General features: G+C 49.9%; 5 protein-coding genes across 11 annotated transcripts; 3 read left to right on the top strand and 2 right to left on the bottom strand.

The window, feature by feature from the left end:
* The first annotated feature begins 2,185 nt into the window (after positions 1 to 2,185).
* Positions 2,186 to 72,306, top strand: DOT1L (DOT1 like histone lysine methyltransferase). Of its 7 annotated transcripts, XM_054049889.1 has the most exons (29): positions 2,186 to 2,386; positions 20,320 to 20,363; positions 22,086 to 22,160; positions 24,615 to 24,678; positions 26,194 to 26,422; positions 30,615 to 30,709; positions 33,546 to 33,608; positions 40,534 to 40,589; positions 43,161 to 43,240; positions 44,527 to 44,595; positions 46,156 to 46,262; positions 46,966 to 47,007; positions 48,375 to 48,458; positions 49,314 to 49,548; positions 49,841 to 49,954; positions 51,090 to 51,181; positions 54,581 to 54,682; positions 55,283 to 55,420; positions 56,036 to 56,161; positions 57,268 to 57,749; positions 58,163 to 58,286; positions 59,261 to 59,407; positions 60,635 to 60,761; positions 62,559 to 63,172; positions 65,295 to 65,500; positions 66,654 to 66,718; positions 67,373 to 68,344; positions 69,459 to 70,083; positions 72,151 to 72,306. In XM_054049889.1, the coding sequence occupies exons 1-28, from the start codon at positions 2,306 to 2,308 to the stop codon at positions 70,046 to 70,048; spliced, it is 5,223 nt and encodes a 1,740-aa protein (XP_053905864.1). In that variant the 5' UTR covers positions 2,186 to 2,305; the 3' UTR covers positions 70,049 to 70,083; positions 72,151 to 72,306. The 7 variants fall into 7 exon arrangements, with proteins under 7 accessions (XP_053905864.1, XP_053905865.1, XP_053905863.1 ...); XM_054049890.1 differs by having other exon boundaries at positions 65,379 to 65,500; positions 69,459 to 72,306; XM_054049888.1 differs by having other exon boundaries at positions 69,459 to 72,306.
* Positions 72,307 to 83,569: 11,263 nt separating this feature from the next.
* On the bottom strand, positions 83,570 to 89,658 carry PLEKHJ1 (pleckstrin homology domain containing J1). The gene is made up of 6 exons (XM_054050049.1): positions 89,481 to 89,658; positions 87,756 to 87,823; positions 86,841 to 86,907; positions 85,270 to 85,360; positions 85,022 to 85,085; positions 83,570 to 84,388 (listed from the first exon to the last, which is right to left on the bottom strand). Exons 1-6 carry the CDS (start codon positions 89,572 to 89,574, stop codon positions 84,323 to 84,325), a joined length of 450 nt encoding a protein of 149 aa, XP_053906024.1. The 5' UTR covers positions 89,575 to 89,658; the 3' UTR covers positions 83,570 to 84,322.
* Positions 89,659 to 89,790: 132 nt separating this feature from the next.
* On the top strand, positions 89,791 to 99,345 carry SF3A2 (splicing factor 3a subunit 2). The gene is made up of 9 exons (XM_009562772.2): positions 89,791 to 89,945; positions 91,400 to 91,571; positions 92,619 to 92,690; positions 92,978 to 93,024; positions 93,660 to 93,769; positions 94,362 to 94,411; positions 94,964 to 95,104; positions 96,245 to 96,313; positions 96,868 to 99,345. Exons 2-9 carry the CDS (start codon positions 91,446 to 91,448, stop codon positions 97,198 to 97,200), a joined length of 948 nt encoding a protein of 315 aa, XP_009561067.1. The 5' UTR covers positions 89,791 to 89,945; positions 91,400 to 91,445; the 3' UTR covers positions 97,201 to 99,345.
* A 1,078-nt stretch (positions 99,346 to 100,423) lies between these two features.
* Positions 100,424 to 106,600, top strand: AMH (anti-Mullerian hormone). The gene is made up of 5 exons (XM_054049938.1): positions 100,424 to 101,166; positions 102,212 to 102,390; positions 103,386 to 103,509; positions 103,644 to 103,830; positions 103,988 to 106,600. Exons 1-5 carry the CDS (start codon positions 100,563 to 100,565, stop codon positions 104,901 to 104,903), a joined length of 2,010 nt encoding a protein of 669 aa, XP_053905913.1. The 5' UTR covers positions 100,424 to 100,562; the 3' UTR covers positions 104,904 to 106,600.
* A 54-nt stretch (positions 106,601 to 106,654) lies between these two features.
* JSRP1 (junctional sarcoplasmic reticulum protein 1) lies at positions 106,655 to 110,767 on the bottom strand. Its single transcript, XM_054050574.1, has 7 exons — positions 110,650 to 110,767; positions 109,245 to 109,291; positions 108,370 to 108,520; positions 107,815 to 107,967; positions 107,674 to 107,736; positions 107,391 to 107,542; positions 106,655 to 107,245 (listed from the first exon to the last, which is right to left on the bottom strand). Exons 1-7 carry the CDS (start codon positions 110,765 to 110,767, stop codon positions 106,664 to 106,666), a joined length of 1,266 nt encoding a protein of 421 aa, XP_053906549.1. The 3' UTR covers positions 106,655 to 106,663.
* Between the last annotated feature and the right edge of the window lie 8,217 nt (positions 110,768 to 118,984).

The raw sequence follows: 118,984 nt of genomic DNA, 5'->3' as shown, positions 1-118,984 counted from the left end.
CAGGCACAGTCCCATCTCCATGCAGCGCTGCCAGGGCGATGGGAGCAGCTGCGGGCTGCCACCCAAACCGTGGTACTGTTTTCAGCCCAAATATTGGATGTCTCTGTGCATTATCGAGGCAGAGGCGACAGGGTCCCAAAGGATTTTGCAGACTGTCAGATGCACGTGAACTTGCCCGGAGCCAGAGCCCAGTGCAGGAGGAGCAGGGCATCCAGATGTGCCCACACCCCAGAGCAGAGTGGCAGAGCACCCAGATATCCCTGAACCCCAGGGCAGAGTGGCAGAGCACCCAGATATCCCTGAACCCCAGAGCAAGGTGGCAGAGCACCCAGATGTCCCCACACCCCAGGGCAGGGTGGCAGGGCACCCAGATGTCCCTGAACCTCAGAGCAGGGTGGCAAAGCACTCAGATGTCCCCACACCCCAGGGCACCCAGACGTCCCTGAACCCCAGGGCAGGATGGCAGAGCACCCAGATGTTCCTACACCCCAGAGCAGGGTGGCAGAGCACCAAGATATCCCTGAACCCCAGGGCAGAGTGGCAGAGCCCCAATATATCCCTGAACCCCAGAGCAAGGTGGCAGAGCACCCAGATGTCCCCACACCCCAGAGCAGGAGGAGCAGAGCACCCAGATGTCCCCACACCCCAGGGCACCCCGCAAATCCCCAAATAAGGGAAATTAGCACCCAAAAGGATGCAAAAAAAGGGGAAGCTCAGGGCCCATCGCCTTGGGCACCTATAGACATGCAAAATGCTGTCCCTCTGTTCCTGGCCACTGTTGTCACCTATAGAGATGCAAAATCGTGCCATTCAGCTCCCAGTACAGAGATACAGGATGGTGTCCAGTCAGCCCTGGGGACAAGGACCGGGACGTGCTGGGGTGCATGGAGCCCCACCACCATGTTACATGGTGTCCTGAATCCTGGCTTCAGGTTTTGGGTTCTTCAATCCAAGAAGGACATTGAGGGGCTGGAGCGTGTCCAGAGAAGGGAACGGAGCTGGGAAGGGTCTGGAGAACAGGGTTTGGAGGAGTGTCTGAGGAAATGGGGGCTGCTTAGCCTGGAGGAGGCCGAGGGGAGACCTCCTTGCTCTCTGCAGCTCCTGGAAAGGAGGTTGAGGCAAGATGGATGCTGCGCTCTTCTCCCAAGTGACAAGGGATAGAATGAGGGAAGCCCCAGGTTTGAGACTTGCAGGTGTCCCTTCCCCATCACTGGGTGCCAGATGTGGGGTGTCACACAGAGGGGTTCAGGGTCCCCCTCTCCAGTGTCACAAGGAGGAGGGGGAGTGTCAGCTCTGCAGTGTCACACTACAGGGGGGTTCGGGGTCCCCCTCTCCAGTGTCACATGGAGGGTTTCCAGCCTTGCAGATCGCCCCCTAACTCTCATTGCCAGCCCTGCAGTGTCACACAGGGGAAGGTCATGGTCCCCCTCTCCAGTGTCACACGGGGGGTGTGTGTCAGCTCTGCAGTGTCACACTATAGGGGGTTCAGGGTCCCCCTCTCCAGTGTCACATGGAGGGTTTCCAGCCTTGCAGAGCCCCCCCAGTGCTGAGTGCCAACCCTGCAGTGTCCCACGAGGGGGAATCACCTCTGCCGTGTCACGCGGGGGGGGGCGGTGGGTTCAGAGTCCCCCTCTCCAGCGACACACGGGGGGTTCGGCCTTGCAGAGCCCCCCTAACACTCAGTGCCAACCCTGCAGTGTCACACGGGGAAGGGGTTCAGGGTCCCCCTCTCCAGTGTCACATGGAGTGTTCCCAGCCTTGCAGAGCCCCCCCAGCTCTGCTGTCACACAGGGGGTGCTTATCGCCCCCCCCCCATTCCCTGAGGCACACCGGGGGCGGCGGGGGAGGGGGGGGCAGTGGCGCGCGCGCGCGCGCGCGGGGAGGGCAGCTGAGGACAGGGGCGTGGCTAGGAGGCGGGAGGAGGAGGGCGTGGCTTGTTCTGACCACGCCCCCTTTGGCGCCCGTCGCGTGGGCCGGGCCGGTGCGCGGCGCCTCTCATTGTGCTCGGCGTCTCGCGCCGGCCCAAGATGGCGGCGGCGCCGCAGAGCCCCGCGAGCCGCGCTCCACAATAGAGAGCCCGGCGGGGGTGGGGGGGGGTGGGGGCAGCAGCGGGCGCCCCCGCCCGTTACCGGTCTAACCCCCCGCCCCTCCTCCCTTTTACACCTCCTACACGTTCTTCCCTCCCCACTCCCCCCCCCAAGTCTCCTCCCTCTCTCTCCTAGGCCCGGCCCGGCCGCCACTCCCCACCCCGTCCGGCCCCTCTTAGCATGGTGCGTGGCCGCCGCCTGCCCCTCCGGCTGCCGACATGGGCGAGAGGCTGGAGCTGCGGCTGAAGTCGCCCGTGGGAGCCGAGCCCGCCGTCTATCCTTGGCCGCTGCCCGTCTACGTGAGTATGGACCCGCCTGGCACCTGCCAGCCCCGCCGCAGGACACCCCCCACCCCCCCTTTTTCCCTCTTCTTTTCTTTAATCACTTGTTTATCCCCGATATAAAGAGATGGAGCTGTTGGAGCGGGTCCAGAGGAGGCTACGGAGGTGGGATGGAGCATCTCTACTGGGAGAGTTGGGGTTGTTCAGCCTGGAGAGGAGAAGGCTCTAGGGAGACCTTAGAGCAGCTTCCAGTAGGAAAAGGGGCTCCAGGGAAACTGGGGAGAGACTTTTCCAAGGGCATGGAGGGAATGGCTTTAAATTAGAAGACGGAAGATTTAGATGAGACAGTAGGAAGAAATTTTTCATAATGAGGGAGGTGAGGCACTAGCACAGGTTGCCCAGAGCAGTGGTTGCCCCATCCCTGGAGGGGTTCCAGGCCAGGTTGGATGGGGCTTGGAGCCCCTGATCCAGTGGGAGGTGTCCCTGCCCACGGCAGGGGGTTGGAACTGGATGGGCTTTGAGGTCCCTTCCAACCCAAACCATCCTATGAGTCTGTGAATCTATGAGTCTATGCTTCTAATCGATCTCTGAGCACCTGCCCTTCGCCAGGAGCCGGGAGGATTCGCCTTGTTTACCCGGGAGCGCTTCCCATGCGGGAGATCAGGAGCTGCTCCTTCCCTGCCCGGGGCTGCTGTGCTCCAGGACCCCAAATCCCCTCTTTCTGTTGCTAATTATGTTAATGAACTTAAGGGCTGGAGGAGAGGAAGGCTGGGATAATGAAAAGTTTTCGTGTTTTCGGCTTGAGTGGCGCTGCTTCCAGCGAGGAGGGGGTTCTGGGTGGGAAATACCGCTGGGATTGTGGATAAACCCCTCCAAAAGCAGCCATGGGGGTGGGAATAATGAGAAGAAGCGTTAATTGTGGCAGGGGAGAGGGCTCTGCCCGCCGTTGGTGTGCGCGGGGCTGGCACTGCTGCCTTTCCCTCGCACCCGTGCCCTTGTAGCTCCTCTTTTATTCAGCCTGAGCAGGATTCCAGTCAGGTTTGTCAGCTGATGGGAGCTGTAATCCGTCTGCTTTCACAGAAAATGTCACTTCTCCCTCGTTCAGTTAGGTGTGTGGCAGGTTCTTCCCAACTTGCTTGACTTTCCTTGCCTCTCCCGAGCCTGGAGTGGGAGCTGTGTGACCTTGGTAACCATGTCCGTGACCGAATTGGTGACAAGCTCAGCAGAGCCGAAGCCTTAAGAGGGTTTTTTTTTGTGTGTGTGTGCTTTCGGACCAATCCTTGAGCAATTTTCCACCCTGTTTGTAGCATCTTTGAAAGCCTACAGAGGTTTTTTTATGTGTGTCTATAGGGTTCATTCCAATCCTTAAACAGTTTTCCATCCTAACAGCTTGTAGCAGCTTTGAGAAAGGTTTGTAAAGGGGAAAGAAAAAATCCTATAAATCTATGTTACTTGGCCTGGGTACTGTTGATTATTCCTTGCATTGCAGGCTTTGCTGTTGTACGTGTTCTGCTTCACGGAGAGGACGTGCTGGGACACACAGGCTGTCAGAGAGCTGATATTGCTGATGTTGTTGCTCGCTTCGCAATCGTAACGCGCTTGTGTGTGAATGATTAGGACTATATCACTTGTGGCAGGGGAGATGGCTATGTGTTCCTATCTGCCGCCTGCCTTCTGGTGCTGTCGCTGTATCTGTGGTTCCAAAACATCCTCCATGTATGCTGGCGTGCTGTTTTTGTCGGCTGCTCCCGGAGCTGGAGCCTCCAACACACGCTGGTTAACGCAGCCTTTCCTGTCATTCGTGTGTCTGTGTTTGTTCGCGGGCGCGCGCTCTGCTTCAATTTGACAGAAACTGAAAGTACAACGATGACCAGTTCAGTTTTCGTCGTGTCGCCAAATATTAACTCGTGTCTCCAAGTGGGTTGCGGGAAGTATGGGTTAAAGATTACATAGGGTAGGGATTAATCTGGAAGGAATGAATATTTTAGTGTATGTTCGCTTAATTTCCTACAGGCTTAAAACAAAAACAAACCACAATCTACAAACTCCCTTCCCTCCCTGCTTAAAATGTGTGGTTTAGTGCCGTTTGCAGCATGGGAAATAGGGATTTGGTTAATTTAGGAAAACTTGAGCAGCTGGTTCTAGAGATGGCAGAGTATATAGGTTTTCTCTTCCAGTTAATCACAAATGCAGTGGGGAGGGGCACTTATCCACATGTGTTCTCTGCCTGCGTTAAGATATACTGCCAAACCCGCTCATCCTGCCATCAAACCGGTCTCTTGGCGTTGCAGGTATTTCCACAGTAAAACAAAAGTAGATGGTTCATCTGGAGCCAGTTGATATTCTATCCTGCAGTTCTGGTGAAAAGATCATACTGCGTATTACAGAACACGCACACACGCGGCTTGCAGCTCTGGCCTTTGCAGCAGCTGATGAACTCTGGAGCTTTGGAAATAAATCCTGCCCTCTGTACATGGCAGTTTGGCCTGCTGACATTGTGCTCTGCTGAACTGCAGGCTTGCTTTCCCTCCTTGGCTGAGCCGTGAGTTGGCAGCAGGGTATACGTACCGTTGTGGTTTTAGAGCTCAGCTCAGTTTGACGTAAGCAGAACGTTTCTTAGTTTCACCACTCTTTCTGCTGCTTTGTTCCTACGAAGCAAGGTGGGATACCTGGGAGGAGAGGGAATATGTGTCAGGTGGTTTTATTTAGCAGTGTTCTTGTTGCTTCCCGTTGTCTGCTGTTCAGATATAGGATCATAGAATGGGTTGGGTTGGAAGGGACCTCAAAGCCCATCCAGTTCCAAGCCCCTGCCATGGGCAGGGACACCTCCCATGGATCTCTTTGCTCCAAGCCCCATCCAACCTGGCCTGGAACACCTCCAGGGATGGAACATCCACAGCTTCCCTGGGTAACCTGGGCCAGGGCCTCACCACCCTCATGGTGAAGAATTTCTTCCTAATGTCTAACCTCAATCTTCCCTGTTCCAATTTAAAGCCATCCCCCCTTGTCCTGTCACTCGATGCCCTTGGAAAAAGTCCTTCCCCAGCTTTTTTGTAGCCCCTTTCAGGTACTGGAAGGCCGCTACGTTTTCCAAAGAGAGCTGTAGGGAAAGGAAAGCTCACAGTCCATGCTGATTATTTTTTTGTGAGAGTGCCAGGAATCATAGGGAATCGTCTTTCCCGACATCAGAGGCTAAGTGGTGTTGTAGACCTGCTGCTCGATGAGCACCGCTGTGTGATGTAACCCTGCCTTGAGTAACTTGGCTATTTTTATGCTCTTACTGCATCTTAAATGAGTGGCGTCGGTATTGCTGCGTGAAAGGCTACGGGTCTAAAGTCTCATATTAACATTTGCCTGGATTAACAATGCTTCGATTTATTGCACGACTATAATCTATTTCGTGTGTCACAGAAGTGGGGTCTGGTCTGACTGTGCTCAGCTGACACGCTGGTGCGTGTTGGGATGCTCAAAGAGCCGGGGAGGGTGATGTGAAACATGTATTTCCCTCCGCGTCTAATTAGGACCGTGGGAGGAGAGAGCATTGGTGTTGCAGATACAGCCTCCCACTGGCTTACAGACAAAACTGAAAGTATGACTCTTTTGCCCGCCTTCTGCTTTCCTCAAAGGAAAGGCCACGGTTTCCTAATGAATACATGGTGAGCAGTTCTGTCCGTAGCACACTGTGATGAGTAAGTGGAATAGTGCTTGGTGAGTAATCTCTCCTCATGACTCACAAAATATTTTCTGATGTTGACCTCTGTTTTTATGAGGGCCCTGCTTAATCAGAGCTGAAGTGAGTTTCCTCTTTTGTATGCCGTTTAACTCCTTGACTCTCACATACCTGCCCCCTTTTTTTGCTCCTGGTTGGTTGTCAGAGATCAGTGTTACCGCCTTAAAAACGTTAATTTTGATAATGGATGAGATACAGGCCTGGATAAAGGGAGCTGTGTGCTCAAATGGGTGAGCAAGCAGAATTCAGGGATCTGGGTGCTCTAAATAGGCTAATGCCAACAGAGGATGGCTTTTGTAGTTGTAGTTCAAGTACCGATGTGCCCGAGTTGGTACTGAATACTTAGATATGATGGATACAAGGAGTGAAGTCCCCTCGGAGTTCTAAAACTTGTAGGTGTTTAGATTTATTCTGGAGTTATGCCCTTAAATTGGTTCATTCTCTTGTCCCTCACTTTTACTGTAGTTGAATCTCAATATTTATCAGGCTTGAACCTGGAGATTTTTTGTACAGGATAAGTTCTGTCTCATTTGTGAGGTGTCAGGGGTTGGACTTTGAACTCCTCTTGACAACAGTTCCTGTTTAAGTAGCGCCAGCCTACTGGGAGTGGGGAGTGGTTGGTGGTGGTTAATCTGGATCAGTTCCACAGGCTGGCCTGGCACTGTTGATACTGGTGAGGGATTGCCTGCCTCCAGAACTGAGCACCGGGAGGCTGCGGAGTGGCCGTAGACGATTATTGTCACCAAAATCTCTGTTTGTTGAGCTGCACCCCATCGCAGCGTATGGGTTTGTGAATGTGGAAAAGTCTGTTTTCTGGGAACACGTGCATCAATAAGAAGACGTGGTGGTTCCCATATCTCCTCTGCTTTAGGCTCACGCAGAAGGAGTTTGCAGTGTGATCGCAGTTTCAGTGCTGACACGGGGAGCACAGGCAGTGAGTGGAGGCTGCGACTGGCACTGACTTTGCGTGGCTGGTGCTGTCATGGTGCTGCATCCTTTGCGCAGACGGCTGCAAATGCCTCGCTGCCTGTCATGGAAACTCTTTTGATTTTCTAAATCAGACTTCTGCCTGCCTGGTCTTGCTCTTTTCACCTGGTAGGCCTTCCCATTGTTCACCTGTGCAATAGCATTCCCCCGGAAGATGACTGCAGACCTCCATGTGTGTCAGGTTTTTGTGTCGTGTTCCCCCTCCCTGTTTCACTTGGAAGGACTGGCATGTGTGACAGTGCCTAGGAAGCCCTCCTGCAGCCCAGGTCCCTGATGAGTGAGAAACTGTGGATCCTAACGGGGCTACGCTCTGCCTATCTCTTACCAATTTTCTTCCCATCTTCTATTCTGTCCATTGTCGACAGGAAGGTTGGGAAGGGCTCTTTGTCATGGGGTGCAAAGGGGGAATGGCTTTCAGCTGAAAGAGGGGAGAGTGAGAAACGATCTCAGAAATGAGTATTTTGCTGTGAGGGTGGGGAGGCCCTGGAACAGGTTGCCCAGGGAAGTTGTGGCTGCCCCATCCCTGGAGGAGTTCCAGGCCAGGTTGGATGAGGCTTGGAGCCCCTGATCCAGTGGGAGGTGTCCCTGCCCATGGCTGGGGGTGGAACTGGATGGGCTTTAAGGTCCTTTTCAACCCAAACCATTCTGTGATTCCATGATTCTGGAAACCTCAGGGCCCCAACCTGCTCCCAAGATGGGGACAGTCCTGGTTGGACCATTGTGCCAGTCTTACCAGGGTGATGCACATCTTCCCTGAGCTGCTGAAGCTTCAGCTTCCAGATCAGCAACTGTGACAATGAATCTGGCTTGAATAATTCATTGTTTTGTCTGTGTTCCTTCTCTTTGCTGCTGACTTTCTATTTGGCTGTAATGGCAAAAAATTCTTGTTGGCTTAATTGAGTGTTCTCTGAGTGTCACTCTGCAGCTGCCAAAGAGGTGTACGTGTGTCTGGCACTGAGCAGTAACGGGATCTGGGCTTGGTAACGCTGGACTTTGTACGAGTGAGAGGGTGCAGGGCGTGGGGTGGGTTTTTTTCCTTTCTTTTTTCCCCTCTCTCCACTGGTCAGCGATACAGCTGATACCATTCTGTCACCGTAGGAATGTGCTGTGCAGGAAAGCTCAAGGACAGGCAGTAATAATGAAAATCACAGTCCAGCAGAGTGTGTCACCTTTGAAATTAAAGCTCAGCAGTAGAGATGAGTAACAAACCTTGTTTAAGAATTTAATGCCTTTTTTGTGCGTGTCACACAGCTTTCCTGGAATGTTTTTTTTCTGATGACTTAGCTTTGACTTTGCAGACAGCGAGGCAGGCGTGGGAGCAGAGTGCTGGGGTTGAGTGCTGTGGCATAGTATGGTGAGATCAATTCAGGAAGCTGCTAAATTGGATCTGAACTGGTCCCTTGGGTGTTGGACCCAACCTGCTGGAGCCACAGGCTGCTGCCGCATGGTCCCGTGCCTCCTTTCCCCTCCCACTGACTCCTGCTGTTTCCCCATGCAGATCCAGCCCTTCCTTACTACATGCTTCATTACACTCCTGCAGGATGAGCTGCTGGAACACAGTTTCACGTTTTGCACGTGCGTGCGGTTTTTCCCTTGGATCAGTCTGTGCTGGAGGAAAAAGGTGGGGTGCTGGGAGGGGGAACATGGCAAGGCCGTCCTTTCAGCCGCTGTTCTCAGCATGGAGGCGGACCTGCTATGAAGCTGTGTGTGTGGGGTGGCTCTCTGAACTGGATTGCTGAAAATATCTGGGCTGGAAAAAAATGTTCCAGTGTTTTCACAGGCGGCCCCCTCCACCCTGATCTGTAATCTGACTCATGCTGCTTCCCAGGGCAGCCCAGCCGGTACAAAGGAGGGGGTGGCGATGGTGGCGAGGGCAGGAAACTGTTGAGCTGGCTCTGCCAGGCAAAACCTCCTCACGCCCTGAGTAATGGCCCAGAAATTCAGCAGCGGGTGGCAGAGGTTAGGGGATTTTCTCTGCTTTAGTTGATGCTGTCGATACGGCTTGTTGGGAAATGTCTGTGGGGGTGACTAATTTCTTGTAGAAACTTCTTCAGTGCAGAAAAGGTTTGAACATTTTAGCAGACTTCCGATTTCTCAACACCCTTCTGCCCTCCCCGGTTCTTAAAACATCGTGGAGTGAGGAGGGTGAATAGTGTAAAACTGGGAAATAATTGGCATTTCAAAAGCACTTGGGTTTTTCTCTGCTGCCCATCAAATAAACAGAAGGAAATGACAGAGTTGGCACAGTGGCATCAGTTTTTCTATACTTCTCTGCTCTCTTGGATGCCCAGAGATGTCACAAATGCCCCATCCCTGGGGGTGTTCAAGGCCAGGTTGGATGGGGCTTGGAGCCCCTGATCCAGTGGGAGGTGTCCCTGCCCATGGCAGGGGGTTGGAACTGAATGGGCTTTTGAGGCCCCTTCCAGCCCAAATCATTCCATGATTCTATGCCAGAAGGAGCCCAGCAGTACGCTTTGGGGAGGTAAGGAGGCCTCACAAGGCCAGGAAGGCTGTAACTGTACAGCGTTTAATTGCGCAGCACGTGGTTATGACAGAAGGGCAGTGTTCTTCTGGGCTTTACGCTTTTGAAGTGTAACTTGCCATGAGTGACAATTGGGACTTATTCAGTTTTCAGACTGTCTTTTGTTCAAAGCTCTGGCTCATTGGATACCACGTAAATCATTAGTTCAGTTAATGTATGCTTTTTTCCCCTAGTATTTATGTATGAAAAATAAAAGTTTTCTCTTACTCCATCTTAAGACCACAGTCCTCCGTCATATAACTGAATTATCTTAAAGATACCTGTTGAAAGATGGAATAGCTGCTCATGATAGCCTCCCCCATCTGCAGATGAATGAGGATTAATGTCTGGACTGAAATACCAGCTCAGGACATTCACATTTATCTGCCTAAAATTCACCGATGGCTTACAGCTGGACACACTATTGAAAGCTTTCAGTGTGCCAAGGGAAATCCATGCCACCACAAGCAACTCTAACTCTTGTCCTTCATGGCAGTCTTAATATATGGAGAGGATTATCCTTTCAAGTCACAGATACGTGACTGAGTTGTGTTTCTCCTGGGAATTCAAGCAAAATATCTTACCTCTTGGTATGCAAGATTTATGGGAAATTTAATCACCCTTCTCCCCAGACATCCATATGTCTACTTTTATGCTCTTCCTTCCTTCTTTTTCTCCTTTCATACTGCCTTGCTTTTTGTCTTCCTTCTTTGCGTTACCCTTTGACTTCTGATTAAAGCTTTCCCCCCTAATGATCCGAGACAAGGACAAGAGGTGGGGTGCTATTTTTTCCCTTTCCAGTGTATTTATCCCAGGTGGATCATCATGAAGTGTCTCAACATATTTATAATATCTTTTCTTAGTTTATTTTCTCCTTCTTAACATAAGGATCTTCAAAAATAGGAGAAGTTCATACTAGGAATTCGTGAATGTAATGTATTTACTTTTGTAGTAATTATTAAAGATAAAATTAACTCTGAGGAACGAGAAATTAAACTGAATATAAGGTACTTGCCATATGTGACTGTAGATACCAAGTGGAGTAGGTTCTATTTTTAGAGCGTAGGAAGAGGGTGAGTATATTTTACAGCAGGAAATGATGGCTTCATAGATAGGAACACATCTATGAATAACGAAAAAGTTCCTGTTCTGGGTATTTTGTTTTTCTTTCATTTCATGCATGAATGAGAGTTTCCTAACAATCTCCACTGAAAGAACTTTTTAGTGTTAGATGAAAAAGCGAAGGAACTGCTGAAAACACCAGAATGTGCCACTGGGAACTTTAAAAACCCAAACCATTACAGTAAGTTCTGAATAAGTTTCTTAGTAACAATTAATGGGTTTTAATACTATTTCTGCGGTTGAGAAACTGTCTGATACTCTGTGTAGAGTGGAGCACAGTTTCCTGAGGTTTTGGCTTTAATTTGTCGTCTACTTCTTGGAGCTCAACAATAGTGGTGGTGTTTGACAAAATATACTTCTGAAACTAAAAAGTTTGAGCTTTTAAGACTGCTTTTTCATTCCTCAGCTGGATTTCCATTGAGTTCCGGGTGATTCCCTGTTGTTTGCCTATCTGTTGTCAACAAAGCCCTTTGGTCGGGAGAGATCTCAGGGTGGACCTTGACCGTCCAAAGATGGGGCTTGGAGTCTGCATTCATCTACCTTTTGGCTTCCTCCTGCTTATTAGAAGAAACAGAGAAGAAGAAATATATATTATTAGGAGAAATGGAGAAGAGAAGGCTCTGAGAAGATCTTATAGGAACCTTCCAGTACCTGAAGGGGCTACAAGAAATCTGAGGAGGGACTGTTTGGAAAGGCTTGGAGTGATAGGACGAAGGGCAGTGGGTATAAACTGGAGAGGGGCAGATTTAGACTGGACATAAGGAAGAATTCCTTCCCTATGAGAGTGGGGAGGCCCTGGAACAGGTTGCCCAGGGAAGCTGTGGCTGCCCCATCCCTGGAGGGGTCAGCCATAGCTTTTCATGGGTTTTTTTTGTACCCCACAAACCATCTTGCTTTAGGACCTCAGCAGGCTCAAAAAGAGCACAGGTTTTATTGTGGGCTTCTGTTATGTAGCATATTTATGTGTGTTAAGCAGGAGCTGAAGGAGGTAAAATGGTTGTTTAAGGCAGTTTGTCCCCTCAATGGCTGGCAGGATGCTGCCCTTTGGCTGCTGATTTTCCATGCTGGAGGTGGGGATCAGCTGTTCAGACAGCAAATTGCTGCCCAAAGTTGCAGGCTATGCCATGAGCTTCCCCCAGCACCCATCAAGGACACAGTCAGGCTGTGGGCGTCAGAAAAAGGTGGTAGCCACTTGCAGCAACAGCGATTTCGGGAGCAGGTGTTCCTTTCTGCCAGCAGTAATCCTTTGCTCAGGTTTCACATCAAGATTTAAGTTCTTGGTGTGGATGTCTATGGCCGTTTTCTTTCCTGCTCTCCCACCTCTCCAGTCACGGCTGCACGGGAGGGTTATTTCTTTATTAACACAGGTCAAGATTACATGAAAGTTTGAAATTGGTGTGTCTGCAAGTAGAAATAACTCTTGCCATCTCTGTCTGCTTGCAGTTGTGTTGAAGCTGCCCTTGCCCTGGTGTGGTGAGCTGCTCTGGCTGGAAGGTGACTAAACCGAAACACCACAAAGTCCTAGTTTAGCCCTGACTTTGCTCTGTGAGTGTACAGGCGCTGCAAGAGGTGGCTTTTGTGGAAGCAGTGGCAAGGCAGGAGCTGTGCTGATCTGAGCTGTTTATGACATGATGGCAGGGCTGCCTGTCTTGTTGAGTTGAGCAAAAGCCCAGTGGCTTGCTCTGTCCCAGAATAAGCAAATACATGGTGCTACTTCAGCTGCTGGAACTGCTACAGCCTCTGCAGGCTCCCTCCGGCTGTCACAGTGTGCGAACGGTTTGTAATTGCCTAAAACCAAACGGAAAAGGCAGTAGGATATACCAGTGCAAGGTACAGCTTTACCAAAATAGTGACATTCCCCTATATATTCCATGATAAACATTTTGGGTTTATTTTAACTAGTCTTTCTGTTTGCATAGTTAAACTACTTTTTGTCTGGGTTTTGCAGGTGAAAGCCAGTTGGGCATCCTGCTGTAACCGTTCCATGCGGATGCTGCCTGAGACACTCCTGCCGAGTGATTGCATGTTAATGTGGTTATACAGCCCCTCCTGCACACTATCATGGGAACCATTCCCTCTTGCATTTGTGCAGTGTCCATAGCAACAGTTGGAATTGCTGTGTGGAAAGGCAGAACGGGCTTATTGTGGTTTAAGTATCTGCAATGTGAGTCCCCGTTGCAACCTGACCCACAACTGTCTTGTCTACACATTCTGGCTCACCTGTACTCGCACTGCATGAAGATTACCTGGAGCAGTTTGGATCTCCTTTTCTAATGTCCATTTACTTTGTTAACTTGGTATTTTTAGTATATTTTGGATCTCTGGCCAAACTTTTTTCTCTTTAAAAGGCCTTGTGTAGCTGTTAAAGAGGCCATAATGCCCTGCTTGTTTTCCATTTAGTTTTGTGTGACAGTTATCTTAAACTACTGAAACTACATCAAACTTGTCTGCTGCTGTGTGGGAGATGGGTTTCAAAATGCAGTCGCGGTAGCTCTTGCTTCCCTCGCTGCTTCTCCGAGGCTGGGAGAGAAGAATGGACACCAGCTGCTCTCTGCAGGAGATCTCTTTTTTTATAGACTAATATATATGTATACTTCTGAATGTCCTTAATGCTTCCTTGATGCAAGGGAACTAGTAACTAGATGCTTCAGAGAAGGTTTCTGGTCCTTGTCTCATTTGGTAAGAACGTTTGTGCTTTCGTTGTTGCTGTGGAAGTCAAATGAGAGAACCTTGTTTTGAGATAAAATCTTGTAATAGGAAAAGAAGTGCAGCTCTCCAATATGAACTACTGCACTGGACAGGCTTTCCTCTTCCTTGTTGCAAGTGTAACTGGCATTCGAGTATGAGTCAAAGATGATAAAATATGAAGTGACTGAAGGCATTAGCTGGTGGGACTGTGGAACTTGAGACCTTTCCTTTTGTTCAGCGGGCCCGCAGGTAGTGCTTGGCCATTGCAGCACCTGGAAGCACTTTGGTTCTGGCTTTTCATAGGCTCTTGTTGGCTACTGTTCGCAGGTGGATTGAATACAAACATGCTCTGGACATAAAAGCTGTACTAGTGAATCTTTCTAGATTGAGTTAAACCCTGGGGGAGGAGGAAGGCAAATTTCTGATGGGCCGAAGGCAGTGGTTTTGAGAGGGCATCCCTGTGCCATGCGGAATGCTGGATGCTTTCCTCATTCCTGTGGGGAAGCTGCAGCTGCAGTGGCTCGCATTGCCTTTCTTGGTGTCTAGAGAAATGCTTATCATCCTCCACAGATGGAGGAAACCGCGAGGACGTTAGAGGCACTTGTCCTACCAGTCTACTGCAAGATTGATTGGCTTTTCCTAATCTATCTTTTTGATCTCTGCTAACCATCTTGTCTCCAGCTGCAACATCCTCTGCTTTGGATTTATGGACCACTTCCTGGGGAGAGAGCTGCCACCACCGGCAGTCAAGCTGTTCTGTAAGACCAGAGGCGAGCGAGACTGACCTCTTTTGTTTTGTGAGTTAAATGGATCATTTGCAGATTAGAATTTGGCAAATAAAAATGACTTCTGTTGAAACATGAGTGGAGTTAGTGTCTGGTACTTGGGAGCCAGTGTTACATGGTTGAAGTGTTGGAAGTAAAAGTGTATCTAAAGACAAGCATTAAAAGGTACACAAATGTTGCCCTTCACTTATTTTTAACTGGCTTGTTTCAGGTTTTGTTTTCTCTGAACAGTTTGGATCTGTCCGGTGCAGAGTGAATAGGGTGTTGAAGATCTCTTCCTCCTGCTCTGCAGATGTGTGACCACAGCTTGTTGGCACAATTCTGAAGAGCTGCTTTGGTCACTGAGCCTGTTTTTGCTGGGGAAGTGTGGTTTAGTGAGTCAAGCACCAAACTGGCTCTGCCCAGGTGTTCTGGGCTGCATCCAAAGAACTGGGACCAGCAGGTTGAGGTAGGGGATTCTGCCCTTTGCTCGGCTGTGTAGAGTCCTCACCTGGAGCGCTGTGTCCAGTTCTGGAGTCCTCAGCACAAGAAGGACATGGAGCTGTTGGAGCGAGTCCTGAGGAGGCCACGGAGATGATGTGAGGGCTGGAGCACCCACCATTCGAGGACAGGCTGGGGGAGTTGAGGTACAGCCTGGAAAAGAGAAGGCTGTAGGGTGACCTCCTAGTACTGAAAGGGCCTCCAGGAAAGCTGGGGAGGGGCTCTTGGTCAGGGAGTGCAGGGATAGGATGAGGGGGAGTGGTTTTCAGCTGAAAGAGAGGAGATTGAGGTGAGATCTTAGGGAGAAATGTTTTTCTGTGATGGTGGGGAGGTCCTGGCCCAGGTTGCCCAGAGCAGTGGTGGCTGCCCCATCCCTGGAGGGGTTCCAGGCCAGGTTGGATGGGGCTTGGAGCCCCTGATCCAGTGGGAGGTGTCCCTGCCCATGGCAGGGAGTGGAACTGGATGGGCTTGGAGGTCCCTTCCATTCCAAACCGTGCCATGACTCTAGGAATTGCTTTTTGCGTAGGGCGGTTTAGTCTTGGGCAGTCAATGCTATGCACAAAAATGTTCCTATCTATGCTGAGCTGATAAGGAGTCTAAAGTTCTTTGAACGGCGCTTTGAATGCTGCCGATTGAAGGCTTGTGAGCTGTACTTCTCTTTTTCAAGACCACATCCAGGTTTTCAAACCATTTGTTCTCTCAGGTTTGCAGATGTGGACTTTTTGTGACACAGTGATGTGCAGCACTGCGTAGGCTGATCAGATCTCACTGGGATTCTGTTTTGCATGTTGGGAAATGAAGTTCAGAAGAATACAGTGTTCACCCCTAGGCCCCGACAGGAAGAGCCTAGTTTGACGAGAAGGACCTAAATATAAAAAGATGTGAATTTAGAAGGGCACTGGGGTGTTGTACCGTGCTTCAGGCAAGGACAGTTGCCCAGTTTAATTTAACATGTTCTTTGTGTTTGAGGAAGAAACAGATAATGCTTAAATCTGTAGCTTTAAGTTAAGAGATTTACTTGAGAGCATTGAATTGTTGTGCAGTGAGATAGCTCGTCCTGTACAAATACACTCGAGAGTCTAGGATGCAGTACCAGATTACAGAATTATATCAAAATAATGCCATTGAGATGCCCTAAGGGATGTTAACCTGAACAGCACCGTAACCGAGCCAGCCACATCTGTGGAGCTTTGCATGCAGTGGGAGTTAGAAGCCTTCAGAACAGCCAGCTTGCAGTGGGGCAAACATGTCACAGTCTGTTATTTTATTTCCCTTGCAGAGTGTTCTGCAAAACCTTCTGATTCAGCTGTTTTTGTTAGAAATTCGGTGCTTCGTGGAGCAGAGTTCTGTTTTGATAACTGCAGTGTGTCAGCTGCTGTTTGTAGGATGCATATTGTGGTTGGGGGTCCATAAGTTTTCTTACATAAGTGTTCATAGCTGTGGTTACTTGTAAGTTCTGATCATAGTGGGGAGTTTTTAACTTGGGTTAACAAACAAAGGGGATGCGATTATAGAAAATGACAGCGATTGCATGAAAAAATGTATTTGGAAAGAGCTTTGGGGCACTGTCTTATTTGGCCTTTGAAGGCACTTATGGGGCTCATATCTGTAGGACACAAAATGTCTTTTGTACAGAGAGAGCTGACTGCCTCCAGCCTCGAAGCACACAGAAACAATCATTATCCTTTTATTCTCTTTTCTTCCTCCGCATCTGTGATCAGAGCGCGGAGCCTAAACTGCAAGCAAAGCCCTCGCTGGCAACAGTCAGGATGGGAAACATTTGAAGAAGAGGTGAAGGGAAAGATCCAACTCTTGAACATTGCTCTGTGGCTTCATCTCCATGTCCCGAAGGGCAAACCCACCGCTGCAGCTCACTTGACGTGGTGGGTGAGCTGGTGGGGCTCCTGGGCGCTGGTGTGCCAGAAGTAACAGCGGCGGGTGTGTGTGTGTCTGGCTTCAAACTCCCAACTCCTATAATTAGAGGTGTAGGAACGTGTGAATGGAGAAACCTGTTGTAAGAATTGGAACAGCAGAGCTGCTCAGTCGTGCTGGCTGAAGCTGTTCTCTACTATTTTCTGTAGAAAATTGGATTCTCTTAGAGTGACTTTTGAAAAAGAGCCTGCTTTCTTGCCATTATTTTTCCAATGAAATGTCTTGGCAAAAAAACTATTGAATTTTCTCTGAGAGCTCACGTTTCAAATTGAAGATTTAGGTTAAAAGTAAGAACCCTTTATTACAAAGTTCAGCTGGCGAGAACTGACTGCAATAACTGACTTTTAATGTGTGTTTAGGGTGGTTTTTTTGTGAGCTTATGGATAGCTTTGGGCGTTCTCAATAATTATTATAGACTGCAACCTTTTGCTTTAAATATTGTGTGTACAGACCACACTAAAGAGATTAGGTCTTGTCTCATGAAATAGTTTCCATTTATGTGTCCCAGAAGATTCCGAGGGCCCCTCAAACTACATAAATACAGGGTGACTGCAAAGTACAGCCAGGCCGGCGAGCAGCACGTAGTGTTGGAGGGAGAAAAGGGAGGGCGAGCAGCTTGGAGCAGAATCAGAGGATGAATGGAACTCCTCTTCGTGACAGCGAGTACCGTGGCATCGTCTCGTGACTGTGAACAGAACAGATAGGCTTCTTGAGACTCATCCAAAAGGCTTCTGCACAGCGTATTGCGTGATTGATGGGCAGCCTGTTTGTGGGAGGCTTTTCCCCAGGATATTTTACTGAAAGCAGTGCGAGTATGGATGCAGACGCGGCGTAAAGCTGTGCTCTCACGGGTGACTTTGCTGATGTATAACGCAACGTGCTTGTATAACGAGCCTGCAGTGGAGCTGCCACACCGGGGTTGGCCATGGCTCACTGCAGCCTGAAAATAGTATAAATAACAAAGTAAACAAATCTCTGGATTTGAGAGGCTTCAGGCCATCTTCCACCGTGCTTGGAGTGAGGTTCATCAGCCTGCTGTGATTTGCAGCAGAGCTGTCGGGAGTTGCTGTCGGTCCCTCCCAGCCTCCTGGTTTTGGTGTTCATCCCCTGGGTCTGTACAAGGCCGTGGGTTAAAGCCGCTGCGCCGAGCTCTGCTGTGTGTCTGGCCAAACCCAGCACAGCTGCTCGGTGGTGGTGGTGGTGGCGGAGGCTGGCGCTGGCTGGAGCGGAGTCTGTGGTTTTGGGGAGGTTTCCATTCAGGTTTTCTTTTGAGTCGCTGAAGGCTCCGTCAGGGTCATAAACAATTGCGTGGATGCAGATGTGATGACTGGTGCTGCTTAATGGCTGTTCTTATTAAATCTTATAACTGTAATGTTGAAAAGGGACTAATAGTGTTCTCGAAAGAAAGGGAAACTGCTCTGTGTTTCCTTTAGATCTGTTCCCCCCTCTCCCTCCTCTGTTTTTCATGGCTGCCTTTACTTTGACGAAACATTAGGGGGTCACCTCTGATTTTGTTTGCAAGACGTGCATGAGATCTTGGGAGTTTGTCTGCCCGGACAGAGCACATTCGTACGGTAAACGTGATAACTGCTTCAGCGTGAGAAGCTGAGCTGTAGATGTGGAGCAGTTTTCATCTTCGTTATTCCTAGATGAAGATACAAATTCAACTCAGGAAGGCCCCTTCTGGTTGGGACTTCCACATGATGTTGTGTTAGTAAAGCGACTTGCTTGAATTGGGTGATTTGGAGTTGTAGATGTTCATTGTGATTGATTTATTTCTTGGTTTTTAATTTATTTTTTCACTTCTTAAGATGAAGGAATTTAACTGAGTAATTTTAGTTGTTTCTAGGGGTGTTTTCCTGAAGACCCATAGGATAGGGGGTATCTCTGTGTGTCCTGCTTGCACTGAAACCGTCTGAAACCATCAATGAAGAGTATATCTTCTTCAGAGAGACTGGTTCTGCTAGAATGAGCATGAATTCGCTTTTCCGTATAATGTGCTTATGTTGATAAAGCATATTCTTACTATAGAGAAACACAGTTTACTGGAAGAGCCAGATCAGCCCAAGGGGTTTCTGCTGTGATAATTCTGTGTGTAGCGAAAGGTGAAAATTCATAGAGGATGTTTATGAATGAGCTGCCTGTCTGGGGTTATTTTTATGTTTTCCAGATAAGAAAGGAAAAGAAAGAAAAGTCTTCCTCCTGGGCGCTCTTTCTTCTTTCGTATGTGCATCGGGAGGTGGGAGCAGGTTGTAGTCGGGGCAACCCCCATTTTCAGTACACAGTGGGAAATGATGTGATGGAGAGCAGCCCTGCAGGGAAGGATTTGGGGTGCTGGGGATGAGAAGCTGTACATGAGCCGGGAATGTGCGCTCACAGCCCAGAAGGCCAACTGTGTCCTGGGCTGCATCCAAAGCAGCGTGGCCAGCAGGGAGGGAGGGGATTCTGCCCCTCTGCTCCTCTCTTGGGAGACCTCATCTGGAATACTGTGTCTAGTTCTGGAATCCTCAGTGTAAGAAGGAGATGGAGCTGTTGGAACGGGGCCAGAGGAGGCTACAAAGATGATCCGAGGGCTGGAGAACCTCCTGTACAAGGACAGGCTGAGAGAGTTGGGTTTGTTCAGCCCAGAGAAGAGAAGGCTCCCAGGAGACCTTAGAGCAGCTTCCAGTGCCTGAAGGGGGTCTACGGGAAAGCTGGAGGGGAGCTATTCATAAAGGCTTGTGGTGACAGGACGAGGGGCAATGGGTATAAACTGGAGAGGGGCAGATTTAGACTGGACATAAGGAGGAATTTCTTCACCATGAGAGTGGGGAGGCCCTGGCCCAGGTTGCCCAGGGAAGCTGTGGCTGCCCCATCCCTGGAGGGGTTCAAGGCCAGGTTGGATGGGGCTTGGAGCCCCTGATCCAGTGGGAGGTGTCCCTGCCCATGGCAGGGGGTGGAACTGGATGAGCTTTAAGGTCTCTTCCAACCCTAACTAGTCTATGATTCTATGATTTCTAAACTTAAATGGAGTGGCTGTTTATTGATGCTGCCCGTTTCTGTTGGATTTTGCCTGTCCCAGTCCAGGCCCTGAGTGAACACTGCAGACTGGAGGAAGCACAACCCCACGTCTATAGCTGTTCTGTATTTGGGGCGTTTGTGTGTCATTGGCAGTTGGGGTGGGACATAGCCAAGGCAATGCTCAGCTTTCAGGCCGCTGCGTAGTCAGTCCCACGCATCCTGACTTTTTACCTTGGCTGTTTCTCCTTTTTGATACTCTGATGGGAATGTTTTGGTTTCCTTTGTTTAGTCTCTGTGTGGCGAGATAGTGGGTGGAACCCTGCATTCTGAAAATAAAAGCTTTTCCTAGAGAAACAGGCGGTGTTTCTTCATCCCCTCACTGTCATGGACCTCAGAAGTGTCTGTCTGTCTGTCTGTCCCTCTCGGTGATGAGTTTTATCCAGGTATCGAGAGGCTGTGTGCAAATTTGTTGAAATGAGAACTTCTGCAAGACTGGTTGACCTTGCATATGCAGACTGATTGTACAAGGGGGGAAGCTGCTTCCTCATGCAAATGTGGAACCTCTGATAGTGGTGGAAGAAGATTCTCTTTGACTTTCCTAGGGTGGTTGCCATTTATATTCTTAAAAGATTGTAATTCCTGTAATGTTCTAGAAAACAGCGCACCTGATGTCTCTTTGAACATACCTTCTTTTCTTTTGTTTCAGGACAAACACCATGATGCTGCTCATGAAATTATCGAGACAATTCGGTAAGTCTGCAGTGCAGGCACGGCTGGAATGCTTCCCTGAGCCTTGCTGTGTCCCAGTGAATGAGTGTCTTGAGACAAGATAGGAAGGAGGGAAGCAGCTATAATTATAATCTAGCAGCTCTGACTTCTTTTCTAAGCTGATGTGATGTTGTTACAATACCAATCTCCCTGTCGAACAGACTTCGTTTCCACTTACTGTATTCTGATGTCCTTTGAGCAGAATTAGGAATGAGTAGCAAATATTCGGTTTCTGGTGCTTGTGGCAGTCTGTGTCCAGTCTTTAGAAAAGCAAGGATAAGAAAACACTGGTGTGCTCCGTTATGTTCTGGTCCTGCACAGCCTCTTCCTCTCCCTATCTCCTTGTTGCTGTGATGTAAGCGCAGGAGAGGCTACGAGAAAGCTGGAGAGGGACTGTTCAGAAAGGCTTGGAACGACAGGACGAGGGACAATGGGGGTAAACTGGAGAGGGGCAGAGTTAGACTGGACATAAGGAGGAATTTCTTCCCTATGAGGTTGGGGAGGCCCTGGAACAGGTTGCCCAGGGAAGCTGTGGCTGCCCCATCCCTGGAGGGGTTCAAGGCCAGGTTGGATGGGCCTTGGAGCCCCTGATCCAGTGGGAGGTGTCCCTGGACGTGGCAGGAGGGCTGGAACTGGATGAGCTTTAAGGTCCCTTCCAACCCAAACTATTCTATGATTCTATGTTGCAGTGTTGTTAGCATTTCCATTATTTGGAAGCGATAGTCCCTACTGCCATTCCTCTTAACTCTGCTGTTAGAGATGGACCAGTGTGGGGAATAAGCAACGATAAAGATGAAAGTCAAATATGAAGAGGAGGAAGTCTGAGCATTTCCCAACACAGGCAGTGGTTATGACATGGTTTGCTGTTATTTCAGCGGAGTCAGGAGGTGACTTGCTGTAGAACTTACAACAAATGCTAACACAAACTCCCCAAACACCTGAGGGAATTTGATGCATTGTCCATATTAGATTGCTTAAAAGCTGTTCTCGTTAATGGTTTTAGATCCTCGTAATGCAGTCTTCCCTCATCTTGGGGCTGTGCCTGCAGCAGGCTTTACTGGTTGAGTGATGCAGGTACAAAGAATGGTGTTTCATCTTCACAGTCACCTGGGCTTGAAGTCTGGTCAGTCACGTATGGGCAAGGAGAAGGCAGTGAGAGGTTTTTGCTCCCTGCATAAGCGTGAGGGCTGAGAACTTGCATGGTGGTGGTGATACTATCACTTAGATACATGAGATCACAGAATGGATGGCCTTGTCGTGAATGGTTGGTGGCATTCTGGGATGCTGTAGGAGATGTCTTCTCTACATTAAGCCTTGTCAAAGCTTGTTAGAGTATCAAAATTCTTTCAAAATGTTGCGTTTCTGCATTACCCTTTCTGTTAGATTTGCGTCAGCCATGGGTTTGAGTATTTTTCAATGCATTGAATACATCTATCACCTCGTTTTGAAGTTGTGCCAATTCAGGAGCTTTATACTACTGCCAGTGTCTATGGGCACCGTACTGTTTATTCAACACAAACGCAAACCATTGCAGCTTTCTAATTAGCATTTCGTGATGTCTGCCTGACTCCTAACAACACTGTGATCTTTCAGGTCTGCTGCAGTGTTCTGTCTCAACACGTAGCGATGCCTGTCTAGAATTGAGACAGACTGCCTGATTGTACTCAATTGGAGATTTATTCATTATCTCTTCTCTCGTTCCAGGTGGGTCTGTGAAGAAATCCCAGATCTCAAGCTTGCCATGGAAAACTATGTTCTAATTGACTATGATACGAAAAGGTGAGAGGGATATCTTGTTTTCCCACCAGGAGGACAGGCCAGCATGGTTACAAACTGATTCACTATAAACTGGTTATTCTTAGACACTACAAACTGAAGTTTTCTTTTTGCGCTGGCTTCAGACCCTGCAGAGTTATTTTTATAGGAAATGTGTAGCAGCAATATTGGCAAAGGCTCTTGGATTAAGGACATAATTGGAAACTCCACACAGCAGAAAGTTGAGCTCTGGTACGTTGAGATTACTCACTCCAAAACAATGATTGGTATCTGCGCTATTGGACTGCATCCAGCGTTAGGAATCTGAATGGCACTGAGGTTTCTGCTTTTGCAGGAACTAAGCATTCCTGTTCAGAAAATGGCACGCCAGAGCTGTCTGTTAGCGCCGTGCTCTGTGCCTGCGGGAGGGTAACCTTCCTCAGCGCTCTGCTGGGAAGCGCAGGTGGGCGGCTGTTTGTTTGAGGGGCTAAATTAAATGACAGGCTATTCAGAGTTACAGGATCCTTTAGCTTAGGAAAGGCCTTTAAGACTACCAAGCCCAACCTTAAACCTCACGCTGCCGACCCCACCATTAAACTCTGTCCCTACGCACCACATCCATACGCTTTTAAATACCTCCAGGGATGGGGACTCCAGCACTTCTCTGGGCAGCCTCTTCCAGTGCTTGGCAATCTTGTAAGTGAAGGAATATTTCCTAATATCTGATCTAGATGTCCCCTGGTGCAGCTTGAGGCCATTCCCTCTTGTCTTATCACTCATATTCATACTGCTCTTGCCCTGTTCATACCGTTCTGGGCAGTTAAAAGTAATTTTAAGATGCTTGTAGTTGCCTATTCCACAAAGAAAACGAATATACAGTGCGTGGCATTCGCTTGGAGGCTGGGAGAGGCGGATTCTGACCTGCAGCATACCTTTGGAGAGGTCGGAGGTTCTCTGTATTGAATAGGCTGTACTGAGACTGGAAAAAGAGACAGCCTTTGAGCTGCAGGTTGCAAAAACCTCCTTGGTTGCTTTCATAGGAAGTACTGAATTTAAGTCCACAGCATGACTAAACTTTTACAGTGAGGTTTACGGATGAAACTACATCACTGTAATCACTGACTGTTGTCCTGAATGCTGGATGCTTGTGTCGTGACCTCCGTAGGGTATTGTTTCCTCCTCTCTTAATTTCATTTCAATTGTTTCATTGCAAGACTTAGTCCCTCTCTTTCTTGTGAAAAATTTGGAAGGAGAAATCGGGGTCGGGCATCCCTTGTCATCAAATCCATTAATTGGGAGCTGTGGATTACTCACAGCGACTGCCATGCTGTAACTTTTGTAGTTCTGGGATCCGCACTGGGCATGTTTGAGCAGTGTGGTCAGCAACGATGCCAAATAAAAGAGGAACCCCTCTGTTCCCAAGCGTCACACCCCGCTTTCTGCAGCTTTTCAAGGAAGTCTAAAACCATCACCCAAATGACAGGTTTGTTTTTTGACTTCTTTGGAAAAATCTAATCAGAAAAATTACTCGCAGCAGATACTGACACATGGATAGGAATGAAAAGCAGCGAATTAGAGAAACACCTGTGCTGCGCCGACAAAAACCTATGGCAGCCTCTTGCTTTGTCTTAATGTGGAATTAAACATGGGTGGTTGAAAGCCTCAAGTGGAAGCGTGCAGCGTTCCTCAGAGAGGCGGCCTAGCTGGGATACTGGTAGTGAGGATACAGGAGACTGAAGAGCCACTTCCTCATGATGCCCCCTGGTCCCCCTGCCCCCTTCCAGAACTGGGGATGGCCATGATTTAATTATCTTACTCTCCTAACTCCTCAACCTGTTTTGGTTTGGCTGCTGCTTTATGGGTCTGATTGTGTAACGGATGATGTTTCTGGTAATATCTTTTCTTCTCTGGCCTGAGATGAATTTATTTAATCCTCTCTGCTTCTGTCATTAAGGCATCTGCCTGAAATCACTGTAATCCCAACCAGCCCATGAAGCCCTCGATGTTTTCTGATGGGGGAAATTTCCTGTTGTATTCTGGGTCTGTCTCCGTTTTCAGTCCCAGAGTTAATTTCTGGAAAAGTCTCTCCCTGTCGACTGATTGTCATGGAGTGATGATGGAACAGAGGGGAAACACTTACAGATGTCTTAAATTGCTGTGCAGCTGAGTGTATGGAAAAGGAAGTAATGACTATGAGAATGCAGAACTTTCTAATAAACCATGCTTTGAGTTCAGTTCTTTTTTCTATTAATTAAATGAATATTACTTGTCACGTATCCCTGGTCTAGTGGGGATTTTATTAAAGGAAACTGTGTACAGGGTTCTGAGTATATGAATTTCCGTGCGCTGCAAGAAACAAACCCTAAATAGCCACCTATTTACAGTATGAGATGGCAAAAAAAGCACCAGATTCTACCTTCAAACCTACCTTTTAGGGTTCTGGTTTTAACTGACCCTGTGCTCTTTCTCCCCGCACAGCTTTGAAAGCATGCAGAGGCTTTGTGACAAGTACAACCGAGCCATTGATAGCATTCATCAGTTGGTATGTATTTACCTCGTTACACGCTATTCTCTTTATCAAGCTGGTTTGAATGCGCATACAGCGAATAACGCCCAGAAAGCGGTGACTGCCGTAGCACTGGTTTATGGGTATTCAGCACCTCCATTCTTTTAGGCAGTTAATAAGGCTGGTATTAAACCTTCATCCCCTCTGTTCAGGCAAGGAGTTGGTACAGGAGGGATGTCCTGATAGGAATAAAAGAATAAGGCATTTTTTTTTCTCCTAACAGCAGGTTTGTAAGCTGTTACTGCGCAGCGTGCACTTCTGACACCGTTGTTTCAGCACTTTAAAACAGCTGAGTTACCTTCGGAGGGAAGAGATTTCTCTGCGTTTAGCGTGTGGATGTCTCACAGGGATTTATCATATAGATTTACTTTTGCATGGGGAAATCTGAGGCTTATGCATACTTAAATAATCCATATGAACTCTCTTGTGTATTGTGGAAGTGATCCATGGCTTAGGAATTTCCTTGCTTGCCATTCAATTCAGCCACTCCGTGCTGGGGCTCACTCTGATGGCAAAACCAGAATGTCTTCTTTTCAGACCAATTTAACAAGCTCTTTGGTTCTCTTGCTCCTATAAAAGGTTGAATTGGAGGAAGCAAAACTTGAATACTGAATTAATGTTACTGTTCCGTTTAATTTTGAAAGTATTGGTGGATTTTTTTTCTCTTGCTTGTGGGATTTATTTGAAGCATGCAATATTACAGCAACAAGACTCTTTTGCCAGGCTTTCCTTCACACTGTGGACCTACAACTCCCTAAAGCTTGGGCTTGTTTGGATTCAAGTGTCCTCATGTGTATGTTGGTTAATGCCTAAGAATGTGAAGCTATTCAACACTTACAATCGCTGTCCCAAATGGCAAACGCGATTGGTTTCATTCTCTTCTTGCCATCTGAATCTCAAACAAAGGAATGTTTAGGAGAGATCCTGGAGTTGTCTTGGTTTTGTTTTGTTTTTCCTTGTCCAAGGGAGAGTTAAACATTTTAAACCTAACTTTTATACTTAGGACAGGGTTGTTTTTTTTGAAGAAGAAAGGACCCTTGATTTCCATCTCCTTCCTTCCAGTCCCTGTTTGTGTACATATGGTCCCTCCCATCCTGCAACTCCTGAAAGAAAGTGAATCTGCTCTTATGTTGACATTTCAGTTCAGTGGTGAGCAGTAAACAAAAGATGAATGAACAAACTTTACACCTACTCCAACTATACTCAGTATTAAGCTTTATGGTGACTATTGCCTTTTACATCTCTTTGATTTCCCCTTCCCGGCCTGTTTCCAGAAGGGACATTTGAAATTGCCCATTAGTTGAGGTGAAGCAAAGCATAGAACAATTGGCGTTGGCTGATTTCTTTAGTATCGTTGACTGTTTTTATCTTTACAGAGGGAAAAAAGAGGAGGTGGGAGGGCATTCTTTTCATTTCCACGCAGGCTTGTGTTGATGACATTTCCTTGTCCTCACACTGTGTTCTTCTCTCCTTCCCTCTCTTTGTCTTTAGTGGAAGGGAACCACCCAACCGATGAAGCTGAACACTCGTCCCTCCAACGGGCTGCTCCGGCACATCCTGCAGCAAGTGTACAACCACTCGGTGACTGATCCAGAGAAACTGAACAACTATGAGCCCTTTTCCCCAGAAGTTTACGGAGAAACTTCCTTTGACTTAGTGGCCCAAATGATAGATGAAATTAAAATGACAGAGGATGATCTCTTTGTTGACTTGGGCAGTGGTAAGTGACCAGGAACTCCTGTAGGTTTTCTTTTTCTTTTTTTGCTCTTTTTCCTTCTTTAAAAAAAAAACCTAAACAAAACAAAGTGAAATTCATATTTGGAAAGTAAAGCAGGACTGAGGATTGTGTTACAGAATAAGCACCTTTTCTTAGATAATCCCCAGTGATGCTCCTGCTGTTTATGACAAGATTAAATAGACCCAACAGACGTCCCAGACGTCCTTCCTGGTGGTGTTACTGAAATGTCGGCCTGCAAATACTATAAACCCTCGTTACAGAAAACTCTTGGTTTCTATTGCTATTGGTTGACACACTTAGAAAGAAGAAACAATATTAAAAATGATGCTTGAAAGATAACAATAGCTGCTGATTTGTAAAAATTTGTCTGTTTTCACTGGATTCAGTTAATGCCCTTCATATCCAAACATGTGAACGCGATGTGGTCAGCAGGAGCAGGAAGGGAATCATCCCACTGTACTTGGCGCTGTTGGGGCCACACCTAATCCTGGGTTCAGTTTTGGGCTTTCACTCCAGGAAGGATGTTGAGGGGCTGGAGCGCATCCAGAGAAAGGAATGGAGCTGGGGAAGGGGCTGGAGAACTGGCAGCAGCTGAGGACCTGGGGCTGTTTAGTTTGGAGAAGAGGAGGCTGAGGGGAGACCTCATCACTGTCTACAGCTCCTTCATAAGTAGGTTGGAACGAGGTGGGTGCTGGGCTCTTCTCCCACCTAGTTTAGGTTGGGTACTAGGAAAAATTTCTTTACTGGAAGGGTTTATCAAGCCCTGGCAGAGGCTGCCCAGGGCAAAGGTGGAGCCTCCATCCATGGAGGGGCTCAAAAAGTGTGTGGCTGTGGCAGTTTGAGCCATGGTTTAGTAGGGATGGTGGTGTTGGGCTGACAGTTGGACTGGATAAGCTCAGAGGTCTTTTCCAACCTTAACAATTCTGTGATTCTATGATTCTTATGACTGCTACCATCAGAAATAACATTAGATGTTTCTTGCTAACCTCCCTGCTTGAGGAGGGAGATGGACCAATAATAAAAACTAAAGTCTAAAAAGCCTGTGTGAAAGGAATGGTTTAAATCCAGAAGCCTTTGACTTTTGATGTTTTGAGCACCGAAGCAATTAAACCCAGAACGGAATTGTTGATTTTATACTAAAGGAACAAACTTTTTGTAACCATTGCAGTATCAAGGGCAGTGTAAATGAAAACACACTTCTGTTTTTTCTCTCGGTAAATCTAATGCTGTTCCAATACTTCCATGCATAGAGCAGCAGCTGAACAGCAGGGCTAAACCCCACTAGGATGCTGTGGCTGCTGTTAGTGTTCCGTGTGATGCCAGGAAGATGTTGCTCATTGCAGAAGGACTTTATGGAGCCATGCATCATCATTAGGCAAATAGAAATTACAGTACCGTAAAGTCCTTGCAAAAAGAAAAGCCAAAACCAGACGAGATTAATAATGTCTGATGCTGTATCATGTGATATCTGACAATGCAGCGTGTTGTTGATTGTCTGTTTAGAATCGTGGAATGCTTTGGGTTGGAAAGGACCTTAAAGCCCATCCAGTTCCACCCCACTGCCATGGGCAGGGACACCTCCCACTGGATCAGGGGCTCCAAGCCCCATCCAACCTGGCCTGGAACCCCTCCAGGGATGGGGCAGCCACAGCTTCCGTGGGCAACCTGTTCCAGGGCCTCCCCACCCTTATCGTGAAGAATTTCGTCCTATTTAATCTTTGTACATCTTGTGCTTCATAAATAAGAGACAGCAAAACAGCTCTATCTCAGATCTTTAATTGTCCATATTTTCCCTCTGCAGAAATTGTTCATCTGTATCTGCATGTGTATAAAATAGGCATTTGTATGCAAAGTGGGAATTGGCAAAAAGGCCCCAAAACCAACCAAAAAAACATGATTAACACCCCCCCTGTCTGTGGCTCTCATTGTGCCAAACAGCGCTACAGCGGTAACGGTTTAAACGCGGGAATTCCACCCCTCCAATTACCGGGGTTGCTTCCCGCCGGCAGGCAGTGAAATGGAAAACAGCAATATGTTTGCTGTGCGAATGGGCCGTCCTCCTGGAGTCGCTCCTGGTTCCCATGCGGTCATCTGCAGAGTGATTAAGTGAGGTGGTGAGATGGGAATGCATTTTGTGTTCGTCATAGACAAAAAGCGATGCATCAGTCAACTCCTGATCATACCGGGTGTTGTAATAAAACCCTCAGTGACTGCCAGAACAAACATGGAGTGACATTACTCTCGTGTGCAAAATTTTGCTCGTACAGAGAGAAATTGGGTGAATATTTTCCCTTCTTTAACATAAGCTGGGGTGGAGAGGGAATGCGTTCAGGCAAGGTGTAGAAATGGCAGGTAGTTACTGCTGGGAGCACCTGATGGAAGCGGAGTTTGGGGTGACGGGAAGTTGATGTGGTTTTAAGCAATACTGAGTACTGCCAGTGTAGTGGAAGCTTCTGAAGTTTTGAGTGTTGAACCCTGTAATATTTTCTAAAGTAATATTCTAAAATAGAATCACAGAATCATTAAGGTTGGAAAAGCCCTCTAAGCTCATTCAGTCCAACCGTCAGCCCAACACCCCCATCCCTACTAAACCATGGCCCAAAGTGGCCATGGTCACACACTTTTTGCACCCCTCCAGGGGTGGAGACTCCACCCCTGCCCTGGGCAGCCTCTGCCAGGGCTTTACCACTCTTTCAAAAGAGAATTTGTTCCCAATATCCAATCTAAACCTCCCCTGGTGCAACTTCAGGCCGTTTCCTCTCATTGTATCATTTGTTACCCACCTCATTCCAACCTCCTTTCTGGGAGCTGCAGAGAGCAATGAGTTCTCCCCTCAGCCTCCTCTTCTCTAGGCTAAGCAGCTCCAGGTCCCCCAGATGCTTCCAGAACCCCTCTTCTCCAGACCCTTCCCTGCTCCATTCCCTTCTCTGGATGTGCTCCAGCCCCTCAATGTCCTTCTTGGAATGAGGGGCCCCAAACTGAACCCAGGATTTGAGGTGCGGCCTCACCAACGCTTAGTCCCGGGGGGCTGATTCCTTTCCTTGCTCCTGCTGGCCACACCAGGGCTGATCCAAAGCAGGATGCTCATGTATCAATAAACTTTACGTGCTCACAGGCTTTGTGCCTCATTTCATGGTGAAAATCGGTACAAATATTGTTGGACTATAATAAACGTCTTAGCCAGTCTTTAAATGAATGGCATAGGTATGTGACCAACAAGTATTTGCTTTAGGATGTGGTAGAGTTAGTCTGTTTGTTCAATTACTTAATTAAATAGCGAATTACAATGTAAAACCTGTGGATTTGTTGGAATGCATGTAAAATTTGTGGGCAAAAGAGTTACAGAGCAGCTATTCTGAAGCCTCTGTGAATTTCTAAAACGGAGCCTGTAGTCATTAATGAATGTAGCTATTAATAATGATCAATATAAAGATTGCTGTGAATGTTTTAGTCTTATGCTGCTATGGTAAAAATTACTCAATATATTGAAAAATGTAAAGCTCAGAACCACAGTGCTTGGAAGCCTTTTGTGTAAAGGGGCTGCAGGAAAGCTGGGGGGGGGGCTCTTAATCAGGGGGGACAGGGATAGGATGAGGGGGAAGGGTTTGGAGCTGAAAGAGGGGAGATTGAGATGAGATCTTAGGGAGAAATGTTTTCCTGTGAGGGTGGGGAGGCCCTGGCCCAGGTTGCCCAGAGCAGTGGCTGCCCCATCCCTGGAGGGGTTCCAGGCCAGGTTGGATGGGGCTTGGAGCCCCTGATCCAGTGGGAGGTGTCCCTGTCCATGGCAGGGGGGGTTGGAACTGGTGGGCTTTAAGGTCCCTTCCAACCTAATCCCTCCCGTGACTCTTAAAAGTGGAATTGCGCTCCTTCCTTTCCAGTTAGGATATAAAGCCTTTTTCCTGAATGCCAGGTTCTTTGTATTTCGCATTTTGTAGGGAAATGGGAATGACTTTGGTAATGGACGTTGCTTCGAATCTGCTTTTCAGTTGGGAGATGGTAGAGTTCCATTCGGAATCACCAGGCGCAACTGAGAGTTGAAATCCTACCATGAAGCCTCATCCCATGGATTACCTATGTTTTTCCTGTCAGCCTTTGCTCGAATTGCTCTCATGTCCCTTTGCGGTGTTTTTTTTACTGAAACCTATTCTCAGATTTGTTTTTCTCTTTCTTGCAGGCGTGGGCCAGGTGGTGCTTCAAGTGGCTGCAGCCACAAACTGCAAACATCACTACGGTGTGGAGAAAGCTGATATTCCAGCCAAATATGCTGAGGTGAGGTGGTTTTCTTTTGAAGGCTAACTCTGTGGTTCAGGGTTATGGTTAAGTGCTGTGCAGGAAGTAAAGCAGAGTTTTATTTGAGTTGGCTTTGCTTCCTGAGTCAGTAAGGCCTGGAGCACTGCGGTCTTGGGGAGAGAAGGGTATGTCTGGACGCTTCCGGAGAGCATAGAAGGAGCTTTAGGGTATTTCTGAGATGATTTTAGGACCAAGAGTTGTGAAGTTGTTTTAACAGTAGTGGTGGAGGACCTATTCAAAAGGAACCGTGATCTAAGCTTCACCTCAACGCCCGCAATCATTCCGAGTCTGAAATGACTCTAATACAGGGCTTCTAGAGACCATGGCATTAAGCAGATCTAGGAATGAATTCACCAAACAACTATTTCTTAAAGGTTTTAAAGGCTATGTTGCTGTTTACAGTAGTGATGCCCCTTTTTGGTGTCCTAAAGCTGAAATTCAGCTCAGTTACTAAAGTGTTACACACTAATCGATGAGGCCAATGTCGGGTATCTGGTTAACGGCTGCTTAGTAGGCACTGAAATGAAGTTGTACTATAAAAAACCATAATGTTTAGTCAGGCAGGCAGTTTTCTTTACGCTTCTCATTCTGTGCCAATGGGGACACACAAAGCTAATCAGTTCCAAGGCAAACCTGGGAGGCAAGTGAGCTACAAGCAAACAATAAAAGTCAGTCATGCCTTACCATGAGAAGTTTACTTTCTTTAGTAGACTGCACAGAAACTTACTCCTCCGTGTTGTTAAAACAAGCTGACTCAGTTTGTGAGAAAACTGCACCTCATGAGGGGCAAAAGTGAAAATCCTTGATCTTCCTTTAGTGGGGTGGGCAAAAATGCATAAAGACAGAAGTGAAGAGGATCAGACAGGAATCTTAAAAATCCATTTTCTTCTCTCTTCTATGACCCAGAGGAAATTTCCAGCTGGAGCACGCTTTGCACTCCCCCTGCGTGAGCGTTTGGTTTCGTGGGGGAGTCACTTGCAAGGCCTGACCTCCTGTCTGCATTTGCTATCAAAGTGTTAAAGAGGGAAAGTGAAATTCTTGCTTTCACCCGTACCCCTTCCTGTCATTGTGCAAACACAAGGCTTTAGCAAAAACGGTTAGCAAACAAAAAATTACCCATAAATTGAATATTAGGAGTATTAACTCATAGAGTATCTTCAGTTTGACACCAGGGTTGCATAAGATCACTCGGTGAGCAAAATACACTGCGTTATTTTTCTGGCTACAGACAATGTTCCATCAAAATTAACTCCCCAGTGTCAGAATGTGTGAGACTGCTTGCGTGCAGCTCATCTCGTTGTGCGGTCCGTAATGGAGCAGTTTTCTTCCTCATCTCTGACAAGTGCTTGTGGAAGGGATTGGATTAAGTTTCTGGTTAAGATTGGCGGCGCATCTCTGGTTACTGCGGTAGTTAACACAGGTGGCTCTGAAAAGCTTCAGCTAAAGAGGAAGAACATTACGGGTTTGTTTTACTGAGGTTGTCCTAAAATGAAAATGTAAGTTCACACAATGTATGAAAATACTGAAGGTTCTTGGGAGTTATCCCATTGAGCCTTGGAGTGCTTTTGAGATGGAAAGAGCTTAAAGCACATCTGTCAACACACTGTTTTATTGACTTGCTGACCGAGGTCTCCACCATCTCCAAGTGGTCAGCAAAGCCAGAATTCCTGCTGAGCTTTTCTCCCTTAATTCCTTTCCCTGCTACCTCCAGATTTGGGCCCTCCCATACGTGGAATCAAATCCTAAAGATCAGAAGGGTTTTTTTAGTCCTCCAAAATGCTTGAATTTCATTTTCAGAGATGGGGAATAGGGGCAGCTGGACCCTCACTGCTGCTCTAAACTAATGGCCTGTGCTGCTCATCGTCAGTTTGTGTGCTTAAATGGGGTTGACAGGAAAGCTGGGGAGGGGCTCTGAATCAGGGAGTGCAGGGATAGGATGAGAGGGAACGGTTTTTGGCTGAAAGAGGGGAGATTGAGATGAGATGTTAGGAATAAATGTTTTCCTGTGAGGGTGGGGACACCCTGGCCCAGGTTGCCCAGAGCAGTGGTGGCTGCCCCATCCCTGGAGGGGTTCAAGGCCAGGTTGGATGGGGCTTGGAGCCCCTGATCCAGTGGGAGGTGTCCCTGCCCATGGCAGGGGGTGGAACTGGATGGGCTTTGAGGTGCCTTTCAACCCAAAGTATTCCATGATTCAGTGATACAGATGGGGACAAGATTTTATCAATGTGCAGGTGCGTATTTGGGAGGCACCAAGCTTGATATCTGGGCTTTTTGTTTCCTTTCTGTGATATTTGGGCTATGGAAAAACAGTACCAGCCTGGTTGAGTGGCAGCAGTCCTCCCTCCTCTGCAGCACCACTCCCTTTAGATGTAGTTTGAAGCATTCTTCCCAGCTCTTCCTTCCGTTCGCTGCGCAAATGCCTTGCTTTCTGTTTTCTCCTTTACCGTAGCAGACCTGTATTTATCCTGTTCCTTTGCTATCTTGGCTTAGACGGACTGCGTTCAGTGCCTCCTCCTCACTGTGGGATTATACCACAACACAGTAGTTACTTAGGGTTGTGCCATTTTTAGTGCTGAGCAGTGTCAGCTCGGATTGCCGTGCTTAGAATGTTCAACTTTGATTAAAAGGAGAGAGAGAAGATCCCAGCTTTGACTTTGTCCTGGTGAAGCCAAGGCTTTAAGGAAACTAAACCAAACCAGTCAAACGGTTATGGGGCTCCAAGAACACTTGTCAGAGCTGCACCTCCTTTTATTGCCGCATACCTGATAACATAAGATGTCCTAATTGGTGCTTTTGTTTTTCCTCTCTCTTCTAGACGATGGACAGAGAGTTCAGAAAGTGGATGAAATGGTATGGGAAAAAACATGCAGAATACACAGTGAGTGAAATTCAGCTGAAAATCTTTGTGATCCATGCTGATGTACAGAATTTACCAAGTTCTCTTCACCTTTTCACCAGCCAAGCAGCACTGCGAGTCCTATCTGCTCGCTGGCTTTTATTTTGATCCCGAGGATGGTGTTCTCCAAGACATCCTCCCAGGGCCCTCTCTTTGTCCTGCCTGACATGTTGTACGGTGTTATTGGGAAGGCTTTTCAGAAGCTCTTGGAAGATTTATTCTTCTAAAATGTTGTTTTAACTGGAGCTGCCATATGTCTTCTGTTTGTATTAAATCTCCTTTTACTTCCCCTCCTGCTCTCCGTCATGTGGGGTTGTGCTGGGTAGGCTGTTGAATATGGCAGCTCCTCTTTGGGTTTCTAAAATCTCCTGCTAGAAACAAAAGCTGAATCTTTGGCTGTGCAGCAGGTGGGATCCTTTGGGATGGCGGGGGTTTTGGCATTGGGAAGCACATGGATAAAGTTCAGGATTGATGCGAGTGCTGCGAGACTGGAGCAGAAAACTCTGCAGGAATGATTAACAGGATAGAGGGAGGGAAAGGATGGGTTGTAGGCGCAGGAAAGGTGGTGGGTGGTTAGTTCTGACTTGGAAAGGGTTGGAATTAGGTTCTCTGAGGGTGGAGCTGAAGCAGGAGGAGTAAATAGGTCACAGGGCATCTTTCCACTTGGGGCTGGGGATCCATGGTGAAATAGCATTCCCTTTCCTCCAAATGTTACTTAATAATTATGGATGTGTGTCCACTTGGTAATGATAATGTGAAGTACGTGCAGAGTCATATGCTGTCCTGCACCATTCCTTCCCTTTTTCCTTTTCTCCCTCTTTTTAAATGTCATTAGGAAGACCTGCTCCCTCTTTAATCACTTCCAGTGAGGAAGTGCCTGTAACGATAGTACAACAGGGAGCCGCTGGGAGTTTGGAAATACATCTTTTTCTTTTTCTCCTACTACTTTCCTGTGGTCACGGAAGAGGCTGGATGGATCCGGGTTGTTCCCTAATCGCCCAGAGAATCTGAATCACTCTTTCCTGCTTGGAAGTTGAAGCTAGCGATAGGCACTGTGGTGTGAGCAAGTGTTTGGGGAACAAGTGCTTCATTTTCCTGCGGTACAGAGCCACTGTGGCTGTGTTACTGGAATGGTTTGAACCACACAGATTTCAGTGTTCCAGCGGTGTGGGATTCAGTGGCGGATTGTAGATGGCCATCCTTTATTTCCCAATTTTCTGCATCTCCTGGGATCCCTGGTGCTCTTTAGAGGCATTATCCAAATGCCCCAACTTTCCCTTTAGGAAGCAGGTGATGGCACCTCTGCCTCCATGCACTTTCTTCCTGAAATGCCGTTACTGCACGGTGCAATTCCCTTCCAAGGGTGCTGGGCCTGCCGTGGGACTGGTTTGCAGCAGGATTGATACCAGGCTGCTAATTCTTTCCTGCTGTGGAAACACTGTGAACGCTTTACTTTTCATGAAGTGGCCATATGGCATTTTTCCATTGTGTCACCCAGCTGGCATCACATGAAAGGGATCGTTACTGAAGATACTCTGCTTATGAGCTGTGTAATTTAAAGAATAGGATAGGAACTTGGACTGAAATATTGAAAGCATATTGATTGCTGTAGGCAGCGAGCAGTTCCATATTGTGCATTCCAAGCAGCAGAGTCTGGTGCTATATTGAAACCAAGCTGCTTATTTTTCACTAGATTCTTTGGCTTTTATAATTCTGTTTTCTGCAAAGTGTTTAGAGTAAAATTTCTCTTCAGTATGCAGTCTGCTTTGCTGGGAAGAGCTGAACAGTTCTTGTCTTAAGGAAAGGTGGTTTTCGATCATCTTGTGGTGATGCTTGAAGATAGATTTTGGTCTCTTACACGTTGACACGCAGGGCAGGTTTTATGTAGGTTTTCTTGCTTCATCAAACATCCTCGGCTTACATTTGCATTGTTTTGCCAAACTGTATGTTTTCTTTAGTAACTCCTTATACAGCATCTTCTATAGGTGATGATCATCAAGCAGAGAGCAAGCTTGTCTCTCAGTGGAGCTAGAAGACACTGGAAGGCATAGAATTAAAAGTCTGGTATCTTTATCTTCCTGGAAAACAACTCTGTCCCTGCAAAACGCTTGCTGAGGTCCCAAAATTCCGAATGTTGGAGACAAAATAAGCGCAAATTGAAATATTGTGTCATCAGCAGAGCTTTAACTGGTGAATTCCACTCTAATGTTATAGGCAGTCATATAAGAAATAAATATTTTGAGATGAATAACGTGTTGGAGGAGGGACGCTTGGCAGAAGTTCAGTGGGAAGAAGTCTCAGATCCCACCTGCAGCTTTGTCTGAACAATGTGCTCAGTGGTTTTGAATTCATGTACGTAACAGCTGCTTTGCTGTAAAAGTAAGATTTGTGGGACATAAGGCAGCAATAAATCCTGGAGCTGGGCCTGCAGGGTTATGCTGTGGTATTTTTTTAACAGCCAAGAGCCCAGGACAGCTCTAGGCTCAAATGGAGTTTTGATTTCTCACCGAAAGCGATCTGCTTGCTCTAAATTTTGTCTTTTCGTTTGTGCTGTTTTGGAGAGGCAGCAATTGATTGCCCTTTGCAGCTCTGCAATCATCAGATCCACTTGCTCACCTTCCCCACCGGAATATTCTTGTTACTGCTGGAAATTCTGAGCCTGGACACATCGATTCTGATGAGCAAGGTCCAGTGACAACATCTAAAATAAACCCTGATAGTCCAGGTGTATTTCCTTTCTGGTTTGTCCACAGTCGTAAAAGAAGTCTCTCTTGAGAAATGGTTCATAAGCACTGACATAGATGCAGATCTTGTTAGTAAAACAAAACATCCTCGTGCAGTCACTGTCAGGTGATGATTAAAGTTCTCCAGGAGCTAGTGGCCAGGTGTCCTGAGGCATATTGGATGCTGAAGGCTTCTGCAAAGCTCCAGCTGCCAGGAACTGGTCATCGCTGCTGCTTTAGAGTGGGAAGATGCATTTGAGGTGAGAGGAGTTGGGAGAAGGGTTGCTCATCATACGTTGACTTGCAAGGTCCTGATCTCCAGCCAATGTAGGTAATTGTATCTCATAATGTTAGAAGAATCTTAGAATCACCAGGTTGGAAAGGACCCACCGGATCATCGAGTCCAACCATTCCTAACACTCCCTTAAACCATGTCCCTAAGCACTTCATCCACCCGTTCCTTAAACACCTCCAGGGAAGGCGACTCGACCCCCTCCCTGGGCAGCTGTTCCAGTGCCCAATGACCCTTTCTGTGAAGAATTTTTTTCTGATATCACGCTTGGACCTTCCCTGACGGAGCTTCAGGCCATTCCCCCTTGTCCTGTCCTCTGTCCCTTGGGAGAAGAGCCCAGCTCCCTTCTCTCCACAACCTCCTTTCAGGTAGTTGTAGAGAGCAATAAGGTCTCCCCTCAGCCTCCTCTTCTCCAGGCTAAACACCCCCAGCTCTCTCAGCCGCTCCTCGTCAGACGTTCTCCAGCCCCTCACCAGCTTCGTTGCTCTTCTCTGGACACGCTCCAGAGCCTCAACATCCTTCTTGTGGTGAGGGGCCAGAATTGAACACAGTACTCAAGGTGCGGTCTCACCAGTGCTGAGTACAGAAGGAGAATCGCCTCCCTGGCCCTGCTGGTGACCCCATTTCTGATCCAAGCCAAGATGCCATTGGCCTTCTTGGCCCCCTGGGCACACTGCTGGCTCATGGTCAGTTGGTTGTCAACCATTACCCCCAGGTCCTTCTCCTCCGTGCAGCTCTCCAGCCACTCTTCCCCCAGTCTGTAGCGCTGCACAGGGTTGTTGTGCCCCAAGTGCAGGACCCGGCGTTTGGCCTTGTTGAACCTCATGCCATTGGCCTCGGCCCAGCGGTCCAGCCTGTTATTTGAAATTGCATTTCAGTTTAAATGATGAGCTGTTCAATCTCATGATTGTAATTGAAATAAAAAACAGGGGAGTAACATTTTCTGATAAGAATCTGTCTTAGTTTTTAGAGCCAGCTGCTGTGTTTCAACTTGCTATAAGCATTTACATCCTGGTGTATGGTTGTTGATGTCCGATAGCTGATCAGTTAGAATAACCACGTTCTTTGCTAGTTCTCTCGTCTGCATTCAGGAGGAACGCATTCTTCATCGTCAGCTGCTTCAGCTTTTTGGACCAGAATGTCTCACTTCCAACGCATCTCACTGTTTCAACTCCTTTCATCTTCTTGTTTCCCTTCCCATGGAACTGAGAAGTTTCCAAGATAGCCTTCCACCATTCTTCTCAAGAAAACTGTTGTCTGAAGAGAACAGGAGGCTTTTCTAAGGTCATTAGGCCTAGATAATTAGTGAGTCTTTCTTGGGGAATTGCTGCACATGTGCAGCCATCACATTAAAAAGCGGCATGGCAATTAAGAGGCAGATGGGTTTTCATGGTTTCTAACTGTAAATGTCCTCATGTGGCCTCAAAATCAGAGCTGTCTCCAGGTATCTGGGGCACAGTGCTGGGATTGCTGTGCAGCAGAAAGTGCTGAAGTACCCTTCTGGGTCGCCCTTGAAGAGAGGTTTTTGGTGTGTCCTCAGGGCCTGCTGCCTCTTGCGCTCTTCTGCGACGGGAAGGAGTTCTTCCAGGGTTGGAGTTGGTCTCTGTGAGCGAAGCTGGTGGTACCTGCAGTCCCACATCAGCCTTGTGCTGAAGGGCAGGATTTGGTTTGGTTTTGTTTACTCAGGGTTATTATAATGGAGTATCTTCCTCTGCTCCATAAATGCTTGATTTGGAAATCACTTCTAAGCCTTCGCAGTCAGAACAGAGACGAGCAGTGCTGAAGGCAGGGAGTTTGGCTGGGTGGACATCGCTGGCGCACGGGCTGTCTGCTCCGAGGAAACCTCGGTAGCTCTGACAGCTGAAGATGCTCCGTGATTCAGCCCCGAAGGGTTAGGGGTGATTTTTCTTGCCCATAAATCACTGGAAGTTTGGCTTCTGTAAGCTTTACAAGCTTGTCTCTGAGTTCGGGGTGTCCTGCCTGGCTTGTTTTCCTGAAAGTCTCTGTTCTCAGCAAAAGCAGAGTGATTTGTGGAGGAGTTTCGTTCTCTCCTCTTGCCTGATTCCAGCTGCTGGTTTGTGGGGATAACCGACAGCACCTGCGCTTAGAAACGACCGTTGCTTTGCAGCGCCCTGCAGCTGAGGAAAGGGCAAGGTAGCTGTTTGTCCCAGATATTTTTGAATGCCCTGTTTCAGCGGGAAACTCGATGTGTTTTGGTATTTGAAAAACCCTCCAAACGTCCCCTGTGGCTTTGAAATGATGCCACGTTTTGGAGGTTTGGATTCGTGCCTTCGGTTATTTTTGAAAAGAACAGGGACCTAAAAATAACCCGTGTGTACTTTTCCAGGCAGAAACGACTGGTTTTTGTGAGCCAAGTGTTTGCAGGGAGTGAGGCAATTCTGCCTGTGAATTTATGGCTTTGTGTAGCCGGTCAAACAGCGTTACCAGAGAGACTCCCAGGCCAGCGCTGGGGCGAGAACGGAGCTCTCCTCTGCGGCAGAGGGCCTTGACCTTCATAAACTGTTGCTCTGCTACGTGATGAATGCACACCCGCTGGCGTGGACCTCTTGTTGCATCCCCCAGGCGCTGGCCTGCCGGTTTCCTTTGAGTTAGAGTTACAGGAATTGAACCCTGTAACTCGATTTCTGCAGGCTCTGTGGAGCAAATTGATCTGTTTGAAAAACCTGAATAAAAACCTGTTTTGGCTTCTAAATTTAGAAACGATGCAGACTGGCAGCTCTCTCAAGCGGATTTCACTGAGCTAATTATCCTTTTAGATAAAGCACATCTCTTGCATTGTCTAATCAGATGAAAATATCTGCATTACAGATGGTCCCTTCCATTCATTATTCACTAAGGAGATTAAGTTTCGCAGAGAGAGGAGGAAAGCGATGGGGGTGGGAACAGTGGTGGGAAGAGATTGAGTGCATCCCAGTAGCTGTCACCACTGCTTCGCATGGGTGTGTCACCTTCTTTTTAAACTCAAAGAGGGGAGATTGAGATGAGATCTTAGGAAGAAATGTTTTGCTGTGAGGGTGGGGAGGCCCTGACCCAGGCTGCCCGGAGCAGTGGTGGCTGCCCCATCCTGGCTGGAGGTGTTCCAGGCCAGGTTGGATGGGGCTTGGAGCAACTTATCCAGTGGGAGGTGTCCCTACCTACTGCAAGGAGGTTGGAACTGGATGAGCTTTGAGGTCCCTTCCAAGCCAAACCATTCTGTGTTTCTCCCTATGTGCCCATAATGGACCATGTTCTTCTAGTGGTTTGTCTTCTGCAGCCCTTGGCCAAGAGTCAGCTGGAGCTTCCTTACCGGCTCTTGTTTCACTTTCAAAATTGTTGTAAACCACAGAGCTGACTAGGATTTTGGGTAGATTTTGTTGGATTCCCCATGTCAGTTGATGGGGGAGACTCAACTTTCTTACTTATAGTCCATCATTTATTGGTCGCTGCTCCCTAAATATAGTAGGGGAAGAAACCAGTGGTCGAAGTAGTCAGTCCAACAGATCTTGTACTCTGTTTGGATGTAGCAGACTGCTGATCCAGGAATCACTGTCCTGCTTCCAGAGATGGCTTCTCCATGGAGCACAGCCTTCAGAGGGCATCGGTGATACTCAGAGACCCTTCCCTGTTCATCCCATGGCAGGAGAACAGCTGAGGGTGGGAGCAGAGAGGGAGGAACCTCCCAAGACCCAAGGAACGGGATGGAGCCCTCGGCTGAGCTCTAGGTGCTTCATCTCCATAGTTCCGAAGGACTTCTTGTGGCCTTGTAGTGGTCTCACAGAGTGGGTACAGCGTGTTTGGCCTTCTCTGAAGAAAAAAGCGTTACGGAGCCTAAAGGAACAATGTTAACTCTTGTGTGTGTGTGTGTGGTGTTTCTTTCTGTTCTTTTTTTAAGCTGGAAAGAGGTGACTTCCTCTCAGAAGAATGGAGAGAGAGAATTGCGAACACAAGGTACGGTACAGCGATTGAATGCTGCTTTATGAACTGAATATTTGGGAGTTTGTATCATGGAAATTGGGAGGCTGGCCAGCTTTTTATATAGAATTTCCATAGCAAATACCAAAAGCCTGTCTGCCAACTTTTATATTGGCCTCTTTAGGTTCTGTGTTCTGACTAGAAGAATGGCTTTAAATGCACGTCCTGTGATATTACACGCGAGGGTGTATCCAAGATAAACGCTGGTTACACAGAGAAGTGTAAACCTCTGTTTTGCGTAGCCTTGTAGTTGGTGGCAGTGATTCGAGCACAACGCTGGTGACTTTGGCTATTGGTGCAAACAGCTGAGTTCGCTTTCCATTTAAACGTAAAAAGCCAAAGACCCGAGTGAGTCTGTTCCAACTGAAATTGGGAATTCATTTCCGCTGGTTGTCTTGAAGATTTATTTTTCTGAAGATCTATGCAGAGGGTTAGATGCCTTTCTGATGGCAGGAAAAAGAGAGTAAATTTATTAAAGCAATAAAATATTCTGTGTTTTTAAGGGCTTTACGTTCTTTCAGCGTTAAGGGAAGGAAAAAAAAGTTTTTATATGACCTCCTGGGCCACCCTGTTAGATGGGGAATGGGAGACAGTTGGTAGAAGGCTTTCAGGGCTTCCAAGACACCGCTTTAAGAACACCCCATCATGAAGTGGGGTGACTTTTGCATTATTATATATCTGGCTTAAACTCCTGGAGCGCGTTTTAGTTTGTGGACAGGCTTGTCCCAGCCTTGCAGCATAGCAAGGTTTTGCTTTGTTGCACGCTGTTCCGAATGCATGTTCCTTTGCTGGCTGTGCTACTTGCCTCAGAACGCATTTATTTTTTGATTTTTAGCTGCTATCTGTGTGCAGAAACGCTGGTCAGTATTGTTTTTATCCAGTATCGTGCCAACTGATCCACAGCCACCTTGCTCTCTGATCCAAAAGAAGGAGTTGTTTTTTTTGCTCCCAGCTGTTAGGAGTTTGTGCTTGTTCTGAACGTGCCAACCGTTCGGTGTCTGCTCTGCAGATCGTCTGATGGCTTCACGTCGGAGCCGCCCGATCGTAGGTCCTAGCGTTGCTCTTCCCATGAGTGGGGAGCCAGGCTTGGAGGAGGAGGAGAGAGCGTGATTCTCCCCACCCCGGGGCTGTGCGGCACGCAGTATTCCTGGACATCGCTTGTACAGCCCGACGTGCTGAAACCAAGGTGGATGGGGGGCTCCTCTGCCTCCATCACATGCTGACAAAACCCTCTGCCAAAATGAACGCTTAAAAACCGAAATACCTGGCGAGCGATGGCTTTTTCCTCTCCTGGGTGTTTTCTAGTCTCGTTACTATGCTTGGCTCTTTTGCAGGGCCTCTTTTTTGGCATATGGTGGGAAGGAGAAGGAAGAAACTCCTGCTCGCCTTTCTTGCCAGGCAGGGTTTCCCAAATTTCCAAGAGCAAGGCAAAGCAAGAATGATTTTTTTTTTTCTTGGCATAGAAACGTTTTTCTTTTAATTCATTTGTGTTTTTTAATAGCTTTGGCTGCCGCTCTTAAACTCAGTGTCCTTGTCGAGCACGTTCTGTGTGTGTAGGCACTAGGAAGGGGGGGAGTCAAACAGACCCCTTGTAAAGAAAGCAGTTCTTCATGTTGGAACAGTTTGCCACAATGGTTTTCACAGTTCACGTGTGCAGAGCGCTCTCCGGCCTCCCGGAGATGTTGAGTGCTCTGATTGCGATTGAGTAGGAAATGGGCATCGGAGACAAATAGACTGGCCCAGGCTCTTAAAAATAAAGGAGTATTTCTTTGAATTGTGATGTGTTCCATTCCTTTTGCCGTTCCTTTTGCCGTTCGTGTGATTCTCCTTATATGCAGGGTTTTTGTTTCCTGTCTTTTTTTTTTTTTTTTCACGAATAAACCCCCCTCATCAGATTTTTTAACCCAGAGAGAAAGATGCAAACCCTCTGGTGTGGGTTAGGGTGAAGTGCTGGGTTAGGAGAGGGAGAACAAGCTGAGAGATGTCAACTGCCTTCTTGCGTTATGGGGGAATTCCGAGCTAGAAGAGAATAAAAATACATATAATATATATAATTATATATTGAAGGAACGGAATGAAATGTGAAGAAGGAACGGGATGAAATGTGTCTCTATTGTTGGAGTCTCTATGTGTTGGAGTCCTGTTTTTCATGTGTGAGTTAACTACCATGTGTTGGTAGTTGCTGTGTTGATGTTTGATCTCGCTGTGGCAGAGGGATGAAAACATTTTGCACGTTGTTTTTATGTCGAAACTCAGCCGTGTGCGTAGGGACTGTCAGAGCACGACGCCTTTACGCCTGTTTAGATGCGAGTATGTGGGCAGCGCCTGCGAACGGTGAGGAGCGAGGGACTGGTTTGTGTCGCTACGTAAGGAGAAAGCGGTTTGTTAGGTGGAAGGAGCTGTGTTGTCAGGGTCAAGTGAGGTGTCTCGGTTTCCTAAGTGGCCGTAGAGGGTATAAGCGGCTGCGAGTTGGGACGTACCTGTGTCTGTGTGTACTTGGGTGCCCTTTGCCTCTCCCTCTTTAATAACGAGACCGTTATCTTGCAGTGTTATTTTTGTGAATAACTTTGCCTTTGGTCCTGAGGTGGATCACCAGCTGAAGGAGCGATTTGCAAACATGAAGGAAGGTAACGAATCCAACTTCAACAACCCTTTTTCCATTCTTTCCTGCTTCCTGGGGGAGCTGGTGGTGGTGAGGGCTGGGGTTACAGGTTGATGGCATTCATTCCGTGCCTTGTGGGTGGGCATCTGCACCCCAGTGGTTATTTCTTGGGCTCTTTACTTTCTGTCTGAGCTGCCCGATTCCTTGGAGGCAGCTTTGCCTTGCGAGGGCTCTCTGGGGCGGGAGGAACTGCTGGTCCTTTCTTCTCTGTCATGGTAGCCAACTAAAGACCCAAGGGCCAAGACTGCAAAGCCTCCTGACCATATAGGCGTAGCTTTGTACACCCAGTTTCTCTCACTGCAGACTGAATTCGGTTACCGGATTCTTCTATTTAACGTTGTCTGGGTGTTAACTGGGAAATGTTAAAACGGGGACACGGCCACAGGGTGTCTGGAGTGCTTCTGAAGAAGCTGCATTGCAGACACCAGTGATGGGGCTGCCCAGTAACCCTGCTGCGGCCCTTACGTAGCCCGAGGTGCCTTTTCTTCCCTCTTTAACCACTTGGATAAGTAACAATTTATTTGGTTATGGCAGAAATTACATTAACAAGTATTTCTGAAAAGAAAAATGCGTGGCATAAATAAACTGCGGTGTCCCGGAGTACAGCTTTGTGCTGGAGTAAATAATGTAACTTCTGGGCACTGTCACAAAGTGTAAAACCCCGGGACGTCAGCTGCCCTCTCCAATTTTAGTGGTTGAGCCTTTATTTAGTTTAAAAAACCCTTTTGTTTAGTGGTGGTTTGAGACAACAACAGGGTGAGGAAGGATCAGGAGCTCTTTAGGAAGTGAAGAAACCCCAATTCTCTCCCTAGAAGATGCTCGAGCTCTGGGTCTTGGGCTGAATGACAGCAGAGAGCTGTGAGATGGAGATAAGTGTTCCTTTATATAAAAGCACTTTGGGGATTTGGGTTTGACAGACGCTGACTAGGAATGAGATAGCAGTGTTCCTAGTGGACGTTTCTATGGATTGCCACTGAGAATCCATGCGTTCTTTTGTTTGGAAGGGTTTTAAGATCTCATTTGAAAGTGATCCTTGAGGTGTCACCTCATAGCCAGTGGGACAAATAGACCGACTTTCTTGGATGCTGTCAGGATGAGCCTTAATGAATTTCTTTTTTGTAATGATACACCAGTGATGGTTCTCCTAGAGCTTCTCCTTAGGGCTCTGTTCTGGGTTATATTTAGTAAGGAATCATTTTGAGAAGGAACAGTGGTAGCTGACCTTGCTTTTCTTTTTTCTTTGTTTTCCAGGTGGGAGAATTGTGTCTTCAAAACCTTTTGCACCTCTGAATTTTAGAATTAACAGTCGAAACTTGAGTGGTATGATCGCCTTTTTTATTGTTCATTACAATGACGGTGTGTTCGTTATCTGAACATGTCTGTAGTGGTTTGTGTTGCTCTTTAAAAAAGTGTGAGGAACTAGAAACACGCTGTTGTATTTTTATAGCATTCATATCCTGGTGATGTGTATTTAAAATCAAACAAACAATGAAAGCTCACGCAACACTGGAACAAACACTCGTTTTGTGGGGTTCATCCTGCTGAGTTCTAATGTCTACGATGTCAATATTTCCTTGGGCACCTTTTGTAGCTGAAGAGAAATAAGGTGTTTCAGGGCTGTGATTCATTTCTTTAGCTACCAAGAGCTGCCGGGACTTGCTTGTGTGCAAGTTCCTTGTACCGTAACTGTCTACATTTGGCCAGGGAAATCCCACCAGTCATGAATGTTTCACTTCTAAGCCTCACAAATCAACTTCAAATGCCTTGTAACCTGATCGAACAGACCCATCCCATAAACACCTGGTTGCTGTGTCTATTTTATTGCCAACAAAGCTTTGTGGTGTTCTTTGCAGAATGCAGTAGACTCACTATTTGCCAATGTCCTTTGCAGTGTGAACTGCAGGTTAACGGGGTTTTGAGATTCCAAACGCCCTGTTTTGGGTTTGCTTCTGGCCTTTTTTCAATTTATACTCTTGCAATCTTTCAAAGATTGCAAAGATTTCAAAGCAAAGGGAAGATCCAGGCTGGGTTTTGTACATTTTTACTGTGTCCGGCGCAAAACACTCCCTAAATTTAAAAAATATCCTCCTCCTGCAAAATGACGAGTAACGTACCAAGGTACAAATCTCAAGCTGTGTCTTCTGTTTTTGGCTTGACATTCATGGTAAACTGCTTCTCAAGAATAGTCATTTGAATACTGTCATTAAGGCACTGAAATAGCGCTGTCGTGGGTTATTTTTACTCAGCTTGAATTAGAAGCACAGAATCGTTAAGGTTGGAAAAGCCCTCTAAGCTCATCCAGTCCAACCATCAGCCAACACCCCCATCCCTACTAATCCATGTCCCAAAGTGCATGGCTTCGCACTTTTTGAACCCTTCCAGGGATGGAGACTCCACCCCTGCCCTGGGCAGCCTCTGCCAGAGCTTTACCACTCTTTCAGTGAAGGAATTTTTCCTGATATCCAATCTAAACCTCCGCTGGTGCAACTTGAGGCCGTTTCTTCTTGTCCTATAACTTGTTATGTGGGAGAAGAGCCCAGCACCCACCTCACTACAGCTTCCTCTCAGGGAACTGTAGAGAGCGATGCAGTCTCCCTCAGCCTCCTCCAGGCTCAAACTGTTGGGAATGTCCTCTGCATCCAACATCCAAATTGCCGTAGAAGGTAGATCTTCAAAATGTCTTCAGTTTTCTGCAGGGTTGATGTAGCAAGAGAGTAAGAAATGGGTTTTTTAAACTTGCTGCAGTGTTTCTTCTGGGATATGTAAGACTTATGTTTTGTTTGGAATATGCTTTTACTGTTGTGTGACTGATTTCAGCTGAGTAAAACTCTTAAGTTTTGAGGAGAACTTTGATTGCTTCTCTTCACTTTCTTCCTTTAGATATTGGCACTATAATGAGAGTTGTGGAGCTATCACCACTGAAAGGGTCTGTGTCCTGGACCGGGAAACCAGTTTCTTACTACCTGCATACTATTGACCGAACCATAGTGAGTATAAACACGAGAACGTACACTATTTGAGTATATGGAATTGTGCAGAGTGGTGCCGCAGCTTCCACACGGACTGAAGACTGTGGGTCTTTAGTTCTTCAGTTTGCTTTGTGGTGTACGAACCACTTCATTCTGTCATAGTCAAGCAGTGAATCTCAATTTTAGTAGAACTTGGAGTTTCTGGCGAACCAGCCAAAGCTCATTAGCAGCGCTGATGCATTCACTGGGTCTTTTCCAGCTGAAGAAAACAGAAACAACCCTGTAAAAACCTACAGTTTGTGGAGAAATAGTTTATTCCCACTCTGAGTGAGACAGTGAGGCTGTTTTTCCCAAGTCCACTGTAGTCTAATAAAGCTTTCGTTAAAGAATAATGCTGCGTGCGGATTTGAGTTGAGTACAAGAGTGAAGTAGCTTCTTTGAAAACCTTTTGCTGAGTGGAGATATGCGACACAAAGCTTTAAAACAAGGATAGGCAGTGGTGGTGATGATATAACCTTGCTGAGGCTTGGATTGCATCCTGCTACATGGTGTTTCTGTGTGGCTAAGAAGAATGAATATAAATGGTTTCTTGATTTGGCTTATCAGAAGAAAACCAGTCAGGATTTCTGTAGTTCTGCATTTGTCTTAAGCTTAATATTTTGTTCTTATGTAGTCGTCTGTCGTGACTTTGGCAATGACTGTTTTATCTTTCTATTTTCAGCTTGAAAACTATTTTTCTAGTCTCAAAAATCCAAAACTCAGGGTAAGTTTCAGTCATTTTCTGTAAAAAACTCAAAGTAATAGAGCAGCCGCCCTGAGGAATTCAGTCACTTGTTAAAGATGTGCAGAACTGATAGAAAATCAGATTTGCTTGATAAGCAAGGAATGTGGGAGTGGGGCTAATTGATGTGAAGCATCGTGTGCCATCAAGCATTAATAGAATCATGTTCAAGAGCCTTCTAATAGAGAATAAATGGGGCAGCGCCAAGATGGTTTTCCCTATGCAAATCTATAAAGAACTATTCCTTCATTAAAGAACTGAAGTTAAAGAAGGAAATGATAGTTTGAGCCTTTCCCAGTGTTCACCTGTGTGAAAATGGAGCTAAAGAGCGCTCACTGATGTTACTTCTGGGATGTGCTATTTGAGGCATGAAATGTGGTGTCAATTGCTGCAGTCTGTGCTGTCACGTATGGAATTACAATGCCGGAGGATTTTTGAGGCAATGCTGGGCTCTATTAATCCAAAACAACTGATGGGGCTGGTATTCCCAGTAAGGGAATTAAGCGAGGCCACTTAATTTAAAACTTCAGGTGAACGTTAGTCTTCAGCGTGACTGGCTTAGGCGGTGTTGGACAGACTAATGGGAGCTTTGAGACTGGGTTTTCAGACTGCTCGATTCAAGCTCAGGAGAAGAATGACTTAGAATCATAGAATAGTTTAGAAGGGACCTTAAAAATCATCTAGTTCCAACCCCCTGCCATGGGCAGAGACGCCTCCCACTGGATCAGGCTGCCCAAGGTTCATCCAACCTGGAAGGTACAAGAAAGGCTTTGGATGAGCTCTTTGAAATGTCCTGTCCTTACTGCCTGGTTGGAAATCGAGCTTAAAAGTTGCTGGTTTTTTTTTTCATCCCCTCCACAGACTGAGCTGAAGCTGAATTTGGTGATGATGAATGGCTTTGCCATTGCAAATCATGTCAGATTTTTGAAGTGATGTAGCAAAACACCAGAATTTGGGGATATAAATAAAGCTATTGAAATGCTTAATATATTTTTTAGCCCAAACCTATAACAGCAGTCTGTGATCTGGGGGAGAAGGGATTACGAAGGGATAGAATAAGGGAAGAGGTTTGGGCTTCATCTCCTTTGCCCCGTGGATGCATGTTTGAAACCCATTGCAGTAGGAAGTGCAGTGCAGAAGGGTGACTGACACTTACCTTCCTTTTCCCACTGAGTGTTGCTTTTTTTTTCCCTCGCTGGTAACGAAAAGTGGTTTTTAATTAGGCATTGTATGGTAAGAGCACGTACACGTGGCTCTTGTAGAGGACTGAGGTGAGAAACAGAGTGGTCTATATTAAAAAGTGATAAATATAGAAGCGAATGATTAATTCTCTTAAAACATTTCTCCAGGAGGAACAAGAGGCAGCTAGACGTCGTCAACAAAGAGAAAATAAGAGCAACACAACTACTCCAACGAAGGTTCAAGAAAACAAGGTGAATGTCCTGCATTTTGTAGAGTAAATGTGTTTTCTTCTTAGCTGTGCATGAACTCATAATCTGTGCCCGCTTGTGTTAGAAAAGCCCCCGTGTTTGTTCGGAACATGTAAACTGTTATTGATGTTGCTGTGGACAAAATACGATGAAGTGTCTTAGTAAAAGCCGCTCTTGAATTGCGTCACTAATTCTGGGGGAAAAAAGGTATTGCAAGATGAAGGGAATAGTTGGGTGCCCACCTGTGCTTACCTTTATCACCAGCCCGCAGAGATTTTCTCGGCCGTAGCTCACTGAAGTGTGCCGAGTCTCTTCTGTGAAGATTCATTTCCTTTTACTTTCAGTTGCATAAGATTGATAGAAATGAGGTGGTGTTCATGCAAATATAAAATATTGAATGTACTTGGACATTTAGTGAAAGTCAGTTGACTGGTATCATAGAGCCATGGAATGGGTTGGGTTGGAAGGCACCGTAAAGCCCGTCCAGTTCCAACGTCACTGCGATGGGCAGGGACACCTCCCACTGGATCAGGGGCTCCAAGCCCCATCCAACCTGGCCTGGAACCCCTCCAGGGATGGGGCAGCCACCACTGCTCTGGGCAACGTGTGAATAATCAACTTCTCTTGGACAACAGTTACAGATTTCCTTTTCTGTAACGAGTAAGTCCAGAAGAGAATTAGCACAACTTCTTGGGTACTGGGGACAGCTTTTATCCCCAGCAAGTCTATTTCACTGGTGAATTATTTAACTACGATGTACCAGTTTTCTTTCATGAAATGCTTAAAGTTAATATTAATCCTTGCTGAAGATGTAGGTAGAAGTGACTAAAGAGCTTTTGGCTTTTAAAAATCCCTTAGGATTCTGGTGCTGAAGAAGAAAAGGCTGGGGCAAATGCTGTTAAAAAGCCATCTCCCTCCAAAGCACGGAAGAAAAAGCTAAGTAAAAAAGGAAGGAAAATGGCAGGCAGAAAGCGAGGACGTCCCAAGAAAATGAACACTGCAAATACAGAGCGCAAGACCAAGAAGAATCAAACTGCACTAGAACTTCTGCATGCTCAAACTGTTTCCCAGACATCTTCATCCTCTCCTCAGGGTGAGTTCAAAGCTGGCAGTGGAAGAAGGCTCTGCCTGGCTCGTGAGCCTACATAAGTAGGATGGTTTGGGTTGGAAGGTACCTTAAAGATCATCCTGTTTCAGCCCCGCTGCCGTGGCCAGGGACACTTTCCACTGGATCAGGTTGCTCAGAGCTTCGTCCAACCTGGACTTGAACCAAATCTTGGAGGTGTTTGTGATGGGAATGAATGGGAAATGTCTGAGGCTCTGAATGCGTTTTTTGGAGGTCGTTCTTTCTTTAGTGCTGAAAGGTTATCTTTGTTTCTCTCTAGATGCATACAAGTCACCTCATAGTCCATATTACCAACTACCTCCTAAAGTGCAACGGCATTCATCTAACCAGCTACTGGTGACGCCTACCCCACCTGCACTACAGAAGCTGCTAGGTGAGACCCTAATATTGTCACTGTCTTTGTCATGGTCACCTCTGCTTTGAAGGCTCTGAACATGCGGTAAATCAAAGGGCTCCTAACAGAGAGCTGCTCTGGAAAGCTTTTCCCCATCTTCTTCCACCTACCCCACTGCTGTTGGCATCACCGTGTTGTCTTTTGCTCGCTGCTGAAGGTGATGGCTTGATCTACATATGGGTTTTGATGTTTTAGCTCTTGTTTGGCACAAAAGGAAATAAGCTTGAGTTTAGCAGGGAGCTGAAATCGCTTTAAACGGAAATGGCTAGCCCGAAATAACAGTATTTTAAACGAAACCATTCTCTTAAACGATACAATCTTGGTGAACACCGCTCTATGTTCTCTGCAAATCGTAGAGAAAAGTAAATGAGGTGCTGCATGAGGTTTTAAGGTCACAAAGGTGATATGGTTGGAAAACATGCTCCACGTCTAAGAGGTGATTTAAGGAAAAACATGGAGGGTGGCTTTTTGGGTCTTCTGGTTCCTCCACGCCCCAAACTGTTTCTGGCCTTTGGCATTGGGCGTAAGCCAGTCTAGAATCATCTGGGAATCTGGCTTTGCGAAGAGAGGGCCTCACTGGGCAGGGGAAGAGGCAGGTTCAGCGTGTGACAGGAGGTAGAAGGACAATGAGAAACAAATGCTTCTTGGACGTAGAGTAAATGTGGGTGTAGAGCTTGTCATCTGTCTTTGTGGAGGTAGGAGTACAGCGAGCCCTGTCTTGTGCTGCTGGGTGAAGCGCTGTGAGCTCGGGGCTGGTTTGGACTCTTACAGCTAATCTTTTATGATTTCTACTTAGAGTGCATTAAAAGCTCTTCAGCTCCTCTGTCATCATGCAAACACCCCATTAGCACCTACGGCTTTCTCTGTAATTTTGCATGCAGTTGTCATGACTTCTAGTCTAAGCAGATAATGGATCCAGGAGTTCAGCTTGCATTAGAAGATGGATTTTCAGCATGCTTTGAATCGATCTTTAATGGCTTGGTCTAACTTGCAGCCCAAATAAACAGCAAGAGAGAGCAAAGCAGGGAGAAGTGTCAAGGGAGCAAAGAGAGGTAAACAGGAGCTTTGCACTGTCTCTCACTCGAAATGTATGATCTCCTCATTTATTTTGCAGACTCTTTTAAGATCCAGTACATGCAGTTCATGGCATACATGAAAACCCCTCAGTATAAAGCAAGTCTGCAACAGTTACTGGAGCAGGAAAAGGTGAGTCTCCGTTTTAAACCTTTCTAAACAAACTTGCCAGACTATCAGATAACCTGGGGAGGAGGTGGGGGGAGGTGGGGGAATGCTGGTGGTTGGTATTCTCTGCACTTAACACCAGTGCTGCACCAGGCAGATTAGAAAGGCTCTACTGGGGTGATGCGAAGGCTGAATGACTCTACCTGAAGATTTTATTGCTAACTCAGTCAGTCTGTGTCCTTAGATTTCCCATCTGCAAAGTGGGAGAGATGCACCTTCCCTCTGGTGCCGCTCCACTTAAGACTTCCTTTTATATTTCTGTGTTTTCCTCTATTTTGATACGAAGCTGTGGGTACCAGAACAGGGAGCTGGTGTCTTGAACCCTGTCCTTTTCTCCCATTTGGGTTTGGCAGCTGCTTTTATTCTCTAAACATCTCATGGGTCTCAGGAGCAAGAGGTGGTGGTTAACCACTCAAACTTTAATATATTTCTGTCCTCTGCTTAGACAGTTTTCCCTGCATGGATGCATCCTGCCAGCTGCTACTTAAATAATTAAATTGTGCTTCATCTAAGTAAAGATTGTAATGACTTTAAATTGGGACTGCCCTGACAAACACACAGATACGGGCCTACAAGAAAGCTGGGGAGAGACTGTTCATAAAGGCTATGAGTGACAGGATGAGGGGTAATGGGGATAAACTGGAGAGGGGCAGATTTAGACTGGACATAAGGAAGAATTTCTTCACCATGAGGGTGGGGAGGCCCTGGCCCAGGTTGCCCAGGGAAGCTGTGGCTGCCCCATCCCTGGAGGGGTTCCAGGCCAGGTTGGATGGGGCTTGGAGCCCCTGATCCAGTGGGAGGTGTCCCTGTCCATGGCAGAGGGTGAGCCTGGATGATCTTTAAGGTCCCTTCCAACCCAAACTATTCTATGAAACTCCTTGGAGCTAAATTTCTTGTTTTTAATATCCTATTCTTTTCCTGTTGTAGGAGAGGCTAAATGGATTGAGTACTGCAGCATTAGGATGGCTCATTAAACTTGTAATGAATTGAAGTGTGGAATTAAAAAAACCAAGCTGTCATCGCTTATTAAATAGACTTAATGAGGCATCGTTAGTATTGATAATTCTAATGTGTTAATATTACACTGATGGGGTTTATCAGGGTGTGGGTTTGACATAGATGGAAAGAAAATCCTGCGTCCGAAGAGTGGAGTTTGTCTCTGTTATGGAGCCAAATCTCCAGCAGAGGGAGGAGATTTACTCGCTGAACACTTTTTCTTTTATTGCTTCACCTCAGGAAAGCTGGGGAGGGGCTCTTGATCAGGGAGTGCAGGGATAGGACAAGGGGGAACGGTTCTAAGCTGAAAGAGGGGAGATTGAGATGAGATCTTAGCGAGAAATGTTTTGCTGTGAGGGTGGGGAGGCCCTGGCCCAGGTTGCCCAGAGCAGTGGTGGCTGCCGCGTCCCTGGAGGGGTTCCAGACCAGGTTGGATGGTGTTTGGAGCCCCTGATCCAGTGGGGACCTGTCCAGTGGGGATGGAACTGGATGGGCTTTAAGGTCCCTTCCAAACCATTCCATGATTCTATGATGACCCATTTAATTTGTTTATAAATTAGTCCCGATGAGAGAGACTGTGGTTACTGCTTCTAGGGAGGAAGCTTTTACCATAGACCTTAACAATAATCTTTAACTTGTGGCCAATTCCAGCTTCTGGTAGCACCCATGGAAGCTTTCCATTGCCCTGTGGTCATTGTGAAAGTGTCAGCATAAATCCCTGGCATTTTCTGGGGTTTTCCATCATGGGAACTCTTTCTTTCTGGATGAGAAAGCCTAACTTGTGCCACCCCATTCATTACTGAGAATTGGTTAATGCTGTTTTGTGTTCACGCAAACCTTTTTTTCTGTGGTTGTTTCCATTTGTTTTCGCAGTCAAACATGAATTTTTAGCTCGTTTCCTTAGGCAGCACATTTTTTCTGCTTGTTCCATGCTTGTTGGGAAAGTCAGCGTAAGGTTAACTCATCTCCTTGCACGGAAAATAGCATGAGACACGATAGCATGCAAGTGTTGTGCCTTACAGTGAAAGTATAAATTGAAAGTGTGGAAAAGTAATCACTTGATAATGGTATCTGACAGCTGTTTTGTACTTTAAGACATTAAAATGAGGAATTCAGGATGATACTGGTTTTTAATGGAGTGTTACGTAGCGAGCATGGCAAGTTAAACTCTACAAAAGCAGAACTTTGCTGGATGAGGTGCTATTATGGATTCTATTTAATAACTCCCTCTTACATGAAGGTTTTTCAAGTATAAAAAAAAACATGTCTGTGATATGATTTGAAAAGAAATGAGATGCTGAGAGCTGCCAGTTCACCAGATTGCCCTTAGATGGAGCTGTCAGCTCCTCGGCTGCTTGTAAAGACTAAATGGAACGACTGATGATGAAAGCATAAATAATGTTTTCAGCATCACTTATTTAGCTTTGCACCGAACGAACTGCTCTCCCCAGTTGCTGGCATGAGGTGCAACAAGCACTGTGTGCCAGGTTCCGTGTTTCCTCACACATGTGGAGCTTGCCAGCACTGCTGCTTTGCTTCCTGAATGGATTGCTTGGAAGGTCAAGGTGCTTTTCACCCTCGTCCTCCTGTTTCTGGAGCGATGTCTCGCTTTCTGTGTGATTCCTGTTTGGCCTCAGCAGCAAAAGTTGGAGAGAAGTATAATCTCCAGAGCTCACTCTTCTTGCTGTGCTTGTCTTTCAACTGAGAACCAAATAAATGAGACTCTTGAGCCAGTCCTACTCTTGCTGTTTGATGCTCATGTAGTGCACGACCACGAAATGAGTATCTAAGGGAAGGAATGCCATGGGCAGGAAAGGTTCTGCGAGTGGAAGGGTTGAGTAGCCTGCTGGAGTAATTTTGTCACTAGAAGTACAAGCAGTTTGGCTTATTTATGCTTTTCCTCTACCTCCTTCCAGTGTATTTTTATTTACTACTTGTCTTGTGTAGGAAAACTCGGAATTGGGGCCGTGGAGATTTAGATTCTGTTCCCAGTTTAGTAACGGATTTCGTACCGATAATCTTTTCCTGTTCCATTGCTGCACTGTGGGTTGTGATTATTGCTGCTTCTTCACAATGCCCTAGGAGGAGAAAAATGAGTTCTTAAGACTATCCTGATTGTATTTTACCCTATAGCAGAAGAAACTACTTCAAAACTCTTTTCAGCTTACTTAACTTGAGCAAGTGTTGACCGTTAACACACACAGTCTCACACTAATCTGAGACGGAGCTGGATTGGCTCACGCATCTCCTTTCTGAGCTGAGATTGATGTCCAACTCGCTGTGCAAACTGGGGGTAAACATCTTGCTGAGACAGGCCGTGCTACAGTTGGTGCTAAAAGTGTATTTTCTCACTCTTCTCTCTTCCAGGAGAAGAACGCTCAGCTACTGGGGACAGCACAGCAGTTATTCACCCACTGCCAGGCACAGAAAGAGGAAATCAAACGTCTTTTTCAGCAGAAACTTGATGAGGTAGCCCTGGTCTGGTGGAAGTGGATGCTTGTTAGTCATCTGCGTGCAGACAGTTTGATAAAAATAAGTAAGACCAGAGTAATCTCAGGTCTTCAGCCTCCGTTTTGCAGCAGATCATGCTGAATGTGGAGCCTGTATCACTCTGCGGTTAGGTTTTTTTTTCCTTTATTGTTGGAATCGGTGTGTGCAGCTCTGTGTCCAAGGGATGGAGCTGACAGACCGCAGACACTGTGGTGTTTTAGTCAAAGATGCATCCCCTGCTGGTGGAACAGACTCTGTGCTGCTTAGTGCAAGTTCAGCAGCGTGGAAGGAAATGGGGGGGGCTCTCTACAAAAATAGAGTTGTTCTGGTTGACAAGAAACAAAATGCCAGTTCTCAAGTTGAATTGCTGGAAAGGCAGCTGCAAGTTGAGGTACTTCTGTCCTTCCTTGTTGTCTCCTACCAATGACAAAGTGCCATAGAGAATGCTGGGGGCCTTCCATCAGCTGTAGAGGTTCCTCGAGTCTCCTCACTGTCACTTTTGAATGTGAGAGGCATCTGGAATTAGGGTGTCAAGACCTTACTGAATGATCTCTTGCTTTCTCCCCCTTCTTCTTGTAGTTGGGAGTTAAAGCTCTGACATACAATGACCTGATTCAGGCTCAGAAGGAAATCTCTGCTCACAATCAGCAACTGAAAGAACAGACGAAACAGCTGGAGAAGGATAACAGTGAACTCAGGAACCAGAGCTTACAGCTGGTGCGTACAACGCTGGTGTCTGAGTAGCAAGGTGATGCTCCCATTTATGCGAGGAGGACAGGGCTGGCCCTGGCTTCATGGTCCCTTCAAACCAGAAAACCACTCAGCTGCTGTAGTTCCTCTTGTAGTTCCAAGAAAAAGCGGTCCTTTTTCTTGGTGATCTTTACTTACCTCTAACCAAACACTGAGATGGCAGCTGGCTCTGTCCTCAGCTGTGTCCCCTAAACGACCGTGCAGTTGTACGCACACTTTGTCACCAAATCTAGTTCTTGTTGGCCAAGGAGTTTGTACAGTGCTCACCTTGATGTAGCCATAACTCCTGCGGTGGTCGTCTTGGTAATTCCAACTGTTATGGTAGGTGAGGGGGAAATCTGGATGTGGCAGTGATTAGGGAGGCTTGTGATAATAATGTGGAAGGAACCAGGCAACCTCCTGCCGCATTATGTGGGGACCACAGGGCCGTTTTGGTGGCATTTGGTTTAAGCTAGGAGGAGTTTTCAGTGGGTTAAGAAGCTCCTTGCACATATCCAGTTGAAAGGTGCATGGCTTCCAGCTTGCTCCCTGGGTGAAGTGGTTAAAGCTGTCTCCTGATCTGTTTATTCCGTATCTTTGCAGCTTAAGGCACGGTGTGAGGAACTGAAGCTGGATTGGTCAACGCTGTCACTGGAGAACTTGTTGAAAGAGAAGCAGGCCTTGAAGAATCAGATTTCGGAGAAACAAAAGCACTGTTTGGAATTGCAGGTAGAGAGCAAGAAACAAATCTCGGGTCACAGCTTGGGGTAGCTCCTGGGCAAAGGGCCAGTTCAGGGTATCTGACTGCATATTATATGAAAGGGTAAGCGAGGTCACTTGTTTTCATCTCCCCTCCCCTAAACCTAATCTTTTTATTACAGGGTTTTAGTAAACTTGAATAAAGTTGTAAATAACTTTTAAAGGAAGCATGTGCTATGACCCGATTCCTTGGTAATGCTGTGGAAGAAGGGATCACGGGTTATCATGAATATGATTAAAAAGTAAGACCTGGCGAAAAGAAAGGTCCTGCTTGCTCACATAATATGGCTTCATTAGAACATCTTCTGTGTGCTCCGATGTCGTGATTCAGCATTCGATTCACACAAGATGCCATTTACTGTAGGGAAAAGAAATTAAACTCCTGTGACTAAAGAATTTTTACTTTCCTTGTGAGATTTGCACTAGAGCTAATCCAGCCTTTGCTCCATGCCTTGACAGGGAGCGGCTGTTTGCTTCCAAGGCTGGCAGTACTGAGTTACTCCATACTCTCTATCAAAGTTCAAGATACTTTGTTTGCTTTCAAGATCTAAAGGTGCTTTCTAGGAGACTCTGAGCCGTTCTCCTTACTTGCACCCCTTGGTCTCAAGCTCAGAGCAGCACATTAAAATTAGTTTCTCAACTTTTGGGTCAGTCATTTTGCATCGTTCCCAGAAGGCGAACAGGACAGCTGGGGAGGAGCTCTTGATCAGGGAGGGCACGGATAGGACGAGAAGGAACCGTTTTCAGCTAAAAGAGGGGAGATTGAGATGAGATTTTAGGGATAAATATTTTGCTGTGAGAGTGGTGAGGCCCTGGCCCAGGTTGCCCAGTGGCTGCCCCATCCCTGGAGATGTTCAAGACCAGGTTGGATGGGGCTCGGAGCGACCTGATCCAGTGGGAGGTGTCCCTGCCTGTGGCAGGGGGTGGAACTGGATGGGCTTTGAGGTCCCTTCCAACCCAACCCGTTCTGTGATTCTGTGAAATGGGGCCACTTTTCCTCAGAATTGTATTGAGGCAAAACTCCGTAATGTGATAGAAATGTGATCTTTAATCCTTGTTCTCCTTGTCTTTTAAAGATCAGCATTGTGGAGCTTGAGAAGAGTCAGCGACAGCAGGAGCTCATGCAGCTGAAATCGTACACGCCGTCTGATGAGTCACTGTCAGTACAGCTACGCAATAAAAACCATTTGAACCGTGATCCTGAGGCTGATCACGGCAGGTTCCAACTGGAACTTGAATGCTCCAAGTTTCCGATGCCCCACATCAATGGCATGAGCCCTGAACTGTCCATGAATGGCCATGCTACTCCCTATGAAATTCATAACACTTTCAGCAGGCCCTCTTCCAAGCAGAACACCCCTCAGTACACGACTTCTCACCTGGACCAAGAAATAGTTCCGTGTACCCCAAGCCACGGCAGCAGACAGAAGGCAGACAAGATGACAAGCTTGTCCTTGCCCGATTATACCAGGTTTTCTCCAGCTAAAATAGCACTAAGGAGACACTTGAACCAAGACCACGCGGTCAACGGAAAAGCCACAACTAATGAGATACAGAGGTGAGTGTTCATTTCCTACGATAGGGAAAGAGGGATAATACTATTACGTAGTGTTAAGAACTGAATTATTGGCATTGTGGGAAAAAGAAAGTTTATAATAAGGAGAGTTGCACCAGGGGAGGTTTAGATTGGATATTAGGAAAAATTTCTTTACTGAAAGAGTGGTGAAGCCCTGGCTGGTGGAGTCTCCATCCCTGGAGGGCTTCAAAAACTATGTAGCCATGGCACTTTGGGCCATGGTTTAGTAGGGAAGGTGTTGGGCTGACGATTGGACTGGATGAGCTTAGAGGGCTTTTCCAACCTTAATGATTCTATGATTCTGGTTTGTAAGTCTATAAGTTTGGTACAGGAGTTCCTTGCATAAGACAAGTCCTTACCTTTTGTATTCTAATGGTTATACTTTTCTGTTCCAGAGCTGACCATGTCAAAGAGAATGGCCTTACATATCCAAGCCCTGGTATTTCCAATGGCATAAAGCTGAGTCCTCAGGAAACTCGGCCCTCTTCCCCAGCGGCCTTACCAGTTGCAGGCGAGAAGGTAAGAGATCTGCCTGTACTCAAGTGCAGAGACTTTTCACCTGGTAAAACAGAGAAAAAGTTGTCCGAACTAGGGGATGCAGGTGGCCCTTTCTGTGGTCAGCTTGACATGGAAAGTAACACGAAATACAGTAGGTGTAATACATAAAAAGGAAGGTTCTGGCTGGATGGAGAGAAAACTGTGCTCAGGAAAGATGTGCTTAACTTTGAGTTACTGGTTTATGTAAGAACCGTGCCAGTGATTTGGTAGGAGTTCTTTTTGATCTGGTGTGTGTCTGCTTGAACTTGAAAAGTAGGCTCTTTCATAGCTAAAAATAACAAAAAATTGCCCACGTACTTGTCCGGCCATGAATCTTTTTGGTGCTCGTTTCAGAGCAGGCAAGTGCCCTCCTGTAGGAGGTTACCATGGAAATATTTCTGGCTACTACATCTTCTGCGCACAGAAGGCCTCAACATTTGAATTCTGTCAGATGAGTGCTTTTCACAGAGCTCTAATGAAGACAGTGGGAAATGAGCCTTCTTAGGGCTTCCTTTTCCTTAGGCTTGGGGCCAGCTGTAGGTTTAAGTTACGTATTCTATGCTGTCAAATACTGCAGTTCTGGTTGACCCGTGTGGGTTACAAAGCTGCTCTGTGCGTGCCCTGTCTTTGCTGTATAGTCATCACTCTGAATCACTCAATGGTTTGCGTTGGAAGGGGTTTTAAAGCCCATCCAGTTCCACCCCCTGCCATGGGCAGGGACACCTCCCACTGGATCAGGGGCTCCAAGCCCCATCCAACCTGGCCTGGAACCCCTCCAGGGATGGGGCAGCCACCACTGCCCTGGGCAACCTGGGCTCCTCACCCTGATTATGTACTTCATCAAACAAAATATAAAAGGAAAAGACAAAATATTTAATGAGATTACCATTAGTTTAAAAAGTCTTTTCAAAGATAACATGCAGTTAAGTATGTTACCTTCTCTTTTGTATTTACAGGTTTTGAGAGAGAGAACCTCTGTGAGTAATGGAGAAACTATCACCAGCCTACCTATCAGTATTCCTCTCAGCACAGTGCAGCCCAATAAACTCCCTGTTAGTATCCCTCTGGCCAGCGTAGTCCTACCTAGCCGTGTTGAGAAGGTGGTGAGTAAGGGATTGTCAACACTTTCCATCCCTAACTAAAATCCCACTGGGCAGTTCTGGGGTGCCAGGCACCAGGATCCGTACTGGGCTGCTAATCTGGATTGTCTGATGCTTCGGGGGAGGCTGCTGTTGGGACGCATCCTCTTGGCTCGTAGTCATTCTGTAGAGTTTACTCACTTTTGTGTCTGGGGTGGTGGTATTTGAGCCAGGAAGGAAAGGGAAGAAAAAAATCCTAGTTTTAACTTTCTGGCTGGGTGGCAAAGGTGCAGAGTTTGTGGCAGTGAAAGCAGAGAATCACATGTGTCAGTTTGTTCTATCCCACGCCTTCTTACAAGGCCCTCGGAGACAAATTCTTCTGCCTCAGTTTTCTTGTCAAAATTCTTGTCTTTATCATTTATGTGTGTAGGGTGAACTTGAACAGGTGAGCCCAAGTCCGTGCTGCTCTCAGTGATCGGGGAGTTTAAATAAAGCCTGATCCTGTTTCTCACAAATGTTTGTCCCAGAAGTGTTAGAGAACTGAGAAGCATTTGCAGCTTTCACAAGAGAGCTGTGAATTTAAAACCCATCCACCAACACTTGCCTTGCAATCCTGTATTTGGAAAGCTGGAGTTGTTTCGTGATACTGAATCGATTATCTTTTTCCAGCTTTAGACTTGTCGCTGTAGCAGAACTTGCAGAGTTTGTCCAGCGCCAAGGAGAAGTTCTGTCCTCAGAGAGGATGCTCTGATGGCTCCTCTTACTCCAACACATTGTTTATTCAGGCTGCTGTTGCGCAGTTGATTGCCTTCTGCAGGAAAACACCCCTTATTGATCATACCCTGGAGTCATGTACTAGAAAACACAGCCTGATGCTTTCTTCTGCTCAGTTTGAGGTCGTTTGGGGGAACTTTGTGTGCACAGGCTTGACGACATGATAGAGCCATTTGTTTCCCATGAAGCAGTGGACTGAGGCATTTGGTCTCTGATTCTAGCACTGCCCTGAGTCTAAACTTTCTGGACCATGAGCCCATTCTCCCTCTATCTGCGTGATATCTGTTGTGTGATAGATACCATTGCAGTATAATTAATCATAGTATTTATTCTTGTCCCGTAAGAAGCAAAATCTAGGGCATTTAGGTAGTAGAGCCTTTTCCTCGTTAAATCTACTAATGCATGTGAATTTTGTTAAAAACTATTGACTTTTAAGGATACTTTGTGTACTAAAACGCCTGTTTCTCTTCCCTGCAGAGAAGCACACCTAGCCCAGTTCATCAGAGTAGAGACTCGTCGACACTTGAAAAGCAGATTGGTGCTAGTTCGCATAACGGCGTAAGCAATGCTGCTGGAAACAAGCCACTGGCTTTGGCTACCTCAGGTAACGACCTCGTCTGCGCGAAGGTGCGCTGTCCTGTCGCGACAGCAGCCCCAAGTGCTCGCGTCGGAGTTTTCTGAGCATTTCGTATCAGCTCATTCAGGCAGTAGAGTGTTAGATAAATGTGTGTTTTGTAACGAGACCAAGGATTAGTGGATGATGCTACTTTGAGACTGTATACCTGCAGTGTGGACACGTTCCGGCATAAAGTATCGATTTGATGTGCTTTACCTGAACTGCAGCAATCGCAGTGGAAATTAATAACTGCTTTTGTAAAATAATTCTGTGGGGATTAAGAGATTCCTACCTTTACAATGTGGCAAACCAGCAAAATGCTGTGTGGCTGGGCTATGAGCTGATGATCTGCATTTCAAAGTTCTGGTTTATAGGGTGGTGGAGGTTTTTTTAATAGCAAAATGAATTCCTCGATGCAGGTCATGATGGTGCCTCGAGAGAGTTGTAAAGTCACGAGTATCAGGGTGGGAGGAAATGTCAACTGGGAGAGGGCAGGGATACCTTTTAAGTGCAGACATTGCTTCTGAACTTGCTCATCTGTTGAAATCGTGGCCTTTAGCTGTTCAGGAGATGGAAATGTTGTGGACTAGGAAAAGTAGGTTTGAGCATACAGAAGCTGTTTTACAGCTGATCCCTCATCAGAATTCATTTGTTCTTAATATTTACCACCTCGAGGGGCTTGTGTTGTTTCTTGCATCTGTTTCGCAAAGAAGGGCTTGGCTGCAGTTTTCTATAAAACCAATGAAGTGTTATTAAAAACCCCCTCCTTGCTGTGAAACAAACCCATGTTCCCTTCGCCCCTTCCATTTAGACAGCCCAGAGACAAGGCCTTCCCAGAGCACTAAACCCATTTTATGCTACCCCATGGCCAAGACTTAATTCCCTTTCCAAGCGTCCTTCCATATGGCGTTCTTCTGCCACAGTTTCTTTGAAGATCCCCGGCGCTCCCTAAGCCACAGCCTTGTGTTTCTTTTTGAGGAAATGGGCTGTCTAGGTGACACCGTCCCTGCTTTTTTTGGGGAAGGAAACCATCTGATTTTGGCCATCCGTTTCCTTAACGACAGGAAGGACTTGAGAGTAAAGGAGCCCAGATTTCAAAAGATGCAATAACTCCAAAGAAACTTCCACTTGAATTCCATTTAAAAACTGAGTAGAGCATAGGATATCATAGAGTCATGGAATGGTTTGGGTTGGAAGGGACCTTAAAGCCCATCCAGTCCCACCCCCTGCCATGGGCAGGGACACCTCCCACTGGCTCAGGCTGCCCAAAGCCCATCCAACCTGGCCTTGAACCCCTCCAGGGATGGGGCAGCCACCACTGCTCTGGGCAACCTGTTCCAGGGCCTCCCCACCCTCATCGTGAAGAATTTCTTCCTGATGTCTGATCTAAATCTTACCCCTTCCAATTTAAAGCCGTTCCCCCTTGTCCTATCACTCCATGCCCTTGGAAAAAATCCCTCCCCAGCTTTCTTGTAGCCACCTTCAGGAACTGGAAGGCCGCTATAAGCTCTTCTCTCTCCTTGTATTATATCCATATAGCGCATGAATTTTCCTGAGCTGGCAAGAGTAGTGAAAATCATTAACCCCTAACAGAAACCGTCAACACCCAGAGTCACGGTCTCAACTACACGGTGTAAAACCGAGCTGTGCGATATCCTGTGTAACACGCCAGTGCTGGCTGATCTAACGCAGGCAGAGCCAAAACCGCTCCCGGTCATCCCAGAACTCTAGCACTGTCAACTGTTGCTCAGCAGAAGCAATGATGTATACTTTCCCTTCCAACAGGTTTTTCTTACTCTTCTGGCTCCGTGGCAGTCAATGGAAATCTTACAAACAGCCCAGCCCATCTTAACCATAGTGTTGATCAGGCAGCTCTGGACGACTCTGGGAGTCTGTTTAACTCTGTAGGGTCTCGGAGTTCCACTCCACAACATCCTTTGCTAATGATGCAGTCGAGGAACTCGGGGCAAAACTCCCCTGCTCATCAGCACTCAACAAGCCCCAGGTTAAATGGCACCTCCCAGAGCCTGGTAGGGGTTTTGCAATATGCAGATGCTCAGAAGATGTTTGCCGAAGGAACAAAGGGGGATCTTCAGTCTGATGCAGCGTTTTCAGATCCTGAGAACGAGGCCAAGAGAAGAATCATCTTTACAATCTCTCCTAATACAGGACATGTAAAACAATCCCCTTCCAACAAGCACAGTCCTCTGCCCACGAGCGCTCGGTTGGACTGTGGCCAAGCACACGTGCAGGATGGGAAGAAGCGAGGCCGGCGGAAGAGATCTTCTACTGCGAATCTCAGCGGGAACTCCGGAGTCTCCCCTAAACGCAAATCCTTACCTACTGTGTCTGGCCTCTTTACGCAACCATCAGGTTCACCGCTCAATATCAACTCTATGGTAAGGGCAAAAATGAAGAGCCGTAGCTTGAGAGAAGGGCCTGGAAAATCTCTTGGTATTAAAAATAAGGTTCAACTGTTCTATTCTTTTAACTGTTTAGCTCTGTAAGTCTTGAACTGTTAGAGTGCTCATAGTGCTAATTGGTGTGAAGACCCTTTGGGAAAATGGCCTCTCTGAGACGCAAGAGTGTTGCTGAGAAGTTGATGAACTCTCTCAGTATAAGCAGAACGTCTTCAGGGAGTTCTTTGCTGTCAGAGCGTTAAAAATATTAGGTTGGTGCAAAAATAATTGGTTTTGTCACTGTAAACTGTGGTGCTTATTTATTTTATGGTGTTTGTGCAGTTAGACCATTTCAAAGCGTGAAATTCACTCTACTTATTTATGCTATAATTTTTGTTTTCACTCTTTATTCTTTTTTATATGGTGCTGTCAATGGGAAAAAAGCAAATCTGAGCAATTTTGTTGTAGGACCTCAAAAGAGGAGGTGAAGCAGCAGAAACTGCTGCAATAGCAACAAAGCATTTGACCAGGGGACGGGCAATGAACTTACAGCTCGACGTTGGTTCCAGGAGTTTTGTAATGGAAGTGATAGCCTGGAAGCTGAGGAAGGTCATGGACATCCTTCTGCGACAGAGGACAACCAATTGAGGGTCTTTATTGAAGCAGAACAAAACTGCATGAGAGGTTCCAGAAGAACTCAATGTAGATCATTCAACAGTTGTTCAACATTTGCGCCAAATTGGAAAACCAAAAAAGCTCAAAAATCATGTGCTGCGCAAAGTGAGTGAAAATCAAGATGAAATCGCCATTATGAAGTCTGCTCTGCACTTCTTTTGTGTAAGAAAGATGATCCATTTCTTGATTGCATTGTGAAGTGTTGCCCAGAAGAAGCGGTGACTGTCCCAGCCCCGAAGATGTTCCAGGCCAGCTTGGATGGGGCTTGGAGCAACCTGATCCAGTGGGAGGTGTCCCTGCCCATGGGAAGGGATGGAACTGGATGGACTTTGAGGTCACTTCCAACCCAAACCATTCTGTGATTCTGTATAACAGCTGACGGCGTTCTGCGGAGTGGCTGCTCTCAGGTAAAGCACCAAAACACTCCCCCAACCTGAAGCTGCATCAAAAGAAGGAGATTGTGCTCACTGTTTGATGGTCAGCAAGTGGAGTCATCCACTATAACTTCTTGAATCCTGGCAAAGACATCACGGCAGAGAAGGATCGCCAAGAAATCCACAACATATACCCAGAACTGCAGCCCTTGTGTGCAACCTGGGTCAATCGAAGAGGACCACTTCTCCACGATAATGCCCAACCACGTATCTCACCAATGACTCGACAGCAGCTGTGTGAACTGGGCTAGGAATCTCTCCCTCACCCAGCTCCCTCTCCAGGCCTCTCTCCCACCGATCACCACATCTTCAAGCATCTCAACGACTTCCTGCAAGAGAAGGTTTTCCGCAACCAAGTAGCAGCTCAAAACACCCTCAAAGAATTCATTGCTTCCAGACCTCCAGAATTCTCTGCTGCTGGAATAAATGGACTTGTTTCTTGTTAGCCAAAATGCAGGGTTCTAGTGGTTCTTATTTCAATGAACAAATTTTATCCTAGGCTGAATTAAACTCGATGGTTAAAGACGACGATTATTTTTGCACCAACCTAATGCTCTCTTCATTACGACGAAGCCCTTGTTTCTGCAGTGAGTTGTTCTTATAGGATGTAGGTTAAATATTTTGAAAATAGTTTAAAATAAGATTGACTAAACAGTGTAAGTGTGCCAGAAGCATATGGCATTCTTGCATAATTAAGCTAGCTATCCAAGTTGCGTTCATGTGATCCTACAGCGGTGATTTGGGGAAAAAGGAAGGGATTATCTCATGGGTTCATTTCTTCATTGAAACATAAAATTGAAGAGTGAAAATCAGATATTTTCCGAATAATCTGTTGTATCAAAGCTTTCATCCCAGGTTCTAATGCAGAGTAGAACAACGGCAGTGCTAAACAGGCAGCTGTTGGCATATCCTAAAGCCGGGCGAGTTAAGCCTGCTTTTAATACCTTTAACAAGATGCTTTGTTTCTAAAGGGATGCTCTCATCTGTAACTGCTTTCTTTCCTTCTTGCCCAGGTCAATAACATTAACCAGCCTTTAGAAATAACAGCCATTTCCTCTCCTGAAAACTCCCTGAAGAACTCTCCTGTTCCCTACCAGGACAATGACCAGCCCCCGGTACTGAAAAAGGAAAAGCCCCTCATTCAGACCAACGGCGTTCATTATTCTCCTCTAACATCAGACGAAGAACAGGGATCTGAAGATGAGCACAATAGCAGCAGGTGAATATATGGGCAGAGGTTTCGGGAGGAGACCTGATAACGGTGCTCGAAACCGGAGATGTGTGTTAAGGTTTCTTTGTTCTCTTTGCTTGGAGACCCAATTCCATTATGCCAAGCGTCTTTGGTGGCTGAAATTGTGCACAGGGAAGGTATTTAGGAAATAGTACTTGGATGTGGGAACCTGCAGTTGCTGTGTGTGTTTGCAAGGCTGGGAGAGCCTGGCCTCGGAGAGAATTAATGCAGAAATGATATTTACTGCGTGGCTTTCTAGGAGTCTAGGCTGTGTGTGATCTTTAACTTAGAATGTCTCCTGCTCACTCCCAGTTTCAGCTTGACTCACCTCCCGTACGAGGACAGGCTGAGAGAGTTGGGGTTGTTCAGCCTGGAGAAGAGAAGGCTCCCAGGAGACCTTAGAGCAGCTTCCAGTGCCTGAAGGGGCTCCAGGAAAGCTGAAGAGGGGCTGTTTGCAAAGGTTGTAGTGACAGGACGAGGGGGAACGGGTATCAACTGGAGAGGGGCAGATTTAGACTGGACTTAAGGAGGAATTTCTTCCCTATGAGAGTGGGGAGGCACTGGCCCAGGTTGCCCGGGGAAGCTGTGGCTGCCCCATCCCTGGAGGTGTTCAAGGCCAGGTTGGATGAGGCTTGGAGCCCCTGATCCGGTAGGAGGTGTCCTGCCCATGGCAGAGGGTGGAACTGGGCGATGTTTAAGGTTCCTTCCAACCCAAACTATTCCACGCTTCTACGACTCAAAATTCTGCACATCCTGCCCCAAACTGTTGATGTGTTCCTCTGAAAATTGAGTGCTTGCCTGTGGGGTGCAATTTTTTTCTTGTTTGAGGTGCTGGGAAGGTAACCGCTCTAGAAATGTGAGCAGCAGCCAACTTCTTGTTGCGAAAGAAAAGCAACAATGAAGTCCTCTGAGCACACATTAATGTTGCAAAGAGCAATAATTCCTTAATAGCTTCGACTTAAAGTTTGTTGTGGATTTTTTATGCTGTTAAGTTCCTTTAGTAACATACAGCTTTCCAGCCAACATGGTTTTATATACTCTAGTCAGCTGTTAAGACATGGACATGAGGAATCAAGGGTGAGGGTAAACGTGCAACAAAAGAGCTGCAATAAGTGCTGTAACCTTTTTATTTTCCCACTAGAATCGAAAGGAAAATTGCAACAATATCGTTGGAAAGCAAATCTCCGCAGAAGACTCTTGAAAATGGTAGGCGTGAGGAACGTTTGTCATTGGTTGGAATGATTGGACGTGGGAATGGGTGAAGTTGTTAGGCAGGAGCAAGCTTTGCTGTGCTGCTGAGCAGAGTCTACAACTGCCTGAACAACATCTGCCAAGTGACAGGCGATAAGACAAGAGAAAATGGCCTCAAGTTGTGCCAGGGAAGGTTTAGATTGAATATTAGGAAAGACTTCTTCACTAAAAGGATTCTCTGGCACTGAAATGGCTGCTCAGGGCAGTGATGGAGTCTCCATCCCTGAAGGTGTTTAAGAGATGGATAGATGAGGCTTTCAGAGGTGGTTTAATGGTGGACAGCTATGGTTGGACTTGATGATCTCAAAAGCTTTTTCCAACCAAGCAATTCTCTGATTCTGTAATAATGATTACAACAAGTGGCTGAGAATTGCACATTTTGGGTCAGTTCTTTCTATAGTCACAGGTCACAGAAGGGCTGACCAGTTTTTTCAGACTTGGGGGTTGGGGAGGGACCTGTAGCACAGAGGTTGAGGAAAGAGATCAGTGTTCTCTAACTTCTTCAGAGCCTCAAACTAAACGTGCGTGTTGAAAGATAAAAACCAGTTCTTAATGAGCAGATTCAGTGAATGCTGGGTTTTGACATTGGTAATTTTTCTTCCACGCTAGGCGGCAGCTTAGCTGGGAGGAAACAAGCACAAAGCAACGAGAACATGAACAGCAGCAAATGGAAATCTACTTTTTCACCCATCTCTGACATCAACCTGACCAAACCTACGGACAGTCCCTTGCAGCCGGTGTCAGCTCTGAGCCAGAACTCGCTGTTTGCCTTCAGGCCGTCCTCCGAGGACAGCCTCGCCATCGACGCCAAGATCCCGGCGCACGCAAGGAAAAGCATTGCCATGCCCTCAGTTGGGGCAGACGGGCTCAGCCCCGGTACAAACTCCACTAACGGATTCGCGTACAACGGTGGACTCTCAACTGACATTGGTTTACACAGCTTTATCGATGGTGCTTCTCTTCCACACAAGGCTTCAGATGTGACCAATTCCAACTGCTCCCTGGGTTTCCAGTCACAGCGAAGCAAAGATGTAGGGGTATCGGAAACGAATCCTTTTTTGAACAAGAGGCAACTCGAAGGCCTCGGCGGCACGAAAGGAGAAGACTTAAATCGGTCGGGGGTCAAAGGCAAAGAGATCGGCGAAATAAGCATTCGTACTGGGGGTTCTTCGGAAAAAAACTCTTTGCAGCATAACGGAAAGGTCGGCAAAGGAAGGGACCGAGATGTGGAGTTTAAAAACGGCCACAACCTTTTCATTTCTGCTGCTGTTTCGTCTGGTGGCCTTCTGAATGGTAAAAGCCTTTCTACTGCTGTTTCTTCGGCAGGCAACCCAGCATCTTCTGTTCAGCCGCACCATCCTTTCCTAAACACTTTGACCACTGGATCGCAGTTCCCCCTCGGCCCCATGGCCTTGCAAGCAAACCTCAACTCGGTGACAAATTCCTCAGTATTGCAGTCTTTATTTAATTCAATGCCAGCTGCTGCCAGTCTGGTCCACGTGTCATCAGCTGCAACCAGACTGACTAATTCTCACACTATGGGGAACTTCTCTCCTGGGGTTACAGGTGGAACAGTTGGAGGTAGGCAGAACTCTTTCTCTGGTATAAGACAGGGCCTAAAGGAAAGTCTGACGCTGCCTCTCCAGGGGTGAAGCCTTTTCATTTCTGCAGGATGTGAAGCAGATCTGTCCCACATAACCAGTCTCCTCTATCTCTCGGAAATGCTAGGATGAGTTCAGTTCCCCACGGTGAAATCGCATGAGCTTTGTCTACTAGATGAGCTTGTTGTAAAGCAATACACCCAGACTTTGTGATTTCATAATGTTTGCTTGTTCTGATGTGGCTGTGTTGGAATCAACTTAGGTCCGCCTGCAGGTAAAAGCTGTAACTTGTCGTGGTACCAAGTGAAGGATCTCTAACTTGTCACTTGAGGAAAGGTTGAGAGTAGGCCTTGAATGGATTTAGCGTGATCCAGGAAGAGCAAAACATCAGTGCCTCTTCAGAGGAGATGGTGGTAGGAATTGCGTAGCTTTCTGGCTCTTGAATGGACACGAAGAGCGTTTCTTTGCCAGGAAGGGCAATGCCATATGCACCTTTGCGCTTCTGGGATTCTGCACAGGCTTGCCTTCTGTGGCCCAAACCGGAGACAAGCTGGCAGGCCTAGAAGATAGTCTGAGCCTGCCGTTGCTAAGTGTCCGAGGCAGTTGTTCTTACCTGTCCGTAGTCACTCAGGCGCCATGTCGGGAAATCCTAACTCTCACGTCTCTCAGCACGTAGATTTGCTGGAAATACAATCTCCCCTCTGCTGCCCTGTAAGTGGGAAAGCAGGAGGGTGGGGAGGGAAGAGCAGCAGTTTGAGTCTTCAGATAAACAACTCTAGAGACCACGTAATCTCATCCAAAGTCTGCCTGTGTGGTATAGAACTGACAGTTCTTGGGTCTGACCATTTTTCCTCGTGGCATTTAGAGGTTGGCAGTAGGAAAGGTAAGTGAAATCTTTTGTACCTCCTGGCCTGCACCATTATCTCTCATTGCTTGCTGTCTTCTCATGCTGCATATTTTTGTATGGGGCTGTAACTATTATAATTTGGCTTTTTTTCTTTTTATTTTGCTTTTTTTTTTGTTTTGTTTCTCTTGTCACTTGAGACTGTACAAAGCCCATCTGTTGAAGCTGAGTTTTTCTCTCCTGTTTGCAGGTATTTTTAACCATGCGGTGCCTTCTGCCTCCTCTCCTCATCAATTTGGAGCCAGTTTCAGCAGCAGTGCTGTCTCTAGCAGCACAGTGCTAAGCTTAAACCCTCTGCAGGCTGTTGCCAGCACCTCATCCTCATCCTTCCCACCCTCTTCCTCTAATTTAGTAACATCTAGTGAGACTAGATCTGCTCAGCACCTCAACAGAGCGCCAGTGCAATCTGTTTTCCATCCCCCTCCGCCTCCTCCTAACGTTTCATTGCCCCCACCTCCTCCATTACTCGCTTCTAACTCCGAGCCTGCGCTTCTGCAGAACCTGCCCTCCATCCCACCTAGCGAAGCTTTTTTGCCGTCCTCTTCTGCTGCTTCTGTCCAATCTGCTAATGCTTCTTTGTCTATTAAGCTAGCTTCTCTCCAGCACAAAACCTCCCGCCCCTCCTTTACAGTCCATCATCCGCCTCTGCCCCGCTTGGCGCTGGCACAGTCCGCGCCCATGATCACGCAGTCCAACGCCGCTGGCACCTCCGCTATGTGGGTTACACTTGGCATGCAGTCTCCTTATGCTTCGCACCTTTCTGGGGTTAAGCCGCGATAAAGAGCTTGCTTAGCTAACAGTTCTTATTTTGTAAGGTAAGGCTAGAGAAAAAAACAAAACCAGAGGGGTTTTGTACCAGATGCTGAATGACGCTTCTTCCTTTTCAGAGAGAGCTTGGGGATGGGCTCTGGGGAACGGAGTAACCTCCAAAATGTGGGAAGCAAATACTGTGGTGGCAGAGGATGGAGAGGCTTAATGCTCTCTCTCTTCTGGGAGTCAGGATTTCTCGACAAGGAGCGCTCACGCTGGTACCTCGGGTCTGTCTCATCTGGGCATTAGGGTTATAGTCAGGTTGGGATCCGTCACGCAAATCTTGATTCCAAAAAGGTCAGCAGGCGGGAGGAAATGCCTGTTTTGAAGTATGGTTTTATACGCTTACCGGATGAGGTTGTTGCCTGCTTTGATTCCTCCCTCCTCTTCTCCTCAGACACAGACTGTTGCCTTTCCACAAGTCCGTGTTGGTACAGCGTTAGGGTGCGCGACGGTGCTGCTTTGTGACTCTCTGGGCTTGGTTTTACCATCAACAGCAGCTGCTCTGAATAATCACAAAGTTAAAAATCTCTAGGTTACAAGCTCAGCTTTGTCTTGGAAAGCAAACGCGCTGATCTTGCCTTTCCCCTCTTAACGTGCCCCCTGCATCACTGGAAAACACAACCGCAGGGAGCAAAGAAGGGTTGTAACTTCTCTGTGCGCTGCAGCGTTGTCGGACTTGCCTGCTAGGGCTGACGGTGACCACCAGATGCTGTATTTACGCTCGCTTGGCAATCACTGGCTTACTGGGTAGACTGTGAAGGAGAACACAGGGAATCTGCAGGGTTAACTGTGGTCCAGATTCCTAAAGGCTTGTAGAAAAGAGGGGACTTTGCGGAGATTGTGCGTGCGTTTTGCTTGAAGCAAGTATTGAAATGCCTTTAGAGCATCTCCAGAATAAAGTGTACGACCACAGAGTTGGGTCCTGTTGTTAATGCAAAGACTCTGTGGCGTCCTGATGTAACGATTTGTACTGGCAAAGTGCAATCAGGCCCCAGAGCTTGCTCCGTGCTTTTCTTGACGGCCTTTATTGTTGCTGTTCACTGATACCAAAGCTGCATACGATACATGGTTGAATACTCTTTGCCGCTTATAAAACAAATGACTCAATTACAATATACCTGAGAGATTCTTTTGACTGTGCTTTGTGTCTTCATCTTCAAATTGCTCCACAGACACAAACAAATCTTCATTAGGCTTTTGTGAGGCACGTAAGTATCACCTCCTTCCTTCCAGGCAAGAAGGAGAGGCTGAGAAGAGGCTTTGAGTAATGTGGTCCCTGTGTGCCGGCAGAGACCGACGGTGATGTGGTTACAGACTGGGCTTGAAAGACCTTGGATAGAAACAAGAAGGGGGAGAAGGGGCGAGAAGGGTTAAGCTTGGGGGTTTGTACATGTTGAGAGAAGAGCGTGAAAGCTTTACCTGGAATTGAGGTCACGTTGGGGTAGACTCCATCACTCAATCACTTGGTGGTGATGGTCCCTGTCACAAAAAGATTCTGAGCTAAACAGGCGAGGCACAAAAGTGACAAAGCTGAATTGTGGAGCAAAGGAGCAGAAATAATGCTGCCAGGAGATGGTGTACGACAGACGTTACCTTAGTTGTGGTCCTGCTCCATGTGACTCTTCAACGCAGGTCAAAGGTTTCCATAGTTGCGTTGACTTTGGTGTAAAAACGTGTGCTCAGAGTCCTTGGTGAAGCGAGGGCGAAGCCTGGAATTGGGGACTAAATTGCTTTGCTTCTCATAATGTTTCTCCCCCAGGGTAATAAAAAATTCAAAGCGGATTAATGCATGCTAGAAAAAGGTGAAGTAGGGAGTGGGGGAAAGGTTTTTACCCCTGTTTGGGGTCAGTCACAGGGGTTCGGTATGGTTACGCTGCCAGAAAAAGCAGAGCTGGGAGTGGGATGCGTGTCGCTCTTGGAAGCATTTTGTCTGTCTCGTTGTGGTTGGGTCAAGAGTTGCTCCTTCTTTGCAAGGTCGTGGAACAATTTAGAGATGATTGTCACGTCTAACACGCACGGCAGTTTTGTCTTTTATTTAGATGAGTCTTTCCTCCTCTCCTGTTGTGCAGGTAACTAGGATTTCTACCTCAACCCAATGTGACCTATGCAAGGACAACGTGGACCAACTTCACTCGGCTTCCACTGAAAGGTGCTCACCTGGCCTGTGCAGGGGTTTCTACTCTCTTACTACTGGACAAAATAAAAACATAAAAAGACCTAAACAACAGAGACAAAAACATTTACTGTGAATCTGAGTAAAAAAAGAAAAAAAAAAAGGAAAAAAAAAAAAAGGCGAAAGAAATGCTTAAAGCTCCAGTTTGTATTGTTGATAGTTTAGATAAAGTATTTATCTTTTTTTAAGGTGAATTCTGACTTATTTTATTCCACCTAGACTCATAAATACGACTTAATATTAAATTCTCTGAATGCTAAAGGACTGGCACACCAGCAGAGATGTAAAGAGCCTCCTCTCGGTGCTATTTCATCCGTCAGAACTGTGCCTCTAGTCTGAATCCTTGGTGCTGAATTTGGAGGGTTGACCGATGCCAAACCCAGTTCTCAGAAAGGTCTGCGGTTTATTTATTCCACTTAACTCTGTTCATACACCAAACCCCGCTGGGTTTGCAGCGGTGTGAGCGACAGAGAAGGGCGGCTTTCTGTCCGTTATCATTGGAACTGAGCCAGGCGTTTGTTCGCTGGGTGGGTTTTTGTGTTCTTTTAACCACCAAGAGCCTCCGTGCTTCCCTCTGGAGTGGCAGCTACGGTATGTGGGGCGGTCGGGCCACCTTGGGCACAGTTTGAACAACAGAAATTCAAGTCCTGCCCCATTCAAACTACTTCACTGGGCCATTTGCAGTCGCTGGTGGCACTCACGTCACTGTGAATTTCTGGTAACTCGTTTTGGGCTGTCCTTGGCGTATGAACAGGGTGCGTAATCACTGGTATTGGTCGAACCCTTCATACCAATGTTGGGAAGACCGAACGTAGTGCTTCTGTCCCGATACAGGTAGCAGATTATCTCAGCTCGTTGGGGTTTTTTTTTTTGTTCCGAGTACGATGTATTTTATTAGTAAGGTTTTGATACTTGATTCAGAAATGGCTTAGCCGCGTACGTTTATTGACAAAGTGCATTTTGCTTTTGTATTTCTTTGCTTTAAATAAGCCGAAATTCTATGATTCTTTGATTCTACGAAATGGTAGTTCACAAAAACACCGCGATCTAGCTTACCGTGCTGCCACGTCAAACTGGTGCAGTTCATTGTCTCGTGACTCGATGTTCCGTGTACAGAAAGCGCCGCTCCGAGCAGCGGCTGTATTTTATAGAGACGTGATGAGAAATTATAAATTTCCTATACTTTATTTCATTTATTTTTTAGATTGTACAAATGCACAGGAAACTTGTAAAGACTTATTTATTCGAGTGCACAAAGTGAGGTAAAGGGTGATGCGTTAAAATCACGCTGGTCGGACTGGACCAGCACCAATAAAAGGAAACTACAGGAAAAGAAGGGGAATTGTAACAGCAAAATGAGTACAAAACCACATTTAGGCTTTGGGAAACATCTGCTGCTCACCCCGGTGCTCTGCAGGACAGCGTCAGCCGCTCTGCAACAGAGGTGCTCGCTGTCCTTACATCCGTTCTAGGTCGCTAGGACTCCCTCGTGAGTCGCCTGCTTCCAGCAATCGGGCATTCACCTTAGACTTGAGCCCTGCCTCACCGGCCACCTGATGGAGCATCCCGTGGTCACAACGAGCTGGGCTGAACACGTAAGCTGGTCCTGCCTCTCTCTGGTTTTGGAGTTGACAAGATTGCTCTGTCCTCGTGCCTGGAGCCAGGAGGCATGGTTGTGAACCATGCTGGCTGGGTTCAAGAGAGCATTGGAGAGACATGCCGTGGTAGCTCCTACCCTCTACGGACTTTGGGGAGCACTTCATCTCCAGTGAGCTTGGGAGAGGTGAAGGACAGAGTGCAGTTGTTTCCCAACTTGATTCCCAAGTGTGTCTTCCATAGGCAGACTTTGTACGCAGAAGCTGTTGGTCAAACTTTGCCTTCTCCTTCACTGGAAAGGGAAGGGATTGATAGCCCTGGCAATTAGGGAGGTTTTGGAACCGGTTTGTGCTTTGCGTATGGGAGGGCACTTGGCAGCAGTGTGCTCTACTGAGTTATTGATGAAGAGGAAAACGCTCAGAGGGTGATAGCTGAGAAACATCCCGTAGCTTCTAGTGGAAGCTGTAGAACCGTGTACGTCCTGGAATCCAGGAAGACAATGTAGCCCAGATGTTTTGCAGTTGGGAGCTGGGTAGTTCCAGCTTCATCCAGATCCTTGGGGAGCTGGAAGTTTCAGAGCTCCCTTAGCATCCTTCCCGGCCTTGGGTCTTTGGAGGCTTCGCGGTGGTAAGCTGTGCTTGAGCTTGAGCAATCACTGGAGGAGCAGCAGCCGCAGTTACATCTACTCCTTCATTTATATCCCCGATGAGATGAGGAAATACAAGTAGAAGCTTGTAATCACTCAGCTTTTATCCCATCCTTTTCTGAAAAGAGACCAAGATACAATCTTCCTTGGACCTCTTGTCCCGTCTCAAACTGCAGAAGACATAAAGGAAGATAAGGACTGGTGGCCAAGTTTTCGGGGAGGGTTTGCTTGTGTTCCTGCCCAAGGTGATAGCGGAGAAACCTGTTTGGAGAAGGAATTGACTCACGTGTGCTGTGTGTGCTCGAGGGCTGTGTCACCTGGCTGGTTCCTGGCCCTGCTTGGCTGAGAAGGATGGCCAGATCCTTGTGGGAATGACTCGCTTTGCCCTGAGGTTCACAGCATTTCAGGAATTGGTGTCTAGGGAGAAAGACGGGGCCGTCAGGGATGATTTAGTGGTGGACTTGGCAATGTGATGTTTACTGTTGGATTCGGTGATCTTAAAGGTCTTTTCCAACCTAAACGATTCTATGACCCTTTGGAGCAAAGGCTCTCAGTGAGGAGTGTGTCATCTGCTCTCCGCTTGGTGGTGTGGGAAAGCAGAGCCCCTCTGTCCCTCAGCGTCACCTGTGGTAGTGGGTGTGTTGGTGGTGGGGAGCCAGCAGTGTCTGTAGGAGGTCTCGCTCCTGAGAAGCTGTCGGAGATCATCAGGCCTGCCTGCCCACTGCAGCTGAGCACTCGCGTGCTAACCAGACGTCTCCAGTTGCCCAGCATTTTGGAGCCCGTGATTCTCCAGCCGTCATCTGGGAAAGCCAATGGAAACCAGATGCTGACCCAGGAAGAAACTCACAGTTGGGACGTAATTGAAAGGGATTCAGCCGGCGGGCCAACCTGCTGAGCATCTGCTTCAGCCTCCTGGAGTCCTTTAGGACTTCATTTACCTCTGCATTACCTCTGGTCTGTCATTCCCAGTGGCCCAACATTTCCATCTTGGCGTGAGGTTGGATGGGCCTTGGGCAGCCTGGTCTAGTAGGATGTCCCTGCCCATGGCAGGGAGGGTTGGAACTGGATGATCTTTAAGGTCCCTTCCAACCCAAACTATTCTATGATTCTATGAGTCCGCAGCTGCTCTGGCCTTGCCACTGTCTTCTACCCAAGCCTGGCACCGTTGGCACCTTCACCTTGCGATGAGTTTCTGTGGTGGCTCTAATCGCAATCTTCGTAGTAATCCCCACCGAGCTGTGTGTCCAGGATGGTGCTGGATAATCCAGGGAGCAGTGAGAGGTGGGAAGCCAGGCGAGCGCAAGTTTTGGACTGATGTCTTAATATTAGCTGGGAGATCATAGCATCGATAGGTTGGAAAAGACCTTTGAGGTCATCAAGTGTGACCGTACCTGTCCACTACTCAACCAGATCCCTAAGCACTTCATCTGCCCATCTTTTAAACACCTCCAGGGTTGGAAACTCAACCACCTCCCTGGGCAGCCTCTGCCAGTGCTTGAGAACCCTTTCGGTGAAGATGATGTTGCCGAGATGATGTTGTCTTCCTCACTCTCTGATCTTATATCTTCTTGCCATAATCTCCAGCAAGTTCAACTTTCTTCTCCTCTATCTGCAAGGCCGGGCAAGTGTTTACCTTGATGTACGGCTGCTGGAAGGAATGGCTCTTTGAGATGTTGGGATCCAATCCATCTGGCTACAAGACTAAGACCCTTGCGACCCTACTGTAGGAGTGCGGTGCCGGAGGTCTGAAACCTGGCTTCAATAATTGGAGATACTTTTGAGGAATCAAAGCCAAACAGTCAGTTCCAGAAAGGAATTCCTTCTGCGTTACCACATCCTGCTGGGTCCAGTCATTCCGTGGCTGTCACACGTGTTCCTTCTCCTCCACGCCGCATCTGCCAGCGAGGGACTCGTCAGGAAGCTAAAATCCATCTTGTAGCGTATGTGTTGCCAAAAAAAAAACATGGAACTTCCTGAGCGAAACCTGTGTCCCACTTCTAAATGTCAGCCTTGAGGAACAAGCCGCACGCGCTCTTCCTTTTTTGGTGATTTGCTGCCTCTGGCTCTGGCGCTTGCCGGGTCTGGTCCATGGAGACCCACTGTGCTGGGAGGCTGGAAGCGCTCCAAAAACATCAAACCCAAGCTCGGTATTTGCTGCGGATTAGGCATTCCAGAACGATTCTTCCATCAGCCAGGGGTGTGGGGGGCACCCAGTGCTCGGATGTCTCTTGATTTCCTTGGGCCAAGGATGAAAGTGGCTGGAAGACATAGAGGGTTTGGGTTGTAAGGTGATGGGGAAGTCGAGCTGCCCCTGTTTTGGTGCGAACGAGGCTGCTTAGGAAGGTGTGGATCAGTCTGGACAACCATGATGATGTTCTCTTAGTTCAGGTTGTGGATGCGATGGGAGAGAAGCAAGAAGGAAGCTGCTTTTTGGGCAGCTGCCAATAACGGGGAGCGCGGCGCATCCTGGATGTCCATGACATTTAGACGGTGTCATCTCCAACCAGTTTCTTCTGATAGCAGGAACTGGAGTCTTCTTGGCCAGACAAATGGAGAAATACTTTCTTGTGCTTCCATCTCATTCCCTTCCTTCCTGGAGATGCTTTAGCTTTCAGCCCACAGTTGGGGCTCGCCCTTGGCTGGGCGTTTGGCTTGGCGCTGGGCTCTGCCCGGCTTTTGAAGCCGGAATTCCCCCTGTGCCAGGACTCGCTGGTGGGATGAGATGTGGGGGTGAAGGTCAGCTTGGAAGGTCTGAATCCATGATGGTACTTAGAGTTGCTGAAATACACCAAGAAGAAGGTCGCATCGCTTGATCTGAAGGGATCTACGCTGGTTTTGTGAATCAAGAGCTTTCAAAGGACTTCACGCTCCTCAGGCTAAAACTTGCCCAACTCTTTGTCACACTCAGTTACTTCATCTCAACTCATAGCGTTGAGTAGCTTTTTTCTTTCCGTAGTCAAATTTAATAGCAGCGAGTAACGTATTTCTCTGAAATCTGCTGAGCAGGTTTCACGCTTGGAAAGCTCTTCCATTGCACCTGACTCGCATCTCGGCGTGGAAGCATTGCGTCAATCCTGCTTGGCCATCATGACTGGTCAGGGCTGAGTGCGTGGCTCGGTGCAGCGTCGCCGTCGCCTGGTGTGTGGTTGTACATGCGTGTAGGTGCCTTAATCGTAGAATCATGGAATAGTTTGGGTTGGAAGGGACCTTAAAGATCATCCAGTTCCACCCCTATGCCATGGGTAGGGACACCTCCCATTGGATCAGGGGCTCCAAGCCCCATCCAACCTGGCCTGGAACCCCTCCAGGGATGGGGCAGCCACCACTGCTCTGGGCATCCTGGGCCAGGGCCTCCCCACCCTCACAGCAAAACATTTCTTCTTGAGATCTACCTATCCCTTCACCCTGCTTGGGACAAGAGTTTCCTTGGTGACACCACTGCTTCAGGGGTTGGACCAGATGACCTTTAAAGGTCCCTTCCACATATCTGGGATAGTGGCTTTGCCTCAGAAAATAGATGGGTGGGGAGTGAGCAGGAACGTGAGATGGACGTCAACCAGATCTGCCGCACAGATTCACGCCGAATGCAGTGGGGCTCCAACAGTCTTTGAGGGTTGGGTGCTCCTTGCCATGGTGGGTTTGCTCCCACGGTCATCAGCTTCTGTCTCATCCCAGTCTTCCCTGCCGAGGAGGCTGTATCTTCGCATCCCGCAGGGCTTCCCAGTCCAGGAGAAAGTCTACTCTGGAGTAATGAGGCCATGGACAGGCAGTGTGGGGCCACCTCTAAGGACTTGTGTGGTTTCATTCTTGCTAGGATTGTGTATTTAGAAAGCAGCATCTGCTCCCCCTACACATTTATTGTCCACTTGAGAGAGAGTCCAAGCAGAGGAGAGACCGAGCGGTGGTGTGGCAGGGGAGAGCAGCAGTGGACGCAGAGCTGGTATCTGCGGTGGGGTTGGCTTGGCTCTCGTTCAGGCGATGATTTTTGTGGGATAGAGTTGCCGTGAGCAGTTTGAGGGCCACCATGCGCTTTCACCTCCTCCAAGGTGAGTCAGTTGTCCATCTCTTTATGGCTCCTGTGAATACATCGGTGGCCCTCACACGAGGACCTGTGCCCTCGGGATGCTCCGGCAGCAGAGAGAGGCTCTTCCCCAGTGGCGTGGCCGTAGGCAGCCGATGGCTCTGAGGAACACGCACACATCTGTCCGCAGCCCTGCAGACGGGGCAGGATGGGGTCGTGGTGGGACAAAACGCTGCTCTGCCAGCCTGCCCTGCTCCAGGGTGTGCCACATTGCTGGAAGAGGAGACTCTGGTGCTGGAAGCTTCCTCTCAAGCTGCCGATCAGGACCTCCCCGTGGCCGAGGGTCTGGAGTTGGTGCTGATGGTGGCCGAGCACTGGTAATTACCAAGCGCTGCCGCAGCTCGGGGTCATCATCCTTGGCTGGAGCCCATCCCAGGTGCTGCTCATGGAAGAGCCGTTCATTAGGATTTTGGGTTTTCATCCGAGTGTCGCTCTAAGGTGGCTTTGGGTGGTCCAAGATCTGTGTAAACCCCCTTGGGTTTCCATACGGAAATCCGTGTGATCTAGGACACGGGAACCTGCAGAGCTGCGTGTTCCTCCTGGAGGGAGTTCTCCACCTCACGCAGGTCGTGTCCTGAACAATCCGGCATTTGGGGTTTTTGCCCGAGCCCAAAGCGTAGAGGATGGAGCGTTGGGAGCTCCAAGCGATGGTTCCTTCAGTCGGGACGGGGCGTTGCACGGTGGATTGGAACCCCCATTCCATTCTGGAATCGCAGCTGGGGAGAAGGATCTAGACCGGGTTTTTGTGAACTATCTGCAGCACTGAGGAAAAGTCACAAGGATCGGAGGGTTTTTGTGGTCACGGATGCCATCGGGGTAGGAGTTTGAGGTTTTATGGCTGTTAAAGGGTTTTATTTCCTCCTTTTTTTTGCACCGGCATTTCCATCGCTCGCATATCAGGTGTTCACTGAAGGTTTGATTCCCAGTTTAAAAGATGTTGTTGTGCCATATTTTATTTATCCTTCTGCGGTATAAATACAGAAATATCAATTTTGATTAAATATTGCAATAAATGAGGCGATAATTGTGAACTTCAGGGTTTAAACCCGAGACAAAACCACGGGAGATGCATCTCCGGTGTCTGCTGTTTGGGACTCCTCTCTCTGAGGAGGTTTCTTAAGTTTTTCTGGTTTAAAACCCAAACCACGGCTTTGAATTCTTGAGTTTCCTGACGCAAACCCTGAAGTTCTCAAAGTGTTTGATCCATTGGGTTTTCACGGTACATCCGATGCTTTTCTCGTGTGGTCAAATCATTGGTTGGAAAGGGCTCGTGCTGGAGTTAACGAGGAAAAGGTGGAATGGGTCAATCCATCCTTCTTTAACCGATGAAGCTTTTAAGTGATCCATTTCCAATTAAAAAAAAAACCCAACTTTTTTAGGTCTCTTGTTCTACTTCCAACTTTTTAGGAGTGAGAGCCTGCCCTCGCTGAGTGGGACCGGGATGAGGAAAGCGGTAGATGCTGAGGTTGCTGTTGCTCAGGAATTGATTAGGGAACTTTTAACTACTAATAAAAAAAATCCATTTACCGATGGATTTTTTTTTTTAAAGAAACCCCATTTTCTTAGAGCAGTGACATGGGATGGTTCCTAGTGAATAGGAATTAGTTTATATAATTTAGCCTATTAAACTGAATTATTTAAAATTCAAACTTCCCCTAATTTATCATATTTTTTTTTTGTTGTTGTTGTTGTTGGGTTTTGTTTTTTATACCGGTAAATTCTCATTCCTTCCATTCTTCCATAGCAGTAGCATGAATTCTTCTGGTGTGTATATATGTATGGATAATATATATATTTCCACCCTGCCTTTCTAATTCTCCACAATGTAAGGGTTAGTTTTTTCTCCCTTCCCTCCACTTGATTTCTTGTGTCTTTCCCTTGATTTGTAATTGAAACGATGCTTTGAAGTTTTGTCTTTATATTAAAGTGTACGTATTTTAATACACCTGTTGTGGAGTGTCACTGTGGCGGGGACAGCGCCCGGCCTCCACCGAGGGCAGGGAATGGAATGGGTTGGGTTGGAAGGGACCTTAAAGCCCATCCAGTGCCACCCCCTGCCATGGGCAGGGACACCTCCCACTGGATCAGGGGCTCCAAGCCCCATCCAACCTGGCCTGGAACCCCTCCAGGGATGGGGCAGCCACCACTGCTCTGGGCAACCTGGGCCAGGGCCTCCCCACCATCACAGCAAAACATTTCTTCCTAAGATCTCATCTCAATCTCCTCTCTTTCAGCTCCAAACCATCCCCATTGTCCTGTCCCTGCCTTCCCTGATCCAGAGCCCCTTCCCAGCTTTCCTGGAGCCCCTTTCAGCACTGGAAGCTGCTCTAAGGTCTCCTGGGAGCCTTCTCTTCTCCAGGTTGAACAACCCCAACTCTTTTGGCCTGGCCTCGTACGGGAGGTTCTCCAGCCCTCGGATCATGTGCTGGAGTGTGGCTTTACCTGGTGGCAGCAGCTGGTGCCGGCGGAGCCGGGCTCTGCTCCTCTCCGCACACCCTGGACGAGGCAGCGTGTTTGGTTCTGGCAAAGCCGAGGCCGGGTACCCTCTGGGCCTGGCGTGCTGGGGACATGACAGAACCCCCCTGGGGCCATTTCCCATTTACCCTTTTAGCCAGGAATTTCACCCAAATAACAGAACAGAAAACAGCTGGATAATGAACTATGGATGCGGTGGCCGTAACGCTTTCTTAATTGATTTGCTGTGGGATTCTCATAACGAGAGGATGACCCCGCTCTGCTGGATGCTTTTACTCATGGGCCACGAGGCCGCTCCAGGTAGGACTTTAGATGACCCTGTTCATCCTCCCCATCACCTTTGTTACTCACGCTCAGCTCTGTTGGCAAAAGGCCTTCAACAACCACACTGTGGAGCCGTCTGCAGCCACCCGACCTCCAGCCGCCACCGCTGCTCCTCATGGGCGCTGTCTCCGCACCAATCTCCGCTGCTCCCTCCTGCGATGCCTCCTGTGGTGCGGAGCCGCTGGCCCCGGGGCGAGAGGCGCAGTCCCTCTGCGGCGTGCTGGACCCCACGCTCGCCGCAGCCCGCCCTGTCCCCAGCGAGGTTTGGGTTCTCAGAAGGGTTCCGACTGCCCCGAGGATTAAAACAAATTTTTATTGGAAGTGTTCACCGTATAACGAATAAACGGCCTCAGCGCCCGCGCTCGCTGGAACAAGACACGGATACAAAAAGCACAGTGACTGGAGTGTGAAAAAACCCAAACAACTGTCCATAAATGATCAGCAGTTGGTGCAGACCTCAAGTGTCCAGAAGTCCTCTCCCTGCGGAAACCGGACCCGGTGTCCTACTGCTCCTCCAGAAGTTGCTCTGGGCCATGACCAGGCTGGCCGCTGGCCCACGTAACCCTTCACAGCTTTTGTCTTACATTCAGTTAGGAAATGTGATTGGTGCCTCTCGAGCGTTGGGATTCACTTGCGCTCAACCCAATGTTCCCATAAAATGCCCATTGTACACGCAGCGAGGACTGGGCTCACCCTCAGGAAGGTGTCGGACAGGCCGAGAAGGCACACGGTGAAGAGCTGGGACAGGGTGGCTGGAGACGAGGCCTCGTGGCAGCAAGGGAATTGGGTCTGCTTGGAATGACTGTGTGTTGGCAGAATCTCCAGGGCTTTGGTTATGGGCCGACTCTGCCTAGTGAATGCTGCAGTGATGCTGAACTCCAGGAGCTGACTTTGGATGTGGACGCTCCGCCTCTGGAATGGACTGGCAGGACCTGCTCTCACTGCTTGCTAAACCGAGGCAGCAAAGCTGCACTGCCCACGGTGAGGAGCCTGTAGCTGCTCTGCTTGGTCCACGCGACCAAGGGGAAGCGGCTCCGATTGTCCTGTGCACGTATGTCCTCTCTCCAGCGACCAAACACGTCTCGCTCTCACCGTATGTAAAGCTGCTGTGTACCCCCCTGGCAAATCCGTGCACCGAGGCAAAGCAGTGAGGCTTGTGCGGATTAATAAAGCCATCTGAGGACACCAGTTCCCTAAAGCCTGAGCTCTCCTGTGCTCCTGCCTTTAATCCCTCAGTGCTGCTTCTACCGGAGTTGCCATCTGTCTCCAGAACTGCCCTATTTTCTGCTTCCACCGTGTCGTGTCCTCAGATTCGCATGCAGGGCAGCTGCCCCGCTGCTGATTTTGGTAATTTGTGGAGCAAGCACCTGGAGCCATTGGAGGGAAAGGGAATATCTGGGGAGGGAAATAGCTTAGTTTTGAGGTTAAAAAATAAAGCACCAGTGACGCCTGGCCCTCTCCTGATACCCAGCAGCATGAGGTGAAAGGGGGAGGCCAGGCCACTAAAGCTCGCAGTGGAGGCTCTTGTTTTGGCACTGATTCCCAGCCAAAGAGAAAGAGCCGAAGTTTCCTGTCAGGCCCAGCACAGGCCCAGCCTGCTCTGCCCACCTCCCCCACGCGCTGGGCCCCTGTGGAGCAGCCGATCTCACCGGGCAGAACAACGCCCGATAACCCTGGAGCTCTGGCCAAGCCCTCCAGCTACATTTTCCTCCCCAGCAGTTTCGTTCCTTCTGCCATCGGCTGTCGACAGCGCTACCTGGGACCTTCCCAAGGGCTCTTCCTGCAGCTTTTCCAGTCTCGTTCCAGAGCAAAGGCTGAAGATGTGGAGCCCCGAGGAGGGATGAATGTTGTTCCTTATCTCTCTGTTACAGGAGCCCCACGGAAAGGCAGCCGGTGGTCCCTGGCAGCTCGCCGTGAGCTTGGCACAGTTGTCTGGTCTTTCCCTTTGGACACTCACAAAGGGGAGAAGCTGCAGCAGTGGCTCAGGGACTGCAGTGTTAATGCCCAGTTACTGCCCAGCTGTTAACAGCTCCCTCGGCTTAACTTCTCCATGCCTTGGAGCCCAAGCGGAACAATTCCCGTCTTCACAACCTCTCCACCTGGTTTTCCTCTCTGGGAAGCTGAGTAACCACACAGCTTAGCCCAGCCCGCAGCACTGCGGAGGCAGCGGAATCACCACACAGATCTCAGCCCTGGCTTTGCTCCCTTCTGCAGTTCCATTCCCTTATGTGTTTGTGAGGGCTCTGGGAAGGGAAATATCTTAGCTTTGAGGTTAAAAAACCCCAAAGCCGCACCAGGAAGCGGCAATGCCTGCCCAGAGAAAGAAGGAAACAACCCAGTGCCAGCAGCTGCTCCGCACGGCTGCTTTGGCACAGGGGAGCAGATGGCTCTCCCTGTCAGGCCGAGCTGTGCCGAGCTCTCCTGGTGTTAAGGGAAGGCTTTCTGCTCCTCCCTGCTCCCCAGCCCGGCCATCAGGCTCTCCCCGCAGGCTCCCATAATCCGAACAGCTTGGCAATGAGAGGGTTAACCCTGCCAGCCCAGCAATGCAATAACTGGAGCATCCTCTTACAGCAGGGGGTGAGCAGCTCTGGATGGTTCCCTTGGAGACTGCTGAAGATCCAGGGAGCGGGACAGAAGGAATCGGGACAGAAGGAATTGGAGGGCTGTGCTGGGAGCGCTGCTCTCTCTCTGCCTCCTCTGCTCTCACCAGGAGCCAGCGGGGTTTTACTCCCAGTGCATCCTGCAGGGAGCAGTAAGACTGGCTGCCTCCAATGCTGGGGAAGTGGGAATGTGCAAGGAGCTCCTTTATAAAAACCCTACAAGATTATTTGGCTAATAAATTAAAAAGTCACTTGGTCACCGCTGCCAGGAGCCACCGCTGCTCTTCCCAGGGGAGCTCGGGGTGATCATCCAGCGCCTGAAATCAGTTCAGCCCAGGCAAGGGGGTTACTGCTTGCGTGTTCCCAGCTGGAAGCGGGCTTCCTCGGAGATCCCGTACTGCTCCAGGGGATCCTGCAGCGAGAGCAGAGGGAGAGCACCGGTGAGAGGCAGGCAAGGAGGGGGCTGCCCCTCAGTTTGGGGCTGGATGCCGGTGCCAGTCGTGTGCTGGATTTACCACAGTCCAGCCCCCGGCTGCTGTTCCTGGTGCAGAAATCCAGCCGTCCTGGGGGGTTACACAGTGGATAATCCGAGTTCACAGGCTCTATTCAGTCCCTGCTGGCGCAGGAGGACAGATGAGCTGCTCCAGCCACCTCCACTGCCCTGAGCTGGGATGCTCCGAGGAGCCAGGCAGAGGTCTCAACCCACGTACGCTCCAACCTGGCTGCGGCTGCCTGGGAACTCCTCCAGAGAACCAGTGGGACTCTGGGCTATCCCAGGCCAGACCTGCCTGGCTACAAACCTCAGGCCACTCCACCACTGGCAGAGTGCTCGTACGAGGGCTGGAGCTGAGCACGACGACGCCGGCTGCTCAGCCAAAGAAGAGGCTCAGGCCTGGCTGCAGAGACCACAGCTTCAGGAACTGCCCGACTATGGGATATTCCACACACAGGGCACACAGCCTTGTGCAGGACAGCTGGCAGCAGCACCGAGATCACCATCCCCTGCTCCGGTCCAGAGTCTGACAGGTGACTCCAAGAGACTCACCTTCCCTGTCATTTTCTGGATCTCATTCCGGTAGAAAATCAAGCTTCTCCTCATGAACTCATAGCTGTAAGACAGGAACAGACCATGCGGCAAGATGAGCAGAAAAGGATGTGGAGAAGTCTCAGATGCTATTTAGAGCTGAAGGGAAGTTTGCTTGGGAGAAGATAAACCGCCATCCTCCCTGAGTTCACCACAAGTGGATCCCAGGAAGCAACACGCACTGAGGGTACAACGCAGACCTCACAAACCTGGCTCGCTTGAGCGCCTCGATCCACTCCTGACACTGCTCTTCACTGTCACATTCAAAGCGGTATTTCCTCTCTGGCTCCTCCAGGAAACCTGCCAGAGATCAGGAAAACGCTTAAGGAAGGTCCTGGCAGAGCTGCTGGCGTTTCATTCCCTCCCTGGCAACAGCCAGACTCTGCCAGGCCCCGATCGCTGTTTCACAACTTAAATGATCTGTGATGGAGCCAGTAGCCCAGGCCTCTGATCCCTTCTCCGTACCCTGGGGGGCTCCCGGCTCGCCCGGAGTGGCTGCCTACAGCATTCCACATCCTACAGGAGCCAAAGATTTTGGAAAGAGCAATTTCGCAAACTGAGAGCAACAGCTCGGAGCCGAACCAGACCAATACGGCCAAATTTGGGACTGAAATTCCCCGAGCCTCCTCGCAAGCAGCCACCAGGAGATGCAGTGATCCAAGAGGAAAACAGCTCCAGGGAAGTGATTTTGATCTATGCAGAGGGAAGCCATGCAAGGAAGGCAATTGCATTCAGGAAAGGCACTGACCTGCCCTTGCTCGAGGCATTTGGGAATTTGGTGATGTACACAATGGAAAGCAAGACCCTACGCAACTCCAGTTCTTCACCAAGACAGAATCAGGACATCTAATTAATTACACTGTCCCCAGAGCTCTGCTTTTTAGTGCACAGCACACAGATCGGGGCTACTGCTGAGAAATAAATGGGTCAGGCTACATCGAACCCTCAGGGCTGCCGCACAGGGACACAATCTGACACCAACTGCCATCGGTTTAACACTTTCTCAGGAATTCTCATTCACCACAGCTCCCGACAGCCCTAGAAATGCCGAGTGTGGTGCTCAGAGCGCAGGATATTTGGGCTGTTTGAGCGTGACTTGGAGACAGCACGAATGCTGCGTCTCCCGGCTGAAGGAGGAGACGAAGCTCTGCACAAAAAAGCAGCTGTGCCTGACACCCAGGCCAAAAAGATACGGGGATGGCCTTGGAGAAACATCCTGTTATGTTCGCCACATACTTCTCACACAATGATTAGTTGTTGGATGAAAGGCTGCTTACAAAAGACGACACAGCGTGAGCCAGCTGGAGCCAGGGCTATCAACACAAGGACAAACAGCGTGGCGGGAGGACTGGGGCCAGATTAGCCCGGCAGATGCTTTATCTGCAGCTCACTCTTGCTTGATAAAATGCAATCGCACAGAAGCATTGATCTGTCAATACCAAACCCTCCCAGCGAGGCAGTGCCATGAGCATGAAGCCGCGGGCCGGCTGCTGTTGGCACTGCTCTCTTCACGTGCAGCTGGGCAAATCACAGCCTGCTGCAAGGAAATGCTGCTGTCCTCGGGATGAGGCACGGCCACGCCGGAGCAACAGCCGGCAGAGGAGAATAAGGGGCTCAGAAGCCCTAAGTATGCTGAGGAACATGAGGGCCGAGGAGCCTCATCCCACTGACACCAGAGAAACAGAAGGAAAAAGCAGGAACTAAGCAGGAAAACATTTCCTTTTACACGGCACCACTTGCCCTAAGGGGAACGCAAAGGGAATGCATGTGCAGAACTCACTGATCGAGAAGACGTTCTCCTCCTCTTTGGTGATCCTGCAGTGCTCCAGCAGCAGAGCTCCAATGGGCTGGAAAAGACCCAGAGAGAGGGGTTAACCCCTGCAATCCACCAGTGCAACTGTGTTCTGAGCCTCCCGAGTTTGCCTGGTGCCCTTTAAGCAAGTTTCACAACCTGGTACTACTTTTAAAGTAATTCAGTCCAACTGCATGAGTGTTCCACGCTCTTTTGATCCCCCTCCTTGCGCCTGCCGACGTGCTCCATCACGTCAGTCTTACCTGGAAAGCTTCGAACACATTAACTTGGCACTAAACATTTCTGCTTGCTTAGATTCAGTCTGGGCTTTCGCATTCGTTTCTGTGATGCCAAGACAGCTGAGAAGTTCACTTCCTCGCTCAGTAAATCCAATGAAGATGAAATATTTAACGCAGCACTGAATAGCTCAGGTTGTAAGGGCAGCCCTCGAGCCTGGCGAGACTTTAAGAACCGCTCGGGATAACCAGACAAACGAGGGTGCTGTTTGCTCACCAGAGCACACGGAACAAGGATATGGGAGCCAAAAGATGCCACAAGCCAGAAACAAAAGCAACCCACAAGTGAAATCTTTTGTCCAAGCTAAATAAAATGTGACAGGCAAATAAGGCAGCAGGAAGAGACTGAAAAACCCGGTTTACAATGCATTTCTGGCGCAGTGGTTTTACACTGGCAGCCTCCACCCACCCGGGGAACTCTGATCCGTTCAGGAACACCGCCTGCCCTCCATCAGAACAGACAAAAATGCTTACGAATAACCACCAGAAAAGACAGCAGAGCAGCATGGGTGGCAGCGAAGGACAAAGCCTGTGTCCTCAGAGCCTTGTCCCAGAAAAACAAGATAGAGAAAGGGAGAAAAAGAAACAACAACAAAAGATTTCCCACCTCTGCTTCATCTGTCCGGAAGTAGAAGAGAAAGTTGACAACGAGTTTCACGAGGCGTTTCTTTAACACTGCAAAGAAAAAAAGAGGGTTGAGGTGGGCAGGACAGCCCAGCACGGCACTGGTTCCACCAAACCCATGAGGAAGCTCTGGTGCAGTTCAGACTTTCTCCAGAGGAACTTGTGCCGCCCCACCCTCTGGGGCAGGGCACCCTTGGCACTGGCACCCTTGGCCAGCGCAGCGGAGGGGGGACAAAAGTCACTGCGCAGCTTCTGGGCAGGCAGAGCCCAGGGCACTGCATCACGGACAGGAACAGGTTCAAGGCCAGGTTGGAAAGGCGTCCCTGAAGGGGGGGTGGAACTGGATGATCTTTAAGGTCCCTTCCAAATCAAACTATTCTATGATTCTATAATTTGGCTGCTGGGACCTCAGTCACCCGCAAGAAATGCTCTAGATTACTGCCAGCTCAGGTGCCACCTCCAAGACAGCTCCACCAGAATGCTGAAGGTCACAGAATCGTTGAGGTTAGAAAAGACCTTTGAGACCATCGAGTCTAATGCTTAACCCAACACTGCCAACTCCACCACTAAATCCTGTCCCTAAGCACCGCATCTAGAGGGCTTTTAAATCCCTCCAGGGATGGTACACCAGGTTTAGGGGGGAAGAGAAGGAAAACACAGGTACCACAAAGGGAGCCAATAACCCTCATCCCAGGGGAGCACGAATTAGAAAGAAATAGAAGGCTGTGGGCACCCAGAATGAGGGGAGGCTTTTGCAGGGCTGAGCTGTCAGAGCAGGGAGCTGCCCCCCAGCTCCTAGGGCTGTGGCTACTGGGGCAAACACACAGGGCTCCGGTTGGAATACTTAATCTGATGGGAACAGACTTGCCCACGTTAAGATCCACCACGTGATCTGACTTGTTATTGTCAACTAAATTGGGTCAATACTCAAGATGGGACAGTGCTGAAAAGGCAGTGGAGGAGCTGATGTGTGCCTGGAGCCCCCCGTGCCCATCCCTGCTCCTTGCTCATAGCCAAACACTCGCCCCGGCAGTGCTGAGCTGGCCGCGACGGCCAATGCAGCCTCGATGAGCTCAGGTGCCTCTGCCTGTGGTTGCTGCACGGAGCATCGCTTGGGCAAAACGTCCTTGGTGCATTTATGTCCTCTTTGCATCCCCCCATGCCTGCAGGAGTCAGGACCACATCACAAAATCACAGAATGATGGAATGGTTTGGGTTGGAAGGGACCTCAAAGCCCATCCAGTGCCACCCCCTGCCATGGGCAGGGACACCTCCCACTGGATCAGGGGCTCCAAGCCCCATCCAACCTGGCCTTGAACCCCTCCAGGGATGGGGCAGCCACCACTGCTCTGGGCAACCTGTTCCAGGGCCTCCTCACCCTCACAGCAAAACATTTCTTCCTAAAATCTCATCTCAATCTCTCCTCTATCAGCTGAAAACCGTTCCCGCCTCATCCTGTCCCTGCCCTCCCTGATCCAGAGCCCCTCCCCAGCTTTCCTGGAGCCCCTTTCAGCCCTGGAAGCTGCTCTAAGGTCTCCCTGCAGCCTTCTCTTCTCCAGGCTGAACAACCCCAACTCTCTCAGCCCGGCCCTGGGTGGGAGGAGCCGCTGCTCACTCCTCACTCCCTCTCCCCGGTGCTCTCGGCCCCTCTCCCCAGTCTCCCTCACGCCCTGCCCCGCGCCCCCGCGCTCCCCCGCTCTCCGCTCACCGCTCCCCTTCTTGGGCACCCGCATCAACACCTCGGCCGCCTTCTCTGCCGGCTGCCGGGCGAGGCACAGCAGCTCCCGCTCGTTGTACCTCATGGCGCGGCCCCGGGGCCCCTACGTCCCCACCATCGCCCCGGCCCGGCCCGCGCGCCGGAAGTGTTCCCGCCTACACCGGAAGTGACACCACCCTCACGCCCGTATCAGAGCCCGACGTCCTCCCCGACCTTACCGGAAGTGTCATTGACCTCACCGGAAGTAGCCTCGTCAAGGTCTGAAGCGTCCTCGACCTCACCGGAAGTTCCCTTACCAGGGCCAGAAGTGTCCCTGACCTTACCGGAAGTTTCCTCCCGAAGTGCCCCTACTCTCACCGGACGTTCTCCTGTTAAACCGGAAGTCCCCTCGCTAGAGCCGGAAGTGCTCTCTGAGAGAGGGCGGCGCGGGAAGCCGGAGCGGAGCCGGGCGGGCCGGTACGGGCCTGGGTGGTCCCCGGGGGAGTTCGGGGCCTTGCCAGGGGATGTCGGGGAGTGGGGTTTGCGGGGAGGGTTTTGGGGGGCGGCTCTGAGCCTTGTTAAGAGATTAGAGGTGTTTGGGTAGGGTTGCGGTCCTCGCTGAGGGGCTGGACGTGTTTGGAGGGGGTCTGGATCCTTTCCTGTGAGTGTTTGGGGGCCGATGTGGTGTTTGATGAGGAGCTGGGGGGGATTGGTCCTCTCTGAGGAGTGTATTTGGGAGGTCCTGCGCTTGTTGAGGGGTTGAAGTTCTTGGAAGTCGGGCTTGGATCCTCTCTGAGGGGCTGGGGTAGCTTTTGCTCTGCCTGAGGATTGTTTAGGGGAGCATGAGTCCATGCTGAGGGCCCGTTAGGAGGGTGCTCTGAGCCTCACTTAGGGATTACAGGTGCTTGGGGGCGGCTTTGGCCTTTGCTAAGGGTGTTGGTGGGAGCTTTGGCCCTTGCTGAGTGGCTGGAGGATCTTTTTGGGGGGCTTTAGCCCTTGCTGATGGGCTTGGAAGTGTTTGGAGGGTGGCTCTGAACCTTGCTAAGGGTTTGGGGGTGCTTGGGGTGTCTGTGTGGTCCTTGCTGCGTAGCTGGGGGTGTTTAGGTGGGGCCAGGGGATGTTTGGGGAGATAGTCAGCCTTCAGTGGGGGGCTGAAAGTGTTTGAGTGGGACTTGAACCCTTGTTGAGGAGCTGGGAGCTGTTTTGGGGGGGCTTTGACCAGTTCTGAGGAGCTATGGTTGTTCAGGGGGGGCTTGGACCCTTGCTGAGGTGTTGGGGTGTGTGCGAGGGCTCAATAATAGTTTGGAGCTGCTTGGAAGGGGAGTTGTGGTCCTTGCTGAGGAACTGGGGGTTGTTAAAGGGGGAGGCTGATCCTGGCTGGGGCATTTGACAGGGGCTCTGAGCCTCGCTAATGGATTGAGGGTGCTTGGGGGCTAACTGTGGCCTTTGCTGAGGGACTAGGGGAGTGTCTGGGAGGGCTTAGACCCTCGCCGGGGGGTGTTGGGAGAGAGCATGGACCCTTGCTGAGGGACTGGGTGGTGTTTGAGGGAGAGGTTGATCCTCACTGAAGAACTGAGGATGTCTGAGTGGCGCTTTGACCCTTGCTTAGGACCTGTAAGGGGCTTGGGGAAGCTGGCCTTTATTGGTGGGTGTTTGAAGGGGATTTTACCCTTGCTGAAGGGCTGGGATCTCTGTGCCCTATCTGGGGTTTGTGTATGTGTGTGGGGAGGTGGAGGAGCTCTGGGACCTCTTTGGGGGCTGGGGACAGCATGCAGAGGCCCTGACCCTGCTGGGGACAATGCCCAGGGCACGGTTTATTGTGCTTGTCCTGTGTTGTGACTGATGGATCTGAATAGCGATGTGACCTCCAGGTTAGGCAGAGCGTTGGTTGTTACTCACATTGCTTTTTCTTCTTTCCCCCCTTTTCCCAGACTCTTCCTTTCTCCATAAGCAGCTGAAACACAAAAAGTCCCCATCATGGATTTTCAACATCGTCCTGGAGGGAAAACTGGAAGTGGAGGTGTAGCTTCTGCCTCAGAAAGTAACCGGGACCGCAGGGAGAGGCTCCGGCAGCTGGCATTGGAAACCATTGACATCAACAAGGTGAGCCTTGGCCTCTGTCTCTGGAGAGAGGAGCAGACACATGGCTTCCATCCTGCAAAATGTTTACTCTGAGGGTGGGGAGGCACTGGCCCAGATTGCCCAGAGAAGCAGTGGCTGCCCCATCCCTGGAGGGGTTCAAGGCCAGGTTGGATGGGGCTTGGAGCCCCTGATCCAGTGGGAGGTGTCCCTGCCCATGGCAGGGGTTGGAACTGGATGGGCTTTAAGGTCCCTTCCAACCCAAACTATTCTGTGATAAGTTTAGAGCTTTGCCTGAGTGAAACAGCTTCAATGGGGAGAGAATTAGTGAGGAGTTGTGGGTAATGTGGGAGTCGAATGAGATACATTCGTGGCAGGGCTGACCCGAGCGGTGCCGGCACTTGTGTATCCACGTAGCTGTTCCTACATTCTTCTCAGCTGTCACCAATTAACAATGCTGCTATTGCTTTTCTCTGTGTTCATAGCCCTAAAGAAGTGTTATGCTATTAGTTGATGGATTGATGAGGTGCTCAGGAGTGGATTGGTGGTGGTCAGATACCGTTGGACTCGATGACCTCAAAGGTCTTTTCCAGCCAAGCGATTCTATGGTGATTTAGGAGGCTGAGGGGAGACCTTATTGCTCTCTACAACTACCTGAGAGGAGGTTGTGGAGAGGAGGGAGCTGGGCTCTTCTCCCAAGTGACAGGGGACAGGACAAGAGGGAATGGCCTCAAGATCTACCAGGGGAGGGTCAGACTGGTTATCAGGAAAACATTTTTCACAGACGGGGTCATGGGGCCCTGTCAGAGTCTGCCCAGGGAGGGGGTGATGGAGTCCCCATCCCTGGAGGGATTGAAGAGCCAGGTAGACAAAATGCTCAGGGACATGGTTTAGTGGCAGATAGGAATGGTTGGACTCAATGATCCACGAGGTCTTTTCCAACCTGGTGATTCTATGATTTAACTCTATGAACTCCATTCTTCCAGGGCACCGGGAGTTCATTGGTATTTTGCTTATTCTGTTGTTTTGCTGTGTATTTTGCATGTAACTGGGTAATAATTCTCTTTCTAGGATCCTTATTTTATGAAAAATCACTTGGGCTCTTACGAATGCAAGCTCTGCCTCACGCTGCACAACAATGAGGTGAGTGGAAGAGCTGTCTTGATCTCGACAGCGGGTATTTTGGAACAATCAGGCGCCAGAACCTGGGGTGTGCCTGATGGGTGACTGCTGAAGTGATGATAACAGCTTGTATGCGTGAAGCCTGACAGTTTATGAGAGCAATCTGCAATTTTTGTGTAAGATGCCTCTCTTCTATGGCTTAAAATATCCCTGTCAACCTGTGAGATTGCCTCTGCTCTGTGACAGGTGTCAGTTTGGGAGCAGTCCTGTCTTCATGTAACGTCCTTCTCCCTTGTTTTTTATTTCAGGGAAGCTACTTAGCACACACCCAGGGGAAGAAGCATCAGACCAATTTGTAAGTCATCCTCCACTTTAGCTTTATTCTCTGTCACTGAAGCACTTAAAAATGATGCTCTGTGCGCCAAGGAATCTCACACTTGGTTGCACAGTAGCACGCTGTGTTCTTTCCTGTCTTTGTTTCCTAGCGAACAGCCTGGCTTAGCCTGGAGGCGCAGCTGAGATCTGCTCCAAAAACAGTGCTGACAAGCCCTGTTCCAAGCTCAGAGCCAGTTGTGAGATTTCTGAAGGATGCAGGGGAAAGTGTTTTGAAAGCAAAAATTCCCTGTGTCTGCTTATAAGGGTCTGGGTTTGTGAATCCAGGCTGGGAGAAGTTTGTGAGTTTTATTTTAAGAAATCCGGTTTGCTTTGGTTTAGGTGACTCATTTGTGGCGTTTCTTCTTTATTTCTTTATTTTAAGAAATAAATCATCTCAAATCTGTGAAGATGGGCACCGAGGTCATCTTGAGGGGGATAACATCATTGAGATGACAGGGTGGATACAACTGGCCTGTAGTGGGAGCAGGTTTTCCTGGCACGCGCTCTGTGAAGCGCTAAATATTCCATGGCGAGGGGTTCAAGCTGCTCCTAGTGCATCCGTTAGAAAGAATTACACCTAACCTTCTGACCTTGGCACATTTCAAATTAATCCAGGGCCCGGCGAGCTGCCAAGGAGGCGAAGGAGGCCCCTGCCCAGCCCGCGCCAGAAAAAGTCAAGGTGGAAGTGAAGAAGTTTGTGAAAATTGGCCGGCCGGGTTACAAAGGTGTGTAGGGTGTCGGGCGTTTGCGTAGGAGACACAGAATGCTGCAGCTTGCCTCAAGTGCAGCGCGGATGTGAATTATTAATTAGCCTTCTTAGCAGATCTGTCCATGAATAAGATATGGGCTTAGCTCCCGAGGTCCTTTATTGTTTGAATTACCCATGGAACGACTCTCTGTTGCTGACAGTTGAGCGAGAACTGTTTTAATAATAGATTGGTATGTCTCAGTCCTTCAGCTCAGATCAGCAGTCAAGCAGGAGATGACGACATTGTTGCAGTCCCCTCCTTTCATCGTGCTGTTCCATCTTTCATTAACGCTCGTAAATCACTCATTACACGTAGAGCTCGAGTTTTTCCTCTGAACTCCCCATTGTTCTTTTTTGGCCTTCAGTTCAAACTGTTGCTGCTTTATCTCTGTGGCACTCAGTCCTTGCCCCACAGCAGCTGAATTTTAGCAGAGATCCTTAGTAGCTTTCTTAAAGACAATGTGGCTGGGTTTTATAAATGGGAAAAACATTGTGTGTTTCCTAGAGCAGAACTAATGTTGCTGTAACCCTGCTACGTGATGCACTGAGCTCTCATATTCCCTTTACAGTTACCAAACAGAGAGATCCAGAAACAGGCCAGCAGAGCCTTCTGTTCCAGGTAAAGACACTGTTAAAACTCTTGGTGTTCGTGTTATCCAGGTTAAAGTACTGCTAAATTAGCAGTTCTTGGCAGGATTCATGAAATAATAAAGAAAAAAGGTCTGATTTTCCTAATCCTGTGCTGCTGCTGGTGTCAAGCAAATCTATGATTGTAGTTGTCCAGCTCTTTGCTTTGGTGGCACTAATTTTTCGGTTTGGAACCGATCTCTTGGTACGTTTCAGAGCTGGGGGATTTGTTTGTGAAAAGGGGGTGTTCAGGGAGGGCAGGGATAGGACGAGGGCAAATGATTTTCAGCTGAAAGAGGGGAGATTGAGATGAGAACTTAGGAAGAAATAAATGGTTTGCTGTGAGGGTAGGAAGGCCCTGGAACAGGTTGCGCAGAGCAGTGGTGGCTGCTCCATCCCTGGAGGGGTTCAAGGCCAGGTTGGATGGGGCTTGGAGCCCCTGATCCAGTGGGAAGTGGAACTGGATGGGCTTTGAGGTCCCTTCCAAACCAAACCATTCCGTTGTTCTATTATTCTTCTTAATGCTGCCATAACACCCAAACAGATTGATTATCCGGAGATTGCAGAAAGCATCATGCCTCGTCATCGGTTTATGTCAGCCTACGAGCAGAGGATTGAGCCCCCAGACAGACGCTGGCAGTACCTTCTGATGGCAGCGGAGCCCTATGAAACCATAGCATTCAAGGTAAGGATAGCGATTAACTGATTATTGGGAAAGTTCCCTTGTCATGTTTTCCAAGACATTGATGGATGAGAAGCTCGGCATGAGCTGGCAACATGTGCTTACAGCTGAGAAAGCCAACTGTGTCCTGGGCTGAATGAGAAATGTGAGAAGCAGGGCAAGGGAGGGGATCCGGCCCGTTTGCTCTGCTCTGGTGAGACCCCGCCTGGATCCCTGTGTCCAGTTCTGGGATCCTCAGCACAGGAAGGACATGGAGCTGTTGGAGCGAGTCCAGAGGAGGCCACGGAGATGATCCAAGGGCTGGAGAACCTCCCTTACGAGGCCAGGCTGAGAGAGTTGGGGTTGTTCAGCCTGGAGAAGAGAAGGCTCCAAGCAGACCTTAGAGCAGCTTCCAGTGCTGAAAGGGACTCCAGGAAAGCTGGAGAGGGGCTCTTGATCGGAGAGTGCAGGGATAGGATGAGGGGGAAGGGTTTTCAGCTGAAGGAGGGGAGATTGAGATGAGATTTGAGGGAGAAATGTTTTGCCGTGAGGGTGGGGAGGCCCTGGAACAGGTTGCCCAGAGCAGTGGTGGCTGCCCCATCCCTGGAGGGGTTCAAGGCCAGGTTGGATGGTGTTTGGAGTCCCTGATCCAGTGGGAGGTGTCCCTGCCCGTGGCAGGGGTTGGAATTGCATGGACTTTAAGGTCCCAAACCATTCCGTGCTTCTATGGCTCCATTAATTCCCAGTGAGCATCATTCTTTTCTAGCCTTCAGGAGGTTAAAGGAGTTGAAAGAGGGGTCAGGAAGAGATGACTGGAAGTCATTAAGCCCTGCGGAGGACTCTGGCAGGGAAACTCAGCTGTCAACTGAGCTCTGGGGAGCCATTGCATTCTCGGTGTCTGGAACAGAAAGAGCCTTTTGGGCTTCATTCCTCAGCCTCTATGCAGATGTGCAGAAAGGGTTTTTGCCAGCACACTTGTCCTTGACCAGTAGGGAAGTAACTTAATTCTTTCCTGCCCCCATCTCTATCTAACAACATCTGAGACGAGCGCATCTCACAGCGGCCTGGAATAACTGTGCTTATCTCGCAGGCTCTGGTGCTAAAACGGGCCATTGAGCTAATCTGGTGGCACTAAGAATAGCTCCTTGTTCTTTTTTGTTGCAGGTGCCAAGCAGAGAAATCGACAAAGCAGAAGGGAAGTTTTGGACCCACTGGAACAGGGAAACCAAACAGGTATCTGGAATGCTGCAGCATCTTTAAGGGTTCAAGAGGGAGCAGAAGGGCAGAGCAGCTTGCGGGGAAAGGCAGTGCAGATGTCCACATCCATTCCATCCACCCGAAAACCTTAATTCTTTTAATGCAATATGACTCCTCCTGACAAAACTCTTTCTACATGTGTACTTTGGGAGAGTTTAGGAGGCAGAATCCTTGGTTGCTGTCAGAACGGTGCACAAACAGCCAGCCCTGTGCCCTCGCCGTGGGTCCTGGCCATGCGTTCCCTGCGCATGGCCCTGTGTGGGGAGGTGTCCTCGCTGGGTACCGTGTGTGGGAGCAGCGGGCGGATGCGCAGAGGGGATTGCTTAGCACTTAGAGCAGGTCTCGAAGGAGTTCAAGTACAGGATGAGGCTGATGCCAGTCAAGATGAACAGCAGCTGTGGCCTCAAAGGGCAGTGAGGTATGAGCTGTGTTCCAGGAGGCAGAGGGCAGCTGGATCGTGCTGCCCAGACGGCACAGAGCTGTCCTGAGGGTTTATCCTTCTCTTTACTTTTCTTCTCTCCCTTTCCCAGTTCTTCCTTCAATTCCACTTCAAGATGGAGAAGCCCCCTGCTCCCCCAAACCTCCCTCCAGGGCCCCCAACTGTCAAGCGGCCGCCTCCGCCTCCTCTGATGAACGGCATGCCCCCACGGCCGCCTCTGCCGGACTCCATGCCGCCACCTCCACCGGGAGGAATGGCCCTGCCCCCCATGCCCCCCTCCGGACCGGTGCCACCACCTCCGGTGCCACCTCAGTTGCCACCAGCACCTGGTGTGCCTCCCCCTGCTCCTCTGCCACCCATGATGAGGCCACCACTCCCCACGGAGGGGCCGGGCACTATTCCCCCTCCGCCACCTTCCAACTGAACCCCTCCTGGACTCTTCAAGCTCCTGTCTTTTTATATACAAATCACAACAGATTCAGAGAAATATCACTGTTTTGTATGCCTGTGAATTTGACTGAATCCTGTAGGTCCATTAAAAGGTTTTCAATTGTCCTTTCTGTTTCCCTGTGTTAAAAATGTTACCATGTGTTTGCTTTCATAGAATGGTTTGGCTTGGAAGGGACCTCAAAGCCCATCCAGTTCCACCCCCTGCCACGGGCAGGGACACCTCCCACTGGATCAGGGGCTCCAAGCCCCATCCAACCTGGCCTGGAACCCCTCCAGGGATGGGGCAGCCACCACTGCTCTGGGCAACCTGGGCCAGGGCCTCCCCACCCTCACAGCAAAACATTTCTTCCCGAGATCTCATCTCAATCTCCCCTCTTTCAGCCTAAAACCGTCCCCCTGGTCCTATCCCTGCACCCTCCCTGATCATGAACCCCTCCCCAGCTTTCCTGGAGCCCCTTTCAGAACTGGAAGGTCTCCCTGGAGCCTTCTCCAGGCTGAGAAACCCAAACTCAACCTGGCCTTGTGCAGGAGGTGCTCCAGCGCTCGGATCGTCACTGTGGCCTCCTATGGACCCACTCTAACAGCTCCATGTCCTTCCTGTGCTTTTTTTTTAAGCTCTTAGATACACAGAGTGTTCCCAGCCTGGTTACATTTTGGAAATCCTCCAAAGAGGAGGCAAAAAGCATTGGAAATCTCAGCATCTCGCCCTCTTCTGACTGAACAGCAATGTCAGACTCAGCGCAGCTGTGTTGGCTTGAGGTGTTGCCCCCCCTTAAACTGCCTACTGTGTGTCCCCCCACTGCCAGGCAGATAATCAATTGTATTCATCTGAGATCTTTTATCCAGCTGTTTGTTCAGCGATGGGAACACTTGTTGTAGGCACACAGGAAGGGTTCTGTTCCTGCATCACCCCTAATCACAGTGGCCAGCAAGCAGAATTTTCTAAACCCAGTTTTCTTCATCATCCTGCTGAATGGTGGCTACAATCACACGAGCATCCCTCCTGCTATATTCCAAAACCTCCGTTCTGCTGCTGCCAGAGCACTGCACAGCAGCTCGGATATTGCCAGCTAAAGGCTGGAAACGCCCCTGCTGAGGAAATCAGCCTGCACTGCTGCTCAGGAGGCTCTGGAAAGTGCCAGGCAAGATTTCAGTGACCATTTGAGAGCTATTCACCCTTCCCTGGAGGGGTTCAAGGCAAGGTTGGATGGGGCTTGGAGCAACCTGATGCAGTGGGAGGTGTCCCTGCCCATGGCAGGAGGTGGAACTGAATGGGCTTTGAGATCCCTTCCGACCCAAATCATTCTATGATTCCCGGTGCACAGCTGCCTGGCTCCCAACCGCTGCGCGCTGGGCTGTTTATGCCAAGGATGGCTTCACAAACAGCACCAGTGCTCTCCTCGGTGATGGTGGTGGGGATCTCTGGGAATGTTTAGTCAAAAGAAATTACCAAGGCTGCAGTGATATTAAATCTTCATTTATTTTAATTCATTGATGTTGTCTGTACCGTTATAAAGCACCTGCTGTTGTGTGTGCTGTTTATTGTGTCAATCCTCCCACGGGTAGACTGCTTTTGGCAAGCTTTTAGCTCTCTGTGGTTTTGTTTATACTAAATATTTCCTTCAAACAATCATTTGGTTCCCATTAAAAAAAAAACAGAAGCTTGGAGATTTCTCCTCTCTGTCCTGCCTGGGATTCATTTCACAGACCTGGCTTATCTCGGTGCGAGATTTCAGGGTGCTCAGTGGGGAAGGCAGCGCGAGGAGCTGTGCTCTTGGCCAGCGCTCGGCTCCTTTCACAGACACGGGGAGAAGCCCTGTGCTGCCTGCCCGGCTGAAGGAGGCATCAAAGTCCTGGCCTGACGTGGATCCCACCTGGAATTGTGCAAACATGAGAGCCAGACAGAGCCTGGCTGACCCTCCCTGGCTTTGCTGCCTTGCTGGAAGTACTTTGTCTCGAGATGAGCTGCCCCAATGCTGGAATGACTTTGTGCAGATCTTCCCATTGATGGGTACGAGTCCTTTGTCACAGGTCCTGAAGAGCGAGGTCTGCTGCCACCAGCCCTTTGGCGCAGGGCCCTGTGTTCCTCAGGGTTTGGGTGCACAGGCCAAACATCACCTGCTGTAGCCAGATAGAATCACAGAATCATTAAGATTGGAAAAGACCTCTAAGATCATCCAATCCAACCATCAGCCCCACCCCTACCAAACCATGTCTCAAAGCGCTATGTCTACACAGTTTCTGAACCTCTGCAGGGATGGAGACTCCACCACTGCCCTGCGCAGCCTCTGCCAGGGCTTGACAACCCTTTCAGGGAAGTAATTTTTCCCGCTGTCTAATCTAAACCTCCCCTGACACAACTTGAGGCCATTTCCTGTCATCCCATCCCTTGTTACTTGGGAGAAGAGCCCAGCACCTGCCTGGCTCCAACCTCCTTTCCAGGAGCTGCAGAGAACGATGTGGTCTCCCCTCAGCCTCCTCTTCTCCAGGCCAAACAGCCCCAGGTCCTTCAGCTGCTGCTCGTAAGACTTGTGCTCCAGACAAGATCCTGAGCTCTGAACCGTACAGTCCTGGAAGCCCGGAGAAGGGTGTGAATGCACATTGGAACTTCATGGCAGATGCCTTCCTCCTGCCAAAAAAAACCCCAGATTCCTTGGGTGGAAGAGGGGAGGTAGGTGGGTGGCATTGTAATGTTGGAGTGAGTATTAGGGAAAGGTCCCTATAACGTATGTCATGGGACTTTGGAAGTCAAGTCTGAAGTGTTCAAAGGCATCAGGCTGCTCCTGTACCACACGAGGTTCCCTTTCGGGGCTCCAGTAGCCTGGAGCTCAGGAGTTTCCTTGGGAGCCCCTGCCAAGCGGCCTCTGGAAGCCGTGGCTGCGAGATGCCAGCCGAAGGGGAGGCTTTCTATACGTTTACTTAGTTTCTGCCCATTATCTGTCTTTGTCCTTCTCCTCCTCGTCTGGCTACTTCTTCCCGCCTGCTGTTTCGCTGCTGCTGGGAATAATACGTGCCGGTCCCCATGAAGACCCAGGCCTAGACATCCATCCTCCTTCAGCAAACATCTGAAGTCAAGGACACACATCCCTACGAAGAAGGGAAACAGCTTTAATTATTTTTTTTTTATGCTTCCAATACAAGATGCAAACCCAAAAATAGCACAACAAAGTTTCTTTCAACCATCCCTCCCTCCTCTCCTGCACGACAGCCTTTGAGTTTCTCGAGGGAGGTGTGTTGTGCCTTGTCAACTCAAGGCCACTGCTTTTTAAAAGGAAGACACCGTCCTCCTTTTCTGCCCGAGGGTTTTGGGAGCGGCTCAGACGCTGAAGGGGGAAGATGAAGGCTGCTCTTAGGGTGCTTTTGCCATGCCTGGTGCTGTTGGTCCCCTCTACAGCACTTCCCAGAAAGGGGAGCACGGGGGAAAGGCTTTCCTCAATCCACCAGCCAGAGCTGAGCCTGGTGGAGGCGGCAGGACTTGAAGCAGAGGGGAGAAAGAGAGAGAACACGAGTTTACAGGAGAGAGTGAGATCCAGCTCGGTGGCAAGATCGAGGCTGACGGCTTCTACTCGCCTCTTTTCCAAGCCTGACCTGGGAGCAAAATGCTTCCAGGGAATGGTTGAGGATGAAGGCATCGCCTGGTCCGGCTCCAGCCCATACCCGTGGCCACTCGGGGGATTGGAAGGGCCCGTGTGCAGGATGAGAATGGACCAGGATGGACCAACCCCGAGGCACCTGGATGTTGTGGGTGTCCTCACCCAGTATGAAAGCAGCTTCATCAAGCTGTTGAGGCAGCGCAGCAGCTGGGACGAGAGCCACCTCGAGACCTTTGGGCTTTGCTCAGCTGGGGAGACAAGTGCTGCTCTTCATCCCCTCAAGCGCATCCATGCGCATGTGGTGGAGCCGGGGCGGGAGCGCTTCCTCGTGCTGCATCTGGAGGAAGGTTGGTGCGAAATCCCTGTGCTGAGGCTTGAGCGGGGCGAGAAATGGGCTTGGGGAGTCTGGTGCTGTTTCCTTGCCCTAAATCTAAGTTTTAAACACAGAATTCAATTTGGTTCTTGGATTTTCAGCTGAACTGGGCAGTGCTGGCAGCTGGATCTTGGATTTTCAGCTGAACTGGGCAGTGCTGGGCAGCTGGATCTTGGGTTTTCAGCTGAACTGCGTAGCTCTGGGCAGCTGGATCTTGGATTTTCAGCTGAACTGGGCAGTGCTGGCAGCTGGATCTTGGATTTTCAGCTGAACTGGGCAGTGCTGGGCAGCTGGATCTTGGATTTTCAGCTGTACTGGGCAGCGCTGGGCAGCTGGATCTTGGATTTTCAGCTGAACTGGGCAGCGCTGGGCAGCTGGATCTTGGATTTTCAGCTGAACTGGGCAGCGCTGGGCAGCTGGATCTTGGATTTTCAGCTGAACTGGGCAGTGCTGGCAGCTGGATCTTGGATTTTCAGCTGAACTGGGCAGTGCTGGGCAGCTGGGTCTTGGATTTTCAGCTGAACTGGGCAGTGCTGGGCAGCTGGATCTTGGATTTTCAGCTGTACTGGGCAGCGCTGGGCAGCTGGATCTTGGATTTTCAGCTAAACTGGGCAGTGCTGGGCAGCTGGATCTTGGATTTTCAGCTGTACTCACTCTCAGGGCAGTCAGGGAGGCAGCTTTTCTCCAGGCAGTGCTGCTGGCTGCAACGCAACAGCCACAATGTCCCTGAGTCACTGGAGGAGCTTCCATGGGAGAAGTCATTTGGTGGGAATCTGCCCATAGCGACTTGCCAGAGCCACTCTGTGAGCGCAGCAGCACTTTGCTCACTGGGGCTGCAGATTTTGCCCCGCTGACCACATCCCTGGGGATGGAATTTGCCATGTTCCTCCTCCCCATCCCTGCTGCTCCGGCTGCAGCGTAGGACCAATGCTTGGCCTCAAAGCCCCTTCCCCACCCCTTGCCCCTCAGGAGCCCCGTGGCCACCAGGTGATTCACCCCCTCTGTTTTCTCCTTTCCAGTGAAATGGGAAGCCCAGACCAAGCTGTGGTTCAAGCTGGATTTCCAGGCTGAGGTGGGCCGGGCACTGGGAGAGCTGCGCTTCGCCTTGCTGCTCTTCTACCCAGGCAGCCGCCAGCGGCCGGGCACCGGGCACCCCGAGGGGCTGCTGGCCACGGGCACCGGGCTGGCGCAGGAGCAGGTGGGCGCCTGTAGCCAAGGGCTCTGGTCCTGGGTGAGGGGGGGGTGGGAGGGAACGTCCTGGTTCTGATGGCTCAGCACCTTTCCTATCCATCCCCTCCTGACCCTCTTTCCCATCCTCTCCTATCCCCCTTTCCCATCCCCTCCTGAACCCTTTCCCATCTCCTCTCAATACCCTTGCGACCCGTCCCAGCCTCTTTTCCCATTCTCCCCCAGTGCCTTTCCCAACCTGGCCCCTTTCTCATCCCTCCCATCCCCTTTCCCATTCCCTCCCATCCCTGTTTTTCCATTCCTTCCCATCCCCTTTCCCATCCTCTCCCATCCCCTTTCTCATCCCTCCCATCCCCTTTCACATTCTCTCCCATCCTTGTTTTCCCATTCCCTCCCATCCCTTTTCCCATCCCTCCCACCTTCTTTTCCCATTCCCTTCCAGCCCTTTTCCCATCCTCTCCTATCCCCCTTTCCCATCCTCTCCCAATCCCCCTTTCCCATCCTCTCCCATCCCCTTTCCCCACTCCCTCCCACCTCGTTCCCATCCTCTCCCACCCCCTTTCCCACCTCCCATCCCCTTTCCCATCCCTCCCATCCCCTTCCCCATCCTCTCCCATCCCCTTTCCCATCCTCCCATCCCATTTCCCACCCTCCCACCCCCTTTCCCATCCTCTCCCATCCCCTTTCCCCTCTTTCCCCCCTCGGTTCCTGCAGATGGTGCTGTTCCTCTGTCCGCAGCAGTGCCCGCGGGATGCCCGTGCTCCCCCCGCCCCTCCGGGGGGTCCAGGCTCCCCGAACCCCGGTTCTCCACCCTCCGAGCCTTTTTATTTTCACCCCAGGGATGGGAACCGGAGCCCCCCTACCCTCTGTGCTCCCGGTGCTCCCAACCCTCCCGTTTCCCCGCCTGCCAAGGCACCGGGAGTTGGGATGCTGGGAGACAGCGGGGGGCTGCTTTGGGTGGTTCCCCCCGGTGATGCCTCACCCACATCCTTTGCCTCCGTGCAGAGCTTCTGCCTCTCCAGGGACACCCGGTACCTGGTCCTGGGAGCAGCCGTAGCATCCGTCACCCGCTCCAGTGGGCAGCTCAGCTTCGAGGCTTCTCTGGCCATCAGCCACCGTGGAGAGGGAGGTAGGGACACCGAGGCCGTGGCAGCAGGGGACACCAGTGTCTCAGGCAGTTGGGACCCACTCAAACCTGACTCTAACATTGGGGACATGTGGGAGAACCCAGACCACCACCCTCTCTGCTCCTCTCCTCGCCAGGTGCCCCCTTGACCCCCATGGAGACCCAGCAGCTCCTTTTCGGCTCCGATGACAAGTGCTTCACCAGGATGACCCCTGTGCTGCTCCTGTTGGCCAAGTCACAGTGGGAGGAGGCAGCAGCTTTGGTCCCTTCTTCCTACCTCTCTGCTGATGGGGTGGTGGACACAGCTCCGTATCCACAACTCAGGTCCGTGCTCCTCACCACAGCGGTGGAAAAACACAGGGCTGGGAGCCTGGATGGGAGAAAAGGGCAGCCCCAGCCCTTCTGCTATGGGACCACGGAGGGAGGATGTGGGGCAGGGCCTGGAGGGACCCCTGTGACCCTCCGTGTGTTCTCCTCGCAGCTCTCCCCAGGCTGAAACTGAGGAGCTGCCGTTCCCCACCTCCCTGAGCCAAGGGAACGCTTCGTCCCCCATGCCCGGCAGCAGCAGCCAATTCCTGAGCATCCTGACCCGCTTCATCCACCGGGTCCTGAGCACCTCCAGCGAGCCGCCCACCCAGCCCAGCTCCCACCACTGGCTGGACTTCCAGGTGATGGAGACCCTCCCTCACCAGCTGCTCAACCTGTCGGAGGAGGCGGCGCTGGAGCGACTGGTGCAGTCGGAGGAGCCATCGGTGCTGCTTTTCCCCCAGGACAGCGGAGCCGTGCTGGAGCAGCACTTGGGGGACTGGCAGCCGGAGGGGACTGTGCTGCAGCTGCTGATGGGCAAACTGCAGGCAGTCATCCAGGAGCTGAGGGACATTCCGGCTTTCCAAGCCAACACAGCGCTTTTCCAGCATCTTCTGAGCTTCTGCTACTTCCCACCAGGGCCGGGTGAGGGTCAAGGCAGCAAGCAGCCGCCGGGCTCCGGGAAGCTGCACACGCTGCTGCTGCTGAAGGCGTTGCAGACGGTGCGGGCGCGTTGGCAGGAGCAGAGGAAGGTGCTGCGGCAGAACCGCAGCGCGCGACACCAAGCCCACTGCCGCCTGCAGGAGTTGACCATCGACCTGCACGACCGCAAGTTCATCGTCATGCCCACCGTCTACACGGCCAACAACTGCGAGGGGCCCTGCAAGCTGCCGCTCTCCACCCGCGTCCCCAGCTACTACTCGCACACGGTGCTGCTGCTGGGCATGCAGGAGCGGGGCTCGCCCCTCCAGCGGCCTCCCTGCTGCGTGCCCGTCCGTTACTCGGACCAGCTCATCATCAGCCTCTCCGCTGAGGGGCTGGAGGTCCGCAAGTTCCCCAACATGGTGGCAGAGGAGTGCGGTTGTCGGTAGAGGCTCCCGCTGCTCCTTATCATCTTCCCCATCCCCACTTTACCCTCGTAGCTCAGGAGCTGGTGCTTCTTCCTGAGACGGGAGCTCCCTGCATGGCTTTTCCCCATGGTTTGGTTCGTTAACGTCGCTCTGGTTCTGGGTTCCTCGGGAGCCCTACTGCCTCCTGGGGGATGGCGTTTCCCCGTGCCCACTCCCGGTGCCCGCGGGGCTGTGCTGCAGCGTGGCTGTGACCCCGCTGTGGGATTTGGGCTGGATACTGGCACCACGGGGCCATCACTGGAGATCAAGGCTTGGTAGATCCAGCCAGGACTACGCTGATTTATCCTTTACCTGTAGTGACTGGGCAGGGTATGGTTCCTTCCTCCACAGGTGCCCCACTCGCAGCATCCTCTGGCCGTTTCCCAGCCCATCACTGAGCTCCCACAGCTCAGTGAACACAGCAGAACAAGAGGGGAAATTCCCCCGCAGGGCCCAGCCTTTACCTGGGGTCCCATCCCATGGAGAGCCGCTGGTTTGGGGCTCCCTGCTGGGTCCTGTTTGCATCACCCCACGCTGACTCCGCTCCCAGGACGCTGCCAGAGCCTTGGGGTGAAGGGAGGGAGGGCTGAGAGAGGGCAGCGATCCCGTTACACCTCCTGGGCTGCTCACACCATTAATAGGAGCGGTGCAACCCACTGCCAAAGCACCTGCTCTGTGTCCCCGCCAGCGTCAGCATAGAGAACCGGCTGCCCCAGATCATCTTCCCAGCTAAAACCCAGCCCTCAGTGAGCCCCACATCCCAAAGAGCAGCTCCTGGGCTCATCCTGGCTGCAGCCTCCCTCGGGCTGGAACCAACCCTCCGCCTTTGCAGCATCCCCACGGGGTGGGTGGGGGCACGGCCGGAGGCTGGCACAGCCCGACCCCATCCCACAGCCCCTGTGTGGATGGGAGCACAGAAAACACACCGAAATAACCCAGGACAAGATATTTTCTTATTTTTTTTCTTCCCCCTTTTTTTTTAAAAAAACCATTCAATTTAATACCTTATTAAAAATGAAAATAGTTTATTTTATCCTCTATCCATCTAGCAAATACTTAAACCTGCCGTGGGTTGGGGCTGTGAACGTCTCCTGTAGTTGCTACAGCGCTGCATGATATTGCACCTGTGTTTCATTCCTAAAAGCGACTCTGTGAAGGCAAAGCCCGAAGGGATCTCTGGGTTCTGGGCTCTCCAGCCCTGTCCGGTCCCCAGAAGCTTCGCGCCACCCTGCAGTGATGGCACCGGGACCCGGCGAGGTCGGGGTGGTCGCTCCCCACTAAGGACGGCCGCAGCCTGGCTTCGTTAACCCAGAAGACGCTCCTCTCTTCATTTGCTTTGAATAAAACCGTTAATTGAATTGAAGAGCTGCACAGTTCGAAGACAAACTCTGTTCACTGCCATCCCTGTGCCCACTGCGCCGTCCCCATGCCTCAGGGTGAGAATGAACTGCAGGTGAGATTTCGGGTGGGGATGGAGAAGTAGCGCCAAGCCCAGATGAAGAGAAGCTCCTTCCCCAGGTCCTTTCGGGTTGCCTTTGTGCATCTAATCCAGAGGGGCCCAGAGTCCCCGGGGAGGCTCGTGCCAGGCTCCCAGGCTGCTCCGTTGCTGTTTGGAGATCCTGGAGCACTGCCTGTGCTGCCCGGGGATGTCTCCGAGAGTTACAGGGTACCCTCGCTGGGAGCAATGGTGGGGTTGGATCCCCCTGGATTCAGCATCACTGAGCCCCTCGGTCGCCCCAGTTTCAGTCGCGTCTCTTGCCTTCCCTGGGCCTGGCGATGCCATCCTTCCCTGGAGAGGCCGTTGACTCCCAGGGCTTCCTGCCCTTCTGCTGCCGCCAGTCCCGCTTTGGGCTCTCCCTGCCACCATCGCCCCTGCCAGGACGGCCCTTCCAGCCCTCCTTCCTGGGCTCGTCCCGCTCCCGTTCCCGTTCTCGCCGACTCTCCTTCCCCTCTCGGACCCGCTTCCTCTGGGGCTGCTGCTCAGGCTCCCGGGGGGTCCTGGGGGCTCGGCCAGCCTTGTCCCCCAATGCCCTGTCCTTTGCTCGCGCCTCCCTCCGGCTACTCCGCTCTGCCTGCGTGGGACGGCTCTCCCGGACCTTCTCCTCCTTCTTCTCCGGCTTTTCCTCCATCTTCTCTGGCTTCTCTTCCTTCTTCTCTGGCTTCTCCTCCTTCTTTTCCTCCTTCTTCTCTGGCTTCTTCTCCTGGCTCTTCTTCACCTCCACTGCAGCTGGTGGCACCTCAGGGACATCTGTGGGCTCTTCATCCTCATCCTCATCCTCTGGCGTTGAGCGGCCAAACCACTTTTTGAAGATCCAGGGCTCTGCCTGGGGGGGGACAGAGGAGACCTAATGCTGCTGATGCAGCTCAAGGGACCACAGCCCCTCTCCGTTCCTCCTCCCAGGGAGGAGATGCTCCCCACATGGGAGGTGCCCCGAGGATGCTGCTTCTTCCCCCAACCCAGACCCATACCAGGTTGCTATCAGCATCATCGTCACCATAGTCATCACCATCTTCATCACCATCATCATCTTCAACCGCGCTGCTCTCGGGCCGGGGAGGCTGAGCGGTCACCTCTTCTTGGACCTCTTCCTCCTTGGTGCTGACTACCACTGGAGGGGCCTCTGGGAGGGGAGAAGGACAGGTCACCATCAGCAGGGGATGAGGCTGTTTGGCTGTGGTGTCCCAGACATGGGGTTCCAGGGCCACCCCACCTCAGGCTGTCTCCGGGATATCCCGGATCATCCAAACTCACCATGCACAGGAGGCGGTGGAGGGTCCTGCCTGCCGTGGCTGACTCCCTCCCTGGGGCACGGCGCTGGAAGAGAGGAGGGGAGGCAGGAGGTGGTGGCAGGATCTGGCCAACTCATCCCTTTCTGTCTGGCTCCGGGCTCACCTTGGAGCACCTGGAAGGTGACGCTGAGCAGGGCGACGACGGAGGCCACCAGGATGCACTTGTTGAGGGTGAGCCCTTCCCAGAGGAGCGGCTCCTCGGTGGGGTCCAGGCTGGGGGGCTCCACCTTCCTTTGCACAGGGAGGCTCTTGGGGACTGGGGATCCCCAAGGAAAGCAGCGTTACTGGGGGAGCTGGGAAACAGCAAAGGACTCGGGCTGGGAGGGGTGGGAAGGGCAAGGGCAGGGGTAGGAGCCAGCGGAGGTGTTTGCACAGCAGGGATGGGGAAAAGAGTGCACTGGGGAGCTGAGCCCAAGGGGTTTGGGGTAGGATGGTGTCGTGGCACCCTGGAGCTCAAATAGGGAAAACCTCTGCCCGTGCTTCAGGGTCTGCTGATGGAACATCCCATCTCCACGTCCCTGCGCTCCCCAGGACGCTGCGGAGAGCAGAGCTCATCCAGTCCCTGCTCTGGGGCCAGACGGTGCCTTCCAGAGTGGCCGAGGATGCAGGACAGGGGCTGTGCCTTTTGGGACAGAGAAGGGCTTTCCTGTACACCCACCTGGAGGCCCAGCGGTGCCGCTTTTGGCTCCCACCTTCTCCACCCGCTTCTTCTTGTCCACGCCGAGCGGCGCTGGCTCTGGCATGCTCAGCTCAGGCTTGTCCGGATCACGCTCAGAGATGCCAAGCCGCGTCCTTGCCTCCTCTAGCCCCTGCGGGGAGAGCCGTGAGCGCGACCGGAGGTCTGAGAGCATCGCTTGGCCCCGCAGGGAAAGCAAGGAGCGTGGCCGGGTGGGATGGGGGTACCCCCTCCCAGACAAGAGGTGCTCAGCAAAGCTGTGGAGATCCTGGTCCCTGTGCTCCTGCTCCCCGAGCGCCCCAGGGCTGAGCCGATGCTGCCCCGAGCAGCGTCAACCACGCTTGCCACTGGCTCCTCGAGCACCCAACGCTGGTGTGTTTGCATCCGCAACCTTCTTTTTCCCTGCTAAGATGGATTTAGCCACCAGCTGGCTCTGTGCTGCAGAGGAGGTGTTGGGGTGCAGCCCCCCACGAGCTCCCCCAGGGCATCCTCGGAGCCGGATTCACTCCCAGCCTGGATGAGCACCCACTCATCGGACCCAGGGCACGCTCACCGCCAAGAGGAGAGGGAGCACACGATGCCTTGGGGTCTGGGCTCAGCGCTGCCAGGGGTTGGGGGGTTTAGTGGCCACGTTGGCTGTTGGCGTGTGTCGGTGGCACCGGATCGGTGCCACGAGAGAGAGCTGCCCACCAGCGCGGATCAGTGACAGCGACAGCTGAAGGACGCGGCTCTCGGCTCCCCCGGGACAGACGTGTTGCAACGCTGAGACGAACGCTGCCGCGGGACGGCACCCTGCTCAGCCCCCCACCCCGCTGCGGGGACCCCATCCCCCTGGTCCCAACGTGCTGCGCACTCACATGGGCTCCACCGCTCTCACCGTCGCTGCTCACCGTCGCGTCTGCATCTGTGGAAGACAAGCACAGCGCAGTCCGTTAGGGAGTGAATTGGAAGAGATGGGAATCGCATGGAGCCAGGGGTGCAGGGGTCCTCCTGCTGCCACCTGCCACCTCACGGAACGGGGACATCACGGCCACGTTGTCCCTGTTGGTGTAGCTGGTGCCAGGGGCTCGGAACCCTGACCATCGAGGCAGCAGCTGGAAATGTTGGGGTGTAAGAGCAGCATCGTGCAGGTCTGGGGGTGCTGAGCCCCAAACTGCACCATCTCGGAGTTCCCCAGGGAGGTGAAGCCAAGGGGAAGAGTGACCTCTCTGCCAAGGTATGTAGATGTATGGACACCCTGGAAACATGTGTCTGGAGAGACACCGGGCAGGGACGGAAGGCTGGAGGCAGGACTGCAAGTCCAGACAGCAGGATGAGCTCCAGGTGCTGTGGCACAAGCAGAGCTCAGCGAAGACCTCGAGCCACCCAAGAGGACCATGAAGTTCAAGGGTGACTCTTGAGGTTTTCATAGAGGTGAAACAGGAGAGGAAACCGGAGGCTCCTCAAGGCTCTGCAGTGGTTCGACGCAATGAAGGGCTAAGGAGCGCCTTGGGCTCCCTGGGGCTTCTCTGCTCCAGGTTCTCCTGTGAGCTATGGAGGGGTGAGGATGCACCAACACGGTCCCAACTCCACGCAGACTCAGCCCTCTCAGCACCTCCGAGCTCAGGTCTCACTCGGCTGGGATCTGGATGCCACATCCTTGCAAGCTCTCACCAGAAGGAGGAGTTTCTGCCTCCTTTGAGAAGGATCTAATTTAGTTTCCTCCAGTGGAAGAACGAATGCTGAGAACAAAATACCAGGGATGAAATATAAGATGTAATATTGGTAGGAAAACAAAGAAAGAAGAGGAAATCTTTTGGCTGGGGAACTGTGGCCCAGAAGGTCTTTGTTTTCAAGAGGAAATTAAAAAACTCTTTGGTTTTGTTTTAGCGTTGGCGAGTCTGGTCCTCTCTCCGCTGGGAAGCGAAGGAGCTGCCTCAGGACTCTCATACTGGTCAGGGGGGTTCCCAGCTCCAAGGAAAGCACAAAGAGAGAGAATTTATCCTTAAAGAGTTTCCCCCCAAGTGTTTGTCGTGTTTTCGAGTCACACACTATTCACAGAAGAAGACGGAGGAGGGCACGAGCCTCCATCCTTCTGATGTCCCTGGGGCTGACGCCAGGCAGATGCTGCTCCATGTCCAAGGTTTCCCTATGATATCGTTGCGCCGTAAGAGCCAGGTCGCCGGGCTCAGCCCTCTCCAGCACAGCCTCAAGCACCACAGCGCTGGCACGGCCACAGCGGGCACCTCCTGGCCACCAGCTCGTGTGGTGAGGATAAGGTACCTTTTCTCCCGTCTTTCCTTGGCCGCCTCTGAGCGCTCCCCGCCTGCCCGGGCAGCTTGTCGGTGGCCTCGAGGCATCCCAAGTCTTTCTCCAACACCTCAGGGGGACCTGTTGCCATGCCACTTCGAGGAACTCTCACTAAACCAAGAGGGATAAAACAAATGTTGGGCGGTCAACAGGCAGCAGTGCCCCGCGGCACTCGGCTGTCCTGCCACATCCTCGCGGTGGAGCCGGGACCCTGGCTGAGCTCAGCCATGGAGTGCTGAGCTGTTCCCGCGCCTCCATAGAATCACTAGGTCAGAAAAGACCTTTGAGATCACCAAGACCAACCTTGGTGCCTGGCCACTACTAAACCAGACCCCTAAGCACTTCATCTGCTCGTCTTTTAATGACTTCCAGGGATGGAGAGTCCACCACCACCCTGGGCAGCCTTTGCCAGGGCTTCACTACTCTGTCAGTGAAGAAATTTTTCCTAAAGTCCAATGTGAACCTCCGCTGGAGCAACTTGAGGCCATTCCCTCTTGTCCCATCCCTTGGATGGAGGAGCCTAAACCACCTCCAGCCACAAAGTGTGTTTCCATGCTTTGCCACGATGGCTGCAGGGCAACGGCCATGCATGGCCCCGTGGGCGTTAATTTGGTCCCAGAGCTGATCAGCTCCGTGTTTGGGTCTGCTCCTCTCTGGGCAGGAGATAAGGGTCCATGCCCTGGTGGGAGGTGGATGCATTTTGGGGCTCTACAACCAGCGCTGGATCCTCATCCCCAACCAGGATGGGTCATGTCACCTGCAGGAATAGGATTCCTGAGACCGATTCCTATCGGACCAGCTCCAGTGCTGATGTACCAAGCACATGGCCACTGCCCGGGCCAAGCAGGGCAGGGAATGGCCACTGGTGCCAGGGATGGCCACCAATGCCAGGGGTAGCTTGCCCACGGCAGGGCTGGTCATCCCCAGAGTGATCCCTCGGCTCACATTGAATCCTGCACAGGATCCCTCCCATACAAGTGCTCAACCCATCCATTCCCTCCCCAGTGCTGCTCCCGCTCCCTCGATCACACTCTCTGCGTGCCGGACCCTCTCTTAAAGACACAAAACTGCAGACACTCAATGAATAATCAGCTCCTTTCTGCTGTCACTGAGACTTATGCTCCCACATAAGCTCCTGAGGTCCCCTCTACCGCTGACTCACATCAAAGAAACTTCCAAAAATAGTCCCCTCGCCTGCCCCGCTCTCTCTGTTCACGCTCGCACGGCAGTGCCGGCACAGCCCCCGTGGCCCCCAGACCACTGCTGCCCGGCCGTGGGCTGAGTGCTGCCTCGTGGGCTGCCCCACATCCAACTGGAAAGGTGAAAAACCACACAAAAAAAAGTCCTACCTGGAGTTTGACCACCACCGCCTTGTCTCCAGCCCCGTCGGTTGGCTCCAGCTCTCTGGAATAATATACAGCAACAGCTGCCGAACGGTGCCGGAGCAAAATAGCACCCAATCACCGGGAGCCAGAGCACCCGCGCTCCAGCCCCAGAAAAGGCAGTTTAGCCCCAGGCGGTGAAAGCAGGGGTTGGAGATAGAAAGGTGGGGCGCAAGGGGATGCAGCTTTCAAGGGCATCTAGGACATGACTTATCCCTTCATGAGCATCCCATCCGGAGAGCCCGGAGAGGGGAAAAGGGGCTCTTTGCTCCCCAAGCCAGCATCTCTGAGCCAGCTGTGGGATGGATGTCGGCGTTGGGGATGCGGAGAGGCAGATCAGAAGCCTGCCAGGCATGGTGAAGAAGGAAAGAGGAGGAACAACCCCATGGATCTGCAATGCTTGGATAATCCCAGGCACAAGTGCTTTTTGCCAGGTTCTTTGCCCTCCGACCCCTCCGATTTCCCTGCGGTTCCTGCTCTCCAGAAGCCTCACCGCAACCAGAGGCACCGCTCAGGGATGTGGTCCTCATCACAAGAGGTAATGAGGAGATGAAGTATCAATCTTTGGGGGCTCTGGCTCGGCAAGGTTACCCAGAGCCCCCAGCTCAGCACAGACAGGCACAGCCTTGGGAAGGAGCTCCTGTCCCCAGGGAATGTGGAGCAGCACATCTTGGAGGCTGAGGGGAGACCTTATTGCTCTCTACAACTGCCTGAAAGGAGGTTGTGGAGAGGAGGGAGCTGGGCTCTTCTCCCAAGGGACAGGGGACAGGACAAGAAGGAATGGCCTCAAGGTCCACCAGGGGAGGGTCAGGTTGGATATCAGGAAAAAATTCTTCACGGAAAGAGTCCTCGGGCACTGGAACAGCTGCCCAGGGAGGGGGTCGAGTCGCCTTCCCTGGAGGTGTTTAAGGAACGGGTGGATGAAGTGCTGAGGGACATGGTTTAGGGAGTGTTACGAATGGTTGGACTCGATGATCCGGTGGGTCCTTTCCAACCTGGTGATTCTATGATCCTATGATCCTGCTTCGGGGACGTGTCTCCAGGAGAGCCACTTCCAAAAGGCTTCAGATTTAAAATAAACCCTAAAACTGATGTTTCACACCTGCAGCACTGACATTTTTCTTTAGCAGAGGTATGAAAGAGTCTCTGTTTGCAAGATCTAAAGGAGGAATAAACAGGGCATTGGCATCCTGGAAGGGACTTTGCCTTCTTCCAGGCTTCCAGACCAGCTGAAGACCTGCTCATAGTGAGACCAGCTCACAGTCCTGCTTTAGGGCCACGCAGCAACCCAACGCAGGAGCAGTCGTCTGCTTTCCAGGGCAGGGATTTCCCCTCTTTGGCAGAGACAGGACCAAGCACGCTGCGAGCCCTGTTGCAGTAGAAATAATGAGCTGCAGAAGCTGCACACGGATGGAGGAAGGGCTGGAGCTGCAAACACAGCCCCTGCGCTGTCCCTGGGTTGCGGGCACGCATGCCAAGAGTTGTTTTCTCCGTTTTTCCTGCTCCGGTAAGGTCAGGGCTGTTAACTGGCAAGGCGTGTTTGCTTTGTAGCGACGTAATGAAAGCAGAAAATCATAAACAGGCCAAATAAAAATCCCTTCTTCTTCTAATTAATCATGTTTCCCATGGGGCTTGAAGCTTCATAAGCTTCCTCCTGCCTCCCACCGGAGAGTGGTCCTCCCAGGAAAGAACCTGGAGGTCGAACGGGCAGCGTATATATGTAGGGAGCCCAGGAAAAACCTCCTCCCACTTTGTCCCAGCGCAGGGCCATGGGATGGAGAGCTCTTCCCACCCCTCCCACAACATTTCGACACCCACTTTCTGCAGTGGGGTGGGACCAGGAGTGGTTTTGCCTCCACATGTTTAGCTCTGAGCAGTTCCCCACCGAGCTGCAAAGCCTCCATCTCCATCAGACAATTTATCCCAGGCAGATGGAGGAAAGAGATTCCCAGAGGCAAATTCTTTCCTAATCCCTTGAACCCCTCCCCAAATCCCAGCTTCTCTCTTGCCCTGAGGCAGATAAAAGTCTCTTTGGGATGGGGTCAGCTCAGAGGTGGGGGGAAACACGGTCCATCTCTGAGTCCCGGTGTAAAGAAAGGCACTGGTGGAAGGTCTGAGGAGACTGGGCTCCAAGTCCAGGCTAAATATTGACTCTGGCTTTGGCTTGGTCACACAAATCTACCTTCTCTGACTCCCCTGGCTGCCAAATCATCCCAGACTTCCATGGGCACATCCCTGCCCACGGCACGCTGGCCACTCCCGAGGTTCTTCCATGGCTTTGTGGTCCAGATGGAGTTGTGCTGCAGCATCCCCTTGCTTCTATGGCAACACTCATTTATCCTCCCACCAGGACATAATCTTCTTTCTCTCCACCTTTATTAAGTCATACTTAAGAGGCAATCAGAAAGACATAAAATTAGTCACCTATTATTTTCGGTGTAGGGGATGATTTTCCTTTTCTCCACACAATTCCTCCTCTCCCTGGAGCTCCTGCAGCTCCGGCAGCCCCAGCCTGACTCCAGCTCCTCCTGCCATGGGTACAAGGGGATGTGGATGTTGAGTTGGCTGTGCCGGTGGGCTTCCTGCTGCCTCGGCTTTCAGCCCAAACCCACTGGGTCACCGGGCTTGCTCCAGGTCTTTTGTCCCATGGGCTGCAGGCTGGGTTTCATCCCTGGCTCCACCAGACCTGCCTGACCTGGTTCCCAAGATCTGCCAACCAAAACCCTTCTTCCAGGCCTTGAAGCATTTATCCTCCATCCTCTCACGTAGGTAGGGTTGGGCTCTTGACCTGCTTTTAAAGACTGGAATTTGTACGCTTTCTGCTAAAAGTCCAGGTCTTCTGGGTGAGGGACAGCTCTGGAGGTTGGTCCCTGTGCCAGCAAGAGCCCTGTCACCTCCACGCCGGCATCATCCAGTTGCGCAGCTGTGGTCCACAGCGGATGCTGGTACGTGTCGCCGCCGGCAGCGGTAGAGCCACACCAAAGCAAATACCTGCTGGAGACGCAATAGGTGCTCAGACCAGGCATTGCACAGGCTTGTTGGAGGTGCTTGATGTCTTAGAACCCTCCAACCCTCTCTCAGATGTGGCTGGAGGTTGCCACTGGGCTGAGATGCGATCAGAGGAGGAGGAGGCAGGGCTGGCGGCTGGAAGAGAGGATCACAGAAACACCATTTCTCTGGGAAATCAGGTGAAAGAGCATCCCGATTCCTTGCACCATCAAAAACCTAAAGGCACAGGTGTCCCCATAGCAACCTGGCCTCGTCCCAGTGCTGACAACAATATTCTGCTGACCTAAATTTCCTCTTTTAGTTGGATCCAGCATACATCAGCGCTTCCCACCCCGAACAGTTGTGCAACGGTTGGGCGCTGAAACCCAGCTGCTGCCTCCTTACCCCGAGGTAGCAACACATCAGCGTCAGCCGGGGAGATTATTTCTCCACGTGACTGCAAGAACCGCAGAGCTTTACGAGCGCCGGCGTTATTAAGAAGCGCTCGAGAACTTACAAGAAGCGAAAAGACCATCTTCTCTCTGCCAGCTGTGCTTCTCCTGTCAAATCAGGATCTGTCATCATGGGAGATATTAAGATACGTTGAGCTGAGCAATCTCCTTGAGGAGGTGCAGCTATATGAAAGCCTGGAGGATTTTGGAAGGTGGATGTTCCTATGGCTGCCTGTGTCGGAGGAGCCACGGGAGAGACGGAGCATCCTCTGCGCAAGCCGATACCCACAGCTCATAGCCGGACGGGCTCTGCTGCCCTGGTGGAACGTCCTGGCTGGCTGCTCCGTTCAGCTAATGGAAAGCACCCAATAGTGGAGAACCTTGCAAGAACTCAGACTTAGGTCCTTCACTGCAGCTTCAGTGATTCGGTTAGCCAGGAAAACACAGCTGAGGGTATCTTCTGCCTCCTCTCCTGGGAGGAGGGTCTGACGTGGTGTGGAACTGGAGAGGAAAAAGATAGGAGCTCTGGGGGACAGGCGCTATCTCAGGCCAGCTCCTGGTTTAAAGGAATCACAGCTCTTCTTCCTCTTACCCTGAGCTTTGAGCAGCGGGTGAGCCTGGTGGGATTGGCAAGCCAGAAACACTGTGGGTCTTCGTTTTAAAGGCCAAAGGGCATCTTGCCTACAGACCAAGCTAGAGGACACACGGCCATGGGGGCTCGAGGAGAACGATGCTGCAGATCAAGCACCAGCTCAACCACCTGTAGGCACCTTTGTCCAGCTGAGGACTGTAAAGGTGTTACAATCTCCCAGAGAAACAATCTCCCATATCACTGCTGGCTTTCAAGCCCTGGGCAAGTGCTGCCCACCCATCCATCCATCCATCCATTGATCCATCCATCCACCCACCCATGCAGGAACAGAGCAGTGGCCATGCTGGACCACCTGCTAGCAGCATCCTGATCACACTCAGGGTCCGGTTTGTCTCATAATCTTTCCCAGCAGTGATGGAGGAGTCGTGCTGGGGACAGGTCTCATCCTGGCAGAGCTGAACAAGGCAAGAAGAATCCACAGTCCTGCCCTCAGGTCCTGGTCCCTGCAGGTCACTACAGTGACCTTCTGCTTCCTCTCTCGTTGTGATGTCCGTGTCTGAGCACGGATGAGCTCAGCGCAGGGATGTACGGCATAGGCGGCAATCCTGCCTTGGGGGAAAGCTCCAATGGCTGAGTAATCCCCATAACCCACCACGTCACCGGCAGCCGGTACAAACCACGGTGGGGTTGCCGGAGGGAGAGCCTCTCGCCGGGCTCGCCCCGTCACCTCGCTACAAGCCGTCGGAAGCATTGATCCATCAGCGCACTCTGTGATCTATGGGTACTCAAAGCAGCTCTACATTAAAGACGATCTGATCACACTCTAATCCACGTGTGACCTAAATACTCCGATTTATGAATCTCAGAGGTTTTCGCTCCCTTTGCCTGGCAGAAGGAGCAGCATTGAGGTCAGCGGGAACAGAAGATGCCGGATCCCATTAAATGCTACTTTTAGTCTCAGCTGTTTTCAGTAATTGTTCCATGATCCATTTTCTCACAGCCCAGCACCGTTTCAGGTTAATCATTATTCTCTTTGAAGATTTACAGCTGTTCGTATCTCCCAGGAGAATACGAGTACGTGACTGCGTTTGAACACGACATTTGAAATGAATTGTCCTTGGAAGGGTCACTTGGGAACGGGGAAAGCAGCTGTGCTGGTTGTCCCTTGAAGGGGGTTGTTCCCCCATCCATAAGGAATAACCATGAGGAAAGAAACAAGGGAAACTGAGGCAAAAGGCAATTAAGGGGAAAGTGAAGCTTTGGGTGAGGGAACAGACTGGGAATAATACCCTAATGATCACAAATCATAGAATCATAGAATAATATGGGTTGGAAGGGACCTTAAAGATCATCCAGTTCCACCCCCTGCCATGGGCAGGGACACCTCCCACTGGCTCAGGCTGCCCAAGGCCCCATCCAACCTGGCCTGGAACCCCTCCAGGGATGGGGCAGCCACAGCTTCCCTGGGCAACCTGTTCCAGGGCCTCCCCACTCTCATAGGGAAGAAATTCCTCCTTATGTCCAGTCTAAATCTGCCCCTCTCCAGTTTATACCCATTCCCCCACGTCCTGTCACTACAACCTTTGTAAACAGTCCCTCTCCAGCTTTCCTGGAGCCCTTCAGGCACTGGAAGCTGCTCTAAGGTCTCCTGGGAGCCTTCTCTTCTCCAGGCTGAACAACCCCAACTCTCTCAGCCTGTCCTCGTACAGGAGGTTCTCCAGCCCTCAGATCATCTTTGTAGCCTCCTCTGGACCCATTCCAACAGCTCCATCTCCTTATGTTGAGGACTCCAGAACTGGACCCAATCCTCCAGATGAGGTCTCACAAGAGATGAATATAGGGGCAGAATCCCCTCCCTCACCCTGCTGGCCACGCTGCTCTGGATGCAGCTGTTTTGACTTTCCGGTGGTAGAGCAGTGGCCAGTTCCTTTATCTGGTGAGGTTCAGTCCCATTCGGACCATGACCTCTGCAGATGCCACCCAGTCTCTCCCTTTCCAAATCCCACCCGACGAAGGAGCCACAACGAGATTTGTATTTCAAATAAGGCTTGAAACTCCCCCAGCCACGACCAAAGAAACCTGTGGCCGTGGCTGACTGAAGCAAAAGATGGGCAGACAGAAGGACGGACAGAGAACAGAGCATCCCCTCCCTTGCCATAAATCCAGTTTCTTCTGACCCCACACCACCACGCGCCCGGAGCCTGGGAAGCCAGCGCCCTGCTTTACACCATCAGAGCCCACATGCTTTTGGCTGGAGCCGACAATCAACAGCCAAAGCAATTAAATTTCCCCTCCACCTCCCGGCACAAACACAAAAGCCATCCAGAAGCGTTGCTCCGCTTTGAGCACGCGCAGCCAGGAGGGCCCATCCGTGCGGCACTAAGAGGAGCGATGCTGCTGTATTTTTACGCTCATAAGTCACCGTGAATACCCGCAGCCGGCAAAGGGCTTTGCTGAATTGCAAACACCTCGCTTGAGACGTTGGGTTGCAGGCCAGGAGGAGTTTGCTGCTGTAAATCCAAAGCAGCTCCTTTGAATCCGTGGGGTTACGCTAGATTTACATCGAAATGATGTGGGTCTTTGGCATCAAAAAGGCTCATCTTTAGGATAAAGACTCGCTTGTAGCTTCCTGCCATCACCAGAAGAAAGCGAAACACCCTGGAAAAGCCAGGCTGCTACCAGCAACTCGCCACGGTTAATCACAGAATCACAGAATCACCAGGTTGGAAAGGACCCATTGGATCATCGAGTCGAACCATTCCTAACACTCCCTAAACCATGTCCCTCAGCACTTCATCCACCCATTCCTTAAACACCTCCAGGGAAGGTGACTCGACCCCCTCCCTGGGCAGCTGTTCCAGTGCCCCAGGACTCTTTCCGTGAAGAATTTTTTT

This window comes from Cuculus canorus, chromosome 27, assembly GCF_017976375.1.
Source record: "Cuculus canorus isolate bCucCan1 chromosome 27, bCucCan1.pri, whole genome shotgun sequence".
NCBI classification, from domain to species: Eukaryota; Metazoa; Chordata; class Aves; order Cuculiformes; family Cuculidae; genus Cuculus; species Cuculus canorus.
The sequence above is the reverse complement of the archived record's forward strand: the minus strand, read 5'-3'. Positions and strand labels throughout refer to the sequence as shown.

Coding starts and splice junctions, on each gene's coding strand:
- PLEKHJ1 (XM_054050049.1), bottom strand. CDS start 89,574: ATGAGGTACAACGAGCGGGAGCTGCTGTGCCTCGCCCGGCAGCCGGCA. Junction 85,361..86,840: donor GGAGAACGTCTTCTCGATCA/GTGAGTTCTGCA, acceptor GATCTCTGGCAG/GTTTCCTGGAGGAGCCAGAG. Junction 84,389..85,021: donor TCCAGAAAATGACAGGGAAG/GTGAGTCTCTTG, acceptor CTCTCGCTGCAG/GATCCCCTGGAGCAGTACGG.
- DOT1L (XM_054049889.1), top strand. CDS start 2,306: ATGGGCGAGAGGCTGGAGCTGCGGCTGAAGTCGCCCGTGGGAGCCGAG. Junction 40,590..43,160: donor GAGAGAATTGCGAACACAAG/GTACGGTACAGC, acceptor GTTATCTTGCAG/TGTTATTTTTGTGAATAACT. Junction 43,241..44,526: donor ATTTGCAAACATGAAGGAAG/GTAACGAATCCA, acceptor TTTGTTTTCCAG/GTGGGAGAATTGTGTCTTCA.
- AMH (XM_054049938.1), top strand. CDS start 100,563: ATGAAGGCTGCTCTTAGGGTGCTTTTGCCATGCCTGGTGCTGTTGGTC. Junction 101,167..102,211: donor CGTGCTGCATCTGGAGGAAG/GTTGGTGCGAAA, acceptor TCTCCTTTCCAG/TGAAATGGGAAGCCCAGACC. Junction 102,391..103,385: donor CCGGGCTGGCGCAGGAGCAG/GTGGGCGCCTGT, acceptor GCCTCCGTGCAG/AGCTTCTGCCTCTCCAGGGA.
- JSRP1 (XM_054050574.1), bottom strand. CDS start 110,767: ATGGCAACAGGTCCCCCTGAGGTGTTGGAGAAAGACTTGGGATGCCTC. Junction 108,521..109,244: donor GTGAGAGCGGTGGAGCCCAT/GTGAGTGCGCAG, acceptor CTCTCCCCGCAG/GGGCTAGAGGAGGCAAGGAC. Junction 107,968..108,369: donor CGGCACCGCTGGGCCTCCAG/GTGGGTGTACAG, acceptor GGGGATCCCCAG/TCCCCAAGAGCCTCCCTGTG.
- SF3A2 (XM_009562772.2), top strand. CDS start 91,446: ATGGATTTTCAACATCGTCCTGGAGGGAAAACTGGAAGTGGAGGTGTA. Junction 91,572..92,618: donor AAACCATTGACATCAACAAG/GTGAGCCTTGGC, acceptor TTCTCTTTCTAG/GATCCTTATTTTATGAAAAA. Junction 93,025..93,659: donor AAGAAGCATCAGACCAATTT/GTAAGTCATCCT, acceptor AAATTAATCCAG/GGCCCGGCGAGCTGCCAAGG.